The 121,896-nt window shown below is 44.4% G+C and overlaps 1 protein-coding gene across 12 annotated transcripts; it reads right to left on the bottom strand.

Annotated features, from left to right (window-relative positions):
- Window positions 1-1,989: 1,989 nt before the first annotated feature.
- Window positions 1,990-118,915, bottom strand: itpr1b (inositol 1,4,5-trisphosphate receptor, type 1b). 12 transcript variants are annotated; one of them, XM_036531944.1, is made up of 62 exons: window positions 118,667-118,915; window positions 114,107-114,219; window positions 108,684-108,754; window positions 94,617-94,732; window positions 93,825-93,911; window positions 92,128-92,286; window positions 89,880-89,978; window positions 89,095-89,178; window positions 88,714-88,860; window positions 88,257-88,361; window positions 87,478-87,522; window positions 87,332-87,361; window positions 85,931-86,085; window positions 81,961-82,060; window positions 81,615-81,775; window positions 80,795-80,936; window positions 80,253-80,411; window positions 79,666-79,838; window positions 78,881-79,000; window positions 77,706-77,900; window positions 77,092-77,343; window positions 76,677-76,818; window positions 76,400-76,553; window positions 75,517-75,707; window positions 75,292-75,424; window positions 74,953-75,007; window positions 74,040-74,205; window positions 73,558-73,734; window positions 73,026-73,103; window positions 72,559-72,696; window positions 72,131-72,256; window positions 71,738-71,938; window positions 71,144-71,395; window positions 70,406-70,531; window positions 69,891-70,019; window positions 66,418-66,538; window positions 65,942-66,126; window positions 63,804-63,952; window positions 62,436-62,547; window positions 60,987-61,022; window positions 51,948-51,983; window positions 50,855-50,902; window positions 48,682-48,811; window positions 46,814-47,004; window positions 33,623-33,806; window positions 32,994-33,247; window positions 31,763-31,963; window positions 31,026-31,136; window positions 30,594-30,689; window positions 30,167-30,301; window positions 27,301-27,408; window positions 26,591-26,822; window positions 23,887-24,009; window positions 19,067-19,242; window positions 18,013-18,177; window positions 17,299-17,488; window positions 16,338-16,430; window positions 15,423-15,568; window positions 14,500-14,665; window positions 13,190-13,350; window positions 5,425-5,586; window positions 1,990-2,719 (listed from the first exon to the last, which is right to left on the bottom strand). In XM_036531944.1, the coding sequence occupies exons 2-62, from the start codon at window positions 114,196-114,198 to the stop codon at window positions 2,633-2,635; spliced, it is 8,358 nt and encodes a 2,785-aa protein (XP_036387837.1). In that variant the 5' UTR covers window positions 114,199-114,219; window positions 118,667-118,915; the 3' UTR covers window positions 1,990-2,632. The 12 variants fall into 12 exon arrangements, with proteins under 12 accessions (XP_036387837.1, XP_036387842.1, XP_036387838.1 ...); XM_036531949.1 differs by having other exon boundaries at window positions 26,630-26,822; XM_036531945.1 differs by having other exon boundaries at window positions 88,266-88,361.
- Window positions 118,916-121,896: the final 2,981 nt, after the last annotated feature.

Raw genomic sequence — 121,896 nt, 5'->3', positions numbered from 1 at the left:
TGGAGGGCACTTCCTCATTGCGTTAAGTGTCTTGATTTACCGAATTTCACAATTCATGTGATGGCGATGTTTTTTTTTGTTTTTTGTTTTTTTAAATCAATCTCCTGAGCATATCCTGTGATGTTTTGTTTATTGGGCTGATAGAGAGATGAATTATTTCAATGGCTGGAAATACGCCACTGAAAACCACACGGCTGAAATGCAGTGCTCTTTGATGCATAAACATTCAGCATGGCTGCCAAAGCAATGGTACTCCTTTTTTATTGCAGTCAAACAATTCTGCTGTTCAGAATTGATGGTCCACTGCTCTTTGTGTTGATTGTAGACCAGCTTAAGTCATTTTGGATAAAGTCAATCAACAAAGTGATAAACACAGTGATCTGCAGATTATTTTACAATATCCCTGGCTGGATTATGATGTTAGAATTTCAGCACAAGATTATCAGATCCAGATCACAGGCCAAAGAAAATGTTGCTGTATTATGGAACATAAGAGTAAAAAAATGAGTCAAGAACTAACATACCAGGTCATTGTAGACTAGTCATAAATGCCTTTCAATTTCTATACAGCACTGTAGCAGATGAGCCAATTCAGAATTCTTTCAGTGAATGACTCGTTAAGTGATATCCTTGTTGAATAGGTATATGAATAAGTGAATGAAAAGGATGAATGAATTTATGGATTTTGTTAGTAGCATTAACACCTACTCACTGAGGGCAGATATCAATGTGGTGAGTAACCTGACCTATACATTCAAATGTTCAAGTATGCCAACTGCCCCTCCCCACATAGACCACCAGATTGGTGTGTAACCCAAATAATTGTAGACGGAGGGGTTTGTCAGACACTGTTCTGGGTCTTAATACACGTTGCTGCCACATCATTGGGGGGGGGGTTCAGTGGAGGCTGGACAATGACTGAAGAGTTGCCAACTCTTTCCTTGATTGCTTTTGTAATCAAATCAGTCTGCTTCTGAGAACTGGTTTACAACCAGGACAGAGACTCCTTCTGCCGCTGTGGATTGCTAAAGGTGGGGTTGGAGTCATGTGTCTTGGTGTAGACCTAGAGTGCAGTAGTGCTGGGAACATTAAGAGCCATGAACAAAAACAACAACCCTCACAGCGTGTCAAGGTGAATGAGATTCGTATATTTTATTAAATAGCTTTAAATGAATTTACAATTCTGACGGCACTCTATTTTCTTACATTAGCGCTCTGTGAAGATTCATTTCCAGTAACACTGCTATAAAATCATATGATGTCTCTCTGCAAAATGGAGGCCCCTATACAAAGAATTCAGACATATTTATGTACATGAATTAAGGAAAAAAACATCTCTGAGAACACAATAAATGCCAATAAATAAAGTGTATGTGGCGTCATGAAACATGAAAAAAAAGACAGTGGCTTTTTCCACAGGTATAACTGTCAGTGCTCTCCTACAAATCTTAAAGGGACAAATACAAAAAACAGGCACCAATGACAGGTGTCAATCACAAAAAAGATAGCTCTAATCCATAGATGCTGATTATAGATACTGCATTGTAAGAGCCTGCAATTCAGAGTAAACTTTAATTAACAAAATATCACAGCCTCCATAGCTTTGAACTAATAATATTAGGCTACCCCAAAAACTACAGTCCTAAAACATTAATTCCAACAATATATATGAATGCAGATATCATAAGACATTTATAATACATGGATAAATGAATGACGCAAACACTTTTTTTGAGATGTGTCATTTTCAGAAGAACATAAGACCCTATACGTTACTTCCAGATAAACATACAATTCTTATTAAGCACATCTGTGAATTTAAATATAACTTAAATATATGCTTTGAAAGAAATTAAATAAATAAAACTAGAAAGGCCCGTACATGCAATGCCATTGGTCCAACTACTATCCTAAATGGAATTAGAACTTCTTCTATATGAAATCTCTACCAACAGATTTCAGATTTTTATTACCCCCCCCCCCCCCCCCCCCCCCAAAGAATCTTGAAGCAAAAGAGACACAAACAACCCCATTTCAAAAAATGTATACATTCCCTTTTAAGACACAATTTACAGATCACACGTCATGATGGTTGCATATTAAAGTATTCATATTGCACATAATACAAAAATAAGACATTAAATACTGCTCGCTCTACTGGTCATAAATACAAAAAAGACTGTCTCTTGTCTGGGCTCTGGTCAGATTCCACACGTCCTTGCAACTCCTCTGGTCTCTCCCAGGCCAGTGCAGCTCTGCTCTCAGTCTCTCCCAGGCCAGTGCAGCTCTCAGTGCAGTTCACCCGGTAAAGGCCATGTGATTAGAATTCACTTTCATTTATATAGAAAACATTTGGCACCAATCCTGGCTGGACAGGGGCAGGGATGTGACAGGTGTAGCTGGGTGGGAAGGTGTGGGAGTGGGGAGACAAAGGGCATCTCCTACCTAGGTGGCCTTAACTTTAACATGGCTAAATAATTTTTAAATATATACTTCTGTTTCTATTGGTACGCTATGCACTGACACGCTCAGTAGTTAAAATGTTTGGACTCCTACGTGAAGCAAGACTTCCTCTTCCTTCGGGCCCCCGAGCAGGTGTAAAGCGGGTGGGGAGATGTGACGACCCATGACCTCATGCCGGCTGCTGGGGGTTGACGTTCATGTGAGGAGGGTGGCCAAGGAGTCCGATGCGTTGCTTCTGTTTTCGCTGCTCGGTCATCTGGAAACATGCAGAGGATGGAACAGGAGGCAGTTGGGTCATAATGTGACACATGTCGCTTATTCCACCTGAAACCTCTGTCGACAGACTTCTCTACCAGCACTATGACTGACCCAAGGTCAGATATAATGAATAAGTGTGCATTTCAATACAGGCGTGAGGCAGTGTTCCAGGCCCTAGGCTCACTTTACACACATACCTATAGCAGCCAAGCAGGAGGAAAAAAGTCTGATTGGTTACATTCTGATAGGGTCAGACTGGAATTCACTCTCCTATCGATTAAGAGAAGTACCCCCTTCTGACACAAACTATTGCCAAAAAAAAAAAAAAAATAATTCAATCAGACAATCATGAACAATTTTCTTAGGATGCTTAACTTTTCTTACACAAGTAAGACAAGTAAAGCTCTCCAACCGTAATACATCAGGTGGAAAGTCACTGCTTCGTTCTGCTGCTTATGACATTAAGTATTTTTGCTTGTGTGAACCAGGCTCGGAGATTAATCAATAGCTTGATACATCAAAATCGCCTTTTCAGAAGAAGTAAGCATTCTAACACCCTCCCCAGCAAGAAACACCATACAGTGGTGACAGGGGTAAACGACGGGAGAGTCCCTTTAAATAGAACATACAATCTTCCCCCGAGGAGGACGGTTACATCATGAAGAGGATGAAAGGAGTGACATAACATGGTGGAGAGGAAGAGGGAGACAGAATGAGCGAGTGAGCGAAGGACACCGTACGAGAATCTTTATACATGGCGCTGCAAATGAATTTAGTAAATTAGGTTTGAAGTGACGCAAAAGAGGGAGAGAGTTGTTTGTGAGAGGACTGGCTTGTTTTCGCTTTGCTTTAAGAAGCTGCCCCCCCCAACAGTTGAGGGATTTCACCTGACAGAGAAACACTAGCCACTAAATAAATGAAGAATTAATATCTAAGAAATCAAGACATTGTGTTATGTTCATCTATAATGTCTGGATGTGGCAGAAAACAGCTCACCCTTCGACCCCACAGGGCATCCCTGTGTTACTTCCTACCGAACAACAGCATTTCTTTGAATGAAAATGGCACCTTTCAATATTATATCAGTTGAGTTTAAATATGAAAAAGGAAATTGATGAAAAACTAAAGGAATTAGGACCTGTTTTTCTACTTCTAGCAGCTGTGTTGATACATTCTGAAAGCAAATTAGAGCAAAGGGTATTTTTCCTCTACTGCTTTCAGAGACCAGACAAGACCTTTAAGCATCATAACACCAGTTTCCTTTTCCTCTGTCTGGACCAAAGTGTCAAGACGGAACCCAGAGTTCCTCATAGCCACTTCTCGTTTCAACCCCTCCTCACCTCTACAACACATTTCCTCCACCTGCTTTTCCAGAAATAAAACGTTCAGTCAGACCAGAGGGCTTTCAGTCTGTGTTTATAATTCACCTTTGCGATACAGTACTCCACAATCTGCCCTCAACTCCGTGTGACGTGAGTTCCTGTGATTGCATGTCTTGACTGTGCTGGGGTGCATTTCAACGGAAACAGCAATAATGCTGTAGTTCAAGGAAATTTGTCTTGTGCATGACAGCAAGAGCTGATTCATTCTGGGTCAAGGCACTGTTTTGTGAAGTGTAGGGCAATATCCAATTTTTTCTTTTGTCATACTGTCCTGGGAAAATACTGAGATACACAATATTATCATTATTTGCAGGGTAGTGGAGGATGTAACTTTGAGACAACTTTGACTTTAAATATCCACTGAATTTTTGCATCATCACATTGACCTGATACAACAAATCAGCAAATGAATCTCAAAAATGTCTTTTTAAATTTTTATTTTTAAAGTAAATAACTTTAAGGGGGAAATCCACTCCACCCGTCTGTGATGTTGAGGAGGCTGCTGTCACTGTCATACCTGACCCTATTCCTGTGAACTACGAAATAGGGAACACTCTCAAGTGAGAATAAAGGTTTGTTGTATTCACAAAGTACCTCCTGCACAGTTGACAGGTAACATTATTGATCTTAACTGCCTCTCAACTTTTGCTCATTTTTAACCCATACAACTTTTTGGCATATTTTTCTGGGGGTATGAGAGTATTTCATCCACTCTCAATCCAATCTATTTGCAATTTTATCTAATTGGGATTACATGCTACATCCCAGCTCCCTCCCTCCTCCCTCCCTCAACAGACCAGCAAACAGTTTACTGTTGGTCACATGGTGATAACAGTGGCTAAGTGGCTATTCTATGTACTTCACTTACTCCCTCAGCTGTTGGATGTAGTGTCATAAAACTTGTGCTGCTTTTAGCCTATTAAGTATGGGTGAATACAACAGAAATGATAAAGAACCTACTCTACTATTAGTTCATCTTTGTCTTGCAAATACATAAAAACACACGCTTAAATTCTTTAAAGTCATTTTTTGGACATCACAAACTGTAAGGCTCTTCAAATGTCACAATATCCGGCATTACTGACTATGGGCCCATCCCTACCTAATATCAGGCTAAGTAAAGCCTGGTGTGTTGGGCTGGTGTGTTGGGTGTGACAATGTCTCTTTGCTGTCAGTTTGTGTGATGATCCATCCTTAAAATACTGGGTCTCATACAATATAATCCCTGAGGATTCTGCACTGTTTGAACAAGTTTCTCATAAAACACAAGAAACAAATGAAAAATGATCATTTTCCCAGGTCCAGTGCCATGGCAGCTCACCTGCTCCTTGAGCTCAGTCAGCTGGCCGGAGAGGTTGGACACCAGCTTCATGGTGGACTCCAGCTTCTCCTGCAGGTTGCGAATCTCGTTCTGCTCGCCTTCGCCATCCATGCTGACCAGAGACATGGCCCGCATCCGAGGGAACCAGTCCAGATTGTGCTCCTGCACCACAAAGGGAGGTAGGGAGGGGCAGAGGTCAAAGGTCATACAGCAGTTGATGTTCTAGCCACAGACCCCCTTGGGGAATGACACCTAACCCTGTGACTCTGAAACAGGTAACTCAGTATGGTCAGTTTAGCCATGGTTTAGAAAACTGGTGTTTAATGAACTAGGTTTGTAACTGAAAGGTTCCAAATTTGACTTTCAGGTTTTGCTGTTCTGAGCCTTAACAGTTTCTCTGAAAATCCAGCTGTACAAATGCACTACCATAATGTAAGATAAGCAAATAGACCTGGATCTGCCAAGCAAGTAACTGATTTAGATGATTAGGGCATCATCAAAGCAAGACTGCTATGAAGAGCACAGAAAGCAAAATGGCACAGCTGAAAGGTACTTTCTCTGAGGGGATTTTCCTTGCGTTACCTCTGGCTTGCTTGCTGGAGACACCAGAGGTTTCATCATAAAAAAAATATTTTTCATCCTGCCTCCGCTGTAATACTTCAAAACTGGATCTATCCAAGATAACTGCCCCAACAGAGGACAAAATGAGCCTTTTGAACTGTTATAACTTGCTGCAACCATTCAATGTCTTGTTGTAGAAAAGTGCCTACATCTCCTTGAAAAGATTTTGTTCAGTTTATTATCGCTGTCGATGACATTTCACACCACTAATGCCATCAGTGCTTTTTAATTCCATTTGTCCTTTGAATATGAAATGCATTTACTCTTACGTAACACTGTAACTGTGGTGCTCTCCAAACACCTTACCATAATCTTATTTTGTTTTTGCCATCAACATTTATTCCATCTATTATCATGCTGCTATTCTATCAATATCTTTGCACATTATACACATAATATTTTAGTTATTGTTTCCGTTTGTGCCTTTGCCAGTGTGATTGTCTCACTTTTCAGTGTTTTGTCTTCATGTTCTTCTTTTTAAATTACTTTTCTCTAAGCTTCCTGGCAGAATGTCAAACAAGGCAATGAAGTTGTTGAAGGGGCTAAATAAAATCTGAATGATACACCAGTTTTGTATCTTGCATAATGCAGTATCCAATACCACTGAACAAGCTGAAATGTCTTACAGTCGACATTTTCAAACATCTTGTTCAGTACTAAAGGCAGGACATTTAATTTAAAGGTACTTCCCATACAGTGAAAAAATCCTTCTGTTTGGTAAATAATATCATTACCTCTTAACCAAATGCATACAAAGTTTGCTTTCACAAAGACAAAATAAATAATAAAAAACAAACCTGCATCTGAATGCTGAATGACATCAAGTGTGCTGTTGCACCATTTGGCAGGACAGTGCCCCTTTGTCTAGTATTATTCACACAGATGAGTATGTGTTTCCACACCAGTTAAGTCACTGATATCAGATGCATTCTCAGAGAGTAATGTCATTAATCCTGGGGAAGTTCCATATCAAAATCACATCAGGGGTACAGACAGGCTCATGCACAGCTCTCAGAAGCGAAGCGCAACAGGCCACCAGCGCTGGAAAAGGCAGGACGGAGCGATTGACTGAGAAAACAACCTGAACACTACCCAGATAGACATGAATATGAGCGGCACCCCCAGGTTCTGTCCTGGCATACATGAGAGAGTTACACATCAGGTCACACTCATGCACCAGGAGTAATCTCCCAGCGTAAAAGGAAATTTCCCTGTGCCTGGGCTTTACAATTCACTTTCCATAACAAAAATTGTTTATAAAACAAATGAAACAACAACAACAATAATAATAATAATAATAATAATAATAATAACAATAATAATAATAATATTAGAAGAAGAAGAAGAAGAAAAAAAAGAAGAAGAATATACCTAATAATAAAAATATACCTAACAAATATCAACAGTTCCATAGCTCCTGTGTGCAGTGGTAAATGCACAATGCTTGCCATCCCTGCATGGATGGCACACAAGCATGGCAGGGTTGAGGGCAGAGCACTAATAAAAACATTCTGCTTTTATTGAGTCTCCAAAAAGAAAATTTCATTATAGTAATGTGGACAAATAACCCATCAGAAATTTCCAGAACAGCAGCATGGCTCGAATGGAAGCTGCAAGCTACCTTGTCTTTCAACTGTTGTCTGTCGTACAATGTGTAACCCGAAACAGCAGAAACACTTTCTATTCTATGGAGAAGTCAGAATCATCTATCCATCACACATTCGTCCCTATGCAACTGAAACACTGTAATGGGGATGTTATGTCACAGATGGCTAAAATAGCAGCAAAAATGACACGTGCATGTATGCACACATACATGCACACACAGATACACAGACAGACACAGACAGAGACGCATGCTCTCACAATTCAAATGAACAAAAGAATATTGGAAAAACCACTGGAGTCATGGTTGTTTACTGACATGTGAAAACACATACACAGACAAACAAACTCAGAGCAGAACACCTGAAGATACACACGAACACACGCACAATTCAAACGAACATCACAAGAATATTGGCTAATGCTACTGAAGGCACAGCTGTCTACAGACATCCGAAAAGTTGCAGAAGCTCCGTTTTCCCTGAGCTCGTGCTCTAAAATGGGCCAGATGCAGAGAAAAGTGATGCGCAGTGGCATGACTCACACAGGGCAAACACGGTGAGAGTCTGCTTTGCATACCAGCGTCAGTGTGCTCCGTCTCGGCCTGGCCTCCTACAAGCCCAGGCACGGCAAACGCAACCAGCACCTCTTCCCATCAGCTCACACCTACATTCAGACACACACACACACACACACACACACACACACACACACACACACACACACACACACACACACACATATACTCCAGCAGATGTTTTCACATACACACACACAGACAAACACACGCAATGCTCATAATGTTTTGCTTTCTCACATCTGCTGCTCATTCAAAATGGTAACATGAAGACACACACATAGACTGAAGCAGATACTTGTAGTCTCACACACACACACACACACACACACACACACATACAGTCATTGACAGCACACAATGTTAAGGAGCTGCAGGAAAGGAGCCAGTCTTAAGGCTCTTTTGGGTGTCATCCTGGGGGTTTACGCTGCAATCTCAGACACGGGGGTGGGGCCTCTGTGAGCAGCCAGTCGGACGGACACGCAGAACAGGGAAAGCACAGAGGCTCAAGTGCATCACTAATACTCATTCTGAGAACAAGAGAGGAGAGCAGTGTGTGAGAGCCACTTCCTGCTTGCGGTGAGACGCGGGGGTCTGTGTTTACCTCTCCTGCACGTCCACACATCCCCTGACACAGCTGTGATACTGCAGTCATTTCACCACTCCACCATCACAGCAGCACTGCACGCCTACCACACTGAAACAGCTGCTCCACCATCACGGCAATACTGCTGTCACACCACACTGATACCACCTTCACTCACTCCCAAACGCACTGCTCTACCGCACTGAAACAGCTGCTCCACCATCACGGCAATACTGCTGTCACACCGCACTGATACCACCTTCACTCACTCACTCCCAAAAGCACTGCTCTACCGCACTGAAACAGCTGCTCCACCATCACGGCAATACTGCTGTCACACCGCACTGATACCACCTTCACTCACTCACTCCCAAAAGCACTGCTCTACCGCACTGAAACAGCTGCTCCACCATCACAGCAATACTGCTGTCACACCGCACTGATACCACCTTCACTCACTCCCAAAAGCACTGCTCTACAGCACTGAAACAGCTGCTCCACCATCACGGCAATACTGCTGTCACACCACACTGATACCACCTTCACTCACTCACTCCCAAAAGCACTGCTCTACCGCACTGAAACAGCTGCTCCACCATCACGGCAATGCTGCTGTCACACCACACTGATACCACCTTCACTCACTCCCAAAAGCACTGCTCTACCGCACTGAAACAGCTGCTCCACCATCACGGCAATGCTGCTGTCACACCACACTGATACCACCTTCACTCACTCACTCCCAAAAGCACTGCTCTACCGCACTGAAACAGCTGCTCCACCATCACGGCAATGCTGCTCTCACACTGCACTGATACCACCTTCACTCACTCCCAAAAGCACGGCTCTACCGCACTGAAACAGCTACTCCACCATCACGGCAATGCTGCTGTCACACCGCACTGATACCACCTTCACTCACTCCCAAAAGCACTGCTCTACCGCACTGAAACAGCTGCTCCACCATCACGGCAATACTGCTCTCACACTGCACTGACACCACATTCACTCACTCACTCCCAAAAGCACTGCTCTACTACACTACCATCATAGCAATACTGCTCTACTGCACTGAAAGTACTCCGACCCTGCACATCATATCACCACTGTTTGGATCAGATTAAGAATGAATTTTAATGCTGCTGTATAACAGCAAGACAAGCGTTTTTTGAATTCCCTCCCAAACTGGCTGCTGACTGGTTATTTCATAAGTGTATAAAATGGGTGAGTTTGTTCTGAACCGTTTGGCCTGGAAACGCACTGCTTTGTGGGGCTCATGGCAACATGGAAGACAGCGCATCCCCTTTTAACCTACAGGCCACTTCAGGGTCAATACCATTAACAATTATGCGACAGACAAGACAAGCCCTTCGTCAAGGTCAAACCACAATATGAAGTGCTAATGAGTGCTGTCACACAAAGTCAAGAATTCTTAAAGTTGCATTGACTGCCATGGGTAAGACTTTGTGACAGACTTTTTTTCACCCTCCCCCCAGTTTGACAACACTGCCAGTAAGTCTCAGACCACTATCGCCTCATCACGTTCAGCCTCATATTAATTCATTGGAAATGCACTTTTCTTTATTATAACCACAAAGCCCCACACATGGTGACAGGATGCAGTGTGGTTTCAGCAGCTACAACACAGGCCAAGCCCAACCCCCCCCCCCCCCCCCCAATGCACATCGATTTCTCACTGTGTGCAGCACACCCTCACATAAAAAAGCAAATCAATCAGGCAAGTTTCAACATCATCCCAGATGTCAAGAATCAACAAGAGATTTCTTTGTCAAAATTTCAATACGCCAAACATTCAGTCAGGCATGATGTTCAATATACATAGATATTTTGCTTCTTACAAGGACACCAAACTAACATCAGTGTTTGTATGTGTGGTCTTTGGGGCTCAGTCAGGGTACAGGGGTCAATCACAGGAGCCCCAAGAACTGTGCGTTGTGGGTGGTCCTTCGTGGCCGGGTTCACCTGAAATGACCCGCTCGGCACTGAAGACCCCTAGCTGTCAGGTCTGGGACGATTAGCAGCTATCAGGTGACACCCCAACATTACTCCACGGCACCCCTTACCTATGAGAGTGGGGGCCAAGAAGTGCTTGACCCATAAAAAGGGGTCACATCCAAAGTAGCTTCAGGATAGTGACCACATTAAAAACAGTTAGCTCAGTCATTACAGTGCACAGTTTTGCACAGACACTAACACTATCGATATGTATTTAGAATAGATTGGTCCCAGAATATTATTTGGCTCAAAGGATCAAACATCACAGTATTTCAAATGCTACGTTTTTCCCAAAAGCACTTTTTCTGGAGTTTCTGGAATTCTGACTGACTAGAAAAAAAATCTACAGTCATTCATTCAGGCAGGAAAACATATAAATGAATTGGTATTTGCTCCGATTTTTCAGGCTACCCTTTATAAACATTAGTGAATACACAGAATACAAAAATGAAAATAAAAACCCTAAACTGTGTCAGGAATTCAAATAATGTAAACGTAAGACATAATTTAATAGTGACCTCACAGTTAAGATGGAAATAATTGACTATTCAGTCTCATCTCTAACAGACACTTTGAGCAACATACCTGCATAACCAAAAGTCTTTGTTTTGGTTGACATCGCCTACAGTTATTTACTGATCTCACGACAGGATGTGCTGTCATTTCCATCGAAATTTCAAGTTCCAGACAGTGAAGGGCACCCAGTGTGGTACTTTAATTCTCAGAAGTTAAACTGGCTGCACTACGCATTTATCAAGGGCCATCTTAGTGGCCAGAGATGGTATGACGAGATTCCATTCTCACAGAGGAATGCAAGCAGCTGTGCATTCATGATTATGCATGATTATCTTCATTATGCTATTTTTCTAGGTGGAAATCAAGAGAAATGAAAAGATGCCCCTTTCAGAAATCTGTGCAGTAAAACATACTTCACACATATGTTCTGTTAAATTGGTAATTAAACACTTAATATCACTTAAGATATCATTTTTAGAAACAATACCAAGGTTATCTATGAACTGTCATCACATGTTTGATTGATCCTACGACAATAAGTTTAGCATCATCAAAACATCAAAAACATCAAAATGGTTCTTTTTGAGAGGAAAAGCTTTCAGGTATAGTGATTAGGGTGGGGAAGGTTGCTGTAGAGATAAGGTAGACCACACTGAGTTTAGGATATATCACAATAAGGATCAGCTAGGTTGTGGTAAGGATAGGATAGATTGTGATAATGATAGGACAATAAAGGACATGATAAGTTGCGATAAGAATAAATCATTCAATTTTAGAATTACTCAGACACTCTAATCATATATTTATGATAAATGATAACTTAAAGGTTAAATAAGGATACCTTGATCCTCTGAGTGAATAGCTGAAGATGGGGTGGGGCCAAAGGCCAGGCGTTCCGGTTCTCACAGTGCTCAGCTGATGCCCCGAGACTAAAAGGGTGAGGGGGAGTGCTAGAGAGTGGCCGCGGGGGGTTGGGAGTGGGGGGTAAAGATGACTAATACAAGGCTGCCCTGAGATTAGGGATTAACATATTCCCTGCCAGGGCCAGGGTTACGGCGTTTCTCAATTCTCCCATTTGTACTGCTGACAGACGGGCTCAAACTTTGCAGGAATTTAAGGTCACAAGGCAGAGATTACATAACATTACGGCGGGGCTTCCAAGCATTAAGTTACGAGCAACCAAAACCAACCACAAACCTCGGATCTCAGGAAAAAAAAAAAGACCAATGACCCCCTTTTCCTGGGTCATGTGAGTATTTGAATGTCCCAACTGCTGTGAGACTGCCTTTAGCTGGGCAAGTGTTTGAGGGTACCCTTATCGGATCTAGCGTAACGTTTCGCTTCGCTGCTCCTGAAAGGCAGATATTTCTGACGCTCATGAGATGAAAACAACGATGTGCACTCAGGCACGTATCCATCCTGGCTACTTCGCCCACGTTACCTAATTGCGCTCTAAGGAAACGTTGACTTGTGCTGAGATCAGATAGGACTGAAAAGTGCAACAGTAATGAAAGGAACTAAAAGTATAAGTGCCAACACCCTGCTGCAATCTGGCAAAGTTGCGTTTCTGTCCCGCCCTGCCCCAAAGGAGAACATAGCCTGCCCAAAAAGATGGCAAAACCCAAAAATGGCAAAGAATAAACTGTTAAATGTTACGAAAGTTTAAGAATCGTAGGCCACTGCCATGAAAATGCCTCTCTCGGATCTACTTAATTGATCTGCAAGACCCTGCACCCTGCAGCCTGTGTCTGGCTGTCACTTTGAGCATTAATCTCTCCCTGGGCATGTGTGTCACGCCTGTCCTTGTTGTCCGTGAACCACGCAGGCCTCTGTGGCACCCCTACCCTGATCATCTCAGCGACGTAGCTCTCAGGTCCCGTGTACTCAGTGGAGTCCTTCACCTTCACCAGAACAATGAAGAACAGATAGTGCCACATGTTGTGTTCCACCTTAATGTGCTCTTCGAAGGTCACCGTCTTGTTGTCAAATTTGTCCCTCTCCAGCCCTGTGACAAAAAAAAAAAACACACAATACATTGTTGTACTGCTTTTTGAGTGACTATGGAGATTGTACAAAAAGACCATGCTGGTCAGTTGGACATGGATGGCAGACACCAGGTGGACACGGTCACCCTCTGGACCCATGTAGCTCCTGGAAAAGTCCATCTCTGAAGGAGCATTAAAACCACAACTTCAACAGTGAACAGGAGCCAAAACCAAGCCCTCTGTATTTTGATTTTGGGTCATTGCTAGGAATGTATTCTTTGAAAAGACATAGTAATAGGGTCTAGCCTGGAACACAATAATTTTTCAGAAGAAATCAGGTCTCCACTAATATGTTACAGGCATTTAACTGCTGCAAAGAGTTATGTGACATTAATTACTTAGGACTTAGGAATTTCCACAAGGACTATCACTGAGAGGACACCCACAATACCAGCCCCACTACATCATCATTTTGCAGTGTTGGTATCCTAGAGAGAAAACATCAGAAAACCAGAGAAAACATCAAGAGATGCTTGATGATCTGATTTCAATTTCTGGTTCATCCAAAAGGGTGAGAACCCACCTTTTCTCACAGTTTAATTTTATCAGGTTTTATAAAAGAAAACAAGGCAATGGGAGATCTGTTGAGAGTCAGGAGGATGATAAATTCCAAGGAGTTCATGAGAACAGTATCTGTGTACTGAAAAAACAACAAATTAAATTAAAATGAAAAAAAAAAACTGTAATGATTAAAAACATCACAGAATTGAACTGGGTTTAGTAGTTGATGGGAAGGCTGAGAGGGGAACATGGTCATGCTCCAGGAGGAGTCTTATCTGTGGCCGTTCACCAGAACGCTCGACGGCCGTGCAGCAACAGGAAGTACTCCTCCGCTGCAGCTGTGACTAAGCCTTCTGGGAAGAGGGGGCGTCTTGGGGTCGCGCCCTAGTGTGGACGGGGCCGGTGTTTACTTTGCTGTGTTGCTCGTTCCGCAGGCGGGCCGACTGTGAAGCAAGCGGCACAGCAGCCTTCGCTTGCTCATTGCCAGACAGGCGTGCACACCCGTTTACAGTGCACTCAATTGGCTCCGCACCCACCCAAACATATCACCCCTCCAACCGCAACTCCGCCCGAAAACACCCGGTGCAGATGACAAAGGATCCACTCACCACAGATGAAGCAGGTCGTTTTGAGCACCTCCTCTTTTTTCTGCTTCTCGCTCCTGAGGTCGGCAAAGGTGTCGATGATGACTCCAAAGATCAGGTTGAGGACGATGATGATGACCATGAAGAAGAAGAGGAGGTCGTAGATCACCCTGGCGGCAAACAGCGGCTCCTGCCGGAATAGTCTGGTGACACACTGTCTCAGAGCTTCTAAACTGTCCACCTCACAGGCCATGATGGACACATTACTGGGCTGTTATATGTGGACTTACAAAGGAACCAAAACACTTACCATTATGACTTATGATTCCTACCGCTGTGTTCAGCACAAAGGCTTTTTAGGCTTTCTCAATGAGTAAATGATACATATATTATAGATAGAAAATCAGTTTGAAAGAGAAAAATCATATGCTTACTAAAAGAGAATTCCTAAAACCCAACTCTTTCATTCAGTAGCTGTGACAAGCTAGCAGTGCTATCAGCCTTACAAAAAGAAATAAAAAACCCTATTTTCCTTTCAATGGAGGAAGACATTCAGGTACAAACCACACATTGATACATTCAAAAAGGCTGTCTAGGTGTCCTTTAGCTAGTTTTAGACAGCTGTGGAAAAGAGGCTTTTGGGGGCCAGACTGCTGGCTCACAAGATGGATCCTGAAATGTGCATCTCTGCAATATAAAATATATTATACTTTAATTTTACCCAGGCGGTCCTTTAATTTCCTTAACTACAGTTAGAACTGTGTTCTCTAAGGAACTATGAGGCAGGGAAGGTTTCATAGCAGAACAGAGAGGACACAGGAGACCCTGGACACAGAGCTGCAGAGGGGGTCACATGATGGGCTATTGGTACACCTGGTTTTCTCCCCTCTGGATTCGCCCTTCATAGCACGAGCTGACATGCCCCCCTGTGATGTCTCATAACGTACCTCCTTGGATGGCTTGCGCAGGACATCCCCCACCCCTCCGCCACTCCGCAGTCCGTGACTCAGGACGGTGACGATGCACATGAGCAGAGAGTCACAGGTGCGCTCTTTGTCCTCGATCACCACGGCCAACGGCTGTGTGGGAACGACTGGGGAGAAACCACAAACGTAATGTCACACCCCTGCTGTCATACCTTGCACACTTCAACCAGCACTGTCAAACATGGCACACTTTCAACCTCTGTTGTCATACACAACACGCATAAAAATTTTCATAAAAAGCTTCAACACATCACAGCATTTTGGCACTAACAGAGTTGAATATTACAGACCAGTCCAACCCTGGGGTATAAATAAGTTGAATGAATACAGAGTCACCCATGTACAGATATATGATTGTTCCAGTCACAAAGTAAATTGCCAAAAAACCGAGACTAAAAGAATGATCTTTTAAGAGAAATAGCCCCAGTGCCATTAGACCATGACATGATGCAGTCAGGCTTGCATAACAAAGGGGATAACAGGATGATAGTCACATAAAGTTTGGGCTTAGCAGATTTAGACCGCTTGTGCAGATTGTCTGAGCCCTTTAAAGCAGTCTAATATCTTCTTAAATTTGAGTTATTTCAATGGATTTTAACCAACCATTTAAAAACCTATGGTCACAGCAATGTGCCCTTTGACCCCTTCAGGAGAGAGCTGACCTACCAGCACCTGACTGTCATTAAACTTTGACCTTTCTATTCTGTGGGACATGCATGATGCCCACACCCCATGTCTCGTTATAGCACCACTGGTGCACTTTTAGGTCAACTCTAAGCCCCCATTCTCAGAAGCAGGACATGACCCGTCTGGGGGGGAGGGTTTGGGGACACAGAGAGCACTGCCCTGCCCCACATGACCATGCTGCAGCCATACCTTCTCCCACGACCTCCGTGGAGCAGTTCTCTCCGCTGTCCTTCCGGCACACTCCTGCAGACAGGAAGTCCCCCACCATGCTTGCTCCGCTCTCTGTCCAAGGGAACAGGACGTTAACACAAAAAATGTCTAATGTGAAGAAGTATAGCTTACTACAAAAGATACACCCATTGCTGCCCTCTTCACTCATGCAGTGGCTTGAATAATAGTTGTCTAATTTACATTTACATTACATTCAGCCAAATGACAGACACTAATCCAGAGGGAGTTACACAGCAAAGGTACTTTATGATGTGAAGTAATATCTGCATGAATAGGCATATGTGACCATGGCAATATGATATTTACAGTATATTTTCACACAAGTTCAATCAAGATCCATTCGTAAGATTCATTTTATTGTGGATTGAATGTTTTTACATTTATTATTTTATTAGGTCAAAAACTGATCCCAGGACAGAGTAAGGGGGAAAACAGAAAAAGGCAACTTTTCCCTGAAGGATCTGATTTGACTTCAGTTACATAGCAAGTTTAATATAAAGTTGTTTTTTTTTCAGAATCTGATGAAGGACATGCTCAGATGTACCTTTCACACAATGTCTTACATGATCAACAGAAAACAGTGCAAACAACCCCACAGACCACACATCAAAGCCTTGGATTGTTGTGAGATCCCAACAGTGCTTTACTGTCATTCTCAGTGCTTTGAGATCTTTAAGGATCAGGATCCAAAGTCAGGATCTTTCTTTCATCTGCCTTATGCTCAGGGTTTTTTGGGTTTTCTGTTTTTTTTTTTTCTTTTTTTATTGCTTATAGAACACATACTCTGTCCAGCAGTTTATGATAACTCAATTATCTGAAACCCATTTTAATTTAATTTAACACAATATAATTTGATTGTAGAGTGCTTCATTCTGTGATAACTGGGTGCATGGTGTTCTAGCACGTACGTTCACCTTACCCAGTGTTTTATTGGGTATCCTGTCGACCGCCAGGATGAAGTCATCCTTGAAGAAGATGTACCCCACGATGGAGAACAGATATACCAGGATGAGAGCCAGCACTGCAGTCAGGACAATGGAGCGGCCATTACGTGTCACACTCTTAATCACATTCAGCAGCGTCTCCTCCCTGTAGACCAGGTCAAAGAGCTGTGCAAGGGAAGGCAAGGCACAGTGTAAAAGAGATGAGTGAAATGATGTAGTGTAAGAACTAAGAAATTCAACACAGCGCATAAGAGCTGAAAAGAGGCAACAAAAATGAGCTGAAAGACACTAAAGTGTCGAAGAAGAGAGACATTACAGAGTCCAAGACCTTGACAAGGAGGCATGGAGATTGAATCAAACACTCAATTATAGAGCTGCAAGAAGGAGAAGCACTAAATGTGGGAACAAAAATGTAAAAGGATGTGGAAACAGGACAGCCTGTTAGCGCTTCCTTGAATAGTTATATATAATTTAATGCGGTATTAATCGGCATATATTCACCAGGAATTTAAACAAGAAATAAAAGGAAGTGAGACACAAGCTAAGAGGGAAATTCCAGAAAACTGAGCAATACCAGCCGGGGAACCAGCAAAAGACTTCACAATGTTTCGTTTTTATTCTTAAACATTCCCCCTAACAGACATGCGAAAGTGATTATCGGTATCCCGTGGTTCCCTCTTCCCACTCACCAGCAGGCTGTAGAAAAAGACGTGGACAAACACACCCAGGCTGCAGATGATCAGGTAGAGCAGATGATAGAGGAACTCCACATCCATGATCATTGCCTTGTAGCCTCTGGTGAATGTTCCACGATTCCCCACAAAACTCATCAAGAAGATGATCTTATTGCACACCTTTAAGAGGGGAAATAAACAGACAGACTCAGATACGTGTGATCATAGTTACACTCACTTCTACATATTATCACCCATCAACAGCATAAAAAAAAACTCCTGGGACCTTTTCAAGGTTTATTGTGAAAGCCAAGTGTAGAAGGACAAGGTGCTAAGGCGTCATGCACGAGGATCCAGAATTACACCCACTGTGATTAAATAATTTGAAATACAAAGTAATGCAAACATTAAAATATGAAAATGCAGTTGGGCGCTTCTAGATTATGTGTCCATGTATTTCACACATATGGTTCTTCTGTAGAGAAATTTACTTGAGCAGGCCTATTCTTCACTCTTTACAGAACAGCAAAGTTCTCAATAATGACCAGGAATTCACTTATAGAACCATTGGAATGAATTATAGAGCCAATCAGCGATTCAGCTTTCCTATGGAGATGCTATTCCAAGTGTTTTGTAGTGCAGGAACACAGGGGAGGTGCTCATATCATCATCAGCATCCAGTATAGATGCTAGTTGAGCTCTCAGAGGTGGTGGCCCTTAAAGCAGAAACACTGGGGGCTGGTCTCTGTTTAGGGAAGGGGAGCGGGGAGAGGGGGTGTTTGACTTCATAGTCAGGAGTCTTTTTTTTCCATTGGAGTGTGTATTTAAAAGCTTCCGTCTAGACGGAGAGCTAATGGGGAATGAGCTCTAGCGAAATCTGACAGATGAGCTGGTCCTCGGAGGTTGAGCTGACACGGCGGCGACGGCCTCTGGAATGCAGCTCTGACGCATTACACACCTAACCTCGATGAGTTACACGGCACAGAGGAAGCCGTGGCGGCTGCCAGAGCGCAGCCCGATGACGCAGGAGGGCCGGGGGGTTCTGGGAAATGGGCCGAGGCGCACTCACATTGAAAGCACCCAGCAGGAAGAGTGTGGGCTCCAGCCCCACGGAGAAGATGAGCCGCAGGATGGTGGAGGCGATCAGCGCCCGGATGCCGTGCGGCTGGGGCAGGACGATCACGATGGCCAAGGACACCAGCATCGCCGTCCACAGCAGAGCCGAGAGGTGGGGCTCCAGGGTACCTGAGGGACAGAGCAGGGGCCCCACACGCAGTCAGACTGGAGGGCTAGGGCTGACAGGGGTGCCCACCTATCCCTGCCATGCTGTGTCCATGCTATCCCCACATTCAGTGTTGCCTTACTGAGTAGCAATCAAGTGAAGACACAAAGAGGTCAAATTTAACAAAAAATCCAGTTCAACAACAGGCATGAACTCATTTTAAACATGTTACATGTTTCATAGATCTTGGAAAAAAAGCTTCAAAATTGAAGTAGAAGCTACTTAAGCTGCTGCCAAGTGCTTGCCAAGGGCAGAAGTACAATGTAGTAGTTGTTACCACAGCATTTTGAGTTCAAATTCCAGGTGTGGCACTGCTGTTGTGCCCTTGAACTGCCATACAGGTGAGTATCACATATTATACATAAAGCAGAGTATTACATACACACAGGGAAGTAATACGTAAAAGGTAAAGGCCTGTAAATAACCCCAGATAAGGACATCTATCGAGGAAAGAAACACAAGAATCTAAATAAGAATTGATAGTATAATATCTCAGCAATATCAACAGGTACGTGTAGACAAGTCCGTCAGAGCTACAGTGCTGGACAGAGTTAACCAGCTGTGTAAGGTCTAGTGCATTCTGTCACAGAGGAGAGAGAGAGCTGAACTAAAAGAGAGAGGTTACATAACGGGGAAGGAGTGTCACAGCTGGGTGTGTTGTACCTCTGTGAGGCATTAGTGTGGCACCCGTTAAATCCGCGGGTAAGTCCCAGCTTAGTGTCACTAAAGGCCACGTTTCATGGGCTGCCAAGCCAAAACTCACCACCACGTTCAACAGTGAGCTGGAGAAACTGGGCGTCTCACATCCCTAACTGTGTGTGTGAGAATGGCTAGTGTGTGTGTGTATGCAATGGCTGTATGCAATGTAATGTATGTGTGTGTGTGTGAGAGAGAGAGAGAGAGAGAGAGAGAGAGAGAGAGAGAGAGAGAGAGAGAGAGAGTGTGTGTGTGTGTGTGTGTGTGAGTATATAAAACAGTTTAGTGTTGGAGCAAGTGCATTTCTGTGTGTGTGTGTGTGTGTGTGTGTGTGTGTGTGTGTGTGTGTGTGGGGGGGGGGGGGGGGGTAGAGTTCAAAGGCAGTATCTCAGCTAGCGTGCAGCTATCCTCCCCCCACCCATCCTCTCCCCTCCATGAGGAGATCACATGACAGGTGCCAGTTACATAACTGCCGGCACTAAAAATACCAAAGCTCCTGAAAGATTCATGAGAAGCGGTCTGTGCGTCCCCCCAGGTCCCGGACTGATGGCACGGCACTAAAAGCCCAGGGCGCAGAACAGCAGCCAAACGGGAGGAACCGGAGTGTGCCCTCTGAGCTGGGCCCTCACAGGCCTCACACTGAATCCCATTCATCTCTCCCCTGTTCCGCTTACCTGGGGTCATGGGAGGATAACACTAATCTCCTTTGGCTGCTCCTCTGAATACAACCTAATGTTAACTCCTAAAAAAGTGACTCTGATTCAGAAGGTACAGACAGAGGTCCTTCCACACACACACTTTAGAGAGCTGGGAAAGAGGTAACTGTAAAACACAGTCCAAGAAATTGTGGTGGACACTCTAGGCCCGGCTTTCTCACACTTTAAACACAGTCCAGGGAATGGAGGGCTGCGCTAGGACCCGGCCTCCCGGCCGTGGAGTAAGCCATGTGCAACATGCTCTCCTTATGTGCGGTCCTGTGCGTCGACAGCCAGCACGCACTGACCCACTTCCAGAGCTCTTATCTAATTTCCATGTCCACATTCCAGCGCAGCTCGCAGGAGGGCGGAGGCGCCCCTGAGACATGCAGCCCGCGGCTGCACCGGGTCAGAGGTATGCAGGCCTTCACGTGACTTGTCCTGTTACAGCTAGCTGCAGCCAGGCTTTGACGGATTAAGAAGGTGTGCAATACTCTTGCCACAGTCTTCCACTGACTTCTTACATGGTCTTTGTTCAAACTTAGCTGGAGTGTGCTAGGTAAGGTTGAAATATTCTATCCTTAGTCTAGTTTTATTTCACCAGTTACTGTTTCCGAAAATGAACCACACCTCCTGCAGAATTTAGCTCCACCAGAGGAAGTCTGAAGCTAAGCTCGGAGTCTGTGGAAAGAAAACCACAGTTTTGTAGCTCTAAGCAAAGTGAAGAAGTTTTGAACAAAAGAGACCGCACTGCTTGACCCGAGGCGGAACAATCAAAAGTGTATGTGAAGTACAATGTAGTTCTTCTCCCTGCATCTCCTCTCTGAGACAAAGGAAGACCTCATAGCTGTGGGCGCATACATCACTGCAGACCAGAGAGACGGAGAGCAAGAGAGCGAGAGTGAAACAGGGAGAGAGCAAGAGGGGGACAGTGCGGGAAAGAGCTGGGGAGACAGAAGGGAGAGGATGAGAAAGAGTGGGAGCAAAAGGGAAAAAGGCAAAGTGAGATGAGTCCCTCTCAGGCCTGTCTGTCTGCCAGGAGGAGTGGAGGAGACTGAAGAGACATGTTTATTGAAGACAGACTTTCCACCTGCTAAATACCCTGTGAGCATTCCTGAGCTATGCCTTGAAGGATGTATTCCATCAAAAATATTCACCCTTCACTGAAATACCAGTGCTTCAAACAGCTAGTACATCCCCCACAAAATAATCATTTGGAGCTTCAACAAAATCCATTAAATCAAGTGCTACATGGAGATGGCTATTTCCTGTGCTTTAGAATGATACGGTTAAAAACGTGCTTTAATGTGTAAAAAGGTTTTAATTCTCTAATGGAGAATTCAATGGAGGATCCCCTTCAACACAGTCCAAAAGTGTCTAAAGGGATAGAGAACAGTGGGGTACCCCCGATCCTAAATTAAGTGGAAGAGCAAAAAAGCAGGCTGACAGACACTGTGTGACACCACCCTGCATAGGTTAATTCTGTTATCTTAATGGGCCTATTGGCTTTAAATATAAGAAGTATGGACAACTCCAAAATCATATTGAAGGAAACAGCATTAAGGAACTAATTCACAGATTGCCTATCTCCACTGTCACTACAGCCAAGTCACAACCTTGTCCATAGTCACAAGCATTGAGGAAGAATGTGGTAACGTACACCTCTCTGTCCTATTTTCTGCACAAAGCTGGGGGGGTGGGGGGGGGGGTTGCAAGAGGTGCCTCAATTAATAAGATTGGCGACACCTCAGTAGGGAGTAACACAAATCCTCAATTAACCGGAATAACATGGCCTTTAGCCGAGCGCCTTAAGTGAAGATTCTGAGCGCTGGCATCGAATGACATCTCTGTGACGGCAGAGTTCGGCCCTCACAGTATCGATAACCAGGTCAGATTGTGACAAGGGACATTGCTGCACCTGATCTATGCCATGTGGTCAGGCTCACTTTAAGTGAATGGTTCTCCATGGCATGCGTGCATCACGAGGGGGAATGCAATATTAAAAACAATGACCAAAGCAGTGCCCCATTGCCATTAACAGAGAACAGAAGGGTGACACTGAGCCCCACAAACGCATAACAGCAAGCCTCTGTTCTTCGATAACATGCAACTCCTTGAACGGTGGTATGGAGCAGTAGTTAGAGAGCTGGACTTTATCCGGAGAGGTGAATGGGCGGAACGCTGTTGTGACACCCTAACTAAAACTAAACTTCTCCAGTAAATATGCAGCTGTAAAATTGGGTAATGTATAGAAGGTTGTATGCATAAAGAAATAATGTATCAAATTTTCACACATTTTTTGTGACCCAGTTTTATCTATTAAAGAGGTGACTTTCTAAAGAGCTAATGCAGTGCAGTGACTGTGGTGTACTCTACTTCAGCTCTGTGGTCTGTGTCAGTTCCTCCTGTTTCCTGTTTTCTGACAGATTTTTTGAGGCACGCAGGACTGGAAACACATGCATGCACGCACACACACACACACACACGCGCAAACATACTCACACGTACACAAGGCATGCACGTGTGCATACACACACACACACTCGCAAACATAAACCCTAAAAAAAGCACACATGCATGCATGCACACACAAACACACACACACACACATACACTCACATAATGGCCTCAACACATTTATAATTGGTTCATATAAATATGCTGAAATACACAAAAACGTGCATATAGATACACACAGAACGAATGTATAAATGGGTAATATAAATATGCCGAATTCTGTTTGTGGCTTAGAATGACTTGCTGGAATGGTCGCTATAAACAGAGGATGCCCACCGCAGCCGTGTAAACATTTTTGACCAAAACAACGGAAGTATGGCTCTTTAAACACCCCATGTACTGCGATCCTGCATGGAATCCAAATCAGCTGATGTACTGTGGAGATTTGCTATGGCCATTGAGGAAGGAAGCTAGGCACCTGGGGTCAGACCTAATGGCTCACAACTTTGTTACCTCTATTAATAAACCAAAGTTCTATTAGGAGTTCAAATTAGAAAAAGAAACTAAGTCAATCTTCATAAGTGGGAGAGTCGAGGACCACGTGGGAGAGCGTGAGATATGGTGACAATGCAAGACGTTCCCACACAGAGCATGAGGCTGGACATGTGTGATATTATCACCGCAGAGTATATGTGACGACACAAACTGGGCGATCTGTAGCATTTGAAAGGAATCCACGGGTGTTCGGGACTGACTCACCTCCACGCACGCCCTCCAAAGGGTAGAAGAAGGCCACCAGCAGGTTCATGAGGACGGCCAGGTTGAAGGAGATGCTGCTCCAGAAGGACATGTTTCGGGAACACCAGTAAAGAAGGGGCTGGGCTGAGGGGGGAGGAACCGCAGAACCTTCACATCCTGGACCACATCCCATCCCACCCCACCCCACCCCCAAAACAAGCCCCCCTGTCCTTCTCAGTCACCAAACGTACACCTGACATACAATATTTCCAACCTCAAGCTCCACACCCTGGGCTGTGAGAAACACCATACACACAGCAAACAAATACCTCATAAATACACTGCAAATATATTCAAAGTTCATACATGTGGTAAGTTTTCTCACCATATAACCAGCATGTAACCAGCTGCATACAGCATGTGCAAGAAGGGTCTCACTGTTTCTACTGAATTTACTTTCAAAATCATTTTAGTCCATTTTAGCAATGGAGTACCTGCAGAATCACACTATGCTTTCACTGATATTTGTTATCACAGGTACATACTTTATTACAAATGCCCTGAGTCAGGGGTCAGAGATCATCCATTCACAACCAGTTAATGGTTGAGACACACCTGTCAATCTGTAGAAAGCCCTGCCCTGCAAGGATGTGACTGCCTGTTTTTAGCCATTACTTGCACTTGCTTTGCACATGAACACACTTCTCTTCTTGAAAGCACCACAGATACTTCAGCCTGGTAGCACATGCATGCTGAATGCAGCCCACAGCCATTTCTGTTAATGAGGTGAACCTTTTGCTTTGTTTGTTTTGCCTTAAAGCTCCACTTCGTTTTGTGTACGGGGACAGTTTTACATTGGTTTGTACGACTGGATTTCAGTAACCTCCTTGCAAAGATAGAGTGTAGTGTACCTTTTAGTGCAGTGTACCTTTCAGTGCTGAAAAACCCAAGCTCTGTATGTGGGTGTGACTAGATAACTATTTCAAAATAAATCCAAACTCAACCAACCCTCTGGGAGAAGTGCCCTCGTATTTTCAAATGGGAAGTCTACAGTAATTACAGAAGGCGATACATGCCTAGTTTGTGACAAACAAATGTAACGTAATCCCCCAAACCAGACTGAACTGGCATGCGCAGACTGTTAATATATGAAGCTGTGTGCAAGGCTTCCGTTTGTCAGTGGTGATTAAGTAAGCACCTCAAAGCAAAAACTCCATCTCGATAAACTGAAGTGGGCAGGGACGTCAACAGGGATAAAATCTCACCAAAACACCCCAGAACCTCCACCCCCCCCCCCCCCCCCCCCCCCCCCACCCTGATCCTGCTGAACTCTTCAGACACAACATAGGAGTGTGTTCCGTTGACCTTTGACCCAGGATTCTCTCTCTGTGCAATATATTTGGGCAGAAGCTGGGTTTCCTGGGCACCGGTTTGGCTGTAGGTTTGAGCTTGGCTTTGAACTGAAAGGGGATCCTATGGAGGTGATTTTTGTTGTTCTTTTATAAGAAAAGAAGCTGATACTTTCATGAGCTGACAGCAGCAGCTATGGCACAGTCACTCTCCGATGTAATTTATCAAGACAAGAGACACCGTTAACCCCCAACTGAAATACTGCCATTAAGGGAAAAATAATTACTCATTTTCTATGTAGTGTGGAAGGGGAGGGGGTGTCTAATCACCACCCTAGAGGAAGCCCCACAGAGGGAAAAACATCAACATTATTTTATAAGTTCATCTATATTAGGTGGGATGTGTGGTGGAGGAGGTGAGGTCTCATACTATGACATATTTTAATATTAACTGTGTCACATCAAAGACAACAGGAAGCCAATTCGGTGAGATAAATACCCCCCATCATACTGCCAGCTCACTCCAGTACCACACCCTCTTCAGAATGGGCTGCAGATGATGTCATACATTAATGACTGTGTGTTTGTGTGTGTAGTAGGGGGAGGGACTGGTGCAATGAGGTGCGAACATGCTCTCTCGGGCATACACACACCCTAAGAACTCTTTCTCTCACTATGTCTCTCTCTTGCTCTCTGTCCCGTGGTCTCTGTTTCTCTCTGCTGCTCTGTCTCTCCCTCTGAGCCCTTACAACAGAGAATTCTCAGCTCCTGGAACAATGCCTGTCGTGCTCTGCCCTGGTTTGGCCTGGCCTGGCCTGGCCTGGCCTGGATCAGGAAGTGTCCTGCTGTGGCAGTAGACCAGTGTGGCTATGTTTGCTACTGATATTTTTTTATTTTATGTATTTTTTTTTTTTGCATCACTGTTGTCACCAATTAAAATGTATTTATGTGACATCATATGAAGTACTTCCTAATCCTTGAACTCTTTCCTCCTTTCACTTGGTTTGGTGTAAAGCTGTACATGGTGGATCTGGAGTAGGGAGAAGTCTAGGTAAGCATAGGAAGCCTGGGGTTATTACTCAGGTGAAGTCATGACAGTTGAGACACATAGGTCTTGGTGCTACGCTTCTCAAAGCTGTACTTCTTGTGATGCACTGTCCCTAAAACTTGTTGAAAACGAGCTTACAGATGCTCTAAAAAGTGACTTAAGCCTCTAACTTATCGTGTTTACAGGTCCTCCGCCTCCCCCTCACCCCTGAGGGCCAGAGCAGCTCCTGTTTTCTGGAGCTGGAGTTGCGCTGTGGGGGGTCAGGGAGTCGGGGGGTGGGAAGGCCTGTAAACAGCTACTATGAGAGAGAGGTAGGGAGAGGACGCACAGGGAACCTTGTTTGCGTTACCAGTAGCCTCTTGAGTACCTCGCAGCTTCTTCTGCCAGTTCATCTCGTTGAAGAGGTCTTCAGCGCGCAGGAAGAAGTCGTTGATCTTGCTGCCCTGCTCGTCACGCTCCGTGGTGTAGTACACGCGCAGCTTGGACTCATTGGTGAGGAACTCGCAGATGTTGGGCACGGGGAAGACTATCTGCTCCATGGTGCGATCCAGCCGCACAATCTGAAATCAACCAAAACACGGACATTGAGCCACTCTCCTGGGCAGGGACAGACTACTCCAGCTCCTGGCCTAGGGATGCTTTTATAGGCCCCGAGTCAGGTTGATAACAACAAATTATCATTACATATAATGTAATATATTGTAATATAACATAATAAATGCATTACAATGTATTATATTATATTTTATTACATTATATTACATATGACATAATATCCTCCTTGTGACTCATAGTGTCCTCATCTATCCAGCTCACTATCTTTCTGGATTCAGAAAGTACAGTAAAAGCAGAAAAACATGTATTTTTAACAGCAGACTTGAACCTCCCTGCATTTTAACAGCAGCCATGGCAGCTAGACCCTTGAATCATGTCAGTTGGTGCACTGGAGTTAAAGACCATCAAAATAGGCCGAGCAGAAACTGAAATAGGCAGAGCCGTAATGGCAACTGCCTGAGTTCTATGGGCATTGTATCTGACCTCTATCTGGGCCGTATGCTTGGCGTAGAACTCCAGGGCCTCGTCGCCTTCTCCATAAGTACCTCCAGGCTTGAGCATAGCCTGTAGCTCCTTGTTGTGTCGTGCCAGCTGGTAGAGGGAAGAGGGGGATAAGGGGAAAAAGGGGAAAAGAAAGACATTATAAGAGCCATGTTGATTAGTAATTAGGTTATGACCCCACTGCCTTTACTCCCAGTTCCCACTACTGTATATAGCATACCGATATGACAGTCTTTGCTGAAGCACAGGTACCAACACTATGCATTCTAAACTATAATGGGCTATATCAAATAAAATCCTGAAAAAGAAGAAATAGACATGTCAGTCTAAAAGAGATGAAAGCATGTATGTACTGATTTGAACGCATCATATGCATCATCAGTATGCATCATTGAATGCATAATTTTGGCCATGGAGGTTTACGGAATGAGAGAGCAACGTCAACCCTTAGGTGTGCACTTTTGTTACCACCTGTAGTGTGATCTCCGCATCACTGCATGACGTCTGCATAACTGTCATTCTCCTTCCTGGTTAGGCTGTTGGTGGTCCTCCCATACTTGTACGATCCAATCACACAGTCAATGGTGTGAAACCCCTCTGTGAAAGCCCCTCACAAACACTGATTTGTACAGGGCAGGTATGCCCACTCTGACAAAACTCCCCTGGTCTCCACTGCCCCATCCCACCCCCCTGTGAGAGAGCACAGTCACACATATCTGCTAAGGTAGTGGCGAGAAACAGAAGAAAGGGCTTGCATTTCATGCAATCTCCTTCTATAAACCTCCAAGGCATGATCAAATGGAGCGTTCACTACATTACATATCGCAGAAAACTGATGTCACAGGAAGAAATGCATTATGGCAAACATCCTATGACGCATTTTTGACCAGTTTCGATATTACACTGTGAGCAGAGTGTCAGACGTCCCTTTCTCGGAATGCCATACGGCTCTTCTCTTGCGATTTGCTGCTTGGACGAATTTATTTACTGACATCTGGATCTGGATCAATGACATTCCATTGGAAGCTACTGAGTTACATGAAAAGCAGGTGCATGAACAAGTTAATAACCTGTTACGAATGAATTAACCAGTCAAAGCCTTGTCATTTAATTTCCTAAAAGGTTTTTTAGCAGACCCTGGGTAATATACTCAGTTCAGTTTTAAAAATATTAATGTGTGTCATACTGGTGCTCCTCTGTAGTACAGAGACTGGAGAGTTCCCAGACTGTGTCTTTTAAGACGGTGTAATTTATGATCCTCACAGGTTTCAAAGATAAGATCAATTCAAGTGATTCTAATGCACACCTCATTACATTACCACTGTTTGAGGCTTTATTAAGGATTTCTGAAAATGTGTTTCCATCTCTGGGTGATGGCAGGGAGCTGTCATTCAATTGTTCCATGATGTGCAATATGACTACAGTGAAATTCAGTGGGGAATCTCTTGCGGCTCTTCACACAAGATCCTTGGAGCATTCAAGAGGCTTTAATATGAAAACATGACTATCAGTAGCATTACAGATCAAAACATATACCCCTGGGTTGGTATGAAAATGACAGTTATTTAAACATTTACATTCAGACGCAAATATAACCCAGGGTTCACCTCAACAGCGAAAATAAATATGTGCCAAAGGATACACGGAAAGAATCATGCCACAGCCAAGTGATTTCGATCGTGGGTGTGCGTATGTGTAGCTGGGTATGTACGCATACGTATGGCTGTGTGAATGTACCTGTGTGCGTGTTGCATATTTGTCATTGCGTTTATGTGCATGTGTGTGTGAGAATCTGTGAGGGTGTGTGTTTGTGTATATGTTTGTCTGCGTTCGTATCTAGAGTTCCCCCACCCCCGGTGCCCTGTTTCTCCCACCGCAGGTAACAGCTCTGTAGGAGTCAGTCCAGCAGCTCTGCAGCCTGGGTGCATGGAGCACAGATTTAGTTTATACAGAAGGTACTTTCCACCATGCACTGTAACACTAACCGTGCTGGATCCGGGCCCACCTGGCAGCGCCTTCGGTGCAACACTAAAAACCCAACCCAGATGAAACCTCGGCGCTGGTCTGGGGCGCTTTCAGAAGCCGTCCCACAGGCCCGTCCCGCTCCTGCCTGCGCGGGCGAGACGGGGGCCCAAAACCAGTGCGGTTCAACACCTGCGGTTTCTTGCCAGCTGACTGCAGCGACTCTGCGCTCAGGCTGCGCGAACTCCGACGCCTTTGTTCCCAGGCGGCCCTGAGCCAGACAGCCAGCCTTTGCTGGGAACGCCAGTTCATCCTTTCAGACTTACATAACTGTACTGCGTACACACACAAGAACCGCCCGCTCTGATAACGGTGTGAACAGGGATGACACCCACAGAACCTCACTTGACCCGGCGCTGGGCTGAAAGGCCCTGAGCTCTGCGGGGGAGCTGCTCTGTCACACAGAAAAATCTTCATGGTTCACAGGGCAAATGAGTACAGTGTAAGAAACTATTTAATCATGCCATGAACAATAAGTATATTTTGGTAAAAACTCAATAAAGGTGTATGAAATGTTAAATTAAATTATATTATATTAATTATATTAAATTATTGCAATATAAATTGCAAGAGAGCATGCATCAGGGCCTCGGACTGCAGTCCTGGAAAAGAAAAGTCTGTCTGGCATAAATAATTAAGACTGCAAGTCTCAGATCCACGAATGGTGAGGGATTCCTGTATTTACAAATTGTCATTCCCTTGAAATAGATATTTCTGTTTTGCTGTGCCCCACTCTATTTTTATATACTGTTCTGGAAGGTAAGGTATTAGTTCCATATGTCGCAGGAATGCCTGAGATGCACACGCGTGATGCTCCACTGCATACCTGATGGGCGAGGATGTAAATGTTATGACCCACGTTCCGAGGTGAGGCAGAGTGCTCTTCCTCCCCCTCCTCACCCTCCTCGGGTTCTTCGTATTCCACCTCCCCCTGCATGTAGGCCTTCTTGATCACCTCCACCTAAAAACAGAAACACACACCTCAGCTGTCACTCAACCACCAACCAAACCCACAAAGCCAGATCTGGGTCATCAACGTAGACTGAAGGTGCCATCTTATCCCCATTGACTCATGTAATTGGTCAGAACAAGAGAGGCTGTCCAAATCAACCAATGAATGCCGACTTCTGTGTCTATCAACCCCTTCTCAAAGACCAGTGGCCAGTTTGATAACTGGTGAATGATAAAATAAGAGACTAGAGGTGAAAGAATCGGCTAGTGATGAGAGAAAGCCAGTGTGTGCTTGGTCTCACCAGTTCTTTGGGCCTCATGTTGTACAGTATTCTCTCAGCATTCTCGCTGTCATGGCGACTCTCCATGATGGCCAGCAGCAGTTTGGAGGCATTGTTCTGGGGGTAGGAAAGGAAACAAGAGCCCATGTGAGGGGAGTCACATGCAATCACACCCAGTCAGGTACAGCTCTAAAATTTAAATCAGAGCACTTCTAAAGGGGACATCACAAAGAATCATCTACAGAAAATATGCACCAGTCCCCTGTATACACTGCCAGTTTCTAATCTTCACCCCAAAAACAACAGAATGATCACATGATTTTTCAGAAACATATTTGGCAACGATCCAATGGATCGTGAAAAAAAAACGAGACTTGAAAAAAATGCACTAATCACTAAGTGGCTGACTGCAAAGCAGATGAAGACAGCCAGCAGCTGCGCAGTCAGCCCCACCTTGAGCTCCAGCACAAGGTCCATCCTCTTCTTCCCTAGAGGGTTGATGTCGTTGAGGATAAGGGCGATGATGATGTCGATGCCATTGCACTCGTGAGTGGCGATGCAGTTCTACAGGACAGACAGGAAGCGTAATCAGGGAAGTCGACGCACGCCTTCGTCTCGTGAGAAAAACAAACAAAGCTCAGCCACAGAAGAGTGCAAACATGGGCAGCATGCCCAGAACAGCTTCACATTGCATGGCAAAAATGAGCTGTTAAAGAAAAAAAAAATTGTCATGTGTGGAAACTGTCCTCTAATTATACCATTGTTTAAGTTAAGTGGGAGTTGTGTTTTACAATAAACGTAAGATACTAATTGTAGTGTAACCAACTAGATCGTTTAAGGAAACGGATATCGGTTTTAACAAACACCAAACATGCGTCCATGCTGATGGTTTACATTATTATATTTCATGCATAAGCAATGCAAGGTATCATAATCCTAACAAGGAATATATGGCCAACATTTCTGCTCTATTATGCGGAACACTGTACAACTGTCACTCAGTTTAGCGCTTTCAGTAAATACCCAGCTGCGTGAACGGACAAAGTAAGCAATGCAAAACATCTGGGACCTGCAAAGAAAACAAGTAATCAATACTGCAGAGGAGAGTGGGGAAGGCCTGTTGGGCGGTGTGTGCATATAATAATGTGCATGTGCGTGTGTGTGTGGGTGGGTGGATGGGAGTGGCTCACCTGGTTCTCATGGCATGGGCCCTGGCAGTACTCAGTCAGGCTCTCCACGGTCTGGTTGATGAGCGCCACGTTCTTCTCGTTGATGTAGAGGCCGAGCAGGCCCAGGCCACCGGTGGTGCTGCCGCAGATGCAGTCCAGGAACTGCAGCGTCTCGCACACCAGGTTGTAGTTGTTCTTGTTGTTCTGGCAGCGCAGGAAGTTCTGAGATGTGGAGAGAGGAGATCATTGTCATGCATGTGGGCAAGATCACGAGACAGGGCAAGAAGCCCTGCTCTGGGTGATGAACTCTAGGCAGGATGGGGGTTGCCTAAATTGAAAAAGGTGTAAAAAAAAAAGGCACACAATGCAGAAGTTCTTAAAACAGACATTACGGCCTCAATACACATGTCCTATTGTGAAAAGATAAAAAAGCGCAAGTAAAATTTTCCCTGTGCAACTGCGGTTGAATGACAGTTTAAACAGAATGTTCAACAGAACAAACAAAGGAGCTCCCAGCAGGGGTGAAATCCTACCTCTTTATCTAATGGCAGGTTTTAGCCAGAAGAGTTTTTTTTCATAATGTATCAACCCCTCAACAGGATTAATTCATCACTAAAACAGTGTGTAGTCTGACTGCACCTGGCACAGAATCTACCACCCACACAGACAGGCTGCTGCAATCAGGAACAAGGGCCTCTGTAGAACCTCGTCCCGTTTGGTCTGCAGAACCCTCGCAGCACCTACTTTTCAGAACCTCCACAGAATGTTGGCATGACCCTGGACACAGTGTAGACCCATCTTTTCCCTGGCTGAGCCGCAGAACCTCAACAAAAGCTCTTTCTGACCCGTAGAACCTCTGCAGAACCTTGACAGGATCCTGGTCACTGTACAGACCTTTAATCTTTCCCCGTTTCCCTGTGAACCCAACCCATTCTGAGCAGAAGAAGATCATCTTTTCTGACCTACAGCTCCTAACCTTGTTTTTGTAGCGTCCTGTTCATAGTGAAACCAGACTCATCATTAGATGAAACAAAAAAAAGGCCGCATCAGTTTGGTCTGTGACTGATGCTCTCTGCATCTAGTTTCATTTCTGTTTAAAGGTCTGACTGTGGAAATTTACCAGTGCCGCAGCCTGCCAATAGCACCCACTCAGACTGCAATAAGATTGTCTTTTTTTAAATCTCAATAAGGAGTTTGTTATTTTGCATCAGTGTCTCAAGTGAGGGAGGGCTCCCTCTGGTGGTCGGCTGACCTGGAGTTCACGGTTGTGGTTTTCACACAGGAGCTGCATCAGGCGCAGGATTGGCTGCATGATGGTGATGATGACGCTCATCTCCCCTTCCTCCTGGCCTTTGTCGCCCGTGCTGGGCTGGCCATCAGTGGAGGCCAGGTGCTCCTCTGGGTCAGCCTCACGCCTATATGCATTGAAGGCCTTCTTGGTGACCGAAGAGGCCTCTAGCAGCTGCTCTCTGACTTCCTCCGTCACCACAGTAGCCACATCCTTAACTGTTTACACAGGGGCAGGAATGTCAGGAGCAAACAGTCAGCTTATTGAAAAACCAACAGAGCTGAGCTGCAAACCCCTCCACTGATATCACTGCCCAAACTGTTTGAATTTGATTCTGAAGCTACTGTTGAGAGCTTCACCTTATTTTTGGTCTTTTTCAGCATAGTGTGGGGGTCAGAATTAGTTTATAGGTGGGAAAGTAGAGCTGGAATTCATGACAATTAACAACATGGACTTCTAAGGAAACATCAACTGGTGTCTTTACATACTGCACGCAGATGAACCTAGTTCAGGGCTAAGAAGAAAGATTATTTTTGTCAACGGTAAATTCACACCAGTTGCATTGTCCACTGGTGTCTCACACCGAACCTGACCTTTCTTGCGTGTGGGCGCATCCTTGTCAGAGACTTCATCATCCTTCTTCTTGCTCCCCAGGTCACTGGTGTTGACGGTGACAGTGGCTTTGATCTCCTGCTGTGCCAGTTTCATGCGCTCGTAGAACACCTTGAAGAACTTTTCCGATTTCTTGTCCTCAGTCAGACGACAGTAGAAGGACCGCTACAGGAAAAGTGGAAAAAAGGCAAAAAATAAAAAAGAAAAACAATCAATATTTCTGAGATTATACAAAAAAAGTGCAATATGATCTACATTCAGACAATACGTACTGCAAAGCAAAATCAAGCAAAATGCACGTTTTTATCACACCTCACTTCTGGATGTTGACCCATTTCATGCCTTGTTTCCACAGATTCAATTTGAAACCATGAAGGCAGGATGTCACAGGGGGTTGATAGCCTCCACTTGCCCTCGGCGCTGTTTACTGACAGGCAGACAGTGCAGCGAGTGTATTCGCTGTTGCATAAGGCTGAGCGCACTGCCAGGGAAACAACCCGGAATGTCTCTCCTGCCTCACCTGACTTCACACCACCTGACACACACAATTTGGGCCCTCAGTTTCCCCTGGGCCAGCGCTGCGACCTGCCAGCATTTATGACTTACAGCCACGGTATAAAGAGCAAAACACTGGAGGCTTGGCAAGAGCGGCAAAGACTTGCAACAAACTCCAGGTCACTCCTGCTCTGCTACTGTACTTTGAGCAGATGGATCAGCAATAAATAGGCCACTGAAATCAATCATTTCACTCAGTGTGAACCGTCACATAAAATGGCAAAGTTCAAATGATGTGCAAGGCTAAAGCACCATTTGTATTTTATGTATACAACAACACTTAATATTTGCTTTCTTGGTGGATAAGTGACACATAGGCCACTATTCATGAATGCTGTAGCAGTTGTAATGCCATGATTGCATGCAGGGTTTTGGCAATTTTTTGCAGTTTGAACATCCTGTCCCATTTTCACTGAACAATCCCTCCTTGACTTAATGCCTGTAATCTGCTGAGTGCTCACTGGAAGTGTTACAGCAAAGCAACACCAACACAGTTACACTAGTGAGAAAAAAAAGAACGCAAAGGAAGGAAAATCCTAGCCTACTTTTGAGCGCCAATTCAGCCCTGTGGGAGATGCAGGCATGGAGCAGGAGGAGGGAGAGGGAGTTATCAGCTGGTATCTAGGACAGTTCTGAAAGCCCTGTTACATAACCAACCTTCTTTCCAGGTTGGAGTTGAACTCGGCCTTGGCCAAACTAAGAAAGAGGTAAAACAGCCACACAGGAAATCAAACGGCTGACTCCCAACTCCAACAGCAAGGGCAGACTTCAGAAGTCACCAAAAAGCCATGGATAAAAATAAAACAAGACACACGCATGTATGCGCAAGCACCAACACATCTGCTCACACATACACTCTCAAACACACACACACACACAAACACACACACACACACACACACGCACACACACACGCACACACGCACGCACACACACACACACACACACACACACACACACACACACACACACACACACACACACACACACACACACACACACACACACACACACAACTTCTGATGACAGGTGGAGATTTGGAGCTGTACTCGTGGGGATGGCTGCCAAAGATTTGCTCCACCCTAAAATATAACACAACTAAAGTTCCCCCTACCAAAGATTAAATATTAACCCTATGTATCACCATTGACCCAACCTTCCTACCTAAATTATAGTCATCCACACACACACACACACATAGATATACAGATCCACAATAAGGAGCTAGAAAAGTAAGTGGTTGCTTGACATATAAAAGCCACTCCCACAGCATTTCACAGAGTGAAATCAGCTAGCTTACATATTCCAAAGAACACATCAGTAAAGCATCTAAAATAGATAAACTGTGGTGTACAGCTTACAATCAGCCTTCCCATTCTAACAGTGGAGTGGTGAGCACACCCTGATTAGGATTTGTGAGGATCAACACTGACACACATTTTACACGTTTCTGTGCAAGTGTGTGTCCAACACTCACGCAAAGAGAGACCAAGCGCTGTTACATAAGAAACGGGATGCACACAATGAGAAGAGCAGAGAATCACATTATAGTCAATGCGGACCAAGTTCAAATGTGAGGCCCTCGTGTCTGAGTTCGTAAACTGCTAATCCAAGTCAATATTGACCGCATGTCAAGGCCTGACCTCCATGTGACAACAGCACAGCATCAGCAAACAAAACACAAACAGGAGAGAGCCAGGAGGGATGATCTCCCACATTTACGGGGGCAAGATATCCGCACACGTGGCAGTGCAGCCCAGTGGGTGAACCGGCCTGCTTGTTACCAACAGGTTTCAGGTTTGATTCCTGGTACTGTCGCAGTGCGGCACTGTCATAGTAATAATAAGAGTTTGAAAACTAGTCGTATTAGTGAATGTTTAGCCAAATACACAGATACATGGATATTAAATGAAATTGATGTGCAAGTTGCAGTGCATAAGGGAATCTTATGAGCAAATAAATGCTTACTGGCAACAGAGATGGAAATAGCACTTGGCGCATGCAGTGATGACAACACAAACCATTAATTTATTTCTTTTTGTGTTTATTTCAAATCATTTGGGTACTTATTATTATTTGAATCAAACCATATGGTCTGTGGGTTGGCATATCCGAATATTTGTGGTTGTTTTTAAGTGCCAGTTTATTTCATACCAATGCTGTATTACATGATACAAATTTACCTTTCAACAAAAATAGTTTAAGATAGCTTTGGTGAGGAGCCTGTTGTCTTGTTGCTTAACAGCCGTGACATCTTGGTTAGCCACACCTAAGTGTCTGCCAACAGCCGTGCATGCCAGGCAGGGAGTTTGGGGGGTGACATCACCACACAGATCACTGTCAGAGAGGGGCACAGGCACATATTTCTGTCTAATCTGAGTCAAAGCCTTCTGAATTGAATGTTTTTTTTTTCTGTCGCATTGACTGTTCTGTTGAATAAAATGATTCCAGCTCCCCACCAACCTGTCGCTCCCTGTATCTCCCCCCTTCACATAACAGCATAACACACTGGCGGGAGCAGCAGTAATCCCACTGAGCAGAGCCACTTGCATAACATGCACTTTCACACCCTGTTTAGAGATTCAGGTCAGCATCTCCCCGATCCCCCACACTCTTCAGAGGGCTATCTGCAAAGTCCCACCACATACACAGGTGTTCACAGTGCAACAGGAGAGTGTGAGTGTGAGTGTGAGTGAGTGAGTGAGTGAGTGAGTGAGTGAGTGAGTGAGTGAGTGAGTGAGTGAGTGAGTGAGTGAGTGTGAGTGAGTGAGTGAGTGAGTGAGTGAGAGAGAGAGGGAGAGAGAGAGAAAGGTGTGTGTACGGGATATATGTGCATGTGCGAATTCCCCCTCACATATTCACCAGTGCACACGTGCTGGTGGCATGAGTGGCCTGGGAAAGAGGCCCAGAATGCAGAATGCCAGTGAGAGCCATTCTCTTTCAACTGAAACTCACACCTCTCTCACAGTGGCCAGTCACAGAATAACATTTCCAGCTGTCTTATCACTCTACCTCTTAAATAAATCTCCTATCTGAATTTATCACATTTGAGCATATCTTAAATGTGTAGCTTCCATTCCACTCCTATCAGCTTCATTTATTTCAGAGGAACTGTGCTTGCATTGCCATTTCTATCAATGATATCAAAAGTGGTACAGCAGATACCAAAAATGCGTCAGTGCCTGAATACGTCTTAAGAAGGATTTCAACTTCTGAAGTCTTTTAAACTACAAAGGAGACCTGTTTATGGTGTGTGTGTGTGTGTGTGTGTGTGTGAGTAAGAAAGTGTGAGAGAGGTGTGATGTGTGTTTGTGAGTGAATATAAGGTGTTCTTGTGTATGTGTGTGTATATGTATCTGTATGTGCATGAGTGAGTGTGTGTATGTGGGTGCAGGCACACACACCTACACACGCTCACAGTGCTCCTGGTTTCTGACCGCCTTGCTCCTTCTCAGCACAGCTTTCAGGGATAGTTCCCAGGACATAAAGGAGGGGGAGGAAACGTGCCCAAATGTACCTCCACCCAGGTAGATAAAAAGAGAGAAAATCTGGTTAATAAACTCATGGGGAATAGTGGATGCAAACTGCTCCACACCCTGGATCCCATCAGACTTGGCAAGGTGCATGGATTTGATGGGCGCCATCACTCAGGTTCACGAATCAAAGCTCGTTCCAGGAACAGCGGGAGCAGTTAAGACCGCAAAGGAAATTCTCTCTCTCTCCCCTGTTCTAACCCTCAGCGGTAGTCACACTCTGCTTCCAAGAATCCCCACGCAGAAGTACGTGCCTCTGTCCTAATCCCGAGCTGGAAGGCTGCAGGCACGTCTTCCTGGCATGACCGGCCCCTCTCTCCCGGACGGGCTCCGCGGTGAAAGCCCGTCTGCCTCTTTTCACACGGTCCCTCAGTGGAAGGCAGGGGTGGGGTTGTGAAAAACAAGGTCATCCTGCGTTTCTCTCTTCCCCCCCCCCTCCCTTCTGTCCCACTGCTTGGCATCAACAAAGGGGCCGTTATGTAAGCACTATTTATAACCGCGCAGCTCCCTCACTGCAGGCGTCTCTGCGCGCCGGCGGAACGGGAGCTGTAACACTGCGCTGCGCCCCACCTCGCGCCCCACACCCCCCCCCCCCCACACACACACACCCCCCCATCCCTCCATCCCACCCTCCATCCTGGAGCTGCCAACAAGCAACCTGTTTTGAAAAGCAGGAGCGGATGAATATGACAGCTGTGGGTGGACAGAAAGTGTGGGAGCACTCAGGGAAATGTCATTCACAATCTCTACTTCCCAACTTTCATTTCCTTACTCCCACCCACCCCTACACACACTCTCTCACACACACACACACACACACACACACACACACAAACCTGCACCTCACAATGCTCCTCTCCTCTATGAAGGTGTTCCATTCAAAGTCTCACAGCTCCACTGATTCTTAATATGTAAACCACTGAAGCAAGGTGCAGAGACCCCAGCAGAGATACCAGCATGCAACATACAACAGGCAGACTAAAGTCGGTAAATCGATCAATGGATCCATTGAAAATGAACCAACCAATCAATTGACCAACCAACTAATCAGGCAGTTCAGTTTCCCTCAATATAGACCTCTTGATGAATTAGTTGAAGGTAAAACAGAGTTTCATAAAATGCATTAAAGAAATAAGATATGATGGATCTCACAGGAAAAGGGTTGAAAAACATAAAATGACAGCAGGATAATAGTGAGATATATTTATGCTGTTTGGGAACAAAGAGATTCATGCAAAATACTAAACGGATGTCCCCTTCCAGAGTTCACATCTGCAGCCTAATTGTTACAAGCCAAGCTGCCAAACAACTCTGCTGCTCCAGTCAAACTGTACAGAGACCATTACAGTTCTGTACCAATGCATGTGTATGTGTGTGTCTGCACATGGTAGGGGTGGGGGCAGGAAGGATATTAAGGTGAAGAGCAGTCCGTTTCTTACCCAAAAAGGAGAAATAACATTTATTTGATGCCACGTTTTGCAGAAGCCATCTGCTAGTCCACTTCTTGCACCTTGAGCAGTTACAGTTTTGCACCCAAAATTGTAAAATTAAATATTCCCCTGATCTAAACAGGTTGTACCTCGCTCTGCCCAAAAACACATGCACAAATGTGGGACACAGAGAAGGTCATGGGGCTTCACCCATGCTCAAAAGTAGAACTGGAACACTCCCTCTCAGGCTGGATCATGGAGTTACCCGGCAAAACTTTACCAGAAACGTTCTCTGGGCTCCACAAAGCTTTGTCATTTTTTTCAACACTCCCTTCACCCCAATACTGAGCTCAGCATATGCCATCCAAAGCATCGACAAAGCAATGCGAAGGAGAGTCTATGTATGGCTATCGTTCTCTCAAACCAAAGTGAGTTTTGAGGCTTTTGAGGAAAAGCTGTTTGAGCTTTTTTTTTGTACTTTGTTTTTGTACAAAGTTTTTGTACTTTTTTGTACTTTTATGCCACCGTTTTCAGCTGTGTTACAGTGGTAATTGAGAGATATTGAGAGAAATTAATTGAGAGAAACATGTTCTATCATGTTCAGCGTGATGTTATTGAGCAGAAATGACATTGAAAGATGGCATGACATGGTCCACTCTGACTGCAATCTGCCCATGGCAGGGCGGTCTCCACTGGTCTTTTGGTTAAAAGGACATTATCGCATGGATTCAATCAAAACTGCCAAGTGGTTTTAACAGAAAGTACTCTTCCAGCAAGAGAGAAATCAAAAATCTTTCAAGATCAATCATGTACAATTGTAAAATATGTGAGAGAGAGAGTGTGTGTGTGTGTGTGTGTGTGTGTTGACGTTTCATCTGCATTTCAATGGAATTTCTTTGCAATACATACATGCTGAGGTAATGGTTAACCACTCAGCATGTGTATTATAGACAGCAACCACAAGAAGGTGCACAACCTGACCCTTCCTCACACAAAGGAAGCAAGGAACTGGCAGGCACCCCTTTTATTGCCAGCCTGTGATGACTTTTGGGTTAATATTCTGTGGTCAAGAATATCATTTGTCATCTTTCCAAGTAAACTGCAAAGGAAACTGCTCACTTTTACAACAAAAGCTATAAAGCTAAAAACAAAATGTTTTAACATAATACTTTAGAAATGTATCCTAATATTGAAAACAAATAGGTGCATTTTTTAGAAATACTCACAATGAAAACTTATTTCAGATAGCATAGCATGTAGTTGTTTGATGTTAACTGGATGCAATAGGAATAATTTAGATCATTACATTAAATCCATAGTTATTCACATTGTTAAGGGCTACATGCCTTTGTACTGACACAGCAAGTTACACACACACACCCAGCATTTGTCACTGATTTTTTTTTTTATATGGCGAGATTCATTTCCAACTCATCGTAAGAAAACAGGGAGGGAAAGCCATCATCCATTCCCATCCCCCAGCCTAGAATCGCAGGTTCCCACTGCAACTGGATGACACAGGCGGCCAACCAGCTGCTGAGTCAAAGCCTTCTATTAATACTTTTGCTTGGAACTTCCAGCCCTGCTTCCACGCTCCAAGCCAAAGCTGATGGACTGCTCTCCTCTGGAATGCCTTTGCTCTCTCTTTTCATTTCACTGACATTTCAACCATGACATGGTTTGTGTGTGTGTGTATACATATATACTGTATATATGTACAGACACATATAAATATCTATGTGCCATATGTATATATACACATACATACACATATACATGTTCACATATACACATGCATGTGTGCATGTGAAGGTCCGTGTGCCTGCCTGTGAAGACTTCATGCTATAAAGGGGTGAGATTAACATGTTAAGGCTGCCATTTCTCCTCTACCCACGCAAATGGGGTTTTTAGCTGTCGCTATACTCATCCATCTGATGGCACTGGCTGAGGGTGGGGTCAGTGATAATCCAGTAGGACCAAATCTTAATCTTCTCACAGTGCTTTTTAATTAATTAGCTTGCTTCATGTTTGTTGCTTGTCTCATAAGTCTCCCCACAATGTCAGCTCTTGGTCTAGGGTGTGTCTGTGCAGTGTAAAGCAATGTAGAGTGGGGAGGGGAACAGCAGAGCGACATGAAGTGGTATGATGCTTTGTGTGCATCACAGGGGCATGACTGTTGAGCCCCTCTACGGTTTACACCCTGGCTGCCCACCGCCAGCTATGCCGTGGGTGTTGGCTGTCGTCATGGGCCAGCTAATGTTCTACCATCATCACCCAACACCCCCTGGCCTAGTATTACTCACAGACGTCTGCCCTGTCTGCACGTAAGGGCGGAAAAGCCACAAAAGCGACAGCCCCAGCCTTGCAAGGTGAAAAAAGCTCACAGCAGGAGGCCACAAACAGTCCCCGGCCAATCGTTGGTTTTGGTTTTGGGGAGGTAGAGAAGAGATGAGTGGCGGAGAGCGGTGGGAATGACTCCGAAAGGAAGCGGTGTGGGCGGCGACAGCCGTGCCGGACAGAGGCCCTGTTACTGTCACGGAACAAGGAACGACATCACTTGCAGATTCACACCACCCACCTCAACAACAACAACATCAACAAAAACAACAAGGACGAGGACGACCGCAGCTGAGGCGACAAGCAAAGCAGGGTGACTCAGCGACACATTTTCACAAACAGCCCCTCACAGGGCCAGGAGCCATCAATTGGTCAGAAACGGGAACTGTCATTTGATCAGATATAGATGAAGCCATTCGGTCAGACATGGAAGTGGTCATTCTGTCAGATATAGGAGTTGTCAATCAGTTATAGGGGTCATTGCCTTCTGTCATATATAGGAGCTGCAGGCACTTGGTCAGATATAGGAAGGGCAATCGGTCAGATCCAGCAGAGGTCATTCAGTCAGATATAGGAGTGGTCATTCGCTCAAATATCATGAGAAACCGTGGGCCTTGACTCTCCCTAACCACGTTTCCTTTCAGGGAAGGGTGGTTCACGGGGTCCGGAAAACATGACCACCACACACCCACGGAGTCCTGTCTTCAGTGTACCTCAGACTCAAACAGGTCACCTCCACCCACACAGGAAAGGACTGTGGCCTCCCTGTTTATTGACTCTAGTGTTATCACCAGCAGCTTTCTGTTTTTGTACTGTACACTGCTTAACTAAATGCCACCTCCATTACAAGAGCAATAGGCATTTTAGGTACAAGCACAGGTCATTGTGTGAGAAGAAAAACAGAGCCCTGGTATCCTGGTTGGATGTTAAAATGCCCCACAGGAACTCTGCTGCCAGCTCTATAATCTTGCATAACGCTCCACCTTGTTCCGCTATGGGAAAGTCCTTAATTAGTAAAGTTAGTGGACAAAAATCCATCGGAAGGGGAAAAAAAAAAACATAAGCTGGCACGGAAACGGCATTAATCTCGTGAGGCATGCGGAGCACAGGGCTGGAGAGGCCTCCGAGTGCCAGGGGCCTGACATGGCCCGCTTTCCTTTGTGTTCACTAACACAGTGCCCCTCCTTCCCTGGGTTCACCAAAGGGCCTGGCACTTCCAATTCGGGTCTTTCCACTCTTCTATTCCCCCCACCCCCCCACCAGAGTGGATGCGGTCAGCATGACTACAGCTCTGTGTAACATATAAATAAACACGCAAATGGCCAAGGCCCCCGCTTTCTGTTCAAACAAATACCCCAACCTGTCCTGAAACAAGGGCACTGGCCCCGGCGTTATGCAAGTGGGAGAAATGTGATGCGTCTGCTGATATGTTTGAAATTTGCTCTGCGCCGTACGTGATCCGGAAACAAAGAGTGTTTGTTCCTGTAAGAAGCTGCCAGGGATTATGAAAGAGGTCGGCCTTTTTGAAGTTGAGTCAGCACTGCTTTACCCCCTCCCCCCCCCCCATTTAAAAAATCTATAGAGAGGGACTTATCTTAAGGCAAAATAAAATAATATATTAGGTCACTTATTATATGACAAAATACATCAGTTGTTTCAGTATTTTTTTACACATATTGTAAAGTATATCAGTCTTTAAAATATGCTAAAGAAATACAGCACATGTATTCAATCAGTTGCCATTGTGGATATGCTTGTACAGATCACTTTAAAAGTTGCCATTTTGTTGAAATTATATTTGAGAGTTTATATTTAGATAAGAATATTATATTTGGATAATGGCCCGGGTTGGGCTCCAGTCAGCAAGACCAGGGAGCAGCTGAAGCTGGGCTTCTTCATAATCAGAACCATAAAGGTATTCTGTGTCTGTATCAGACAAGGCCAAAGACAATCAGATTAAACATGTGCATCATCAAGACCTGTAGGACGACACTGCATGTGTCTGGGGGATATCATTATGAGAAATAGTCCACTGATTCTATCAGCATCGTTTTAGCTTCTTTTGTGAAGGAGAACATCCCCCCAAGATATCCTAAGGATGGACGATGACATCACAATGCTGGGCTTCTGCATGACCGTACCAGGACTCCAGGAAGTATGACTCAACCCACAGTTGTCATGGAAACAGCTTTTTCCAAGGCAGACAAGGACAGTGTCCACTGGTATATTGAGGGGAGCGGTTAAGTGTTTTTTGTCTACTTAGTGGGGGAGGCAGAGGTAGGTGTAGAGGGGTGTGCCCTTATCTGTCTGGCATAAAGGGTGAGGGTAAGAAGTGAGCCCAGAGCATGCGCTGATTTTCAATGGGCCACTCGATGCGGGAGAACACTCACTGGTGGAGGACCAACACGAGAATGCAGCACACAGGCGGATGAGGGAGGCGAATGTGAATCAATACTGCCAAATCACTGTGGAAAGCACAGGACTATTACTGAGATAAGTGAAGCTGGCGAGAATCCCCTTGGAAAAGCATGAGTGTGAACAGTTTCTGATGTCCACCCACACAAGAGTGAGAAACTCCAGAGAGTTTGCCACCCCTCCTCTTCCCTTTCCTCTTTGTGTGGGTGTGGCTTCTATCAGACCATGAGCATGACTATGCAAACTGTAACCAGCTCAGACACTGTTCACTGGATGTAGCAGAGCAGCAACACCCCAGGTACAAATATTCTCAGAATGGGGAAATGACACACTTGTGTCTCAGATAGCAGGCATCCGACAGGAATAACCAAACAAAACAAACGCAAAAAAACTGGCAAACCTGAAGTATGGCACACGTGAACACGTGAGCATGTGAACAATGACACACACACACACACACACACACACACACACACACACAAACACACAAACACACAAACAGGAATCAGCTGGATGTTACCAGATTCTTTCCATTCCGTTTACCTGAGCTTACATTAATGTTGCTTCAGGCCATGCGAGGCCACCGCGCTTTGAGGTGCGATTCCCTTGTTGAAAAGGCTCATGTGTGTTACAGGCCTATCTGAAATGATGCCCACGGTCAGCTTGTCAGAGCTCAGTCAGCTACCAGTGGCCCAGGCCTGGTCTTCAGGCATGACGATGAAAGTGAGCCCATGCTGTGTGAGGACACTAGTCTGCATCCACCCTGGCAGAACTGCACTGTGCGTTATTGGGACAATTCAACCTAACCACCATGGTGCTTTGCTTATAGTTTTCCTCAGGTTTTCGGATGTTGTGTAAGAAGGGAAAAAATTAATTAATTTAAAACTACTCAAAAGTTGCAATTGCAATTGCAATGTCTCCTTATGCCTTGAGGTGAATAAAGATATTTTGGTATTTTACTTCATGTTTAGGGAAAGGAAAAGCAGAAAAGAAAAGCAGCTGACAAAAAAGACAAACAGAAAGCATATGCATGAATGCAGGGGAGGCACGTGATGGAGGGGAGAAAGGCTGTTTCCCAGCTTGCTCAGAAGGGGGCACTCCCATTTCCCCTGCAGGCCAGCAGGGTGACTCCTCTTAACGCTCCTCTTTCCGGCAGCGCGGGGGTGACCCAGTTTGGGCCCGGCTGCAATGTTTTGATGCCCGGTCCTTCTCGGGGCTGTTCATCCACGCGGCCTTTATGTAACCCAGTCACGTGAGGGCCTTTGTGTGCAGCCGTGGGAAGGCCGGGTGTCATCAGGTAAAATGGCTATGCAAATATAAGCCGATTATGTAAGCGGCCCGCTTGCGCAAGCACTCGCACAAATGCCAGGGCGGGTTGGAGAGACGAGCCTGCCCCACAATCAGCCTCTCCACCTCCGCTCCCAGCAGCAAACTCCCCCCGCCTCTCCGCTCCCCCACCCCACTCCGTTTCTCCACCTTGCTGCGAGGTTACTGAAGGGCTGTGTTGCCACAGCAACGGCGGGCTGGCTCGGCGCTGTGCGCGGGTGGGCCGGCTGAGGCGCTTGGACCTCTCCCAGCAGACGATTAATTCACAATCCGCCTCCGCTTCCTGCTCACCGCTACGCTGCTGCGCCGCGCTTTCCACAAGCACCCTTCACCTGGGCGGCAGGGGAGCTGAATTATTCACACCTGCGTGGGACGGGAACAGGTGTCCTCGGAACTGTTATAAACGCGGCGGAGAGAGAGAGAGAGAGAGAGAGAGAGAGAGAGAGAGAGAGAGAGAGAGAGATAGGCGTCTGGCAGCTCCGGGTGTTCCCAGAATGAATAATGATTGGCAGTCAACATACTTAAAAAAAAAAAAGGCAGAGCATGTGGTCTTGAACCCCCCCCAAACAAGGGCATGGAAAACAGATGAACAAATCAACAAGTGACCTTTCACCACTGTGTTTCAATGCTGCCCTCCCTCCCCCCCATCTGTCACAGAGATGGGTTTACGATACAAACCGAAACGCAACATGAGACAAACGCGATAAGGACCTGATCTCACTGCCTCTGAACACACACCTGTCAGATACCAGGCCAGGAAAAGTGTTCCAGTACTGAATATTCAGTTCCAATGAGGAAAACGGCATGCTATTACTGCTTAAATTTCACTGTCACAGAAAATGGAGAAGTGTGGAGCAGAGTGAACATACAGGGGGGTGGGCTAGTAATTATGAACTTAAAGGCACGGGAACAGTACTGCAGTAGTTCTACTGTAGTAGAACTTGTGGCCCCAGCAACATGAATGGAAAAAATCAAAAACAAAAACAGTGCTGCTAATTGAGTAAGAGTTGCATGTTTTATGGGAAATTTTCACTTTTCGCTGAGTTCCTTAGATACAGTTGGTTTACCCACACACCACCCTTTCTGAAGAAAAGGAGGCAGGCCACGGGTGGCTGCGGCTGGCTTCTGTGCACTGACCTTGCTGCCACGCTTCTAAATAAGGGCACGGTCAAAAATGATCTGGTCCGTCAACAGCCTGACTGAAGTTCCACTGATAGAAATCAAGAGCTGAGCAGGAACCACCTCACCGCAAGTTCTCATCTTCTCACAGCGAAACTGACAGAAATTGGCACTGGAATGGATGATGTCCATGCACTGAGCTTTTATTTTCTGGTCAGCATCAGTATAGAGGACAGATAGCACTGCCTCATGTGTGGAAGCTAAAAGGTTTCAATGGGTATAGTGAACCTGTCCTGTAGTTGCGGGCCATCTAGTGTTTTAATGGGATTCTCTGTGTATACCTGCGGAAGATGCAAGTCATCTGGTGCTGACAGCCATCGTTCAACACTCGTGGGAAGCGTGAATAATCTCAAAGGCAATGTACCCTTGTTGACCTCTGGCCCTAGCTGGGCCTTACCTGGATTACAGGATTTCCGCCCTCCAGCAGGGCGATGGCCAATAGGATGCTCTCCTGGAAGATGCGGTCACTCGTAGCATTCATGATGAGGTCGATGACGAGGTCGGATGCACCCTCCCTGTCCAGGTGGCACTGCACCTCGGCCAGGCTCATCTCCCCCCGGCTCACAGCCCCCGACCCCCCTGCCCCACCTGGAGGGAGAGAGCCCTCTGTTAGCACCTGTAAACCCTCTATGCTGACCTCACTGGAGGAGCCTGCACTTGAAACTCACCAGAGTGGAACCTCAACATTGACTTCACAGGGGCAGAGACTCAAGATGGAGTGAAGCCATTCTCTGAGGTGTGATAATTACACAACAGCAAGGCATACAGTGTGGTGCAGCTTCCCTTCCACTCACACTGAGTACATCATCATACAAATACAAATGAACACACAACCACAGACGCAGAACTGCATACAAAATAGCACACACAACCAAACATAGAGACAGCACACAACTGAATGGGTGACAACACATTCAGCAAACCACACAACTACAAACAGAAAACCAAGAAGCAACCAGACATATAACCACACAAGCAACTGAACTCGTAACACATGCAACTGACCGTGCAAATGCACACGCAACTATACATGAAACTGCACAAGCAAACAAAACACACACAGAGAACCACACAACTACAAATTACAACCCAACATGCAAACACACGTAACTGCACACAGACTCTTCTTCTGTTTCATGACCAGGTGCAAGCGGAAGAACATTCTCAGAGAAAGCAGGCTCCTTCTCATGTCACCAGGCAACAGAGAGGCCTGGAACGAATGCGTAGAGACACTTGCTCTCAGGGAGAACAAGGCCAAGATGGTGAACAGGAACACTTATCTTTACCCTCAAAGTGTTGAAAATCGAACAGCAGTCTACCCTTATTCCGGCCTTCTCTCAAGTGCATTAATCTAAACTGAAGTGGTCAAGTGTACCACTCTCCACAGTTCCAGGCTATTTCAGTAAGGTACACATAACAACCATGACAACTCATACACTCTGTCCCAGATATCTGCTTTACACTGTCCTTCAACAGTAATGGGCTCTCCAGCCATGTAAGATTTGAGGAAAAATAAGGAAAGACTGTTCAGATAAAATTGTAAACAAGAGATGCCCCACAAACATTTCCAGTGAAACTCAGAATTAGGGTACAATGATAATCACTTGCATTTCTAAAGTATCTATTATCCATGGATGGGAAAGGCTTAACACTAAAAAGGTAATATGAAGCCCTTTTGACAAGGTTCTGGCAATACTGTTATTGGACGTTTAAATGGAAAGGTAGTGAAAATGGAAATGAAAATGCTGGCAGCAGGAGCAAAGTGTGAGAGATGTTCCTTTTCTTTTACCTTCCTTTAGAATCATGCAGTTGTGTAACTGCTCGCGTGCGGACATGCATATATGCTGTAACGCTGTACACAATGTCCAACTGTCCAGCTGAACCTGTTTACACATTTACTCATAACAGCGTGGGCTGATGCAGTTTACTGATGAGATGTTTTCTTGTGCTTCTTTTGTTTTAAGGTGCTTCTTTGTTACGTCCCCTCATCTCCACACATGCATGCACCCACCAACACACCCATGTACACACATACATGCAAACATTTGCAGACACAAACTGGTTAAACCTGTGTGTATTTTCGAACTGCCCCTCCACGGGGACATGCATGCACATAGAGACACACAACCACAGACACACACACATTTGACCTAGTACATGTAAACTTTGCATATGCACACAAAAGCATGCACGCGCACACACACACACACACACACACACACACACACACACACACACACACACACACACACTCTGTTCGCTCACCTGCTTGGGCCTTGCCCTGCCCCCCTGCAGTAAGGGGGCCATTGCTGAAACTTGTCAGGCTGTCCCTCCTGCCTCCGGGCCTGAAGTTGCCATAGTAACGGTTGACCAGAATTTGCCTTAGTGCTTCACCCTTCAGAAGGAGATAGAAACCAGGATGAGGACCTCACCTGACAACCCTGCTGCAGAGGCTGACATACAGTCATCCAACGGGCCTGCCCTTTAACCCCACTCTTAACTGACACACCAATCCCTATGTGAGACCAGAAGCCACCTCTCTTGTACACACCTTGTAACCATCATCTTAATGAGCAGGTTCACACATGTTGATGGCAGGGGGGAGGGGGGGGGGGGGGGTTGTGCTACCTAAAAATGGATGCAGCGATGACGTTAACGCAGCAGGAATCGAATTGGAAGCGTGCGTCAGCGGCCGTGCCTGTGCTCCCTCTCGGAGACAATTAATCAATGGCAGATAAGGCTGATCTGAGAACAGCTGGCCTGAAACGTGAGTCATAGCTGGAAGAGTATTCTGGAGTCGTACAGAGCCATGACAACAGGAGGGCAAAAAAATAAAATGGGGACTAAGATGGGGAAATGTTTTAGAGCTGAGGAATAAAGATGTCCCACGGGGATGTGGGTGGGGGGCTTGACCCTGAGGGTGGAGAGAAGACCCATTGAGGGGGGACAGGGGGACCCATCTGACACAAACTCAGAGAGGTTTGGGGGAAGGCCGTCTGAATCGACATGTTTGTACTATGACTCACGCTCAACCCACTGCGGTGAACAAGGGATTAACAGCGGCAAAGATAAGGAGCGACAGGGGCTTTTTGTGTTGCACCCTATCACAGATCAGCCAAAACTCACACCAACTGCCTCCTTCACAAGGCGCTGATATTCAAGTTCCTGTCACAGACTGATGGGTCAACAAATCCACACTGAAGGTGCGATACATCCGTGACAAATTGGATCCGGCAATCTCGACAAACGGCAGAGGCAACGAACGAATTATCAACAGATTATAGAGGGTGCGTACGTGTGTTTCTGTGTGTGAGTGAATAATTATAACTACAAAGCACACAAACATGACGCGTCACAGAGGTCAGCTCCTTCCTGACCTAATCACTAAGACCCTGCCATGATGCTGTGGAACCGGTCTGAGCATGCAGATACTGAGCCTATAAATGGAAACCTTCCTAAATTAGTGAAGAGAGTGCCACAGCAAAGAGCCCCGACTCTCACCCATAGGACACATACGGCAACACCTGATATATTGCGATGAGTCACTGCGTTTCTACCAAGACCCAAGAGTGGGTGTGAATTATGGATGTGATCCGTCACACTGGGGAAACTTTAATAAACTTGGAGAAATTATGGCTTAAGAATTCTCACGTTATTTAATGGCCGTGAATGATCGAGATCAATGATCTACTCTGCTATCACAGACTCGACTAGGCCACCACTGACAACTGTTCCTGGAGCACAGAGGAATCTGGCAAGAGTCAGGTCCTCCGTATAAACTGGACCCATCTCTCACCATTAGCCCTGCCTCCTCTTCTCTCCCATCCCAATGAGCATCTCTTGAGAGAGGTGTCAGCTGAAGCAGGGAGCCCCTTACATAAGACGAGTTACATGGAGCTCCGACTCTATGGGAATCGGCATTCATGGCCTGTTTCAAGTGGAGCTGACTGATCAGAGCAACCGAAATACATGGGCTGCCAACTTATCCACAGTCATGCAAAATCTTTAGTAAAACGAAAGAAGTTCTGTCACAGAGCAGCAAGTTAGTTTTCATATTTACTGCACGGTACAAAATGTACAAGTGTCATTTTTGGATACACTTCTGATAAATGTCACCAGCCAATGGTTTACATATTTGCTTTATTGTTAAATTAATTTATAATGATAAAATAAAGTTGGTATATTTAAAAAAAATATATAAATACACAAAACATATAAAATTGTTAGTTTTATGATTCCCTTTTTCCAGTTCCCTGATGAAACCAATGTCCCTCTGGATGCCAGTGCATTCACAAGTGACTTCGTGGGACTCACAGGACCCTGGTGAGACCTGCACGCTGCAAGTGAGCCAGGCAGGGTGTGAAGCACATGAGGCCAGCCCTCCAACAGCTTGCAGGACTGAGGCCTAACCGGCTGAGAGGGCCTGCAGTTTACATACCCGCTTCTGATCCTCCAGTTGCTTCTGTGGCTGGTTTGGATCAAGCTCCTGAGGGCAGGTGAGTTAGCGGAAAGCACAGAAGTCAAAAAGAAACGCAGAGGAAAAAAAAAAGGAAAACAAATACAAAATAAAAAGTGTTAATATTGTACAGATTAGTCACTTCCTGGACATGCATGAAACTGGGACAGGTTATATCATGCAGTTAACGGGGGGGGTGGGGGGGGGGGTTCGTGGTGGGGGTGTCAGGAGCGGGAGGGTGTTGTTTTTGGTGATAATATAATCATGCACCTCTTAGTGATAAAAAATCCTGAGTCTTGGTTAGAAAAAGTATGGCAAAAACAACATCAACAAAAAAATGACAGGAGCTTACAATAAAAAACTCTCACTTGTAAATGTTGCATGAGAGAATACTGCATGTTGTCTGTTAAAGTGTTTTCACCCTTGGCATTTCAATGCACACAAAACATTCCTCTGATTTCTTTGAAAATGCTTTTTAATATTCTACAAGCAGTTTAAATCAGCAAACTACAAGGGGGTGCAGTCTCGCAGGATGCTTCGTAGATACGGCTCAGATGAAACCATGTTAATTATGTAAGTGTACAGCAGGCTGCCGGGGGAGGGGGGGGGGGGGGGGGGGCGTGGAGGGGAAGCAGAAATGGGCTTGATCCAGGTTACATAATGGAGCTACTGCACTACTGACACAGAACAAGCTAGAGTTCCCATCTGCCACGGAAAAACACCCAGTCCACTCTTCCAAAGAACCCAAGAGAAAAGGTCAAGAAGTTGGACTTTGGTCAAAGACTGACGAGTTTGAATGACCACAGGATGACCAACGCAGAGGTCAAGACAGAGGATGTGCTGTACAAAAGAAAGGCATGGGATGGGACAGGGGTAAGGGGCAGGGGAGGCGGGGGCGGAATTTGGGGAAGACGGAATGCAGAAATGGGAAGATCTTGTTGTCATCTCCTAAAATGACAGCAAAAACTGAGACGGCACGGTCGCAGTGATGGGAAACGGCTAGAGAGGACGGACAGCGGTGATCTGCAGAGGCCCATATTTGTGCACTGAGGGCAAATATGGGCATGAAACACACCTCGGCGGGGACCTCCGGCTCAGGCGGGGGGGCCAGCTGATTGGAGATAAAAGTCCTGGATTAGTCAAGGTGTGACCGGTCCCGCCAAAATCCCCCACCGCCCCCACACCCCTCCCTAAGCAAATTACCCAGCGGCAGTCTGCAGGGTCACCTGCTCTGCAGTGCAAACAGAGGCTGAGAGAAGCTGCCGGGTGTAGCCTGGCTCGCTCCCCTGGTTCCTGCCTGGTAACAGCCGATCAGATGGCTGTCATGTGCCCGGCAGTGCCGGAACACATAACATCAAGCCAACCGCAAAGATAAACCCAGCGAAAAACGCGGCCTGACTGCAGGTCAAGGGCCCAGAGGCTCCGCTGTTTTATGGATACAAGTCTGCACTGCATGCTGGAGCTGCAGTCTCTCGACTCAGAGGAGCTGTCCTATCTTAACTTTTTTATTGTGAGTGTTTCCTACATGCAGGGATCATGCAAATAAACAATGTCTTGCAAGGAGTCCCACGACTGCTATAATGAACATTATTCTCATCTTTGTTATACGGTTGTAAGTAGATGCTCTCATCCAATGAGATTTCCAGCATGTTCAATTCATAAATAAATTAATTAGCTACAAAAACATCAACATAAAAAACATATAATTAAAACAGCACTCCATCCACCTGGGATCTCATTAAACAGGGCCCTAAACACTGATGGTAAAATTTGTACATTTATGCAAAAAACTGAGGGATAATATTAACCATTACGGATTTATTAATTAACAGGAATTAATCTTAAGCATTTTAATCACGTCGCTTCATTGCAGAACAGCAAAGCAAACTCTCTCCTTCTCACACATTTTGAGATGGACCAGAGGCAAAGGGAACAGAGCAGACTCACAGCAGCACAGATGCTCAATAAAAGCAAGACAACATTCAGCGGGACCCCAGGACGACATACGAGTGATGCACTGTGGATTCTCACTGTGACAACAGCACACAGGGAGAACAGACTCAGCTGAAAACTGAGCATCAAGGGAGAGATACGAATGGCACACAAGCCAGAACAAGAACAGGAACAGACACTTGCAGTCCTCAAGTGGTCCCTTCCTAGAAGGGTCACTCATCTCATTCATGTCCCTACTCTACTCTTGTCCCCAACTGATGGAATTGGCTCCCCACAACTGTCAGAAGAGCAAGATCACTGTCTAATTTAATGGTTCAGACTCAAAATCCACCTATTCAGGCTACACCTTGGACCTCTGAACCCTACCCCTCCAAACGCTGTGGAAAAAGCCAGTTTTAAAAGACCATGATTTAAACACAGAAGATAAAAGCCTGGTGGCACTTCAAGCTTTGGAGCAGAAAAAGCTCAGAGGTGGCAGACACACTGTGGCAACACTTGTGGCAACCTGGTGGCCAGAAACAGGGAAATTGTGGGATTCCTTGCCACAATGGCACTATCGTTCAGGAGGTAGCACTAATGATTCAGTTATCGCTGCAGCTATTGCCTAACCCTACTGAATTCACTTCCTATAAGTAGCTCTGGATAAGAACTTCTGCCATGTACATAATAGTAAATTTAATTGCAGAGCCAAAACATATAAAGTGAGATTTCCAATTGTCCCTTTTTTAATTTGCACAGTAGAGTGACAGACAGGTTTGTCCAGACTATCTAGCATATGTGAAACTAAAACCGTACCATAGAGCAACGAAGCCAGGAGTGCTTAGCCTGACATAGTCCAGAGCCCTGGGCAGAGCCAACTCGGTAACCCGATATGTACCAAAAGCTAGATGCGCGAAGGACAGTGAGCCTATCACCATTAGCAACAATTATGTGTTCAGGGCCAATAAACAGGAGATACTTCCCCTGTTAGGTACTATGAGATGTGGCTTTAACAGAAGCCTAACATGACACTTAATGTGGAGCCAAAGATTGTGTGCATCACAGCACCAGTGGCATAGTGGGTTAAACATGGAGAAGAGGTGAAAAGGATTGAGCAGTTATCTGAAAATTCTTACCAGACAGAGCATTTGAACTTGTTTAGACTAACATTTAGGGTAAAGTGGTATTATGTTTGTTTTAGATGTAAAGCATTTACTGTTAAATGTGACTCTTCCCCTGCACTCTCCCCTCCGCATACAGTAGACAGCTATAGTAGGAAGAACTGTTTGTGTGTGTGTGTTTGTGTGTGTGTGTGTGCGTGTGTGTGTGTGTGGGGGGGGGGGGGAATGGAATGCCTTTGGGGAGCTGAAATATGTTTAAAGGGGGCAGCTGGCATCTTGACAGAAATGCAACTCCAGGTGAGGCGTTATGCGAGTGATGCGGAACAGCGCTAAACAAAAACAGCCAATGAAAAGGTGGCTTCAGCACGCAAACGAGAGGGATGCTCTTAAATCATCAATCTGATAGTTTCACTGATACCAAAGGAATTCACGTATGAATCACAAGGCTGTACCCACATTCTGGTATGGTTCGATTTCCTACCCTGAAATCGTATGATTTCTGCAGCTCTGGAATTGATCTAGGCTACTGTATCAGGAAATGGAATGTACTGCGAAAGTTGCTCAAAATCTCATCTGCCTATCAAATGAGGGGCAGGAACACCAATGTATGGCTTAAGTTGGGCAAGACTGAGGGAAATAGTGAAGTTCTGTTTTTCATTAACAAACACTGAGTTAACCTGCTTCCTTTAGCAGCCAAAACGATTTGAGGCACTTGGGGTTTTTATTTAAAAAAGTTTTCTACGCAAGAGGCTTTCTGGGAGATTTGGAAAATGTAACCACAGTACACAAACGAAAGTCAACATTGAGCTTCAGTCATGAGTCTAAGAAGCTCGGGTAAACATTGAGGGGACTGAGAGAGAGGCTTTGAGGTGCTCCAGCATTCGAGAGAGAGTGAAACGCTGGAACTTTTCTAGCGCCAGCTCCTTTCCACGAGTCACACCACAGGCGGGTTCACTATCACCTGCATAGCCCTTGCAATGTGAATGTCTGCCTGAGTAATTATGAGAGTGGCTAGGAATCTCCCTAAATCTGTCGGCTGTTTACTTGAGAGATAAGTTTTTGCTTGAAAGGAAAATGCATGCACAGTGAACATTCCCCTCAGTTTTATTTTTTCTTTGCATTTAATGCAATTCTCCTGCGTCAGGCTTCAAGCAGTGTGACCGAAATGAATACTTCATAAATTCACTGCTCAGTAACTGCCACTATCCTTACAACTTTAAAAGGGAGTGAAAAAAGAGAAGAGTGATCATGATTTTTTATGGCAAAAACAAAATGAATTTTCTGCCCCACTTAGCCAAAAGGCTTCTTTCAAAAACCGGAGGTCAGCTGAGGTTGAAGGATAAACATTAATTTTTACACACAAGGCCTGAACGTCACTCTTCAAAATGACTCAAGCACCAACCACACACCCTTCTGACAGGACAATTATACACCGCAAACCTACAGCCTGAGTTACGTTGATACTTTGTCAGAGTTTCATGATTTTATGATTATGAGCACCTGTTGAAATTGCACAGAACCATCAGCTTTATACAACCATCTATTTAAAAGTGAAAGTAAAGTAAAACTTTAGTAACCTCATCCACCCATGCAAAACCCTACAACCTGAATGGACTACAGGAAGTTTTATTTGGAATTACAATTTGAACAACTGATGTTTAATTCTCAGGTATTCTCACACTCAAGAAAGTCAGCCTTTAATTGAAAAAGAAGGGACCTCAATAAGTATGCTTGGCAAAAGTAAAATAAGGAGGTAAGGCGTTCCAGGCTAGGTCACAGGTACCAAGAGATTTCTTACTTTAACTATACTCAAGTATATCCAAATGATTTTATGACATATTATATCATCAACTTCTACATGCAGAGCTGTTGCAACACTGAAAGAATGCCCACTTCCATTAGAAAACATCTGGGATAAAGCTCTCCTGGAGTAGCCTCTGGGGCTTTTTCCTTACACAAGCAGGCCGCTAGTGTTCCAGAGGTGCATTGTAACACTCCAAAACCTCACACCCCTCTACCCTTCTTCCCTACTGGGGCTGGAGCTCAAGCCCGCAGGGCTGGTGAAACCAGAGTCACTGGCATTCCACAGAAACAGCCAATGCCGAGAGACATCATTAGGAACCAGCGAGGTTCACCCATGGCTGACAAGAAGAGCCCTGCTAGAACTGTGTCAGGCTGTGGGAACACAGCACTGTGGTCATCAGTCCTGGCTTCCTACACCATTCACACACAGACATGCATCTAGGGCATTTGATATTGAGAGAAGAGAGATGAAATGAGAGTTGAACTTTTTGACTGCACTCAACATCAGCATTATCTGACACGCTGAAACACGTTTAACATATGCATAATCCTTCAGGCTAATGTGCATTTACTCCACATGGCAATATGTGCAACATTCCACAGGCTAACATCTGCATCATGTCATATACTAACGTGCGTGCTATTCCACGTGATAACATCTGCTTAATCCCACATCCACATATATGCACTATTCCACACATTAACATGGATTGTTTCACATGCTAATATCCAGGTCATTCCACACATTACCACAAATTATTCAAAGATGGGAAGACAGGATAATACATATGCTTTTCCTTTCATGTTCACAGATCTGTAACAGATTATTTCACGAATGTAGTTTCAGGAGCTCTACATGCCGGTATCAATCAAGGTTGCCTCTGACACTACGTCAGTCTTCAGTGCCACTTAATGCCTTGTCTGTCCCAAGCACACCCTACAGACATGTGCACCCCAGACACAGAACAAGCCGAAAAGCATGGCTATCAGATCCATACCGCAAACACCTGCACTAACTCACTCCTGATTTCCACAGTCTGAGCTACCTGGGGCCACGACATCCACCAGTTTGGAGAATGAAGGCTATCACTTGCTTTGTTTTATACTCAAGTACAAACTGGCTGAATGATTGTTGCAATGATCATTCCTTCATTGTATTGAATTTTCATTCAGTTAGAAATCAGTTATCAGCTTCTGTTAATATAATTTGTGTTACTGCTATCCCATTTCAGTTCAGATGGCCCATGTAGGTTTATCCATTATTGGAGGTATGAGGAGGTAAGAGAGGGAGACACAAGGGACTGTAGTGGAGAAGAAATCACAATAGTGACTGAAGGGGAACATATACTTTTGACTGTTGGCTATATTTTAATATGAAGCAGAAACAGCCATCCATTAGAAGTATTGGTGTGGGAATTAACTACGATTGTGTATTTGACATAACTCCTACAGGTGGTATTAGTTTAGCTGGCACATTTATGATAAGGAATTGTTGTTACTATTATTGCTTTGTTTAATCTACCCATTTGCTACGGAAATCCTTTACCATCTATAGCAATGCCAGTAAAGCAGGTTTGAATTAGGCTTTGATACTGAGAGAAAGACAGCGAGAGACAGGGAGAGATACAGTAGGAATGTCTTCCTGAGCCAGGCTTTGCTGGCCTGTTTTCTTCCTGACAGTGTTACATCAGTGCCCAGTTTGGTGTTGGCGGCGGGCCTGAAACAGTTAATAGATTCCGACTGTGAGAGCCTGCAAAATGGGCCAGTGCCCTCCCCCTGCCCCCTGGCCCCTGCCTGCGCCCCCCACCACCAAGCGCGGGGCGCTGCCAGTATCTCTCAGTAAACAGCTCCACCACACTTTTATTGGCAATTACTGCTGAAGGTCACACATCAGTGGAGAGTCTGAATTCCAGGAAAAAAAGAGAACGGCAGGTCTTATGTAACCGCCGCCTGAGAGCTGGCGGGGGGCCAGGAATCGTGCAGCACGCAGACGGGGAAACTGGGACACTGCCATGCCGCCTACAGAAGTGCTCACAGCACCCCCTGCTGGAAAGCACAGGTAGTGTGGGGAGAGGAAGGGGGGGGAGCATGCCCTCAGCTCACATATCTGAGCTTGGAGGAAGAGGACAGCCGAGGACAGCGAGCAGACTCCAATCCAGAGGCCTGGATCATTCCAGGTACTGCAAGCCAGCAGGGGAGAGAGAGAGAGAGAGAGAGAGAGAGCAGGAAAGAAACAGACAAACTAGGAGGAGCAGAAAATGGGGGAGGTGTGGAGGAGAAGAAACGCAGAGAGAATGAGGGAGACAGAGAGAGAGAGAGAGAGAGGAAAAAAGAGACGAGAGGGAAGGAGGCTACTGTTGTCTGGGAGTGAGGAGGTGACTGATCAGTTGTCTCTGACACGGTGAAGGAAAAACACATGCAGCAGAGAAAGACTCTGCCTCTCTTTACTGTATTCAGATCAGCTCCTTACATAAACTGTCTCTGTGAATACCTCTACTTTAAAACCTGGCAGACCAACGTATCAACGCTATATAACACTATCTCAAGGGATATAATACTATACAATGTACTACATCACAACACACACTGCTATACTATAAACTACATCGACTGATCAAACGGGTACTTTATTCTACATTATATCACACTGTACATTAAATTTTCTACACGGCATCACACTGTACCGTATAATAATATCAAACCACATAATATTATGCTGTACATCAGACCTTACAGCCAATGCTACCTCATAAATAGCAGCAAAATATTCTGAACACTGCTGAACTCTTCATGCACCATACACTATTATAGTCTACACTACATCCTAAGACATGGGATGTAACTGCACACATTAAAGGCCCCGGGGTAAATGATATTAACTGTAAATGTGAGGTAAATGTTGACCGGAGACGCTCTCCTCTTGCATCAGCTGTGGTTACGTAAGCACACGCAGCGGGGCTGTGGGCAAGTGCGTGCCTCGCTGCAAGCCGGGGACAGGGACGCCATGTCTTGGCGGGAACGACACCCCCGGGGTGAGATCGCGTGTGGGGTGCAGCGGCACCCGGCGTGGAATGACGGGATACCTCGGGAACACAGAAGGCGCGGGGGGGGGGGGGGGGGGGGGGGGGGTTGGTTTGGGGCCTTAGAGGGAGTCCGTAACACTGCAGAGCAACATCGGCGGTCTGTCCCCATGCATTTTCCCTCCCTCACCACCTTTCTTTATCTCACCCTGCTTCACACCATCTTTTCTATCAGTAATTCCAGTCCCTCTCTCATTTGTTTGCTCTTCAGCTATCACAGGTTGAGCAACTGCCACTACACTTAAGTGTTGCAACGCGAGAAGTAAAATCAACAGCAACACGACAATCGTCAAAAAAGAGAATAGATAAGAGGATACGTATAGTACACACAGTTAATAAGCTCACTCGGTGCACGTGGGCCGGCACACAGCGGCGTTCTTGTCCTCCCACACACACACCTGCTGGTGTCGTTTGAAGATGTGTTAATGCACCGGGCACTGTGGATCACCATTACAGCAGCTTCCACTGGCCCGGGGCTGGAAGCTTGATACGGCCCTGCTATTCAACAGCATGTCCTGTGGTGCACTGCAGTCTGTTCACTCCCTCCCTCCCTCCCTCCCCAGCACGTAACAACACCACCGTTTGGGATTGTCCATGGTTACGAGAATCAACACTCATCTCCAAGAACCCCCCCCCCCCCCCCCGCCCTCCCCAATCAACACCTGCCCATATAGTGTCACTCTCCATATATGCAAGATGGCTCCAGCTATTAATATTCGCACCTGCTTTCCCAGAGGCCAAAGCCCCCCCCCCCCCCCTCCCCACCCCACTCTCCACACATCACGTTCCATTTTCAACTGTAGACGACAGCTCGCTGGAACGTTCTGGGAGAGTGTCCACAACCGAGGCCTGTAGGCCAGCAGCTGTGACATCACCAACACCCTGTGGAGGGGTGGCAGGTAGACGGGGGTTATTTCCTCTTGCCCCCCACATGCTGTTCAGTGCTAACAAAAAGGAGATCTGGATCCTGACCTTTTTGTGTACTTAAAGCTGCCTTTTAGAAAATTCCCTAAATAGTTTCCTTTCACCATGTCACCCATAGCTTCCTCTTACAGAATAAAACATTGGCTAGGAAACGAATGGAGACTTGAATGATGAAAGTTAAGTACAGTACAGCACACTGAACACAATAGGGTGTTTGCATGCGCACACACACACACACACACACACACACACACACACACACACACACACACAGTATTCCCATGTGCCTCCCTCCCACTCAGAGAGTGCTGCCTGTCAGCACTGGGACCAGTCATAACTCCATCACAAGACTCCTCTCACCTACACAAACTTCCTCCTTCTATTTGTGCGGTGAACCAGTCAAGAGGCCTCCAGATCAGAATCATGTCTGAATGTTTAGACTGTCAATATGGAAGAGGGAATAAAGCATGTAGTAGGGGGCAACAAAACAACTAATAAACAGGAGCCCACCTCTGATTGGCCACTGATAGATACTATTATGAACTCCTACTTCTACAAGTACTACACCTACAACAATGAAAAAAAAATCATTTTTTCTGCTTAATATTTGAACCAGACCAGATCATTCTTTAATTACAGAAACTATGGCAGACATGCTTTTAATGCCCTCCACCTAGAGTTACTGCAAAATGTTTACAAGATGTAAATTCTTCTGCTTGAACGGGTCGATTCCTTGTGTCGCAACAGCATCGCCATTGTGTGTTGCGTTTGTGCAAGTTGCGTTTGATCAAATGAGTGAAGCGCCGCTTCCTGATCCTCCACAGCGAGGTGTTGACGGTGGAAGCATGCAACTGGTTGGGGGCGAGGAGGGAGGAGTTAAACTGCTCAGACAATTCCCAAAGGCGAACGAGTGAAGTGCCCGATCACGTGCACAGAGGCTGGCAGCTTTTCAACGAGCAGGTGACTGCAAACACACAGGAACATAACAATCCAAAGAGGTTACTACAGCAACGCAGGCACAAGACACACATACGCACGCACACAGGGAAGGCAGGTGTACTTACTGGCTTGAAAGAACCAGGATAGGGTCAGGGAGGGGGTGAGGGAGGGAGAGGGCAGGGGCGGGGTTAAGAATCAGCAGACGAGCACAAAAAAAAAAAAAAAAAAAAAACGGAACTACACTAGCACAACACTACTAGAGCAGAGGAGTGGGACAAAACTAACAAGATAAAACAAGTGTTAAAAATGATCAACCTCAGCTATATCCATCTCATCATCAAGGGTAATCAGCTGGAAAAGAAGAGCATAGAAGGACAGTTAGTAGAGGAAGGAGTGACAGCGTGAAGCATCACACAAGCACATTCCTTGACAGTTAGTAAAGAATTGTTAAAAAAGGATCCGACAGCAATTCAAAGCACTGGTCAGTATCACACAAACAGAAGCAGATATCTCAAGGCCCAGATATAGAAGATTAGTGAAGAAAATTAGACACAGCCTTCATAGAGCATATTAGTTTTTGAGGTGGTTAATACATGCTGCTGATGTCATATGTAGTACATGCTTTTCCAATGCCTCCTTCCTATTCACACATAGGCCTGTTCATTTATGGAATGAGATTGTGAGCCAACCACTGAAGTTTCAAATCAGGGGTCTTTCTGACAACATTTAATGAAAATTCTTCGTCGGGTGTTTTGGTGGAGAGAAGTAAGGGCATAAGTCCATCTAAAGTGTGTGTGCATTTGTGTGGGGGGGAGTGATTGAGCATATGCAAATATGAGTGTGAGTGTGTGCGCAACACTTGCATACAACTGATGCCACAATACCGAGCATTCTTGGCAGTCTCTAAAATATTTCGGTGTCAGATGTATCTGCTAGTTTTCTGCAGCTGTACCCTGACACAGTCATGGTTTGCAGCAAACACATTGACGATATACATCTCATCATTGTTTGGGTTCTGACTGGAGCAACTACAAGGATGCCTTTTCTAAACCAACAGAGACCTCCGCTGAATAGCTGACTGGTCACCTCATTAAACCAGTCAGTGAAGAAGCTAATCGTGCAAGAGGCAGAAAAAAGGACACCCATTTACAGTCTATCCTCCACCCCCTAACCTATCATCACCATTACTGAGGTTACCCACTTGAGAGGCATCACGGAATATTCCAGTATCTCACAGAGCCAAGGTGTGGTGGCATAATAGGGTGGCATAATAACATACCTTGAATATGTAAGTGATTCATTTAATATTCTTACAACCAATCAGGGCTTGATTAGCAGTTATTTATCAATAAAGAAATATATCCAAACATGATAGGCAAGATTCCCTCTGTACATTACAAGTAGCCTCAGTATAAAATAATACTTAGACTGGAATATAAAATAAGAACTGACCACATGAAAGTGGACAAAATAAAAACAGCTCCTTTAATGTATGATAGCAGTTACATTCCTCTTATAAACAGACAGCCAAGTTTTCCCCTTTTTGGCTTTCTGATAAAATCAATACAGAAGCTGACCTCCCAAAAAAGAGGTCCCTGGGTGAGAGATATCCTATCAAACCCCTTTACCCTTCCCGCACTAATGAAAACTCAGGTGATCAAGCTGGGAAACTGAATGACAGAGGAGACAGAGGCGACTTCTCTCCAGGGTACATTGGTAGGGGGGTTGCACCCTTCCCTAATTCAATGAGGCTGTATGAGGTACCTTCTCCCCATAGCCCCGGTCTTTGGTCATCATCTCCCTGAGAGTCTGCAGCACTTTGATGCACAGGCGTTCCTCGTTCTCCTCCAGGAGCTGCTTGGTGTGCTTGATGAGTCTGGCAGTGGAGGAGACAAGAGGTCAGCGGTGGGAACAAACTGGGAACAGGTCAAAGGTCAAATGGGACAATATTTCACTTTCACCTTGTGTGTCAGCCAATGTAATGCACTGTACAACTTCATGCAACCAGTTCATTACCTTGGGGGTGAAGATTCTGGAGTAATTTTACCTGGTTTCTTGCACACCAGCAGTGTGGCAATATGTTGTTAATGTTCTTTTTAGATGTTATTTGCGTTTATAGATTTTCTTCCGAGAGAGGAAAAACGTGTCGCCATTGCACTGTGATCATAAGGCCAGTGAGAATGCACGCGAGCCAATATACCCGAATGGTCATGAAACCACCAAAATCCTTTGAAAATACTTTGAAATGCTGTGGTGTCCACCTCACTGATTCCACACTGACAGCCTCTTCATAAGTAATTGGAGAAACTGACTATACTGGTAGCAGTGGATTTCTCTTTTTTCACCTGAATCACTGTGACCTCACATGCTATGTCACACCGTAATCCAGCTGCACTCAAAATAAACTAATCCCCCAAGGAGACACCTGCTGAAGGAATGCTACAGACTTAGCTTAATCCTGGCGGACAAAGCCCTGAGGTGTGCCTGGGAGCGCAGTGCATGCTGGGGCAGCCATGTAGAAACAAGGAGGGGGGCTGGAGACCCACTGCCACATGTTTGGGCAGGTGTCTCTCTTTACATGCATTACACCCCGCTTTCACACATGCTGACACATAACACCCACTGCTTTACCCTTCAGCCAATCAAGGCAAAGTGCTGTGCTCAGGAGTACAGCTACAGTGTACTGCCTGGGATTAGAGCCAATAATGTTGTTTATTGAGGTGTTCTACGTACCATAGCAATGATACCCATCAGTCCTTTCCATGTCCCTCCAGAGGTGAGCTTTACCTTCTTTTTTCACTAATTTTTCACATTGGATTTTAGAAAACTTGGGATGGGGAAACTAACTGACATATTCATACGTATCCAAACACACAGCACAGCCATATCATATACATAAACGCAGATGCATGCATACATTCATATAAACACAATCATATATGCATACACGTACATTGCACACATGATCAGGTTTACATTAAGTGTCTTACAAATGGGAAAAAAAAAACTAAACTATGAGTACAGCCATAATTAACATGTACACAAGACAGGATGTTATTTCAATGCTTGGAAAGTATGTCAGAGAGGTTGGACAGCTGACGAAGGATTCTGGGAAGTGGGGTGGGGTCTTACTTGGATATGAAGCCGCCGCTCTCACACTTCCTCCGGGCGTCCGTATTCTCTGGAAAGAGAAGCTCCGGGCGGTGCAGCACATCCACCAGCACGGAAAGCTCGGCCTGCACCAGCGGCCTGAGACGGTCCTCCAGAGCTGACACAATGTCCTGCAGGAGACCCACAAACCCACACCTCACTCCCAGGATAAGGGAAGGCCACAGCTCTCATATCCTCAGGGAAACGCACTGAAGACAGACCCAAGTGTCATCTTACTACTGAACACAATGACAGCAGACTGTGTAATGAACATTCATACAGTTGGAACCAAGTCCACATTATTTACTGGAGTGACTTCCTCTCACTTTCCCAGACTTGAGCTGGTTCATTTCAGCTCTTTACTGTATTCAGGGCCTTATCCTCCGTGAGAATGGACTGTCTTTTTTAGGATTGGACCGGGTTCTCTACTATGTCCAACTTTGGACCTTGTCCCCCAATGTAACCAGGTCCTCAGTCTGTAGGATTAGGCCCAGTGAGGTTGACTCAGACTCAGACACAGACAGGGGGTGGGGGTGAGGGGAGGCTGAACTTCACAATCCTCTGACCACACCCTCTACAGCTGTACAGCAGGAGGTGAAGCATGACTGGGAGTAGGAGTAGAGCACTGTACTGCGGTTAGCCACCACCTTCACATAAACCTGGTATGACCCAAACCTAGCCTGACCCACCCCACCCCCTCCCCTCTTTCCCTCCCTCTCTCCCCTTCTTCCTCCCTCCCTACTGAGCAACGTCTTGAATGACTGTACTGAAGGAAATGTCCGTTGCACCACTGCAAACGGGTTTTTCTGTGTGTGTGTGTTTTTGTGTGTGTGTGCGTGCATGTATGCGTCAGAGCCTCTCCACTGCTTTCTCCAGAATTCACAGTATCTGCTCACACTCACAGCTCTAAAACCACATTTACTCAAACCCATTTAACCACGCTGATTGCACAACGACCAACAGGCCAATGATCCAGTGCTCATACTGTTACATCTATGCCACGGTCATAGCCCTCTGCCGCCTGGGGAATCTGCTCCTGCCATTACAGTTATCGGGAAATATTCTGGAGGAACATTCATGGACCAGATGCTTTTCCCTGGATACTAAGTCTGGAGAAATCTTCCTTGGAAGTGGGGCCTCCTTCCTGAAAATTGTACTGCTGGAGAGTGGCCAGACTGCGCTAACATTGCAGTATGCCGCCCTACTGCACGACGACCATGATAATGACTCATTTTTCATGAAAAGGGCAACTTTTCTGCTATTCCTGCATGTATCCCACCATGTGGTTTTTGGGAAAGGATTAGCTGACATATGCTTGTCCCCAGAGAACCTCAGCCTCAGAAAGGTCTGTTAATGGCAGATATTAATCTTGGAAGCACTCAGAGCTGCTGGTATGATAAGACATGTGTGGGAACGTGTCGTGTCTTCACTTGCAGACCAACTTCCTCGACTCAACAAGGAAAGCAAACAAAAGAATGGGGAAGAACAGACCAAGGGGTAAACCCACCACCATTAACAGACAATAGAAACAATTATTTTCCAAATGAAGGGATATAAATGAATAATTTCCCTTTCCTTTCTCTTTCAGATTATATAGGCTACTCTCTTTCAAATGATCCTATTGTGTTCAACATCTGACCCTAACTTCAAGGTTTGGGTTCAGAGCTAGATGGTGAATCACACTTCCCTGCAGTCTGTGTCACTGATCTGCCGAAGTCTAAGTGGAAGTTACCGTGACACTGGATTTGACCCTTAACCTCTATTTTGTCTCCACTCCTATTTTAATCAATTCTCCCATATTATGCTGGTTCCCAGCAATCCTGCCCTGGTTCCACACTGGCACCTCGTCAGTCTCCACTCTCATCTCTGGGAATCTGCATTGCATTGTTAATCAATGAAACCACCAAAATGTCCAAAAGTCTTTGTCAAGTGCTACCTATCTATGAGATAACTATAAATTAATAGATAATGCTTCTATTAATTCCATTTTGTGCATATCAGTGAACTTGCAAGGATGAATCCTAATTGTCTTTTCCTCATCCCCTGAGCAGTTTAGTTTCGTTGCAGTCTCTGTGCTCACCCCACACACTCTCTATGCTCACCCCAGTCTCCACCCTCACCTGTAGCCTTTCTATGATGTTCCTGTAGTCACGAGAGGTGGTCAGTGTGGAATCCCTCCTGGCGGCGTTCCGTGCCGACAGCCTCCAGCTCAAGGCAGTCTTCTGCACAATGTTATTTGATTTCACAAACAGGTTGTTCACCTGGCTGTCCAGATCCACTGGGATGGCTATGGCCCGGCTTTTGGCTGGAGAAGAGACACAAACCACAGAAAGGTCATGCCAATGAGGAACGGTATGTGTGTAGGGTACCGGACTGGTGATCAGGATGTCATTTTTCTTTAAACTGCAGTGACATGTTGCTTGGTAAAAGAGTAAGAGAAGGGATGCGTCAAATGTATGCAAGAATTCATCCTGAGTTAGGGGATCTGGCCAACAAATGCAGAAGGTACTGGTAGTGTAATGGACTGAATATCCGGGTTGTGTTTAATGCACAAAACATGTGGGTGTCGCATGTGCTTAGGGGAGGGGCACCTTACCCACGTCAGAGAGCACTTTGATACAGCTCTCCACTGAGGCTTTCTGCACAGGGATCAGCCAGTTACAGTGGTAGACCCTGAACACGCCCTGCAGGAGCTGAACAAATACTGGCTGCCGAGTCTGCAGGAGAGAGAGAAAGAGAGAGAGTGAGTGAGAGAGAGAAACACAGGATGGGGGGTGAGGAAAGGTGAGGGGAGGAGGTTGAGAAAAGAGAGAAACAGGATATGGGAGGAAAGAGAGGAAAGAGTATGGGAATAGAAACATGGAAGGATAGATGAAGGAGAGAGAGTAAAATAAGAGGTAGAAGAGAAGGAGGGAAGGAGGTAGAGAGGAGGGGAGGGGAGAGGAGAGAGTGAGAGGAGATAAAAATGAGACCTTGAGAGGGGTGTGAGTATAACCCAGGGCTATACATTGTCGTGTAGTACATCTCCTTCAGAGGAAGCTGAGGAGACTTGGATCCAGAACCAACTCAGTAGCCCTGGCTACATCAGGGCAGGCAATTACAGCCCATCATTCTCTTTCTGATGTGCAACAGAGCAACAACACCTATTGCCTTTAGAGAATGTGTTAAACTAATCTCTCAAAATCAATCCATTGCTGTGAGGTGTCAGATCATGTTGATGACCTTATTTCATGTACGCCCATGGTCACAGTAGTGACACTAATCATATACTAGGGAGTATCCCTACTTAGCAGTGTTATACTAAGCATGTAGCAGGGAAGGGGTGCCCCAACAAGCCCCACCCCACTAGCAGCAATGTCTGGCAGTTTTCTCATATCAAACTGAAGGCAAACACATTTCACAGATATGTGGGTGAGTCAGGGGAAACAGCTGAGCCCACTGTGCACCTATCAACAAGCTAATATTGGGCAATTTTAAATTTTAAAATTTTTATTTTTAAAGTTTAAAAAACTTTAAATAAAATAGTCTGGTGACAGAGCAATTTCATCTTGTCAACATCTGTCAACATACATTTGGCAATATTTTCACAATTAAAGACACTCGTTAATTAAAAAAACTGGGAGAGGTTCATAACAAACTTGAACTTAAATTTTTACTCTATAGAAACGTAACACTTTCAGAAATAATAGTTTTGAACCTTTCATTTGCATCTCCACTTTTCAATTAAATCCTTCACAGTCTAATGAACACAGCCTAAAATTAATGACAAAGTGCCATTGCTCTGGAACCCATATACAGCCTAAAAGAGGAGAAGGGGTCTCAAAATTGCTTCACTTCAACCCAGAACAGAACAGAACAGAGGGGTGAACACCTAACAGAACATCACCTTGACCAACACAAGAAGATAGCATTACAACACTCCTGGACGAGAAGGCCTGCAGGGTTTCCATGGTGATAAGTGCACTGTTGTAAATGGTCGGTTAATATTCTTTAAGAGCCTTGCCCTTGTGCAGGCCTACCAGGGGAGTGCCATAAACACAACACCACTACAACCCAAACCCAAGGAACACCCTGTGCAACCACCATGTCAGGATTCCAGGAACAAATACCTCTGTCATTTTGCCCAGAATGGATGCCTGTCACAAGAGAAAGAGTGGTTAAAATAATCACGCCACCAAAGGCCTCGCGTACCCACGTAAGACCCGGTAGACTGTTTACTTACAATCATATCACCTACATCTAGGTGAACACTACGCCCTCATTCTACCTTCTACAGTCACTACAAAAGAGGGAGAGGGTGGGGGTGGGGGTGTTGGGCAGAAATCCAAAACTTTCCAGACAGACAGTATCTGACTATTTCTTAGTGCTGCTCAAAACAATGAAGAAGTTGAGTATTCTCATTTCAAATGTCAAGAGCTTGAATTTCAATCAGCAGAAGGACTTTCTAATGGAACACCTACGCCATAGCCGCTGATTAAGTGAAAGTGAACCCAGGTTACGGCAGGTTGAAAGACAGGGCACCGCCACCTCCCTCTAAGTGCCATTCGAGGGTTTCCAGCAGCTGATCTTTATCCTGACCCATCTATACTACCCTTATTCAGAGTCTTAATTTTAACTGTAGGCTACACCAACACAGAATGAAGATCAATGCTGAGCAAAGTAGAGGAGAGAAGCAGTGCTTTTAAAGGCAGTACAACTGAGCAGAGAGCTCTGTGCACTGTTGAATGCTGCTTCCCTTCACAGACAAAACTCAAGAACCAGCACAAGAGTTAGGAGCATCAATACCAGCAGTACTGATACGCAGTAACCTTTCTTACACTGCATAACGGGTCAAAATTCTCATACACCAAGGTTCTCCAGTTGTACTGCAAGAAATTTTCACCAACGGGCCTATTTTACAGGCTGGGGGAGCAGCTACAGGAGCAATACAGTTGTGAGGAGGACTTCAGAGGAAACTGTAGGAAATTCTAGCGAAATACAAAAATCACCACAATGGGAAACCAAGCTGAAAGTGGTATAGCCTCAGACTCTAGAGTCACACAAAGTCAGCAGGACAGGCTCCCAGTAGCTTTGGTTACTCAAGCTCTAGAGAAAGTGACTAAGTCTTCCAAGAACAGCGGAGGGGAGCCGAGTCTGAACTCCCATTCCATTCAGATCAGTGGCAGACATGCACGTGGGGGGAAACCAGACCGGGACAGAGGCCAGCTCTGTGTGGCGTGAGCCCCCCTTGCAGCTGCAAGCTCATTCTTGCGAAAGGGACTTGCCCAGATCTGGGAAGTGAGGAGTTTAAGACCTTAAGTCACATGACTCGCCCCCGCCAAACAGTTCCTGGAAACCACTGACCGAATTCTTCAAAACAGCAGCGGGATTTCAAAAGCGCTACAGGGAATGAGGCAACCTTCCAGCACATGTGGGTCTAGCTAAAAGGAGAGGTATGGATACAAGCTACGTCAAAGCTACAGATACTTACATACATGTGTCGTGCCACCTATTTAATGAGAGACTTTGTGTCAGTGCTAATCACCATCTCATAGGCTCTACCACTGAGATGTACAGGTCTAAGACCCATCTGGCAGCAGTAACAGATTTTCCCACCAGAGCTGCACCCATAACATATCATCTTCCCACTCGTGTACAGAGCCACAACTTCTCCAGGAACCAGCAGCAAACCACAATGACTTATTTTGACACACCACTCACTGTATACATTAAGTGTCGCAACACAAAAACATTATCTTTGCTTTTAAATCTTCTCCTTTTAGAAATTCATACTTCTCAATCTTAATCATCTATAGTTTAATAACTCTTGCAGAGTTGCTTGGTGATATTAATGTACTGTAAACCTGATCTGACTCATGTTTGACTAGGTTCTAGTTCATTTATGTTCTGTGAAACCTGATGTTAATACAGTAGAGTGATGACATGGTATACTGGATGCTTGAATTCACTTTTGCTTTGCACTTTATGTTGTTCTCTGAACCATGTTTTGACAAAGATGTCATGCTGCCCACAGCAGGCCAGTGCAGACTGGGGGGGGGGTGGATCGTGTGACTGCGTTGTCATGGTTACCTGTAGACTGGTGCTCTGGTCAGAGAAGGGCGAACTGAAGAAGGTGGTGACAATGCCCATGACTGTCTCAGTCACGTAGCGCTCCAGGATGGTGTCCGCATGCTTCCTGTCACTCGTGTTGTTGCACACCTGCAGGGGTCAAAGTTCATCCCTTCCTGAATTTACTCAGAGACTGTAGTGACAGGTAAGGTGCTGTGCCAATCATGATTGGGAGCGATACTCTGCCTCAAACAAAAGGTTAGCAATCAGGCCATGCACAGTGAGCCGGAGGGGAATGTCAGGCATGAGGTCCTAATCACCCACTTCCTTCTTCACAACAGACTAGCCATGTACTACTGACTCTCACAGGCATCGTATGTGTGCTTTCAGTACGCATTTAGTAAACTTACAGTTCCACACATTTCTGCCATGCCACTTCTGTGAAATTAAGCACAACTGTACTATCACAGACACCAATGAATGGTAGGATTTTCTTGTTATTTTGGGCCGTGCCATGAGTACGCATTTTGGTTTACCCTGCATATGTCGACCAGGAAGTTTTCAAAGAGCTTCCACACGTGGTTGCTGGTGTATATCTCCTTCATCTCTACCTCAGTGTCCACGTAGCAGTGGTTCAGGAAGTTGATGTAGGCGATTTTCACCTGGAGGAGTACAAAAATCGATTTTGTATCAACCCACAGTAGTATACAAATGTGAGTCAGGGAAGGCCAGAGCATCGCAGTTACTGTAACATGTTTCTGTAGCCAGATGGTTACAGGGTTGAACCCCTACAGGATGGTACTTTAGCCACAGCTGAATATCCAGGTCTATAAATGGATAATGCCCAAATTTTAAGACAAGTTGCCCTGATTACTGGCATCTACTAATCAAATAAATAATGAAATATAATATGAGATGAAGTACAGCAAAGCAATATTCCTTTCAGGTAAAACCCGACGATCAAAAAAGATTGCACACACTAGTACTACAGTTATGAAGGGCAATGAAGTCAAGGTTTTTTTTTATAGCAGAGGTTGATCAATGTCCTCAAAGTTTCAACAGAGGGAGATGAATGCTAAACAGCTCATTAAATGAGTGCATGCATTTAAATGATGCTTGAATATGTCCATTGTGTGACACCTGAAATTCCCGAATGGCGCTCGTCCTAAAGAATGAGTCATGAGAACATATGGAACAGCCAAATCATCACAGACGTCCTGCCCCCCCCCCCCCCCCCCCCCCCCCCCCCCCCCTGCCCTGGTTAGCGCTGTCACCTCTGGTATACAGTCCTCGTGTGTCACCACCCGGACAATGTCGTCCAGGGGCAGCAGCGAGTTACACTTGATCTCAGTGTAGACGTTCTTGCCCTCAGTGCAGACGGCCAGCAGCTCCACCAGGTGGATGTGGTACATGAGCGGACTGTTCTCGTCCATGCGGTCTCGCTCCGACCGCATCATCTGCACCAGCGTCTGGAAGGAGGCGCGGTCGTTGTAGAAGACCAGCACGTCCTCGCCTGAGTTCACCAGCTGTGAGGTTACAGAGAAGGTGTACAGAGACAGGATGTCACACTCTGCAACAGCATGGGACATGTGCCCAGGAGAGCACAACACATTAAGTAGAAAAAACACAAATGCTGCACACGAGCAGTGCTTTGTCATTCTTTAGAATATTTTTGCATTATTACAAAGAACAACGGAAAACAAAATTTCACTTAGACACACACAAGTTTACATAGACACAAACCCACATGCAGACACACACAGATCCCATGCCTAAAGGTCACATATACAGCACCAGGAGATTCTCTGATTGGCTAGAACAGGCCTGAGAGAGAAAATGGTCTTGGCAGGGGAGTTGTGGCATATCACCTCTGCCATGACAATGTCTTGGCACTTCTTGATGAACTTGTTCTCAGCCTTGACGATGGTCTGCAGGAACTTGAGGTACTGGACGTTGCGGCCGTGTGTCTCGATGCAGTGGACGAAGTGCTGCACCACCCGCTCGTTGATCTCACTGCACAGCTGAAAGTTGTTCATGAAGATGTGCTGCATAGTGATGGCCTCCAATATCTGTAGGACCGGGGTCAAGGGTCAGGGATCAGGGGACAGTGGACAGGAGTCACAGGTGCGGATTTCTGGGTCACCAGTTTGAATCCTTGTTGGTACATTTGGTACTATACCTCTCTAAGTCAGATTCAGGTGGGAGAACACCCCCCTATTCCCCCATCCCCCCCCCCTCACATGGTCAGAGTGTCTGCTCACCCCAGGGTTCAGGAACAGGTTGATGTGCTTGTGTAGTAGTGCCTGGTTCTGCTGGTTCCCAGCACAGAAGTTCTGTAAGAACTCATGGGCCAGCTTCATGATCTCCTGCATGCGGACATCCTCCCCCTATAACACACACACACACACACACACACACACAGAGGCACATAGGCACATAGGCACAGATACACATAAGCAAACACACACACACACAGAAACATCCTGCTGTCAGTCACTTCTTGGGCGGATACATAGCAACCACTACTACATCACTCTCCTCCAGCATGTGATAAACTAGTGTCACATCCAGATCTTTTACAAGGACTGGATCAATTAAAATAAGTATGTGCCCTAACAAAGGCATTTTTATACGATGGCATCATTCCTCTCCATAAGCAGTGACACAATCACAGATGGGGCTCAAGAACCTTCTCATAAGGGATCTGCAGTAGCTCCAGGATCACAGCGTGGGCCCCCATGTTCCTCAGCAGCCTCTGCTGCTGCTTCCTGCTCTTCTTCCCCGACGCGCCCTCCTGGACACACAGCTTGCTGAGCCGCAGCAGAATCTGACCGCAAGATGACCGGAGGTGGTTAAGAACTCTGCATCTTAGTTTCTACTGTCTCTTACCAATGCAAACTAAAGGATCGGGCTAGAGCCAGTCCTCTTACCAATGACAACTGCAGGATGACCTGCAGGGACATGATCTGCTGACCTGCTGCTCTCATTTTCATAATACATAAAAACTATGCCTTGCTTAAAGTTTAACACTTGCTTAAGGAACAAAATTCTACTATCATAAGTCGTTTTTGCTATAAATCTTTTATATAGCTGTCACTGATATGGTACTTGAGTGTGAGGTAAACAATGATCAAAGTAAACTGAAGTATACAGTACCTCCTTCACAACTCGGTAATTGTAACTGCTGGTGCTCTCAGGTTTCTTCTTATCTGAACTACTGGAGGTTGAGTCTCCCTACAAAAAGAAGCAAAAAGGAAAGATTTTTAGCCCCTAACAAGAAGGGTGGAATTATGTCCTTTAAAACATTACATTACGCTAATTTCGCAGACACTCTTGTCCCAAGCAACTTCCCGCACAAGATAGCAACATTCCTTTTCACTTTACTAGTCATGTTAAAAGTGAACATAGCTCCCTGATGTACATACCATACTGCCTTAACTCAAACTATCAATGCTTAAACAGTACCGATTTTAAGGGTGGACAGAGGACACATATTCATAAATACATAGTAGAAACAGAAAAAGTATATTACATATGACATGTAGACAAAAATATACATGTGAGGCAGTATTTACAGATTGAAGAACGACTACAGGGATACACACACATGCCAACACACATGCAAACACACACACACACACCCACACACACACACACACACACACACACAAACACACACAGAGTGTACCTTCTTCTTGTGGTCAGACTCGGCAGCAGGCCCATCTCCTCCGTCCATAACCTCATCCGGCCCCTGCCGCTTGTACACCCAGAGCTCTGACTTCTCCACGATGGAGCGCAGCTGGTCCAGGTCTGACTTGATCTGCTTGTAGTTGTCTACATCCTGACTGGTCACCAGGAGCTGAACCTGAAGTAGAAGCATTTCTTTGCCGCAGTTTACACTAATAATCGCCCGCTGTCTCTATATGACTGAATGTGTAGAGTGTTAATATTTTAAGAGGATGTGAATGTAAAACTTAAATAGACACAGTAGCATATGTAAAAGTGTGTGTATAATGTACATGTACAATTAAAATTACGTTTTCCTTTTTTGGGGAGGGGGTGGGGGATGGGTCTGGGGCTGGACCAGAAGTCTTGGCAGGCTGGAAAAGGCAACCTGTTGGTTATCCCTGATGTGCGGTAACCCTTATGCCTCCCAGGCATTGTGGGTACCTGTTTGAAGGCCAGCAGCACCTCCTGCCTCTGGCTGAAATGCCTGAAGAGCAGGTGCAGAGCGCCGGACACCAGGGGAGGGTAGTCGTGCATGGTCAGATGGAGCAGGACGCGCAGGAATGTCCTCCCACCGTGGTCATCCAGGTCCAGAGGTGTGTTCTCCTCACTGAGAACAATGGGAAAAGTGTAAGCCAATCAGGACAAAACAGAGTTACCATCATTCAGAGCCAACCTCAGCCTGAGCCAAAACCAAATCAAGACCACTGTTAACCATTGAAAACCACTGTTAACCTGAATGGTTTTGACTAAGCCTAAGTCAAAACCATTCAGGGCCTCAGAAATGCCTAAATCATAATAATTTAGATACACAGACAAACCAGGTTTATAAGTCCTCAGGACCAAAGTCAACCAAAATCACAGCCATTCAGGACCACAGCTTATTACAGTTAAAATCATTCAGGACAACAGTCTGCATTTATGTCAATGAGCCTCATACCACTGACAGAAACACCAGCCATCTGTTTGGTGATGGCATCAATACTGGAATACTCTGTGTCAGGAGCAATGACATCATTGTAGCTATTTCATGACAGTTCTTGTTTCAACAAATTCTTGTTCAACAATACTTCCTGTGTCTAAGGATTGGCATCCTCATATATGTCAGTATCCTCTCTCCATATGTGCTGTTAAAGTCCAGCTGAGCAATGTCTCTATTATGCCTGTGATCATTAACACATCATCCTTTGAGTTGTACATAAAATGTGGAAATCATTCCAACGGCCCTCTTGACTCTTCATTTCAGGTGATGTTTTAAAGGATGTTCCCATTTTGCTTTTAGCATGCAGCTGAAAATACTGGGAGTTCCACATATGGGAATACTCCACACACCACATCCACATGTGAAACCCTTTACCTTCCACCAAAAATCCCTTCGGCTTGTTCCTCAATATTCTCGAAATCCAATGCCCCTGAGAAAACAGGAAGCACAGCATTCATAGACGTTACAATCAGCTCACGCTGCCAAATGCTATTCAAAAGCCATTTATTACTGAAGGGTGTATTGTGGCACATTATATAACAGCATTATTTCACACCATGTACACAGACAAGTTTTGAACTTCATTGAGCTTAAGTTCATTTAAAGAGTATATAAAGTTGAAATAAAATACACGTGGGATTGATTCTTTAACTCCTGCACGCTAGGTGATAGGCTGTAACAAAGAGTGCTCCTTCCAGGGTCTTACTCGCCTACCGGGCATGCTGTTGGGGCCATCCTGACTGCCTCCTGACGTCAAGTCTGACTGGGAGTTACGTTCATCAAACTCCCGCTTGAAGATGCAGAGCAGGCAGGAGATCCTGTAGTCCAGCCGCACATTCAGAATGAACTGTGGAACAGGAGCAGCAGAGAGGACTTGACAATGGCAAAGTGTCAGACTGTAAGGAGGCAGAACCACTGGTTCAGGGTCAGTGTATTCACCTGCAGGATCTCAATGATCTTCAGCTTGGTGTCCATCACCAGGATGTCCTCCTTCTCCGGCTCCACCTGCGTCTTGACCACGTCCCCGTCCGGCGGGTTGGCAGGTGTTGTGGGCAGGAAACCGCCCCCCCGCAGCACCACCTGGGTCATCAGCTCACCCACTCCATGGATAGACCGCATGACATTGCTGCCTGTGGAGATATGTGAGATATGCAAGATGAGAGGCTCACTGACTTTGTCACATTCTTTCCCTCACCCTTATCAACCCAACTAGTCTCACTCTGATTGGACCACTCACAGAGAACTCACCCCCATAAAGCCAATAATAATACCCTAAGTATATCATTCACACATCAAATATCTCACCCTGTTCTGATCATTCACATTTCATTCCCTCCTACTGATAAAATCATGCCTTGTCCTGACTTGACCATTCACACCTCATTTACCATCACCTCATAAGCCAATCACGTCTTATCTTAAATGTACCATTCCTTTATCATTCATCCCTACTGAGACAATAAGGTCTTCTTCTAACTGTTCCCCATCGGGAGCTGACCTAGACTCACCCTAGAAAAGTCATGCACTACTCCAGCCCAGTACTTTCTGGTCAGAAATGTGATCCAATTCTAATACCATACTACTACTCCAGTAAAAGCAGCTGGGTAATGTCACAGTGAACTAAACATTTTCCTGAGACTAAAATTCAGAGAAGTTAATTTATTATTTTTGTCCCATCAGGCTGCATCTTGTCAACAATCCTGACAGAGACACACTCACACACACACCAACTTACATACACAAGCCCCCATTCAGGAACCCACTATTTCTCTGTGAGTTTCTACCCACAAGCCCACTTTCTCAGAGATTCACAGGGCTTTACCTTTGGATTCATCCCCCTTCTCCAGCTTATTAATGGGGAAGATGGTGCTGACATGAACACAGTCGAGAATAGCCAGCAGGATCTTAGTCAACCTCAACAGATCGTTAAAGTTGTAGAAGCCAAAATAAATGAGGTTCCGGGCTAAATTCACCACCTTAAAAAGAGACAAATAAGAGCTGAAGTAGAAATAGCTATGCACATTAGATTCAGTTGTTTAATGGTACTTCCTTAAATCTCTCACCGGGCTTTAGATCAAGTTATTTTTAGAGGTACCTACCTCATAGGTCAGTTTGTTTTTCTCTTTGTCGGAAAAGGGGATATTCTGACAGACCACATCCCTCAAATAGTTTTCCACGAACTCCATTGTCTGTGCAAATCGCTCCTTGATCTCATCTTTGGTAGTTCCGTTGTTGTCATAGCTGAGGCCATGAGAAAACCAGGTTTGCATACAAGGCTCCAAGAGATCACAACAATCTCTTTGCATCTTTACCAGTGACTGAGCATATAAATCAATAAAAAATTTACAGCATGTGATCTCAGTAATTGACTACTTTTGTTTCTTTTTAGCACAGTGTCAAGAGTGGCTGAAGGCCCTGTAACTGAATGTGTGTTAATATGGACAGGGTGTCATCACTGCCTGTGCACACGCTACAGAGCTACAGAGGGGACAATGCTCAATCACAGCAACTCACTCGTCGATGGCGATCTTGGACGGGATTTCGGACCACAGACGGGCGTACTTGACAGGCGTGACCTGCTCCTGAGGGTCTCGGTCAACGTGCATGTGCAGCATCAAGCGACAGAAGGAGGCACGCAGGTCGTAGGGCAGATCCTCGTCAGACATGCAGCGGAGGATTAGGTCCACGTCCAGCTGGCCTGAGATCTTGTTGATGGCCAGGTACTGCCGGTCGAGGCACATGCGGGCGAACAGGTTCAGCTGGTACCTGAAATAGCCAGGAAAGGAGACAGCATTTACTTACTATTGTTATTACAAGCATATTAGTCAGATCATGTGATAATATCACTATTTCAGTCGTGCAAAACAAAATAATTTTGTAGCAAAATATACCGGGTTTAAAAAACATGGGAATTGTCTGAGGACCATGTAGGTAAAACAGAGCAGTATAGGAACTAATAAACACTTTACAGCTACTTCAGGTGAAAACATTTAAATGTACAGCAAAATCCCTCAAGGTACAAGACCGAGTTCTGCAATTACAAAGAAGTGTCCTATAAACATCAATACCATAAAAGATCTCAGTATGAATTTGGGGAAAATTCCAATACCAAAAGCTATAGCCCTGACCTGTAGTAGCTGACCACCTCCTGGTCCTCCTTCTGGCCCTCCTTCGCATCCTGGGCCAGTTCTCGGATGCTCTTGCTGCGGAGCTCCTTGCTGTTGTCCTTCCAGAAGAGCCACACCTCCTCCTCGTCCTCCTGTGTCTCTACCGGACTCTCCCCTATCGTCGTGCTCTCTATCTCGAATCGTGACAGCACCAGCCTGATGGAGCAGAACACGTCACAGGACAGAAATGGGTGAACAAATACGTCACACAATCTACGCACAGACACATACACTTAGCTACGCACATCTGTGAAGCTATACTGACCAGTCACCCCCCAGTCATCTGCAAAACTGATACAGACCAAACAAGGGTATCATTTCCAGTGAGGATCACATGTCATTACGTTATATTTATACGTTATATTTATTTTTGGATTCATGTATCTACCTATATAATTGCATTTGTTTTTTTCCAATAGTCTTCATTGTGTTTAAAGCATTTCCTCCACAGGTGCTTTAAATAACAACAAACCGCTGTAGACACAGGTGTTGATAAGAAGGACCATCTATTTAGAGTTGTTTAAAACATTAATTTTCTAGCAATAAAACCATCTCCATTGATTCTGTCTGATATGTAAGCAGCAGAGGCCATGAGGTCAACAATGGTCTAGCATTTCAGAACTGTCTAAAGGTATCAAACACAGAACAAGGACTCAGGGCACCTGACAGGTATAATATCAACCTTGCAAAGCATGAAGAGCTCCCTAAATTTAAACCCTTCTGTGTAAATTGTTCAATGTGGGTTGAACGATCCATTATTAATGTGACACTTTGCTTTTATTTACTGCGCCTGCAGAGCGTGTAATCGTCTACTCATGACTGTCAAGTTGCATTCAAAAGCGCTGAGCAGTTATTATGGGTGAGCACATTTATGCCACTGATTACACTGTTATTTTATAAAGAGCTCGTCTCATGACTGGAACAGCATGATTTGATTGGTTAAAGAGCTCACAGAGAATAGAACTTTGCAGCCTGTCAGATGGAGACTGAATGTGCAATTAGTGAAGACGCTTGTTCATTGTTGCGTGTTAACCTTCACTCTCTTTTGTAGTAGTGTTTGAAATACGGCCTCTTCAGGGAATGACTGCGTTCTGTACCCAGAATCCCTCATGGCTGTGGGAGTGGACGGGGCTCACTTTGTCTCGATGAGGATGTCAGCGTTGGATGGATCCAGGACCGCATTGCAGATGAGCTCCTGAGTCACGGGGATGGACTTGTTCATGGAGACACACAGGTCCGACAGGTAGTCTAGGAACCTGGGGGGGACGACATATGACAGTGCAGAGGATTTCCCATGAGTCTCCACCTGCTGGAGGGCAGAGGGTCTGGGGCAGGTCTCAGTAAAAATTTAGCCGACTTACAAGTTGTGTGCCAGGCCTGCTTCATTCAGCTAGCCTTATATATGTCTGGGGACAATCATGCAGTTGATTGAGATAAGATGAGACAATGAGACGCTCCTACTGCGCACTGATTGAGCTGTTAAAACACCTGCTGGTTTCGACTGCTCTGTTTTTATGCATGCAATATCTCAGTTTGGTCCTGGCTGCCACACCCCTGTGCAAATAGATTCTTTTACAGAACTGCCAGGAACACAGTGGCTGTGTCTGGCCCTACGCCTCTGTGCCCTTTTGCCTCCAGCTTCCAATGAGGAGGGGGAGTAGAGGCGCCCCTTATCCTGACCTGAAATTTGGCACGATTCTCAGATCATTAGCGGCGCCAGCCACCACCTTCACTTCCTGAGAAATGCTGCTCCTTACGGGGTGATTTCTACAGCCAGGCTCTGCAAACAGACACACCTCTTAAGCTTTTATATTTTATATATATATATGGGCCCGTGCATTCCATGGCAGATGAAACTGAACGAGGACTTTATGTCGGTTTCTGTTTTTTTGTTTGTGAAAAGCATTTCCTCGCTCCTCACCTGGGCTCGCGGTTCTTCCTCACTAGGCTGACGAAGGTGTCGATCTCAGCGGCAGTGATATGCTTCTCCAGGAGTTTGCGGTTGTTGTGTAGGAGTGCTGTGATGGTGTCCTCGGCCAGCACATCGTAACCAATCTGCTTCTGCATGAAGCGGAACTGCTTGGCAATGTACTCCTGCAGAGGTCAAAGTGTAAGTCAGCTCTAAGGTGTCAAAGACCCACTTCTGTCAAAGCCACTGACATGATCTCATTATGCCTTTAGGAAGATTCTCAGAGAGCCCTGGCATATTAGATTTAACCGGAACAAGCATGGCTAAGAAGAACTGCGATTCATCTTCAACCATAACCAACAGGTCAGCACATGGGCATTTTCTCATTAACTCTAATTAAATAATCACACATGGCATAAGGAGGCTTTGCCAACTTAAATCAGATCACTGCATTTTCTTAGGGTAGTGCTGCACATGGAAACATCTCCTGGGTGAAGACAGCTTGGAACTGATCTACAGTGAAATTTCCACTGCAATGAACAACAAGGCTTAGCAGAGAAGCAGGTAAAACATTGACAGTTCTGTTCCATCAGACCCACCTGGTTTTTCCTGTAGTCTTGCTGGGAGTGCCGCAGGACCCGGTAGCACAGGCGGCAGATGTGCCGGAAGGGGGCGTGGCGCTGGTCACCCAGCTCCTCCAATCGTAGCATAGGGCCATCACCGCTGTCCGTGAATGGTGCCTGAAGCAGCTTGAAAATCTGTCGGGGCCCAGGAGTGTTTGGGTTGGGGTGAGGTTGGGGTTGCCAATGGAAGCAGTATTGGGGACAAGAATGAGCGCTGGGCTTCCAAATTACAAACATCAGTTTCAAATTTTCTAACACTGATCTTCAGAATCATTAGAACAGAGGACAGCCATCTGAGTCATTACATGCAACCTTGTCCAACAGAGATATAGAGAGGGATCTAGTCAGCATACATTCATACCCTTTCATTTTACCCTTTCATTGTTATTCCAACAACAAATTAGAGAGATTACCTCTCTAACACAGAAAGGGCCCCACATCCTTCAAACTTGTGCAGTTAAAGAGCCCGTGTACAGGCAGCCATGGCAGACGAGGTGCAGGCTTTGTGCCAGGCCTACCTGTTTGAGGATATTCTGTTCTCTCATCAGCTTCTGTCTCTCGCGGTTGGGCTTGTTAACCATGATCTCCAGGACATCCTGCCCACTGTTGGGAATGTCCACGACGAAGAACACCAGGTCCTCCAGCAGTTTTGTGACAAATCTACACCAGACAGAGAATAGCAACTAAGTGCTAGGTGCTTCCTATTTTCATAAACAATGTTTATTACATTACACTATTGCATAGGTTGCTTAGCAGAAATGGAGAAATGCTGTTAATATCACAACTGGAAAGGCAGCAGTGTGGAACAATGGTAAAGCATAGGGCTCTTAACCCAAAGGCTGCCAGTTTAATTTTCTGGTGGGGCACAGCTGCTGAACCCACATCAGCAAAAAAGTGATAAAAATAAATGTTTGCGTCACCATAGTGACAGGGGACCTGAAAAATAAGGTGGAGTGGGAAACCATAAGTATTTTTACCAGAGAATTCAAAGAGTTTGAGGAAATAAACACCCTGACATATTATCCTGTGCCAACAGGAATGAACTGTAAGCCAGGTACAAACAGGACCACTCCTGTCTAGGAGTGTTATAGCTACTGCTGCTTTGAGTTCTGCCTCAGCTCTGACTTGCTCAGCTGAAGCCTGGTGTTCCACGTATAGGTTAGCCCTTAATTAATAGGTGACTTGAAGGACAAAATTACTCTATCCTCTATGGATTGCAAATGCTCAATCCGAGCATGGATACTACCTTTTCCTTTTTTCCATTTTTACGCATTCATCATGCCAAGCAGATGCCCAGAAGACCACTGTGCCCATGTGGCAGCCTTGTGCCATACCTACCTCCTCTCATTCTGCGTTATGGTGCCCTTCTCCAGCTTGCCCGCGATGGAGGCCAAGACTTTGCTGGCATCATTGGCAAAGTCCAAGTCCCTCACTTCCGCTGGTGGGACAGGCACAATGGCAAAGGCCTCCTTGTCTTCCTTTACAGCAGATGTGCCAATCTTTTAAGAAAGGACAAAAAAAACTACTATGAATACGCTTAATCACAATTATACTTAATGAACTGGTTTTCTCTCTCCAGGTTTTGAAGAGTTACACACAAAATTTTGGATAGTCATCATTCTTAGGTTCAATAATAACACAGGATTTGGAGACAGACAGCCATGTGGGCCCTCCCTTCACTCACACGTAGCATGACGGGCTTCTCCTCCTCCTTATCAATGGGGTTGTTAGTGCTGTGGACCCATGTGTTGGTGCAGAGGTGTCTCAGCCTCACGTAGGAGTTCCTGAGAGATCAGAAATATGCAGCACCTCAAAGGATGCCTCAGAAACAATGAAGATTCATGCTGAGCATGAACAAGAAGAATCATGCTAGAGAACAGAACTTGCTGCACAGCCACTCCGGTTTAGATTTAGTGCAGTTTCTATATCGTTACATATAGGCTACCAACAATAGCTTAAATCATGTGATTTTCTGTGAGGAACAGCTTCAGCCAGGGAAATGGCAAACCCATTCGAGAAAAGTCAGTGAGAATACCTAACCACTCCGGTGAACGGTTTCATATGAACAGAAAAATACTCAGTGGGTTTCATGCAAGACATTGTCCTTATCTCGCTCAAACTCAGTGACAGGCCTTTGACAAGAGTGTATTTTTGGTGGTCCATCTTACATGGAGTTAAAGCCCAGTGACACCCAGTGTCCAGCAACAGCCCTGGGCATAATTCTGTGTAGGCCATTCAAACCGTCTGTGAAATAGACTTAACTCGCAGTCCTGAGAGGGAAACACAAGCAAAAGCTTAACCAGCTAAACAGAAATGTTGATGTATAACGCATGACCATATTAGCTACGGAGCCTCTGATAAAGACAATGAATGCTCAGTTTGTGGATCTGAAGACAAATAACTCCAGCAGCCCTGCAGGCTAATGGGGTGTATCTGAGGTCAGCGAGGTGAGGAAGATAGCAACACATGGCACTTTATGAGAGACTGCGTGTCCCTGATAAGACTGTCTGACCTTAGATCAGCCTTAATATACAGTACCAATCACGCAGAGAAATCCAAGTTTTACTTCTGACAAGGGCCCACACAATGACAGCCCATTAAAGCAACTTAATGGGTCTGCTAACAGATCTTACAGTGTCAAGAAGCCATCTGTTCATGTTGTTTATTTTCACTGAGCGTCAAATATATTTTCCAGGAAAGGGGAGGGATGCAGAGCATAAAGCAAGCTGACAGGAGTGTTTGTTTCAACTGCATATGTAAACTGAATTAATCTCCTCTCGCCCCACCCCAGGGCTACTCCTCCTGGAGCTTCAGGCACACACACTGCCTGTATTCTTGGCCCGGTGTGCTGTTGCGAAACAGCGTTGCCATCGAACAGGCTTACCTTTGTGCACTCCTGCGCTTGCCCACAGTGAAACCCAGCTGCACGGCCAGGGGTTATTTCAGGTTAGCCTGCCTAGCGCCAGATACAACAAGCTGACACTCGACAACATCGGACGATACCTTTTTTTTTTCCTCCCCCTCTCTCCGTGCCCGTGGGAGGTGCTCACCTTATCTGATCCCGTTTACAAGCTGACACCGCGGTGCAAAGCTATGCGCGCCATTTAGATGCACACTCTTATCTCACGTGAGCCAGTCAATCAAAGTGACAGGCAGGCAACGCACAGAGAGGGGAAAAAATAGATCAAGACGCCAGCGACAATGCCCGAGGCTGAGTCTATCGCATCATCTTGCGGCAGATCGCGGATCAGGTTACTCACACTCTCATACACAAGCACATACACACACACACACACATATACACACACACACACACACAACACATTCAAACCCACAGACAGACACACACACACGCTCACACAGTCCCACCCATATGCACACACCCATACAGACACACGCGGAGAAACCAGTTTCTTTGTCATTGACATTTTCTTGTGAATAATACACATAGCGCAGGCCTAAATTAACCTTCTATCAAGCTGGCTATGCATACTGGGTATACATGTCTACAGGGGTCACTTCTTTTTCTTTGCTTATTTGACTGCAAATGCCTGTACACAGATAGCAGAGGGCAACAGAATTGCGTCAGGGCTGAGGACCTGGATTTCCAATGTTCCAAAACGTTATAGGATTGATTTCCAGAAGGTCCTGTCCCACAGAAAAAAATCAATTTCTAGATTAACACCTAAATACAAAAATCCATAATACACATAAAACCTTTATTTCAGAAAATCAATGAATTCCCTATTGATTCAGTGAAACATCCAGCTTGAAAAACTTGGTATCAATGTAATCAGGGTATCTGCCAAAAAATTATATTTTTTGTTCCTGCTACTGTTCAAACTACTAGTACTGCTACTACTACTCTTGCCACTACCATAGCTACTACTACTAGTATTACTAGGTCTCTAATTCTTTGGATGGAAAAACAGCCAATGATAATCACTGGTCTTGGCAGCAGTCCTTCGAACGTGCAGAAAACTTCATGGAAAAAGATGCTTTCCAGATGACTGTGTGCTTATGCGGGCGGATCCTTACGCAACATCTGGCTTCTGTTTTTAGACAGGCAACATGACGGGACCTTTGCACGGTGCACTCCCGACATATTTGGAACCGACCAATCTCTCGTGCGTCAACTGCAGTCCCTGTGGTTACCACAGTTTCCTGGTCCAAACAGACGAGGGACTTTCCTGACATGAGGTTACTCTGCGGTGCAAGTGGCTCACGAGGAACGACTCAGCCCCTCCCGGGGAACAAGGCACAAGCATGACCCACGAGGGCCTGTCCAGAACACAAAACACGAGGAAAAGTGGTGACACCATCAAGGTCGCACAAACAGAGTGAGAGTAAACAGGGCGTGCACAATCTTGACCACCTTCTCTTACTGATATACTTCTCCCCAAAAATAAAAAAACAACAATAACCAAACACACAATCTATCTTTCAAGTAAACAGTAGTTTCTGAAGATGCCATGAGATGTACTTTGGATGCTAACATTATAATAAACTAAGGCCATTTGACTCACATTTGATAGGCTTTATAGATCCAAGACATAAATCATTTCATCCTAGCACAAAAAAACAAAGCTCAACAAAAGTCATTTGACAGAAACTCTTCATTGGACTTTAGTTTCTAAATGATATTGCATGCTATGTCCTGTTACACCACAAATTTAGCTCAGCATGACACAACAACAGGGCAGCTGGTGTTTTTCTATAAAACCCAGTGAAATGTTAGCTTGGACCTACTAAGTATTCCCCAGACCTTCTTTGTGGCAATCCATCTTCGACTTGGCTACCGTTTCATTAACTACACCCTTGGAGCTTTTCCAAATAATTTAAATTTCAAGCTGTGATTGTATGTTCAACAATAATGGTCTGACATGGATCATTTTTTATAGTTAACAACCATGAAGTGGTAAAGAGAGCCATCCCCAAAAAGGCAGCTGAGTGATTCCAGCACCGCGGGAAGGACATGGCTGGCCTCAAACGGCCCCCGGACTGACCACCGGAGCCAGCCTGCTGTCTGCTTTCTATGACACCAGAATGAGTGCGGTCAGGGAGGGTACGCTGTTTACGAGATCCCCTGCGTTCGCACTTGGTGCTGTGTTCTGTATTGGACATTGCCACCCGAACACACTCCCCCCTGGCGCCACGCCCGGGCCAAGAGAAGGCGAACCCCTGCCGGAGGGAAACCTATCCGCGCCGCGGTCTGATCAACAGCGGTCTCAGGTTTCGGGGCGTTCCGCCAACAACGTGACCATGACCGTGACCGGCTCATGGTATTGCTAAAGGACTCAGAGGACGAGCGGTGATGCATTGACCGAAACTAACCTCAGTGTTTCCCTGGACGACCTCAGGGGAGCTGTTACTACAAACCAGCCAGGAGTGTATTTATAGTGTCTGTCTACAGAGCAGGGAGCAGAGCATGAGCCACAGCCCCAGCCGATACCACACCACAGTCCTACTACACTGCATATATCTGACAGAATCCCAGCAGCATAGGAAAACAGTCCCACACAGCATAGAGTGTAGGGCAGTAGGGCAGCCAGTTTAAGAATGAAAGTGTGATATAAAATGGGTCCAGACATTAAGACATTAAGGTGTGCGTGTGGGAAATGTTTGTGGAGGGGTTCTGCTTTACTGTTTTGTACCTGGGCACCAGAGAGTCCCCCCCTCTCAGAGTGGTAGGGTCCAGTTCAAAGATGGAGGAGATGTCATTTCCGTCGGGTACAGAGACAAGGGTGTACATGACTTTTTCCTGGGGGGTCCGCAGACGACCCCGGAGGGCTTCATGCTCAGAGTCCAGCTAGGGGGAAAACAGGGGTAGAGACAGTCACCACACAACTCAACCTAGTTCTTAGCTCTGAACCCTCAGCTGTGAAATCACATCTCATGTCATAGAGACCGGCCCAAACAAGGCCAAGAGGGGTGACTTGACAGCAACTTCAACTTAGCTATGCTCACTTCTACAATTTGGTCTTTTTATTCACAAAGGAGTTAATGAAAGGGGAGTGAAAATAATGCAGATGTTAACATCATTATACATGCTACAAGCAGTGATGGGAGAGGTGCTGACATCATAAACAAGGGTCATTTTCCACTTTTCCAATAAGCAGCAAGCAATGTCACATGACCCAGCAACAGTTCCATATAGAGATGAATGATTATCTATGACAGGGGAAATGTGCTGATAGCCTTCCATTTTACATTCCTGCCATTCTGTGTTCATGTTTCATGGACTGTTAGTCACTCATACATTTAGTAGCTCTCCTCCAAAACCCAGCGCAGATATTATTACTGTAATTATTAATATTATTGAGTCTTTCAGCAGATGCTCTATCCCAGATTATTTTACAGGGCTGTCGTGGTCAGATGCAAACAGCCCATGCCTGTACGGTATACCGTTTACCTATGGAATTTGCAGAGCTCAGAACCAACCCCTACATTAGGGACAGAGGTTGATAGAGTAACTGAACTGAATGTGGTGTCATGACTCAAAGAGAGCTATTTTCCAGCAGGGCAGACGCTGCACAAATTCAGGCTGGAAACACATTTATTTTGTCATCCTGTAACTCAATTTAGAGTCATTCATAATCTGATATCAATTTTGGTCAATCCATTACATTTTCAGATATGACATTATCAAATTATTTAATAAAAGGGGAATTAAGATGAAATAAAAGATTGTTAGAGGAACTTCAGTATTTCATATTTCAACAGACTGAACGATTGGAGAGTCGTCGCCCCCCCCCTCCGCCACCACCACCACCACCACCACCACCACCAATATAATTTATGGTGACACACTGCCATCTATGGGTTGGCATATATACAGACTGTGCTGGTAACATGCACTTACACATTTATATCATGACACCTAGTGGCGCTTTAGTGCAACTGTTAAACTAACAGGAGAACACACAAAGTACCTCTACAGAGTGGTTGCCAACTTATTTATGCAATGTGATGTATATGAGCATTATATACAGGCTGAACACGTGCACCATTCTTTTCTGAATGAGTGGAAAAATCTAGGATCTAGCACATTTTACCTGGAAATTAAAGGGGATAAAATCCACTGCCTGAAAATAAGAAGGGACCCAGCATGGGATTTAGATTACAGTTTCCACTTGGGTATTGACAGGCGTAACACAGTGTTATTCATTACACACTGATCTCCCATTCATTACACACTTACTGAGGAGCGTGATTCTTGGCACTCTTCCTCGTAATCTGGGTTCACCTGAAAAGAAAAACACACACAAACATACTCTCAATCTCTAACTTTTTTGACTTAAGTTATCAGTGATTCTGTGAAGCCCCATTTTCATCAGTATAACTTTAAGGGACATGAGGGCTCAGATGCTGGATAAAATGCAGTTACATCTGACAGAAGGGTCCAGTTTAAAAAGCTTAGCAAGTTAATGCAGACGACCTGAATGAGCACAAAATTAGCATTAGCAAAATTTAAATGGTTGTTTGAAAATGGTTACTTCATGAAATAATCCGATTCACATATCTAGGCCAAAGCCTGGAGTGGTATATGATTTATAGTCTACGTGGTATATCACATACAGGAGATCAATGTCGTTTACATGAGATCCATTCTAATGATTACACTAATTCATAAATTATTCTATTCATATATTATGAGTGCTGGACCAATATAAAAGACTTCAACACAAAGTGGATTTCCTTCAGACAAAAAACAACCACATTAGGACTATAAAGATGTAATAATGAAATAGGTAAGTTATATATTTAAGTAACAAAGTAATAAATAAACGGTTAAGATTATTTACGCACTAATGATGTCATTTTTTGTAATATGAGCTAGAATGTGACTCTGTATGACATGAATAATCAAAACTGCTTATGACATATCCATAGCCTCTTGTATTTTGGAAAAAAACAAGGCCTGAGTGACATGATTGGATAAGGCAACAGGACGTAATTCATATAAAGAGCACAACACACCTGACTCACCTCTGCAGCCAAGTAATGCCCAGTGGCCAGGTGTTTGAACCTAAACAGGCTGTTCCAATAACCAGCCCCACCCCGGCAGGGATCATGCTGCACCACCTGGCATTACAAAGAAAAAAAACGATGACAAACTTAAAATGACAGGATCCAGAGCCCAGGTGCAAAACTTAACAAGGAGCACAAATTCAATTCAGGATTTCCAGATACAGGGGCATCATCCATGCAATATTCCCACCAATGTAAATCAACATTATGGGTGACCATTTCCACAGCTGGAGATGAATGAAGAAACCCTGAAAATGCCAAATCTCCCGGGTGAAAGCGACCATATTCATAAAGGAGGGGAGATGTTGTCTGTGATGCTTTCGTACGTGGTGGGGGTCTGTCCTAGTCTGTGTCCGCCATCTTGTGTCTCTTCCTGTTGCCAAAATTCCTGCCAGGAAGCACTCACCTCCACCTCCCACAAGGCCTTGCTACTGGTGGCGGACGTGGCAGACTGGCGACCAGTGGTTCTGAGGAAGACGTACTGCTTCTTTCGGTGGTCATCACAAGTCAGGAACTTTTCCTGTTCTGCGTGGAACAGCCGCACAACATCACCCTGGACACAGGAGCAGGGAAACCGGTCTCATTACCCAGCATCAACTACTTCAGCAAAGTTATACAATGTAATGATAAACTCCTGCCTGTAATAGCACGTTTTACAGCCATTCAAGTAAACAAATATGCAATCGAGAGGCAACTTGTCAGTCTTTGTGAGTTTAAGGAATAAAAGCACCAATGTTTGTAATCATACACTTATATCTATAGAATAAAATACATATAAGAGCCTTACCCCCTTTAGTATGACCTCCTTGTTGTCACTCCATTTCATAAACAGAACTATTTTCCAACTGGTGTTACAGTTTACAGAGTTCACCTGAGGAATGAAAAAGAGCAGGGAGGATCAACATTATAATCCTGGGGACACAAGCTAATATACACAGAAGGACAGAGTAATTACCAGACCAATTAAACTAAACTCATCTGCTGACTTCACAACACAACTCTGTTTCATATGCAATCCCTTATTTCACAAGAGGTTTACATTGCACATTTGCTAAGAGATGATAATTCACTCAATTTCAGCAGTGCCACTCTGAAAGCAACATTTTTCCTTACATTATTACATTACATTAAATGGGGTTTTGGAAATCACTAAAGAACAAATTAACCCCACAGGTTATACACATTGTGGTGGAAATTCCACCACAGACTTTTGTTCCACATGTTTACGGCTCCTGAAACTATCCTCTCTCCCCTAGAGTTGTATTAAAAGCTACCCAATCCTCTACATGTAACAGCTCTGTGAGACGGAAGTTGTGCACTTCCTTGCCCGAGTGTTCTTTGTCAGCAAGTTAACAGGTTTGTACCCTAATACCCTCAAACATCACCTCAGTGTGGAGATGTGAAGAAAAATATGCATCAATGAAGTGTAGTGACTGTAGCATTCTACTGACATGAAAAGGACTCTGCAGTTGATTTTTCCACTCTCAGAGCAACTTCAGGCCATAGCACAGTAAGATAGATTTGGTATGGCAGGACAGACACTACAGCAGGACATAAATCTGTTAGACACACCTCATTGCATCCTGGGTTGTCCACAAGCTGATGGCTGCTGGCGTGGAGTGGCTGTCCAGCATTCACGGGGTTAAGAACCACTTTGTCTCCAATCACCACCTGCATTAAGAGGTGGAGAAACAGACTTTGTTCACTTCCTGCACATCAGCAAAGTAGCACGCTCGCACGCACACACACACGCATCAGGTGGCTCATTCAGGGATTGTAAGCACATGCACACACATCCACACATACGCATGCACTCATGTCTCTCAGTTAGTACATTAGGCACCCAGAGCACAAACACGCACACACACATACAGGAAATAATCGGCTCATCCAGAGGAGATTGAAAGGATGTTTATTACTTCAGGAAGAGCAGTTTGTAAGGGTAATGTGTCCTTCACAGCATGTATTAATAATAAATGAAAGCCTGGCAGCTGGAGACAGTCCAGTGTGTGATGAGGAAGAGGCTGGAGCAGGAACACAACAAGGTGAAGTTCTCCAAACAACTCAACAGGATGCTACAGTTCAGGGCTCTGACTGAACTGGATTTCCAGGGTCAAACAGCGTATTAGATTCCTATCTGATGCTGTTCAGCATGCATATCTCAGTAATAGCCTTTTGTTTTCAGCAGAGAAATAAAGATTTCCTCTACTCATTCTAGTGCCGATGTTTTTACACAGGGCTGTTTAACCGAAAATACCAAAGGGTACCAGTCAGAGGGGAATTATCCTTCCACATGAACACCAGAGAGGAGCACAGATAATGATGGTTCTCTCCAAAATAAATGTACAATTCAAGCACCCAGCGGTCCACTCCAAAAGGCAGAAGAAAGGGTAAAATGAAACATGCAGGGCAGCAACTATTTACCTATTTACAAACTCTTCATGTCTGTGTGCAGATGTGTGTGTGTGTGCATGTGTGTGTGTGTGTGTGTGTGTGTGTGTGTGTGTGTGTGCGCGTGTGTGCGTGTGGAAGCACAAAGGAACAGTTCAAGCCAAATTCTCTTGAAATCTTCAATTTCTGGTTAACATATAATTTATATGGCACAATCACACAGCTGAAAGAGTTTGATAGTTGACATGACAACAATGTTAGAAGTTGTTAGGTGTTAGAAATTTTAGAAGTGTGTTTCATAATGATAGTTTTATCCATGACTAGCTTCTAAACCCATTATGGTGGCCTGCAAACGGTCTGGAGGAGGAGGCAGATTAGGTGTACTGATAGCCTACGTTGTCCCAGAGTCCATCTTGTTAATTGTCTTAGCAGCAGACACTGCATCCAGTAGCCTTAAGACCAGAGATTTTGAGAGAGATCTCTGCCCTTAAGTTGCAGGCTTGCATAACCACAAAATCTCCCGATGAACTTCTCCACAGGTCTTTAAAAGGTGGTTACATCACATCTCTGAGCTGCCCTGCAGAGCATTTTTAGCTGACCTGACTGGATAGCTTTTTCACAATGCAGATCCATCACCAGTTCTGCCAGCTCTACTGACCCAGGGTGTTTATACTTCTCAGGTTCTTGGTTCTGACCCTGGGGACAGGTGCCAATGCTGCATCACCGTGTGCAGAAACAGGCAGGTCTCATTTTAATCACTTGGCCTCACAACCTCTTAAAGCCACAATCTCAGATTCTGTGAGGACAAGCTCAGGTCATCAGTGACCATGAGGACAGATATTTTGACCAGAAAAAGCTTTAAATTTTGTTTCACTTAATTCTGGCCATGATAACTCCAGGACCAACTCACTGGATAGCACCAACTCACTGGATTTCAACTGAAACTATGAACTCTGTTGATTGGTGATCCATAGTCTTTCTAGTACTAGTGTAACAATGTCTTATTGTAAGGATTTAGTCCATATCTTTTGTTGCTGTTGCGGTCCAATCCAAAGCAACATCAACAAAAAATCAGTTTTGAGAGAATGACCATAAATACAACTTAAATACAACAAAATACAACACCAAATTCTCCTTCATTTTACCTTTTTTAACTGATGAAAGAAAAATGATGGGGTGTACATATTTACAAAAATTTCTTAAGATTTCGGTCACTGATTCCAAAATTGTGAGTAGTTTTGCAAACATGAAGCAATGAATCTAGCATTGTTCTCCACTGATAACAGCCTAGTTTTACAAATAAGAAGGCTCTGATCTAATGTTGCAAGGACTAATGCTACTTTAAGAGTAAAAAAAAAAAAAAAAAAAGACATTGACAAAGACAGCATGTTCCCTTTGACCTGACCTTCGAACCCATGGTGCCACTTACACTATCCCCAATGGAGCGCAACTTGTAGAAGGGCTGGATGTAGAACCAGGAGCCCTCATTCCCTGCAGAGTCCAGCGTCACCCTCATGGCGTTTTTCTCCAGCAGGGCTGGGAGACGTTTGTTCACTGTCAGGTACTTATTACTCTTCAGATGCAATAGCTGGAACACAGAGCCTGTGAGTCAGAGCCGATCAGCACAAAAGATCACAAGGACACAGGAAATACTATGGGGAAAAATACATTTTTCATAAGGGTGATAAATACATTCAGTGAAGGGGGGTTTTGGTGGTCTTGGATAATTGTGAAACCACAGAGCAAGTTGTCTATGGTTAGTATAGGTACTACAGCACTGAAGACAGTTTTTAGAAATTCCCAGAAAGCATGGCATATTAATACATACCAACCACATGAATGCATTCTGGCCTTGTATCCCAAGCTCTAGAAATGCTACAGGGACCTTTGTACAGATATGGACCCTCTTAAACCTCCACTGCTTCAAGACAATGACAAATATTTCAAAGCAGCCTACTACAAGACATTTGAGGGTGACCTCCAGGTGACCTCTAGGTTTCTGCTTATAACCTGATAAAGCTGACTGTCATTTACTGAAGTTTCTTCCTCATAGCAAACACAAGCCATTTGTCCTCTGAGGAAACATCTGATCAACTGCCCTCAAATCTACATAACATCTACAAAATAGCGTCAAATCTTTGACTCCAACAATGTAAACACTCTGCTGGCAACTGGCCTCTCTTTCCTTTTTCCTTTTGTCAGCCCGGTCTCAGCGCTCTTGGCAGTAGCTCTGCCCAGTGCTATGGTGACAGGGCGATGAGAGTTGAGCTCTAGAGCTCGACGTGACATAAACAGAGGGCCAATAGGCCTCAGTCTGGAAGGAAGTGTTAGAAAAACAGTGCTTGACCGGATCCCTCCTGTCAGCAAACCCACTGTAACCCTCCTGGGCCTGCATTACAAATCTAACACCCTGATACAGTAACCCATATCCCAAATACCCATGATCCCAACCCAAATGATACCAGCAACCCTCTTGGCCTACTTCACAGCTGCCCCACTTTAACATGATAAACTAGCCACATCAAAAGTCATATGAGAGGATATACGCATCCGAACTTGCTATCAGAACTAACTATAAGAACCAACTCTAAAAAAGGCTTTGCGTTAGGGTTGTGTGATAAGGCCTTCATTTACACAGTGCTAAACTGTGGGGGTACTTTAAACCAGGGCAATAGTGTGGTATAGTGGGGAGACACAGGGAAGTAGTGTGCTGTAGTGGTAAGGAGCAGCACTGTGGTGTAGTCTTAAGGAGCTGGGCAGCAGTGTGGTCTAGTGGTAAGGAGCAGGGAATCAGTGTGCTTTAGCAGTAATGAGCAGCAGTGTGCTTTAATGATAAGGAGCGGCAGTGTGATGTAGTGGCAAGGAGCAGCAGTGTGATGTACTGGCAAGGAGCAGCAGTGTGATGTACTGGCAAGGAGCAGGCCAAAGGAGTCAGTGGCAAGCTGGGACGTGGCAGGGCCACGGCTGTGCATCAATGGTCATCGTGTCTGAGGGCCTCACAGGGCCTCACTGACCCTCAAGCGGGTCAATGGGGAGGAAATCCTCTCACCGCCTGACAGGTTCAAAACATGGTAAACATGCTCTCAATCACAAGGACAAGGACAAGGACCTGGAGACGTTACACACCTGGATCACATTGCCGTACTGAATCACCGTTCCTAGCAGCTTTCGGTTTTCTGACTCATTTTGCTTCTTTTCCAGATCGGCAGCATGCTGCAACCAAAAGCAGACTAATTAGCAAACAATGTTGTTCGTATCATTTCAGTTACTTTTTAAGGTTGTTTCAGGTATATTTTTTACAAATTCAAAAATTCCAGTAAAGTCACACCAGCATAAAAAGGTAACTGCCAAGCACTGGTCCGGCATCAGGTTAAAGGTTAAAGTTGTAGTCAGGGTGCATGAAATATTCATTATCATTCAACTTTTAGTTATCATGGATTTATCAGTTATCAGGGTTATCAATTTTACAGTACACACATACACACTGAATACAGCTGATACTCCTCAGGAGAAGGAATAGGAACACTAGACAGAGCATAAGGGTAGGGTGCATCAGTAGAAAGGGGAAAAAAAACACGGGGAGTTTATCTTGCATTTTTACAGATTTGTGTTTTCCTTTTTTGTTGTTTTTGTGATGGCAAAGTGTAACTGCATAGACGACTCTTCAAACAGGGCCTGCCTTTCCAGCCGGTGTGCCTACAAAAGCTTGCGAGGGCACACAGGCATACGAAATGGCCTGTGCCACGACTTACCATGGTACAGTCAACTCCAGAGCTGCAGTTCATATAGAACAACACACTTAATTCAAGCAGCCATATACTCTTGTCTGAAAAGTAGAGCATGTGCAATGTGTTGAATGCTCTCCTGGTGGAATAGTAAAAATGGGTCACAGGCAAAAGGTACAGCAAAAACACTCACGTGCAGTTTGTTCAGGAGAACCGTGTCAGTCGTGCTGCTCCCACCCGGTTTGGCAGCCTTCCAGAACTGCTTCTGCGCGGAGTATCTGTTCATGGGGCACAACTTGAACAGGCAATCTGAAGATGAGAAAGAGCACATAAAGGCCCATTAGTACCCCCCCAGGGCTTGAGTAAAGGCAAAACACTAAACTATCACTAAACTAAAATAATCTTAAATTCAGAACTGTGTGTAATTGCCTAACGGCATTCTGGCAAGAGAGTAAAGAGTAAGCTGCCTTGAGTTAGTGATTGGTGTACATCGGCTGTCTTGCAATGCATGAACACATTAATCTGGTCACACTGCAGACCGAGGTATCTTTAAAATCATTACAAATCTCGTAACATGCACATAAACACCATGACAGTCCCAACTGAGCTAACACATTGTTCCTCAAGCTCAAAGAACAACTACCTGAGAGGAGGAGGGGATGTGATTATCTGTGACAGGTATAAAAATAGCCCAACTGAGAGTGAAGCGGAGCTGTGCCTACAATGGGTCCGGCACCAGAGTGCGCTGGGATTAGCTGTCAAGAGACCAGGGGCAAAAGCAAAGAATGGGTAGGCATAGGCATACAGTAGTGTGAGAGAGGCTATGGGGCAGCAATGTGGATGGCGTTGGGGTGACAGATAGGGTTGAGCAAAGGGGAAGGGATTGTGGGCTAGGTACACCTGGCATAGGGGAGTGAGGAGGTGAGGGTTAGTTGAGCCAGTAGAAGTAGAACAGCAGCGCCGCCTGACAAATAGGCCTATGTGAGGAATAAGTATGTACAGGATATAGAGTGATATCAGGTGAGAGACTATGGCTGTGCCAGGCAGTGGAACAGGCTCAGGGAGTATTGATTTTCCAGCAGGTGTCCGTGATGATCATTAACTGCAGGCAGGAAAGGCTGCGGGCCATTCTAAAGCAGAACAGTTAAACACTATGTGAATGAGCAGGGGAGGCTGCTAATGGTGATGGCAATGACAATGAGAAACTATCCCCAGCCATGCTTAAGAAACCACACAGTACAGCTTTACTTTAGCCTACTTACTTTTATGGAATGCATTTGCAGGTTCCGGAACACTAACAGTTTACATGGCTGGACCAAGGTAATATTAACAATTTGCTATATGGTGAAAACCATCAACACAAATACCGTATGCCTAGATTTTCAGATTCTCATTAAAATAAGCAAACCCTCCCTAGGAAAATCTGTGAAACAGCGTAACCTTAGTTAATGGCAAAACAGACACAAAACAAATGCACAAAAAAATGCTGGCTAGGACAGGATCCAATAAACAGTCTGGCAATGGGACTGGAATCATACAGCCTCATAAGGTGAGCTCATCCTGGGGGAGAGAGGCCCTTGGGGCTACATGCACTCCGTCTGTCCCAACTAAAATATTTACAAAACCCGGAATTTCTACACAGACAAACCACACATGTCTCTTCTTCTCACCCATTCACTGTGTATACTTTCCCTGATCTATAAGGAGCCTGTACCCTCCAAGCCAATGACATGGGGATTTCAAGGATAAAAACTTAAATCTTCCATTCATGTGAATATAAGAGGCATGCGTTTCACACCGCACAGTTTAGTTAACCATACATCATTTATTGAATTGGTCACACTGTAGTTTATAAAGGCCTATTTTTACTATTAGCAAATCATTGAAAAAATATTACGAATTATTACTATTAATTCAGATAATAATATTTTAGTTATTCAGCACACATTCTGTAGTTGGATAATAAAACAAAACTCTTTGTTTTGAAATTCTTTCAAGATCAAGACTGTCTTAAAAATGTACTGTACGTACTTGCATTCAGTTTTCTTGTTATGAATTCAGATCAGGTTGTAACACTGACCAAAATGGAAAATCTGTTATCTAATTACTACCTGCTTCCTGTCTGCTTACAAACTGCTTTTGCACAAAAACAAGAAATATCTGTTCAGTAGTAACATATTTGTTTTTTTTTTCCTAACATTATCAATATAAGATGTGACCACAAAATTGACCTGGCATGGCACAGGTTTAATGGGACAGTAATAAGTATTACATTTAAGGAGGAGCTTGAGGGAGGGGAGACAGACACATGTTCTATTTAAGACAGTAGCACACAAAAGATGCAATAAATATCTACTGAGTACCAATACAGTAGCTGACATGCCATATAACAATAGTGTAATAAAAGTTCCAAGGTTAGTCATATGGATGCATGCACTTCCACCCAGAAATAAGCACAATGGCTACACATCCAAAATGTTTGAGAGTGTTTTTTTTCTTTACTCAATCCTATTTACTTCTACTGGTGGAGACTAAAAGTCTCCATCATATTTTTCACTGGCATGGGTATTCTGTTGCATTTCATGACAGAAAATCTGATTTCTGGTGAAACACAGAGAAAGTGCTTAATATAGCACATTCTTCTGCCTTTGCAGAACAGTGCAGGGTCTACAGAGAGAGAACAGAGAGAGACCATCACTTCAACTTTTACCCACGTAATGGAAAAGACACATCGCCAAAAGAACTTCCGTCTCCTAAAAAGCTCTCACCTCAAGTCTCAGAGGTGACATGAAAGCAATTACCACCGTGTGGCCTCTGCCCAAGATCAGAGACGAGGAAGCGCGACTTTGAACGGCGGACTAAATCTCCCTGGATACCCTTCCTTTTAAATAGCTTAAGTGGGCTATTAATACCCGGCAGGGATCTACAGATTTATCGCTGGCACACTTTAGCAGCGCGCTGCTAAGATGCTAAGATGCTGCCGTTACAGCGCCATTTCTCCACCTGTCTGAGAGAGGCTGCGGCTGGCGACAGTGGCAGGAATGTGCAGCCGCTCCAGATGGCCCCAGATGCCACAGCGAGCCTTACGGACAGAGGCCTTGAGATGCAAAGAGCCTTTCAGCCAGCGGCCCACAGAAACAGCGTGCCTCACAAACAGATCACAGATGCAGAAAAATCCTTTCAGACAGAGCGTGATTTTTGTTAACCAAAAATCGCTCTGTCACTTAACAAATTTCGCAAGCTTGGCCGGAAAATATTTTATCACACTTGTCATTTTAGTGGACAAAAAAATCCCCTTATTCATAGAGAATGCTACAGAATCTGCATGGCTGTGCTTTATATTGGTGCTCTAGTCAAGTCCATCCTTTTGTTTATTATGCCACAGGAATGATGTAGAGCACTCGCCATCAGGGAGGCCTCAAGTTTTGTGACTATGTATCTACAGTCACCAATGTCTATTATTATACAAAGTATGAACAGTCCACAGTATGGACCAACAGGTTTCAAAAACTCTGCAAAAACATGGAGGACAATGACAATCATTTTACAACAACCTTGTGCAATTCTATGTTAAAAAGCCAGTGATAAATTCCACATATTATATACTGTTTAGCCAGAAACATTTGTTAACATGACTTATAAGATGCTTAGCACAAATGTTGATCGTGTCATTTCATATACTTTCCAACTCAGAGTTTCTGTCAATTTTCCGAAAGCGCTAAAATAAATGCGACGCATGTATATTTAGCAGAATTTCTAGTGATAGCATTAGAATTAGCATTATCTTGAGAGTTAGCATTAGCATTAGCATGTGGGTAAGTGTTAGCATTAGCATTTCCGTTATTATTAACATTAGCATTAGATACAAGGTTAGAATTAGCTGGTGTGTTAACAGAAAATTGAACTGGGGAACATACGACCCTGGGAACACAGACACACTCTGATGACAGACAAAATTTCATAATGATGGACAGGTTTCAGCCCTGCCTGATCCTTGTGGAATCCTTGCAGAGGTCCTCAAACACAGCCCACAGGACTTTACAGACACAGGCTCACACAGACACTAAGGTCCACAGCCCCAGCTCACAGAGATGTAGACATCCACTGTCACAGTGGTTAAGAAACTGGGCTTGTAACAGACAGCTCCTGGATTCTAGATAGCCAGGTGTATACTGTAAAGTGAACACTGAAAACAATTTGCATTGGATTATGGCCTCTGCTGAGCAAGCAACTAGTATTACTAACAAAAGAAAAACAAATTAAAATTTACTTCACTCTTCTTAACACTGAAGCCCTTGCACAGACAAGGGCACAAAGGTGAATCCACCCTATCGTTCTGGACCCTGACACTGTCGCTACAGAGGAGAATCAGTTCTGGAATTAATCTGAACAGTTCTGGGCCAGATGCTGTGTTTTTTTTTTGTTTTTTTTTAATTTCTGCATTCTTGGACGAGGAGGATTTGCGTAAGAGATTGTGATGTTGCCTATGCTGCTGTTAACCCTCGATCTCATTAGTCACCGTTGGCAACCGCCACGTCTCAGCCCGTGCTTGGCCACACTCCGGGAACGTGACGCCATTCTGCGACCCTGGCTGTGACATGCTGCAGGGGTGCAGAGGAAGCACGCTGACACGCCGTGCTGACAGGTTCCTGCGCCCTAACTGCTGCGGGTGGGCGGGAGGAAACCGCGCGTGGAAATGTCACACAGCTGTGACGGAGGGGACGTCACACACCACCACCCCCAGCAGTGACAGTGACCCTTTAAGCCTTGGTTAAGCGTGTCTCAGATACACAGCTCAGCAGCAGTCTGCAGAAACCTTACATTCCTTCCCTGCACTAGCTCTACAATATGTACCATCAGATAACAACACATACTGAACCACTGCTACTGCTCTACACCCACCAACACCACTACCACCAAGAGACCCTATTTCACACTCACTCAGATACTTGACAATAGATTAAAGGCACAATACCCATCCAACTCCATTTCATTTCATTACTGTTCCAGGTTAAGTGGGGGAGACCATGCATTACTCATGAGGAACAGAACAGAAATAGAAGCCCTAAATTATTTTATTTTGATGTACATTTTAGTTGACAGTGCAATATCCCAGTCTTTAGTGCTGACATAAGTCAATTTCTGCCCAGTTCAGCTTTATACACAGTGAGGCCCTGCAGGTGTGTTATCCCAGGATATAATGACTGGGCCATCTGACTAGTGCTGATATTATGCTACAAATAATCCATTGTTCTACACCTCACATATCCATTACTACCCAGTCTGAAAGTAATCCCATTAGATACCCAATAGCCTGGATCCCCCAGACTTTCTAGAGAAGACTTTATGGGGAAGTCTAACCACAGCATACAGTACACTGTGGCTCAGAGACCAGAAATATGCAAAGGCTAGACTTGCAAGTTGTTAACTGTGTGAGGTCATGCATGCATGTTGAATAGTGTAGTGTGCTCTGTGACTTGCTGTGTGTTAAATCACAATACCCCCTGTGTGTTACAGTATCTCATGAGTGTCACAGTTCAGCTTGTCCTGAACATTAGTCTCTGTTACGGTAAATCATGCCCTGATTGTTACTATGTTACAGTGGCATGTGTGTTACAGTTACTTCTTATGTAACAATGCTCTCACCTTTTATCTCACTTTGTATGTTACAGAGCTCTGTGTGCTACAGTCACTTACACAATCCTGTGTGTTACAGTCACCTGAGTATGTTACAGTGCCCTGTGCATTACAGTGCAGTTCCTCCTGTGTGTTAGGGTGTGTTAGTGTGCATGACTGTGTGCACCGGTAAGTGTGCAGTAATATTAATCAGTGGGTGTTACTTTCAATTAAAGGAGTCCTCTCTGTTGCAGTACAGATAGTCCTGTGTTAGTGTGTCAATATGTGCTGGTGACCTGTGAGTCTCACAATTCAGCTTATGCTGTGCTCTGTATTTACTGAAAGACAGCAGAGCTGAGTGTCTGTCAGAGCCATTCTCACAGCCACAATACGGAGCAACACGAGAAAGTTCCAATCCATTTGCATGTCAGTTTGAATTGCATATCATACTGTAGCCTATCATTTGCACAGTTTAAAACCAGATAGAGTGCGCTGCAACTGTTACTAAGGATGAGTAAAAACCACAGAGATTAGTAAATGAGCAGGTACAGACATTATTGCTATATATTAAGTCTCTGCTATGTGGTCTGAATTACTTCTACACATATTGAATGTTGCAAAAATATTGATTTTCTCATTACAATAAACCAAAAACCTTAGAGGTACTAACTTCAGCGCTGTCCTTCTAAATGAACATTCAGAGTGCAACACCCTGTAATGTACATCTGGCAATCTTAGCTTCAAGTTCAACATGGACTTAACTGGCTGATAATGTACAGTACATGGGCATCAGTTTGTTTTGAAAAGTGCTGGGGACAATGGCGGGTTCAACGTGTTCACACCTTTTTAAAATGGTGGGGACGAAATGGGCCAGGACATGTCCCCACCATCCCCAGCGTAAATGACGCCTATGGTACAGTATCATCAGACCATGGATTTAAAAATAAGAAACAATCGGTAGAATTGAAACACAACAGCCCCATATTAGCATCCAAAGTAACAAAAATTCAGAACTGTCTCAAAACTTTTGGGGATACCTCTACAGCAATTCTGTAATCAGGACAGAAACATTTGCATGCATGTAGCCTTCTCATTCGTTAAAGAAATTACAATTGCTTCCAGGTAAATTGGTTTCCCATGATTCAGTGTGTCTAAGCAGGTCAGTTGCACTTGCTCTGGTTTGGTTCTGGGTCAACAATATCGTATACCTCCACCAGAGTATAGCACTGTACACAGACTGGCCCATCTAATGTATTTACTGGTTACACTCTTAAGGGCAGATGTTTACTTCTGTTAACAAGTGGTGTAAAAAGTCTGAATCTGTGGAACATCAGAAAGTCATTCAATTAGCACAGCATAAACAGATGCAAGCAACTAACTTAAAATATAGAAAAAAATACTTTAAGATTAATAAAACATATGTTTCAGACTTATCATGTAATCAAACAAGATTCAAGACTGCTTCTTCATGCGTTACTTGACGGGGCGGCAGTGTAGTACAGTGGTAAGAGGCAGGACTCATAACTGAAAGGTTGCTGGTTCGATTCTCCACTGGGGTACTGCTACTGCAAACCTGGGCAAGGTAATTAACCTACCATTGCCTCAGTAAATATCCAGCTATGTAAATGAATAACATGTAAAAACTGTAACCTATGTAAGTTGATCTGGATAAGAGCGTCTGCTAAATGCCAATAATGTAATGTAACTTGATAGACATTAATCGTGAACTTCCATTTAGGGCAATGTATTGTTTTTTATATGCTTGAGCAACCATCCATTCCTTGACCCTGCATTTCCTCTTTGGAAACAAATAATTAGATTACATCTTGTTTCCTTATATGAAAAAACAGTCTGGTCATCATCCTTTTCACTCCTCATCACCAGAAGCATGACCACATAAAGTAAGAGCAAGAAACTATGGCAAGTAGAAAGAGACCCACAAGGCAGTGCAAAACCCCCTCTACAAACTACTAATGCCTTACCCCCACCATACAGCCCTTCTGCTGACTCTCTACCAAAACCCTCAGTTTACCACCACTCTTACTCACACACAACTGCTTAAAAGCAAGAAAGGCAACAAAGAATATTAAGCTGTTGCCATGGAAAAGGGGGGTGTGATTCTAAAGGTAGCACTAAACATTCTTTATTCTTTCAGGTGATGGTGCAGAAAAAGGGAAATCAGATCTGATTAGATGACCGTTGATGGTGTGTGTGTTTGTGTGTGTGTGTGTGTTTAGGGATGGGGTCATGGGGAAGAGGAATGCAGCTGAATCACTCTTTCCAGCCATCATGACTACCAATCACAGCAGCCCCCCACCCCCCTAAACCACACACACACACACACACACACACACACACACAAGATCTAGATCTTTAGCAAAGCCAGCATCACAACAGGAAGACAAGCAGAGAGTAAGGAACTGACTTGAGACGAGGAATACATTCACACACTTGCCAGAAGACATGCATGCGCACACACTCACGTGCATGGTCATACACATGCGCAAACATGCACACAAATTTGTTTAAGGAGATTAGATGAGATTGCTCTGATTGCTCTGCTCTGCTTAGTTTTAGAAAAAAAAACAAGGAAACGCCAGCAAGAGGCACACTGAAGAATGCAGCCTGTCAGATTAGATTTTTGTTTTCATTCCTCTGAAATCACAATACTCAACCTATGCAGCTTATAAACATTTAAGTCAATACTCATCTGGTAACAGCACTCAGTCATTTATCTTAACAAGCCCCAAACAAGATATGACTCTGCCTACCCTGTTTTCACAGAAAAAATGATCAATTTAATCTTGATGACCTTGATTTAGATAAATGAAGTCACAGAAGCTCACATGGGCAATCATGTCATTTCACTCGGAAATTAATTTCCAAAAGCCCACATTGGAGGTGTGCCAGGACCTAGTGCTACTTCATTTTCGGCTCCATTACAGAAATCTGCAGCCACTACACTGGGCCTGATGAGGCGGCCTTTTAAAGCCATTTTCAGAATGCACCATTGACCCCACTGCCAAAATCCCTGAAGTCCTTGAAATGTGTCATTTCAGAGGGAACATCTGTGCTTTCACAGCTGTCTCCAGATCTTACCCATGCTCTTTTGTTTATGAAACACAAAAGCAGACAGTGCATTTAGGACACCATCAATGTTGTAGGAATAAAATCCAGAGTCAGACACAGAATCATATTAACACACAAGACAGTAAAAACCACATAACCACACTGATAAGGGACAGAACCACAATAACCAACTCTATAAAGTTGGACTCGGAGCCATACTCATAGTATGCTTTAGCTGACAAAATGCTAGCACACTCATATCTTTGACATGCTGCTGTACTGCACCACTATACTACTATTACCTGCACTGTCTAATTAAGTGATCATGACTATCCTCATATGAGGTAAATGACTTATTCTCAACAGCTCATCTTAAATTCTGTTCACACAGAAACAATATTACATTCTTAGTCAAATTCAAATGGGTGTAAACATTTTTCCTTTTTTAAATTATTTTCCCTTTGTTTCATCAACTATTTGTGAACACCAAACAAATATAAAGCTCTCCCCAATGCAACAACCTCTGCACCCAAGTGGATGCACAGGACAAGGCACATACAATCCTCTGATAAACTTACAAGCCAATGTGACTACTTTTCACACAATTCCCAATGTGCATCAGGAGGCAAATTCAGGATTGGCACATCCCCCTGGTGCAATCCACGTACCTCATACATGTACTCTCCCCTATCTGCAGGGAAACACAGCCAATTTATAATACAGTCATAGGGCTTAGCCTGCATCATAAACAAGCGCCTTTACTGTCTGAGCCACTCAGAAGCTCCCAATGAGCTTTCCATGGAAATCAGTGCCTGTACAAATGGAAGGACCACTGCTTCTTTCCCAGAATACCTTGCAAAACTGCGCAAACTGAAGGGCTGAAAGTGTGCACTAAATAGAAAGTTCACTTGCAGGTCTGTTTTAGAGCTTCTCACAGGTCACTCACATTGATGGAATCTGTTAGCAAACTGGGACTTCTGTGCAGGCATGTTCTTAGAAACCCATGTGAGGACCACAGGACAGGGACGGGGCCTCGGGAGTATATATTCATACATTTAAATTTCTCTGACCTTATTTTCCATTGTTTTATCATTATTTTTTGCCGCATTGTGCAATGTTCCTTAAGATTTTTTTAGTCCCTGTTGTCCTGGAAACCATACAGGTGTACATGTAGCAGAGGAGATTTTAAAATGTTGCTGAGCTATAAGGATTTCATGCATTAGGCTACCCAGTTTCAGAGTACTTCTTTCTAGGGCATGGCTCATCGGGGCAACACGCTTGTCATTCAACAACTCAATCTGCACAAGGTCAGACTACATGGAAACTATGGTAACTAGAGGCTCTTCTTCTCTCAACATTGACAGCTGAATGCAGCTGTACTCATCATGACAACGCTTACAGGGCAGGATACACACTAAACTGACCTTCAGCTTCATAAGACACATATGCATAAAAGCATGCTACTTACAAACACACAACACCCATTGACATACTGACGCAAACACCGTAACGCCAGTGTGTGCCTTTGGATGCACAGTCATTAATCAGAAATTCACTCATTCAAGCACACACACACACACACACACACACACACACACACACACACACACACACACACACACACAAATCATCAATTAGAAATTCACTAACTCAATGAGAAACTCATTGACACTGAAACTCAGTTCACTCAGTCAGGCTCTTGGCCAGTCACTCACACAGAAACTCTCTCAAGCAGACGCACTACATCAATAAAAATGCATTGATGCAAAAACAATCACTCACTTATGCAGATACTCATTCATTCACAACCACTGACACACATAATGTTGCACACAAAACCACAATAACCCTCAAAGGCACTCACTCTCAGACAGACACACAATTGTGAGCCAAGCACATGATGTACACATCAGACTCAAGTCATATGACAAAAACTAATAAATGATACGAAATCTGTGTCTTATCCTGACCTTCAGTTGTATTTTTATGTATGGCAAACACAGATCCCTGTTATATTTGATGTATTGTAGAATATATCAATAACAAATAATGAACTCCTTGTACCTTAACCACAAATTAAATTTCTTTAAATTTTATAAACTTGTTTTCTTTGCATACTTTTTTCTGTGCAGAAACATCCTCCAATCAATTACTTTAGAGGAAACAGCCTAACAAATCATATGCAGTAACAGGAGGGGCATCTACAGACATGGTGGAATGAAGCCAGAAAAAAACTGCTTTTTTTCAGAAAATGAGTCTGTTTCAATCATATGTGAAACGTTAAAGTGTTTTTTTTTCTGGACTGAAGGGAAAAGTCTGTTGTACATGGCATGAGAGGACTACCTCTGCAACAAGCCTCTGAAAGCAGAAACCACAGACAAACGAGATCTCAGATCCCCACATCAAACCAGGTTCAAAAGCATTAACAGCAACTAACTCACATCCGCTATCAAAGTACAAGGCGAACATTAAACGGAGTAGACTTTTCTTTTTTTTTTTTTTTTTTTTTTGAAAAGGCCTATTAAAGCAATTAGTAGTAAAAAATGAAAATCGAAAAAAAAAAAAAAAAAACAATACTCACATTACAAATTTGAGAAACCAGCTAAGCCCTTTAGACAACTCACATGTATGATTGAGTTTTTGTGTCCTTGTTAGTAACACCCATCCTGTGTGTGGTAAAGGTAAGTGTTTTATCATGTTTGCACTTTGTTGTGAAACCCACTGCACAAGGCAAAGGAGTCAGTCTCTACACCAACAGGCATCTTCAGCTCACCTGGCCAACATGCCCCCCCATCACCCCCCTGAGCTGCAGGTCAGGGGAGCCAGGGCCTGAGATAGGAAGAGAAACTGTGAACATCTCTGAAAATCTCTGTGCATTCCTGCACACTGGCTCAGTCCCACACGCTTTTCTGTGTAAGATCATCTGAAATATCCCTAACCCAAAGCCAGGACCATTTGTAAACAAAAGACACAGCCCGGCAGGGAAAAAAGCATGTTCAACCTTTTGTCAGTTGACCTCAAAGGCCCAATTTCATTTCAAGCCAAAGCAAGGGTTTGCAAAACCGACGGTTTCCAAACAAGCCATCTGTCCAGCACCAAGCTCAAACCTGAAAAATTCACTTGGTCATAGCGTGTCCCTACATGTGCCGGTACACCACTGAAGTTTTCTCAGAGTCATTCGGAGTTCACATGCAGCTGCTTTTTAAGGTAAAGCGGACAACACTGGTACACAAAGGAACGCGATATCTGTCTGATAAACAGTGCTTTAAATAGAGGACAAACAAACAAATATGCATTTTCAATAAATATATCACATATACATGCAGATCTCAGCATCTAGCAATTCACTGCAGTTTATGGCTGACAAGACACCCTGCCTTCGCAATGCCACAGCAGTGATTGATGATCCTCATTATCAGCACCCATTGATGAAGTCTGTTTTGAGCTGGACTGAAGTTTATCTGTCATAAATATACACTGTAATTGGATAAAAACAGTTCTTGAGAAAATGGTAAGAACTTACACTATTTCTACCTATGCGCAAAGAACGATGTCTCAGAGATGAGCTAGAGAAGCATAGCGGAGTATTACAAATTAGTCTGAAGAGACAGGGGGATAGAAGGTTCATTAGCATTATACAAAACTCATTTACACTGAAGATATTAATTTCTATTTCACAGCTGAGAACCTGGTATCAGGCCCTGGGGTCTGTGCAGATCTCTCTCCACCTGTCCTCATTTCCCTACAAAGCACAGCTTAACAGAAACATGACTCAGCAATGCTGATACACTCTCATGAGCCTGTATTCAATCAGCATTGCATAAGGCTATGGACTTTAGACCACAGAATTCCACCATCCACAGCATCTTAACCACTAGAACACTCCAACATCAAGAGTATTTTAAACACCAGGCATTCTAACTCCCAGAGCATTCCAGCCCTGACGACATTCTAACACCCAGAGCAGTCCAACTCCCAGGACATTCCACTACGAACATTCCAACCTCCGGAGCTTTTTAACTATACAGTAATCTACAACCCAATACATTCTACTCTTGGCTGGCTGCTCATCCACTCGATAACTGAGCATGGCATTTATTGGCCGCATATATATAGAAGTGGCAGCCCTGTTTCTCAGTCTCGCCATACAAAGACAAAGGCGTCTATCTGCGTGAGTCCATGAAGGGAAGCCATTAGGGGAGGCCATGTCATATCACTACCCCAAGTCATGATTGTTAACTTAATTAACTATGTGCATCTAATCCCACCCATATGTGGAAGTTTAACTCCAGAGTATGTGTTGGAATGCCCCAGTCCTTCCTCCGCGAATATTATGTTGCATTTTGTGTGTGACTTTGTAACTTTAAGGATCGCTCTGGATAAGAGTCTGCTGGATGTCAAAAATGTAAATGTGCTCATACCTTGTAAGCCAACCTGGATAATTATGTCTGTTACATGATAAAAAAAAGTAAGTGCAAATTCTAACCTTAAAAAGGTACTATCCATAACATTCTAATTTCACCAACAGATGTGACAGCAGGGGCAGGGGCATTACAGTCTCTGTAACACAGGGAAGAAGTTCAGTCAGGGACCTGACCACATGTGATACCTTTCAAATCTTCTCTTCTCTCTGACTACTGTTTCTTCTCCCTAAATACTTTACTCTTCGTTTATCTATCCATCTATTGCTTTACTCCCATACAGCTTCTGCACACGTCCTCGGTTTTCCTCTCTTCACCTTTCTCACCTCTCTTCCATCTCTCTTTTTCCTCCCTTCACACACTTACAATCACAATTCAGACACAGTATCTAAGCCATGCCATTATACACACAGATTTGCCAAAGTGATGCTGAGACGGTAGCTACTCAGTGGAAGTGTTAAATTCCACACAGCCGCACTGCTGAGGGCCTGTGCCTCCCACAGCAGTAATAAAGACTCTTTAAAAACACAGTCCATTCACTGCCTCTTTCAAGCCTCATCTACAGTCATCTCATGGAGGACAGGGTTGTTATTACCTAACAATTATGATAATTAGTCAACACGCTTTCTCTCACTATTACAAAAATGAGAAGTTCAGCTCTGTTATTAAGAGTTATACAAAAAATATTCATTACGTGTAGTCATTTGACCAATTTCTATTTTCTGTTTTCACATAAATACATTTTTTCCCCACAAGTGGCACGTGACCTTTGAACGGGACACACAGTGGATCACACTATCTACTTCCTCTGTTAGAATAAATATGCATGAAATGACTCAAATCTAGCTTGAATCTGACTCAAACTGGAGTCTGAATAATCAAGAAAAAAAAACAGAACAGCCCTATTCATGTGCATTTTGCCCATTATTGTAAATAATTGATATGAGAGAAATTCTGATAAAAAAAAAAAAAACTATGGAAGCAGCAATGCCTTCCCAGCTGAATCATCACAGGCAGACGTGTGAACAAAAAGCGAGAGACGCAGAAATGCTGTGAGAGCCGAGTATGGCTGCAGCCCCTTTGTTCTGCCTGGCGGGATGGGACTCCATGATGCCATGCCTCGGCAGGCAGAGGGTAGAGAATGGGCTGCTTACCTCGAAACTTCTTAGGAGGATTGTTGAGGTCCCCCGTGTCAGGCTGCACCACACAACGGTCATCTACAAGACTGAAGAAAATGCAAGAGTTAGTGACACACACTCTCGTTAACACACACACATAGCCACACATAGTCACACACAGACACACAGACACACACACACACACACACACGCACATAAACAACCAGGATGGCTGCTCAACTGGAAAAGCCTTACATCTCCTTGATCACTACAATTGAAGTGTCACCAGCTAATCGCCCGATCAAGAGTGCATCATTTATTCATGAATGAATTGCCAGGCCATTGAGTGCTTGTTCTCCAGTAGCATGGCCTCCAGGCCCCTCTCGCTGAACAGTAAGGTGTGTGAGCCACCTGTCTTTCATAGGCCCTGCCAAGTCACAGCTTCAGCAATGTGTAGCGAAGTGTGAAACACCAGAGGGGGGGCTGGGAGGCTTGAGGGCTGGACTTACGATGAGCAGCACTGAGGCAGTGTGGTGCAGCTGGTCTCAGCCCAGGCGCCAAATGGCAGCAGGACATCAGGGGCTTGGGCCTCTTTCCAATGTACAATAAAAGCACATAGCCACCAATGACCACAGGACAAGGAGAGCTGGAAGCCTCAGGGTTTGGAGGGCATTTTGGTTTCAGACTGGCACAGTGTGAACACTAACTGTCTAGGCTAAAAATAGTCCACGGTCAATGCTGAGCAAACACATCTTCTGCTTGCGAGAGATTTTTCTCATTCTTGAACATGATGTAAAATAATAATGGCAGATTGATTGTGACAAGTAATATTTGGTTTGGGACATCAACTTTGTTTCCAAACAAGAAAAAAAAGTCACAAGATCATGGGAGGAACAGTGTGGCTAGCGACAAATTTAGCTTTTACTGACTTGTAATAACAACCAACTGGCCTTTGGCCAGATCACGTATCTTACTGACAATGAAAAGAAAGGAAATTTACATTGCACTATGCAGCATGCAGTAATCCTGCAGGGGTTGTAATGTAACGCTAAAGGATTTTAAACCTAATTTAGCACCGCCTTCTAGTGCTGACAGAAGGCTTTTGCTAGTTTTCATGCCACCTCTTTATATTTGAGGGGTGTAGGGTTTCCACTCTCTCTCAGCCATGATCCAAGACCAGTGGCCCCAATCAGAGCTCTTTATCAATCACATCTCACTCCCGCTGATCCTTGTCAGGCAAAGGACCAAAGCTCAAAGCCAACCTCTAAATGCTAGCAGTATAAAAATAATTCCCCCCTCTATACAATGGACTTAAGGCTAGTATGCATTGGATCAGGAACAAAACTGGAAATAAAATGTGCCAAAGGGAAGAATGTATTCCCACTTGAAGAGGGTCTGGTGCACACCAAAATGCGACTCCACTCATCAGAACCAGTGATATTCATTCTTTTCCTTAAACTCAATCAATCAACAAATGACGAACACAAAATGTAAGGCATGGTCCTCCAGGAATAACCTCTTGTTCTCTTACAGCTTTCAGTATGACTACTCTGGCTTACTGCAAGTGGATCTGTGGTTGACAAGGAGCATCATGCAGGGCTGTTCGTTTGCGTGTCTTCCAGCACTGAACTCAAATCAATGTTCAATGCTACACAAAAGATGGGTACAGAAGGAAAGAAGAATGTTGAGAAGTCTGTCAATGCAGCAGATTTATTTGAAGAAAAACCTGCTGAAATAAAATGATTCAAGTTGGATAGAGGGAGCCATATGTCAACCGCTGAAGTGGAAGAAGAAACAACGTGATCTCAGATCAAGGTCCTCTCTCCTGCAGCTGTCCCAGCGGTAGCTTTAATTAACCGGGAGAGGCAGCCAAATTGGCTGTTTGGCATTCGGACCACTGGCTGCAGATGTTTCCCCGTGCCTAATGAGAAATAAACCCTTGTGCCTCCTGTAGAGGCTGTGTAAATCTCACCCCTGTTTGTGTTTTTTGCGAGGGGCTCTCTCTGCCTGTCGGGGTGAGTGTGCACCGTCTCTGACCACACAGAACCCGCACCAGGAGTGGCTTGTGACTAGCGCGTCTTGTCAAGGTGTCATTCCTCAAGGTGCCGTGCACTTCCGTTGCCATGGCAGGGTGACACGGGGCAGTTATTTCAGAGAGGATGTGGTTTCAGCTCTCTCTTTCTCTCTGGCATCACTCGGATGCCAAGGGCATCTCTAAGGGCCCGGTAGCACTGGAGGAGGACAATGAGTCAGGAGCAAAATACCAAACAGGAAAACAACCAGGGCAGAAAGGATGCAGTGTTCATTTTCAGCAGGGGAAAGGCCGGAGCACACTGCCAGGGTGGCAAGATTCAGGAAACAGCCACATAGAATATCCAGAAAAATGGCTTTCTGAAAGACCTGAAAGACAGCTGAAAGGACACAGACACCATGCGTCTGTAACTGTTTCTATACTGTATGTGCTGCAGTCCGGCTTCAAAAACATAAATATCAGGAAGAGAAAATGTGTAGACAGTAGATTCAAAAAGGGTTTCTATAATTTGATATTTAGTATTGATCATTGCATTTCTTAACATACCTTGTTGACCTTTTTGCACAGTTTGCTCTTATTTGCCTTTCCCAATTAACAAGGACGAGACTGATATGGGATGCAAATTATACACTAACCTACTCTGATGATGACATGGACAGTATCATGTAGCGATGTAAATATATTTTATATTTCATAAGAAGATGTGAACACCTCAAAACACAGTTCAAGTGCAGTTTTAATTTGTTCATCTGCATGAAATTTAAATAAATAAATAAATAAATATCTTAACGAACAAATGAAAAGAACATTCTCCTTTTAATAGCCCCTAGCGGAAGTCATGTCATAAGCCAATGACACGCAAATCAGTGACCCCGGTCTTGATCATGGAGAAGATGCAAGTAGAACGAGGACATCAGGCCGTATGGGCAGAAAGCAGGGGGCGTGGCTGAGGACATGAAGTTCCCCCGCCTCAATCGCACGGTCTAACATGAGCATATGAGCATCCCGGCACAGCTATGGGGGGTATCATTACCCTGTCACCACAGGCTGTTCCCTCCTTCAGCTTAAAGATTCTTTTTAAAGGGGGGGGGGGGGGGTGGAAGAGAAAGGGAGTACCTAACAACAAATTGAAGAGATGCGCAGGCTGGGCTGGCAGATTAAAACCTCTCAAATCCTGTGATCCCGTCCCCTACCTTTCCTGTGTCCTCTCACATTTTTCTTTCCTTCACCTTCCACCCCTCCAGCTTCCTCCTTTACTCAAATCACTCTTCCTCATCTCCTCTCCCCCTTTCTTTCTCTCTCTCTCACCCGCTTCTCTCTCCCTGCCTCTCCTCCTCTCATGGTGTGTTGTTACAGCACATACACGTAGCACTGATGGCACATCTCAGTGGCATTACATTTTCATTTCTATTCTTTAACTATGCCAGCTATTTCAGGCGTGAGCGTGCATTAAACTCCACGACTTTAATGACTTGTGCAGTGCCAGAAGGTGCTTTGTGTTCATTGTGCTGTGTGGGTAACTCTTTTAAGCTTGTGAAGTTTGTGCCATGTTTAAGCTGTGTGTCCATTCATTTGCCATGGCGGGGAAATTCTAGACATCCAACCCCTCCTAAAACACTTATCTCGTGGCTAAGCTTGTAAAACCCCAGTGGGCTGTGACAGTGCCTCAAGTAAAGCAAAGACTGAGGGAGGCATGACTATCATGCAAGTCCTGTCAATCATAGCCCCATATCTAATGTCTAAAATGATGAGAGTCGAAGTGCTTCCCTTTCAGCCCTTAGTTACAGAGAGGAGGCATGTGTGGATGCTGTCAATGCGTGTCATAAACTAGAGCATTCTGGGAGTTACCGACAAGCAGCTTTACACGGCCATCACTGCTTTCTGTGTGTGTGGGTGTGTTTATCCACGTGCAGAAGCATATGGGTGTGTATATGCATGTGCGTGTGTGTGTGTGTGTGTGTATGTATCTTTGTGTATGAGTGCGAGTGTTAATGAGTTTGTACGAGAAATTTAGATTTAAATCTAGGGGAACTCAAAGCACTGCTACCAGCAGGCAGTCCTCCCTCCGTCTGTTAGAATCTCAGCCACGTCACAGAACACAGGCATGCACACATATTTAAAGTACTGTAGTGATCAGAGTCACATAAAAACAACCACGGACGCATGCCTGAGGGGACCTTGCACTGACAAGAGGAAGTGTTCAGGTGACAGAGTCTGTACGCATATTTACAACTTTGTAATGGAGCACCACTTAAACTAACCACATTTGCTACAACTCTGCTGGGTTCCATGTGCACCTGGATACAATGCTTAATATGTGCTGAGGTCAGAAAACTGCATTTTTAACAATGGTTTTAATGATTCTCCTTCAAGTCAGTGTGGTGGCAGTCTAGCATAGTGGTTAAGGAGCAATACTTGTAACTGAAAGGTTGCTAGTTCGATTCATAACCGAAAGGTTGCTGGGGCACTGCTGCTGTACCCTTGGGCAAGGTACTTAACCCACAATTGCCTCAGTAAATACCCAGCTGTATACATAGATAACATTGTAAAACCTGTAACTGATGTAAAATTGTGTAACTGATGTGAGTCGCTCTGGATAAAAGCATCTTGAAAGCTTAATATCTCTCCACCCTTTATGTACTTAATATGCTCTCCAAAATTGTGATGGAGGTAACATTTCTGATATCACTTCCCTGCACACACTCACAGTTAGACAACTCAGCCATACTGACAACTGTGTTCCATGCTTTCTCTGAACAGGAGTAAACTAACCATGAGTAGTGAGGGAGTGTAGATAATTGCAAAATGTTCAGTGTAACAGAGTACATTTTATTGCTGTTGCATTGTGATTTAACATGGAACATTTTGCTGTGAAGTGATAATTAAGGAGCAGAAAGGTGTGAGACAGTGAATTGGACCCAAGTTTAACCCTTTTTAAATGGAGTGTGTGGGTTGCCAGAAAGGGAGAGCTCAGTTGATCAGGTGTCATATCACTCCTGTGTTTCTCTCCACAGTACTAACTCCAAAATAAGCCCATACAAAAAAATCTAAATATTGTAAAATATTCAAGCTTAAATACAATGTTGATATATGTGAGGATCTACTGTGCACATTAAAAAATATAAATGTACTCTCAATATAAATGACCTCCACTTCTATTCTTGGAATTGTAAAATTACACAAATTGTGAAATATATTCCATAATGATCACACAAACTTATATATAGATATGTATATAAAATATCTACATGTATATAGTACAATATGCTATTTTCCTCATTAAAATGCATTCATTACGTCATAAATCACAAAATGTCTGTATGTGTGTGTTTGTGCATGACTAAAATGGGACAGTGGTTTCTGTGGCGGCCCGCGAGGGGAATATCTTCAACAGTAAGAGGCAGTGAAAGATCACACATACACTCACCCTAAAGTGCTGATAAATCCATTAGTAGATCCCTCCGCATACAGGGAGCAAATGTCCCCGATGTGGAGAAAACTGGACATCTTGTCAGACATCTTTGTCACCCTGGACTGTGTCTGTGGAAGAGAAAGAACAGTGTCAGAGCCAGAGGAGAAGACACCACAGAGCAGATCCTTGGCCCTCTGATCAAACCACACAGCATCAGTGATGCTTGAAGTCAAAAGATAAGTGTTGATGATGATAAACAAGCGCGAACCTATCTGCTCATAACACACATCCAATTCAAAATGCAATGTGACAAGAATACTTGAACACTAGAAAGACGTGCCTCTTACAGCAACATAACTGAGGACCTAGCTATCTGATGAGGAGGAGAAAGCTTTGGAAAGAAGCAACAGTTACAACGTCATGTTCCCTTTCAGGAACAGGGCTATGGTATCTGATTCTGGGCAGCTGCGCACCTGCCTTATCAAGTGATTAACAAGCAGGACAGGATAGAAGAGATGGTGGTATCAACTTTGACCTGCTGTTTTCCTATTTCCTATTCCTAGTTATCCAGTTGGTGATCTAAAGTATGACTTTGTGTTCACCTTGATATCAAACATTTAGGCCACTGAACACTGAAAGAACTGCATCCTCTATACTTCATTGGGGGGAGTGTGCAAGAAGTCCCCCCAAGGAAGTTCTGAACTGCGTTGAACTAGGTCAACATTCTCCACAACACTGTTTTCACCTGTCGTTTTTTTTTTCTGTTTACAAACCTGTTTCCTAACATGACTGACCTCCCCAAGAGGCCGTGTGCGCAGAACAGTTTATGAGAACGCTGTTGCGAGTCAGCAGCAGCAGAGCATGAAACAGAACCGTGCGATGCTAAACCCAATCTGCTAACTTTTTAATGCTTTTTCCCCTTCATGCAGTCCCTTTCAGAATCAGCCGCTGTCTATTAGGCTCGTCTCACCGCAACCATCTCTGCACTCCTGCAGTAGCATTAAAGCGAGATCTGTGCAATCCTCCAATCCACCCGCACACAGCCAATGGCTATTTTTAATTTTTTAATTTTTAATTTTAATTTTTAACTACAAGGCACAGAGTGCACCACTGTGAAGTGGGTTCCAATTGGAAGGTGTGCGCTATTCCGCTGATGTGATCCGAGCAGCTCACAGATGCCTGACGAATCACGGGGTGCCAGAGGGCTGTGAAATGAGGAAACCCTGGCTGACCTACCCACCCCGATCCCAAGCATGCCAATTTGTTCATGGCGAGCAGACTCATACTGCATGTTCCATTGCCACTGACTAACAATGACAGCCACACAAGACTGAATTGGGTAGCATCATACCACAGTATTTTAAAAAACACCCAAAAAGGCCTAGCCCTCATTCATGTAGAAGTATGGACCATGCCCTGCCAATCCAGAACTTGTCAGAAGGCATACCAGCCATTCAAATATGCCTGCATATATATCCATGCAACATACAGTAACAAAACCCACTGGGGAAAAAAGTGGTAAAAATGGATTCTGAATGCTGTATATCTGGGTCTAACTTCCTGCTCATCAAATGTATGTGTGTATATATATATATATATATATATATATATATATATATATATATATATATATATATATATATATAAAACTATATATCAATGGTAAAAACTTTTTACAGCATTATACAGTACACAGGAATTCTGATCTGAACTTCTTCCAAATCTCTAAATGGACAGTTTATACCCTTTGTATATGTCAGTGTGGGGAACAGCAGTAGACTGAGCTACACTCAGCCTCCAAACTGGGATGCACTTTGGTTATTTACTGCTCTGTACTGGCTCTGTACTGTACAGGCATATTGAAATGAACTGACAGAGAAACAGTGAGATAGTGAGAGAGAGGGATAGAGACAGAGAGAGACATAATGAGACACTGGGTTGATTGAACTGAATTGAGAGAGAGCATGTGTGTGCGTGAGAGAGAGAGAGAGAGAGAGAGAGAGAGAGAGAGAGAGAGAGAGAGAAAGAAAGAGACAGACAGAAAGAAAACCATAGTGAGACATAAAGAGACTGCAGACATTTTTTAAATTTCAAACTTTACTACATATCCAGCAGGAGTTACAGAACTTGCTAGCAACCCTGTTCAGGAACCACTCTTTCAACCTTCCCCAGAGTGACTCTCATCCAGTAGGCTGGGAAAGACAATGGGTGAAAGAGCATGTGTGCACTGTCATCTCCTACCCAACCCAGGGAAGAGTTACCTCACGAAAACCGCCGAGATACGTCCTAACCACAGAGCAACTGCAAACACCCTGCAAAAGCACCTACGGTAACTGCCACTCAACAGAAACAGGAGGACTTATTAACACTCCTGATCACATAACACCAGCACTATCCTGCTTGCATACCCCTAAGTTCTTGCTGTACTGGAGAGGTTCAGATTTAGGCTCACTACCTTACCTTCTCTTTATAGCGTGTTCGATATAGGCAACTTTACTGCAGGGCTTATCATCAACTTAACATTCTAACAGCTCTTAGCCATTCATTGGATTATTGCACCCTTACAGTAGCCCTTTTATTTAAAAGAATTATCTATTATCAAAATACACTCAAGATATGACAGCGACGTCCTGACCCATACTGCCAGACATATCTGATAATGCAGGAAATTAATGCCAATGGTTAACTCCCTGGGATGTACATACACGCATTGCATGTATGCTTGGTGATTTGTGTGTGTGTGTGTGTGTGTGTGTGTGTGTGTGTGTGTGCGCTGGGTGAGAGACTATCATCATAGCAAAGGGAAAGTGCAAAGAAAAACCCAGTGCCGCATACACTTGAATTCACCTCAAATCATATAATACATTTAATAGACACTGTTTCACAGTCTTTGATGAGAGTACTTCATTTTTATATACAACTTCCAACCAGACCAGCAAACACAGAGCACATGGTCATTTCTAAAACCCTAAATCCCAGAGAGGTAAATATTCAAACACATCATTGTAAATTCAAAAACAATGACAGTAAGATATGATGAAAACATCAGGTCCATAACAGAAACCTCATGAAAGAGCAATTGACAATACACACTGCCACAGATAAGTCAAGCTTCACTTCAGACCTCTGACTCCACACAGTCTAATAACTGTGCTTGTCCTCATTAACTTCTGTAACCAATCTCGCTGCCTGTCCTTTCTTATTAAAATACCGAATGACTGAAAACAGGTTGCATCATTCAATGATGTTGCCCCGCTGATAGATTTACAATACAGCGTTGGATTCAGAAATCCTGGAGGGCAAGAAAATATCCAGCATTTCACAAAAATAGAAGTGGCTACTTTACAACAAACAGCAGGCAACCAGCACTTTCCAAAACACCTGCCGTATGTATTATTCATAATTTCAGGACGCACTGACCTCACGCTAAACAAATAAGCGTTATACAGCTTTACTCAAACGCAGCAAGATGTTATTCTGACATCGGTGTCTCTGGTAGTATATTAACATTTATAAAACTCTTCGTAGGTTTTCGTATGTAAAAAGGGTTTTCTTCGTAATCACATTTTCTTCATATTGTTGTTGTAGTATTTATTTATGGCTCCGTTTCTACATAAAAGCATTTGCCTTTGAGTACAAATAAAATAAACTTACGCCCTATTGTTATTTCACAATTGATGCCAGGCATCCAGTCTTACCCATTCAAAACATTCTGGTCAGACTTCAGTGTACACAGCAACGGCATCACTACATTTGGGACGTTTTCACATATTGAACCCAACTTGCTTACGTAACGTAATGCATTCTTAAACTTGAACAAGCCAGTCAGTTGAAAGTGAACTGCTTCTCCAAAAGACGTCAGTTTGTGCTCTGGAGCCAGAGAGCACTCTTTCGGGAAGGCCTTTTTGTGCGCATCCTTCATTTTGAGACTCCTGAAAAAGCGCACTATTTAACTGGCTACTCATACAAGAAAAGAACGGTGCGCTTTTAATTGCCCAATCGACCGTCGCATATCTAGTGTAAGTGTTTTAAGCTGTAGGCGATGTTGACGGCCTGTCAGTCTCGAACAGCTATTCGACATCTTTAGTATGAAATGCGAATGTACTCTTATTTCACTGGCATTACAATTACCCCACTCGGATAACGAAATATACAGACCCGGTGAGATCTTTTAGGAGTCACGTGTAATGAAGCCAGCAAGCTAATTAGCTAGCTACAGTAGCTAAACGGGTACCATCTGACAGTTGTCTAACATTAGAATAACACCATTGTGATTTCTTCAGACAGTTTCGTGGTCAACATGACAACGGTTAAAAAAGGATATCCAGCTGGATGCAAAGTCACTTGAGCCTTGCTGTTACTGATTTACAATCCTGATGACCATGCCACAGGCATGCTATTTATTAAACACCCCCCGTAGAAATGCCAGTCTCCTGATTTCTCCTGATCTTGGCGCACAAAAAGGTGCATCATAAACCGGTACATTGTTGCGTGCACTTCCTTCACTACACTGATGCCGATAACGCAGGTTCAGGATGCCTCCTGAAAACTGCACAGAGTTACGCGCAACTTTACCTTCACTATGGGAAGAGCTTGTCTCGAATAGCAGCGATTGGGACTCGATCAGCGCGAGAGAGTTTCCACAGCCCCGTCTTCATTTAATTCCATGATATCGAAACTCCCGTTACAAAAAGAGGCGGATCTTTGACAGTTTTATATCTTCCCCGAGCTCCGTTCCGTACTACCTCCACATGAGCTCTACAGACCTGCCTAGTTTTACAGATTATTATATAGCAGCGATGGCGTCTGGGAAATGGTGTTTCAGCGATGAAACCCATCCTTGAAAGGTGACGATTACTGATGGCTATTTATAGTCGCATATACACTACAAATCCCATGTTTCCCCTACGTTTGAGGTATTTAAAGAAATTTTACTGAAGTTCAGAAAGATGAGTTGTGTATGTACATATCAGTTCAAATAAAATCGACAATGTAGAATCATTGTGAACGTACGTTGCACACATTACTATCAAATACATTCCAAAATTTAACTATCAGGTAGAATGTATATCTCAAGTAACTGTGTTATAACGTTTTCTACATCAGGACCAAAAACCTTGGACGTATTCTTGGTAATATATATTTTCCAAATATTGTGTATCGTTCTGTATTCATGATTTGAAACTACGCCATTATTTCGATGTTCTGTTGGGAGAATTGGAATGGTAGTGATTGTAGTCGCAGCTGCAGAATTACATCCCTATACAGCGTCACTGTAACTTTTAAATTAATCGGAGGACATGTCTCAAAACATAAATCACGTGTAAATAGACGAATTGATGCTAATAGGAGTATCATTTGCGCTATAAACTCAGCAAAAATAGGATCGGGCGTTGGGTAGGTTTTTTTGGTTCCTAAGTGGATCTCATTCCTGTGGTCGTCTTGACCTCATATAGTTATCACTTACGGAAAAGACAAAAATCTGTTCAGGTGAGATTTATCAGCTGACTGATCACGTGACCCCAGCAGTATCGTAAATATGGCTACGTGTCCAAACCTGGCAATCCTGGAAACCTTTGAGAAATGCGGTCGCTGCGCTGCGCAGCGTTGCTTTTGCGGTTTTGCGCCTCGATGCTTTCTTTTCGCGCCGTTGAGGAAGGAGCAGCTTGTTTATGTTGTCAGAAACAGAGATTCTCGCGCGGTCGGAGTCGTTTATGCTGCTGATGGTAGTCTATGAAAAGAAATGTTAATTATCAGTTATAGAGAGCTATTCATTGACAGAACCAGCTATTGTCGAATGATCAAGAGCCCGAAAACCAACAGCATGCAGACCACACTGGCTGTTTCCTTTCATATTCAACAGAAGAATATGTCAGCATAAGGAGATTTATAGGTCTGGAGAATCCTCCTTGGATTCTATGTTTCACTTGCACGTCAGATAGTAATCTTAATTACTTAGTCCTCATCATCCTGGGTGGGACATAGGGCCACATTTAGATGATGAAAGGCTCTTTTAAAATGTCAGAATATCCATGACCGATTTGGTGAACAAAAGCTTTTGAGCAAAAGTAACGAAACAATACTCCCCCTATTTCTAATATGAGAGAACCGGTCAGGTGATTTTGGTTCTGAGCCTTCTTCCTAAGATGACCTGCACTTTGGCTCTAGAAAGTTTTATATATTTTCCCATCCATACTTTCATTTTTTGTTTGTAATATTGGTAAAACAGCCAACAAATTACTACAGAGGAACCTTACTCAATGTATGTTTTATTCTCCTCTCATATCATCCCCTTTCCCTACTCAACAGCTGCACCATGTCAAGGAGCCAAGGTTGAGAATCCCTGCCAGGATCTGCATTTCTCCTGTAGTTGAACCCCCTCTTGTTTGTTTCTGTTCCATCCAATCAATATTTTTTTATGTATATGGAGGAGAAAAGAGAAGACACCCCCTTTGTGCTCTATAGGACCCTCAGCTATCTCTGTGGCAATGTACAATGTTTGGCTTCTCCACCTGCTTTTGGAAAATGTGATGTATCTGCAATAAAACCTCAGCCATTATTTTAATCTAAACATTAAATTGATTATGTGCTGTTTTTTTTTTTTTTGCCAGCAGGCAGACACGTTCCAGTGGCATTTGATTGTCCGTGTAGCAAGGGAATGTGTTGGATTTCTCTCATTTCTGCATGTGACATGCTGTGGTCAACCTGGGTTACATCAGCCTCAGCTGTTTCAAGCTTTCTCCAGGAAAATGTGAAAAACATGTATCAAATGAAAGATTGACTACCCCATACAGGACTCTTTAAAAAAAACAACCAGAAAAAACAAGTAGGTTTATTTTTTATTATGATGTCACTAATGAATCAATGCAAACCAATAGTAAGACCACATATCTACCACAAAGACTGTGTGTGTGTATAACAGTGGCATTTCACATAGTGTACACCAGTGGCAACTGGTGAGCTGGAAACACTGAAGCCATTATTATTCTTTACACCTTAAACTTAGATGATTTAAATTTGAGGACAATTACTCTTTGTTGCTACATCACATTCAGGAAATATTGATGGCATGTGATATTCGTTAATCTGATTTGTGAAGATTCTGCTGTTTAAATGTTCACGAAAGCGCACGGGAGAATTCTGAAGTTTACGAGCCTTTATTGGACATTGTTCTCAGATCTGGCGATATATACATTTCCTAAAGTACTATTATATTATTTCTATTTAAACGTTCCTCTTAATGATATTAAATCGATTTCATTAAATTAATGCCGTTTCATAAGATGCATTCTGCAACAAGATGCGAGGAAAGAGAATGCCACAAGGTGAAATTGTTAGCTTGGCTCAGAACAATGGCAGTTATTTTTTTATTTTTTTATTTTTGAGACGTAGCGCTCTACGCTTTTAACTTTCCCTGAGTTAACCGTATAGCACTCTAGTTTTAAGAGCATCGCGTAATAACGCTGCGTATTCAAACTTCAGTTCAATGAAAATTTGTATGCTTTTCAGGAACATAAAGCTTCCTGATCTGCGCAGATCAGAGTAATGCATATTTATTTTGTGAATATTCCTTGAATTCTAGCAGAGAGGTGGTGGGGGGGGTGCATTCATCCACAAGTTCAAATAAACGGGATATAAAATGCTACAATTTCATGATTTAAGAAAAAGATAATGCTGTCATAAAATAACATTTGGAAGCTATACCAATTAGTATAGATTATTCAGCAAATTGTTAGTTTCATTGTTAATTGAGGGAAGTAAACAAACAGTTCTAAACTGAGCAACTAATGTTCGGTTTGAAAGCA

The sequence above is a fragment of the Megalops cyprinoides genome, chromosome 6 (assembly GCF_013368585.1).
Source record: "Megalops cyprinoides isolate fMegCyp1 chromosome 6, fMegCyp1.pri, whole genome shotgun sequence".
Classification (NCBI taxonomy): Eukaryota; Metazoa; Chordata; class Actinopteri; order Elopiformes; family Megalopidae; genus Megalops; species Megalops cyprinoides.
The sequence above is the reverse complement of the archived record's forward strand: the minus strand, read 5'-3'. Positions and strand labels throughout refer to the sequence as shown.

What these genes read in the sequence shown, in the direction of transcription:
- itpr1b (XM_036531944.1), bottom strand. Translation starts at nt 114,198, where the DNA reads ATGTCTGACAAGATGTCCAGTTTTCTCCACATCGGGGACATTTGCTCC. An exon ending in TGGCTGCAGAGGTGAGTCAG is followed by an intron (nt 87,523 to 88,256) that starts GTGTGTTGTGCT and finishes TTTTCTTTTCAG; the next exon opens with GTGAACCCAGATTACGAGGA. An exon ending in AACAGAATATCCTCAAACAG is followed by an intron (nt 80,412 to 80,794) that starts GTAGGCCTGGCA and finishes GGGCCCCGACAG; the next exon opens with ATTTTCAAGCTGCTTCAGGC.